The following is a 144,179-nucleotide window of genomic DNA, read 5'->3' on the forward strand; positions in this document are numbered from 1 at the left end:
CCAAGTCAACAGTGTTACCATCAGCTCCACCACGCAGGCTCGCTGCCTAGGTGTTCTCTTTGACTCCGACCTCTCCTTCAAGCCTCATGTTCAATCTATCGCCAAATCCTGTCATTTCCATCTCAAAAACATTGCGCGCATCTACCCCTACTTAACGCCAGATGCGACTAAGGTGTTGGTCCATTCCACTGTCCTTTCTCGCCTTGACTACTGTAATCCGCTTCTCAGTGGTCTTACGTGCTCCCAACTTGCGCCGTTACAGTCCATAATGAATGCGGCAGCGAGGCTCATCTTCCTGTCCGCCCGCACCTCCCATGCCTCACCTTTCTGTCAGTCCCTACATTGGCTTCCTATAAAATATAGAGCTCAATTTAAAATTCTGGTTCTTGCTTTCAAATCTCTACATAATGCTGATCCCACCTACCTCCCTTATACACAAGTATGTCCCATCTTGGCCCTTACGATCTGCTGAAGACTTACGTCTATCTTCTGTCCGTACTTCCACCTCTGATGCTCGCCTTCAAGATTTCTTGAGGGCTGCACCGTTCCTGTGGAACTATCTTCCCTCCTCCGTTAGATGCTCACCCAGTCTCCACTCCTTCAAAAAATTGTTAAAAACCCACTTCTTCCTAAAAGCGTATCAATTAAACTGTTAATAGCTCCCAACTGATTCCTCTTCTGCAACTGTCACTAGTCTAATACTATCCTTACCTTTTGTGTCATTTTACCCCACTCCCTCTAGCATGTAAGCTCATTGAGCAGGGCCCTCAACCCCTCTGTTCCTGTGTGTCCAACTTGTCTGGTTACAACTACATGTCTGTTCGTCAACCCATTGTAAAGTGCTGCGGAATTTGACGGCGCTCTATAAGTATCATAATAATAATAATAATAATTATTAACCTTTGTGGTGGTACTAAAAATCTATTTTCTTTAAATGTACATTGGGATTTGGGATAGTGTGCAGGTAACTTTTTAGTTTTGCTACCTGGCCAACCACAACATAGCTTTAATGCAATTTTCAAAAAAATGATCTAATGCTTCAGAGAAAATCTCGTCATTTCATTGTGACTTCAGAGACATAATCTATGCACTAATGAAATTATTCACTAAACATTGGATTTTATCCTTTTTTAGGGCTGGAGATTTGAAGAATTAGAAGAAAGACTAATAATACTATCATTTTTAATTTAAAGGTATTATATTTAATGCCCCCCCCCCTATCTATTATTATGGTGAGGGGGGCAGGGTCATTAATCTTTAAAGGAAGGGTTTCTAAGGGTTTGGGGACACTCAGCCACCTGGGTAGGGAGGCGAGTTTGGAGGACATGCCTCTATTTTGGGATGTGGGCAATAGCACGTCCATACCCCCATAGTTTACCACCCTAATAGAACGCCCACCCCACCAAATCCAATGGGTGGAGGCTGGGGTGGACACTAAATACTCCCACTACATTGTTATAATGAGGGCGCCCACAAACCACAAATGTTTGGGGGCCGGAGGTAGCACATTAGTTTTCCACACTGATTAGTATAAATAGGACCCCCACCTGATGCCAATATTTGGGGGCCGGGGGTAATTAGGTCCTCTCTCTGAATATTATAATAGCCCCTACCCACTGACAACAGTGATCTGTTAAGTAATTTTTTTCACTGACGAGGGATTTGAACTATTTGTCCACTAGATGCTCGTACTGCCGGGGGACAAATAGTTCTGATTTTTTTTTTTTTTTTTAAGTCCAGCCCTGATTTGAAGTATTCGGTTTGGATTTCAGCTGTCCGACAGGTCTGGCTGAAATCCATATCAAATTCAGGCCCGCCTGAATTACAAAATATAGACCTTGATAAATAGGGTGAACCCTGTATGCACCCGAATGGTTTTGCCTTACTCGGGAGAGGATGTTCAGACTTTAATGAATAATCCTGTAAAACAGCTTCATGAATCTTAAGATCTTTTGGAGTTTAGAGCATCTATTTAAATATTCTTGGGGAAATTGTAATCCATTGATTATTTCTTTTCAATATACTCATTGACCAGTTTACTCTAGAACTCTGGCACACTAGGTTTATTGAATTATAAAGGAATCAAACTCTGACATCCATAATTATGGTGAATTGTTCCAACACTGTGCCATTGGCTCCCAGTACTTTTGCTTAGGAGGCCATATTGGAGGACATTCTAAAGCCTAAATATTGGTCAAGAGAGTCTGCATTAATCTGGATTAATTTAAAAAAAAAAAAAAAAAAAACTGATGCTTCGACAGTTTCACAGTGTTATGAATGTGGTCATGATGTGTATCGTGTTTGTCACTGCTTTGGATTTTGTTTGGATGAGTTCCAGTATGGTTTTCTGGGTATTATTATATGCAGAACCAGAACAAGGAAGCAGAAGAAGCACTTGAGCTGCGCAAAGAGAATATCCGTGCACAAATTCAAGCGTTAGAGCCTCAAACATCAACTAATGTTATGAACAATGCAATCGAAAAAGCAAAGTGGCAAATGGAGTTTATTTAAAAGATGTTATCTTTCGTACGTAGTCAAACAAAACTCCATACGTTAAGCATTCATTGTACGTCATATTACTGAAATTTGTTCATTACCAACCATAGATACCTAGTTTTATATTTCGATTGGTTAAAGGTACTTCCTCGGTTTAGAACATTATCCATATCAAATTCAGGCCGCCTGAATTACAAAATATAGACCTTGATAAATAGGGTGAACCCTGTATGCAGCCAAATGGTTTTGCCTTACTCGGGAGAGGATGTTCAGACTTTAATGAATAATCCTGTAAAACAGCTTCATGAATCTTAAGATCTTTTGGAGTTTAGAGCATCTATTTAAATATTCTTGGGGAAATTGTAATCCATTGATTATTTCTTTTCAATATACTCATTGACCAGTTTACTCTAGAACTCTGGCACACTGGGTTCATTGAATTATAAAGGAATCAAACTCTGAGATCCATAATTATGGTCAATTGTTCCAACACTGTGCCATTGGCTCCCAGTACTTTTGCTTAGGAGGCCATATTGGAGGACATTCTAAAGCCTAAATATTGGTCAAGAGAGTCTACATTAATCTGGATTAATTTCAAAACCAAAAAAAAAAAAACTGATGCTTCGACAGTTTCACAGTGTTATGCATGTGGTCATGATGTGTATCGTGTTTGTCACTGCTTTGGATTTTGTTTGGATGAGTTCCAGTATGGTTTTCTGGGTATTATTATATGCAGAACCAGAACAAGGAAGCAGAAGAAGCACTTGAGCTGCGCAAAGAGAATATCCGTGCACAAATTCAAGTGTTAGAGCCTCAAACATCAACTAATGTTATGAACAATGCAATCGAAAAAGCAAAGTGGCAAATGGAGTTTATTTAAAAGATGTTATCTTTCGTACGTAGTCAAACAAAACTCCATACGTTAAGCATTCATTGTACGTCATATCACTGAAATTTGTTCATTACCAACCATAGATACCTAGTGTTATATTTTGATTGGTTAAAGGTACTTCCTCGGTTTAGAACATTTACTACAAAGTACATTATTTTTATTTTATATACAATAAAGAAGGTTAGTTAGACATGTATCTTAGTAAAATTATGAATTTTCTGCAATGCATTAGGAAATATGTAATATTGTTTTATAAATTGCCTGTATCAGTTCTCCACCAGATGGTGCTGCTTCCAAAAGATAATGAATAGAAAGGATGATCGCTGGACGTGTGGATGTGTATGTCTATGCACAATTGTTGTTTTTCTGTGTGATACATAAAATTTCCAGTTGCATCTAATGCATGTGACATTTTTTATACAGAGAAGACAAGGCTGTATTTACAATGCAAGAGAGGTGCTAAAGTTTTACACAAATCTCAGTAAACTCTGTATTTGTGTCCCCCCCGGTTCCTCTTTTAACTTAAATTCCTATGCCTTGTTTTTTTGAGCTTATATTTTCGTTGTATAGGAATGTATAAAGAATCAATACTATGGGCTGCAATAAGAATAATTGGGGAATGTAAAAAAAATTGGATAAGGCTCTACAAGGCACAAACGTGCTCCAAGACAGACACACACACACAGTTACATACTGCCAGACATACATTCTCCCTGTGCTGCCACGCAGAGGTGGACAGGAGACAGTGAGTACATTCTGGTTAGGGGCCCACTCTACCGCAGGTCTGTAAACCCATTTGGCTATGGGAAATAATTGTCTTCACAACAGACAACAATGCATTACAGTTCCCCATGTGGGCCCCAGTGCTTGCCCGGGCCCCTTTAAGTACTAAACATTCCTAGTTCTGTTTGCTGCATTTCATATTTACACATTTGGAAACAACAAAAATCAACAAAGAATTTACTTTAAAATAGCTATTCTCCTGCTCTGATATCAAAAGACCAAGAATTGCCAATGACCTGTCCCTACATACCCCTGACCCTACAAATAATGTATTTCTCTGAATAATGGCTCGCAATCTTTCCCTCACTGGAATGATTATAAGAATAGAATAGGTTGCTCTGGGTCCACTCCTGTTCTGCAGTCATTGCTTTAAACACCACCCGATGGTTTTACTCAACTTCTGTTCTAGGCAGGGCCGGCCTTAGGGGTGTGCGAGCTGTGCGGCCGCAGCTCGCACATGGCCGGTGTCAAGGGAGCTAAAGCAGGTACCCGGGTGGAGGATTAATTATTCTCCACCCGGGACTATTAAAAAAAAAAAATCGAGGCGGCGGGGCTTATCAGGAGGTGGGGCAGGGCTTACAGCGAGGTGGAGGCGGGGCTAATACATACCGAAAGCCCCTGGTAACTCCTGCACAAGAGGAAGGAAGGAGTCCTGCTTCCCCATCATTCAACTGCATCCACTCCCCCTTCCAGCCATAATGGCAAGAGGTAAGTGTGTGTGTGTGTCTGTGACTGCCTGTGTATGACTGTTTGCGTGTGTGTGTGTGTGATTGTCTGCCTGCCTGTGTGACAGTCTGTCTGTGTGACTGCCTGCCTGTGTGTGTGTCTGTCCATCTGACTGCCTATGTGTGACTGTTTGCCTGTGTGTTTGACTGTCTGCCTGCCTGCCTGTGTGTGTGACTGTCTGTCTGTGTGACTGTCTGCCTGACTGCCTGTGTGTGACTGTTTGCCTGTGTGTGTGACTGCTTGCCTGTGTGTGTGTCTGTGTGTGTGACTGTCTGCCTGTGTGTGTGTGTGTGTGTAACTGTGTCTGTGTGACTGCCTCCCTGTGTGTGTGTGACTTTCTGCCTGTGTGTGACAGTCTGCCTGTGTGTGTGACTGTCTGTGTGATTGCCTGCCTGTGTTTGACTGTCTGTCTGCCTGTGTGTGACTGTTTGCATGTGTGTGTGTGCGCCTGTGTCTGTCTGCCTGTCTCTGTGACTGCCTCTATGCGTGTGTGTGTGTGTGACTGTCTGCCTGCCTGTGTGTGTGACTGTCTACCTGTGTGTGACTCCAATTGTGTGTGTCGCTGTAGCTGTGCTGTTGTGTGTGACTGTATGTGTAACTATCTGCCTTTAACTGAGTGTGTGTGTGCCTATCAGCGTGCGTGAGTGTCTGCATGCCTGTAACCGAGTGTGTATGACTGTCTGCTTGTAATGAAGTATGTGTGACTGTCTGCTTTTGACTGTGTGCCTGTAACTGTGTGTGTGACTGTGTGCATGTAACTGTTCGTGATTGTGTGCCTGTAACTGTGTGTGACTGTCTGCCTTTAACTGTGTGTTTGGCTCTGTGACTGTATGCATGTAACTGAGCATGTGTGACTGTCTGCTTGTAACTGTGTGTGTGTGTGTGTGTGACTGTCTCCCTGTAACTGAGCGTGTCTGACTGTCTGCTTGTAACTGTTTGTGTTACTGTCTGCCTATGCCTGTGTGTGTGTGACTGTATACAGGCAACTTGGTGGGGGGAGGGGGCACCGTGATGACTTTTCGCACAGGCGACTAATCGCCTAAGGCCAGTCCTGGAACTAGGTATACTCTGCCATGGGTTATGCTCTCACTTCTAGGAATTCCTCACACATTGTTGGCTTTATGAGCATGTTTAAGTCAGTCTAATTTGGCTTACTAGTGTTTTCATTTGTCCTGGAGTACTACATTCCACACATGCCATATTCATAAAATTTGTGTACAGCAGAGTTTTTGTTTATTTTCGTTTCGTCCCCCCCAAAATTCTTCCTTTGAGAGATTTGTTTTAACCAAAATGCAAAGTGTTTTTAACTTCCATTTGAATGAAGAAAAGATTCAATCACCAATAATTCTTTGAGTCGTTTGTATAATAAGAAAAAAGTCCCTAATTTGGTATTCTTACAGTTCCTTCCACTAATGTAGGTCGTGGTAATTATGAGCAAAGGTGAAACATTGTCTTTATTGTTTTACCTGTTGATCTTTTGTTTTAAAAAAAGTACACAAAAATACTCTGCTTTCATAGATATATAACAATTGCAAACACCACACAGGGACACAACAAATTAGGTACTTATCTTCTTATACAAACCACTCAAATAAATGCTTATGATCGCGGCCTTCCCTTCATCCAAATAATTTCGGTGCCAATATTAATGGAGGGCACAGTGTGTGGAAGTGCCATATTTAAGAGGTCCAAATTAGAGCAGGAGCTGTGTTTAGTAGTTTGCACCCTACTTTTGCATCCTTTGATATGGAAATCCCCCACGAGGAATGATACCAAATTAGTGACCGGTTTAGCAAATGGCTCTCTAATTTGGTACCCTCATGTAGGATTGCTGTATTTATTGGTACCAAATTAGGGAGATACCTACTAAACACAACTCCCTAATTTGGTAATGGTAGCCTTCAATATGTTAATCCCACATAAGGATACCAATTTAATCAATTTAAAATAATAAAATAAAGAATGAATCAAGCATCGGAAGACTTTAGTTCCAGTGATTAGTTAATTAGTTCTTTCTTCCATTCTGCCATTCGAAGATTCATTATTCAGGCAAATGAATATTGAATCTCCAAATGAGATTGTCGTTCAAATTGTGATTCTTTAGAAAAGAATGTCAGTCTAGATTTCACACATTATCTTCTCTTTGTCAGTACCAAAAAAGCGACACTTTGTTAGAACAGCATGTATTGACCAGCACCATGTTCTCAGCATAGTCAAAGCTGACTCTTTTTTCTGCTGCTCTCTTGACCGGACCTGGTCCATAGACCCATCCAGCTCTGTTCCTTACTCTACCAGCTTACTTACCTGTACCACAGTGACACGTTTCCTTGCGGCATGCTACTGGCTGGCTATCAGAGGCTATCTTTCTCCATCTAATTTTATGAGACCCATGCCCTCTAGTAAAATTGTATTTATTTATTCATAAAATATTGTACCAGGAAGCATACATTGAGGTTTCTCACATGTTCAGGTATTCCCCAACCAGGCACTTTGTGTTGTCCGTTCTTTCATTTCTGTCATACAATTTCTCCAGTCTTTCCTTTTTTTCTTCCCACCATCAACTTGACTATCACTTTGGTCCAATTACTTCTGGAGACAATCCCTCATACTGCATGCAAAGAACTTATAAATTAATTTGAGTAACTATATCCATATGACTGTGCGATATCAAAGTGTATTACATAATTAATACTATGTTCTCTTCCTTTTCTACTTGTCTCAACAATTACTGACTCTGATCTCTACTCTACTAATGTACTCTAGCCTGCTGAACTTTGAAATATGGGCAAGGTATCTTAAAGGAACACTACAGTGCAAAGAATATAAGCATGTTGCTGATTAGGATCCCAGGCACCCTGTCAGAGCAGTGAAAAGGTGATTTTATTTACCTTTTTTCCAATGGCTTGCCGGTCTTGCATTGACTGGCCCCAACTCCATGGCTGAGATCATCAAACTTGATGGTTCTATCTTGACTTTTGATTGTTTTCCTTTCAGCGTATTGACTCACAGGTTACTAGTTAAAGGCACCATCCGTTATAAAAAAATACAAAAACGAAAAAACTATTTAGTAGATATATCCCAGGAAATGCATAAAATTAGTTTTGCGTGTTTTCTATGAGGCATATGAAATCTTGGCTTGCAAAATCTTCAGATCTCATCTTCTAATATCTTCCCCAGCAAAAACTTTTTGTATCTGCTAATTGCTCTGTATCGCAGATCCATGAAAAGTATTTTCAAGGCAGGTGCACTGGGCAATTGCCTACTTCTTTAGTTTAGTTTCACTGAGCTAAACAACCAGGAAGTAACATAACTGGCTATCTGATTGACAGCTAAGGAGGTGCAGCAAGATACATTTATGAAAGTGTTGATTTCAATAAATAGGCACTTTTATAAAATGAAAAAAGTGGACACCATCTTCACACATAAAGTACTTTGACAAGCTGAAGTGCTTTGTATGTTTGGAGTGTTCCTTTAAGAGCCAGTGAAACTAAATTTTGCATTAGGAAAAGGTCATAAGCAAGGTTATGCCAAGATTATTCGCTTGTCTCTGACCTGTAGAGATTTAAAATGTGAATGTCAAAATTTAGCCAAAACATGTTGATCTGGAAAATTTCTCCAATTTAGCAAAGTCACAGTAGGGATATATTTACCCGGATATTAATTCGCTATAATTTAAGTTTAGTGAACAATGCTGTAAATGTTATTGTAGAATTACGTAATTATTACTTTTATATTATTAAATCAGGAAAATATTAACCAACAACAAACCACAGTTCCATTTAATTTTTTTTTTATTTTTTTTTTTAAAAGAGAATAATAATAAATCTTTACCCTCCAATCGAGAGGTAAACTTAATTTTTTTTCCTGACTTTTTAACTAATTTATTTTTAGTTATAACCCTGCATAATTATATACCTGCTTTAAAGCCATCTCATCCCTCCACCAGTAAATGTTAAACTGACAAAGCTGAGACTAAGCATTATCCTAATTCACCTACCGTGCAAATTTCGCTACTATAGTCTAAATACATGGATTTTAATTCACTGAGATTCAAGTTAATGATTTCTGTGATTTACAGTGAGTACATCTGACAGTAACATTATCAAAACGTTCATGTTTCCTGTTGCTTAGCGTTTAACAACATTGTAACAGGTATTTAAGGGAAGCTACTTTTTATTACCTTTATAAAGACTTCCTGTATGTGAAGAAAACAGTTTCACTTTCTGTTAACTGATGCTGAACTATTACAGAAGTGAAACTTGCTTTGTATCTCCAGCAGGTGTCCCTAGCGAGTATTTAGAAAATTATGTAAAATACAAACCTGATCAGGAAGACATTAAAAAGGAAATGCTGTAAGTGCCTGTGATCAGAGATGTCGAACTCACAGCAATTTCACTCACTGAATATAAATTTATTACAAGAAGCGATTCTTCATAAAGTGTGTGAAATTCTAGACCAGGCGAGTGACAGGGGTTGGAGGAAGCTTGCTGGAGTTATTGCTAATGACAGACGCTACAGATTAAGGTAAAACACTCAAATAAAGATTTAAAGTGTTACTATGTATCAACTTCTTGGAGGCTCTCAATATACGTTCTTTTTGTGGCATGGTCTGTTAGATCAGGTGTATGTTGGCTAGTAGAGTCAGTCATTAGGCTACTGTAAAATATGGATAGATTTAAAGTAAGGATCACTCTATACAGAGGTGAAACGTTTATTATCTTGTCTATCTTGTTTTTCTGTACTGTCTTGTTTAGTCATTTGAATGAGTGTAAAAGTTATTTGTGAACTGGGTCAACTTAAATACAATATACTCAGAATTATTTATACAATACCAACATATACCACCACATCACTGTGCAGCGATTTACTAGATAGATAGATAGACAGATTTGAATTTGTAGGTCTTCTATATTGAATTCTAATATAACAAATTGGGAATTGCATTAAATCCTACTTTTTGGCTTATTTAGAGAGACACTGAGAATCTAAATTATTAGTATACATTTTAAAAATAAATATATGGACAGTGTCCCAATAAGGTTTGGTAGGATGTTGGCTTGTATGTTGAGTCCCTGTACACTGTAATGTTTAATCTTTTGGCAATGCCAGTAATCATATATTTATTTATTTTATTTATTTATTTTTAGAAAAGAAAAGTGTAGTATTTTTTTTTTACTTTCACAAATATCACAAATTAAAAAAAAACATTAACAGAAAGTTAAAATAAATGTAAAAAATGTTTTAGTGGCGGTTAAAAAAAAAAATACAAAAAACAAAACACATGAACTGTCGCCTAGAACTAAATATTGAATGAGCTCAACATCTTTAAAATGAATATGGTGATTGAACTTGTGCTTGGCAATGATATTATTGTTGTTCTGTAAAACCCTTTTAAAGATTGATTTTTATGAAAAAAATTGTCCCCATCTTCGACACAACACAAACATCTGCCAGTTATAAAAACATGCAAACATCACAAACATCTGCCAGTTATAAAAACATGCACACAACACAAACATCTGCCAGGTTTAAAAACATGCAATATTAAAAAAGAAAACAGGAACAAATTAATAAAGTTTAACAAAATGTGTATTATCTGTCTAGCAGATCGTTAGACATAGTAGAGAGCATGCAAATACAAGCTCTTCTCTGCATTTGCTTTTTCTTGTAAAATGATCTAGGGCTGAGGACAGGAACACAACAATAGTTTTGTATTTTAACTTACATACTTACATACAGTATATGGACAGACAGACAGACAGACAAGTAACCCTGCTACATTACTTAAAAAATGCACATTATGATGGACTTCGGTTACTGTTTAAAACAGTCAAAGCGACTCTGTGAATCAGTATCATTCTCGTCGACTAACAATTTTCATCAGATCTAGTCGATTAAAATGTTTGAGATTTAGTCAACTAAAGCCAGACTAAAACTAAAACAATTCAGATGACTAAAATACAACCAAAATGGCTTTTTAGTCAAAAGACTATGACTAAAACTACGTTGAAATTTGCCATAAAAATTAACACTGCTGTCAACCTCCACCCTACAATTGTTTTTTTTTTACCATTTTATAAAAATACAGTCTTTATTAAATGCTCATAAAAACTGTGGAATGTAATTTTTCTATGTTTGACAAAGCTTGACAAATGGTGGAACTACTACTGTCAATCTTTTGAAGCCCGTAGACATCACTAGTGATGGCTGAGGGAAAAAAGCTTTGTCTGTGGTGGATCACTCTGTGTCATGGCCGTTACCAGTAATTCCTGTCTCTTCCGGGTTGACGGACTGTTGCCACTCCCCCTCTCTGACGCGGTCTCGCTGCGCTACATAATGCGACCGCGCCAGACAACAGACGCTGGATTAATGAACAGCGTACCGCGGAATTAGACCGGCTGCAACTCTTCTCTACAATTTACCTGTGTACCGAACCGGACTCGTACTCGACTAACCTCCTTCTCCTTCCCTCGACCACGGCTAGCACTTTGACTCCTCTCGACCTCTCTCCAAAGGAACATCGACTCTGGGACCAACTTCAATGACTCTGGGACTAACTTCAATCCTCTGGAAGCTAAGTTACCTCACTGTGTTATACGAACTTTTCCCCAGACTACTGAGCTCAAGCTTTAGCCTGCTCGTACATTCTCCTATCGTTATAGGAGTAATTCCTATTCATTAACCCTTCTGTCTCCAGATGAGAAGTTTTCTATCAATTAAGCTAAATCAAATCTCTGCAAGTTAATCTGCATTACCTTCCTTCATTTTATTGCTACAATTAATTGTATAAAGTAGTCTAAGAATCCACTCAGCAATCCTGAAGTATTTAAAGATACAGTACCTATGTTTCTTCAATCAAATTATTAAAGACACAGTATAAGTGAATTCTCTGGTGAACTGTCATCTCTTTATTTCCTCAATTTATCACATTCACACATAATTAATCAGAAATCTGCAGTTGAGCTCCATCAAACTCTATGTGAACGTGACACTCTGTCTCATGGGACATCAGAGTTGTGTGTCCTTCATAGACATCAGTGTTCTTTTGTGTATGTGCGAAAGTACATCACTATCTTCAGCTCGTGGCAGATGAAGTGACAGGAGCTGAAAGGAACCTTAGAAGAACATGTCGGTGGCCATCATGGACAGGTTTAGGTAAATAAAAACGACCTTTCCCTGCACCCTGGGAACGGCACTGGAAGCAGAGCAGTTATCACCTGGCTTCTTTGCACAATAGGAAAAGACTTTAGAAGGTGACAAAACCGCTTTAAGTGAGCACCTCGCCATATTCCTGAAGTTTGTTAGCATAGAAGTCATAGTAAGGGTTTTGTTTGGCCTCACTGGAATTGTATGGCCAACCAGGGTATAGCCAGAGTTCAAAGGATATGAAGGAGGTGAGGTCAAAAGACGTAGAAAAATTGGAAGGAAAAGAGACTGAAGAAAAAGAACAAGAAAAATAACACCTTCACTCTTTGCATGTCATCCGTGGTGTGTTGTATAGATATGCACTGAATATTTAAAGTTTTTGGATTTGTTGAGCTGAATGTCACAAAGTATTTTCCTGGGAATACAGCCATGGCCTGATTAAACACTGAGACGGCATTATCATTGAAGTGCATTTTATACTCTTTTTCAAGGAGGCAGCATTGGTGCCATGAGCTATTCTACTTTCTCAGTTCATGTAGCACCTAAAAAAGGTGTATAGAGAGAGTTCTTAAGAACAGGCTTTCTGGAGTCAAAATCTAGTGCTATAGAATTGAATCCACAAAAGCAATAACAGTCAAAATAGAAATGTTACAATACTTTTCAGAATATTATTTGACACTACTTTATATAGGTCTTCATTTGGAACCCCTTATCAAGAGAGATGGAAGGTGTCCAGCATGATGGGCTCAATCTAATCTGTGATCAGAAAGATTTGGATATTTCAGCGCACGGCAGTTTTCTAAAAAGTCACAATATCTTTGTTGACGCCCGTAGTCTTTTCCTTCCTTAATTTTCCCGATGCCCCCTTTCTTTTTTTCCTAGCTGTCTTAAAAAAACTTTGCCCTTATATTGGGGAAATGTAGATATCTGTTTCAGGTTCTTTAAGGGTTAACACAGCATGAGCTGTATATGCATACAGTAACTGTAAAGCTTGCCCGTGAGTTAAAACAAGAGCTCCAATCTCATACTTTACAGCTTTTGAAAGTGTTATATTGTCTGTCTGGCTACTAAATTTATAATATAAATGTTCTGTATTCCTTTAAATTACGTATGTAACCTGCAGATTATCACAAGTGGAGGTATTGTTATTACTAGCAAGATCTATTGAATGGCCAAGAGAATTGTTGGCCGTCTATAATAAAGACAGAAGTAAGTCTGACCCAAAAAACAAAATACATTTTATAGACCACATATCATCCTTTCATCCTGGTAATCTACACAGTCTAGCATGCTACAGGTGAAATGTAAGAGGACATTATAGTCACCAGAACAACTACAGTTTAATGTAGAGGTTCTGGTGTCTATAGCCTGTCCCTGATGGCTGAGAATTGTAGACGCTGCCTTTTCAGAGAAAAGGCATTGTTTAAATTGGTGCCTAGTCACACCTCTAGTGGCAATCACTCAGACTAGAGTGATTTAGAAGATACTGACAATTATCTTATACAGTGCTAATTATACTAGTAAGCTTTTATTCAGAAATGAATGGAACACATGAGAATCCCTCATTTAGACCATGAGGGGCAAGTGTCTTGAGTTTAAAAATCCCCAAACTCTCCCTTTGTAAACATTTTCAGTATCTTGTAAATATGTAAATATTGTCATTATTATTATCATCTTCATTGTTTCTCTAAGGACATATGCACTTAAACTAAACATCACAATGTGGCCGTTTTATATTATAAAACATTTAATTTCCCCCTTTATTCCTCAGACTCACGATTTACAAACTATGTATGGCAGACTTTAGTCCTAATAATTTCCATATACATATGACCCAAATACACACACATATATATATATATATATAGTGATCCAAAATATAGCACAATACAAACTAGTATAATGCATATAACTAACAATTCACAAGGGAACTTTGGACTCAATCTATGTGATATATGACCTTCTATGATCCGAAGTATTTTATTTTATGAAAAACACCATTTACAAAGATTTATGTATACTGACATAATTGATGGACTATGCGAGTGCCAAGATGTGATAAACTTATACACGAACATATATTATAGAATAAAGTGGACTCTATATAACCCTTTATGAATTCATACGTATACTATATCTGATAGACTATTTTGGAAGGATAGATCACACATCTCCTCTCTGGCACTACCCCCTAGACTTATTGATATAGCATCCATAATGCAGGCCTAGTACTCCTTTACTCCACACTAACCAAGTCATTTCTATATCTAATGACTTCATAAGAATATAGAGGGTTATACTGGCTTGAGGGTTTGAAATCCAATTAGTTGCATATCATGTATTTGATAAAGTCATCGTTTTACAATATATTTTTTCACCATCTTGATACAGATATATTTTTTACTTTCCTCTCTTTTTCTCTTTTCTGCATCGAGACAGAAGATTTATGAAACATTAATATTTCCCTCTTTCTAGCCTTGTGAACTAGGAACTTAAATGGGAATCAGTATCTGGCAGCTGTATTTATTATATTTTTTTATATACTTTTTATTCTTTCATATCTGGATGTCTCTCCTTTATAGGGTACACTCATTGTCATTTTTTTTGAGCAATGCTAATTTTTCATAACTCGACCACAATGCAAAATGCAGGGTCAATGTATACATCAAGTTCTAACTATATAGAAATATAACGGAAGAATATTTACTGCACTAAAACCTTGCAGCACATAGATCCACTGGCTTTTAGAAATTACATATATTTCTCGCTTTCATGGATCAGCAATAGTGTTGCTATTTACCCGAAAAGGAAGCCAACCATAACGTGACTCAATTGGATACATTACCTATTGAAATTATAATCATGATTGATACTTAGCGTGTAACCCTTATCCCATAAGGGATTGATCACACTGGGGATATACACGATAAGGTTTGTCATCCGGTTATTCAGATATGACATCCTTAATTGTTTTTTGTCCACCTAATAGTGAGCAGTACTGTACGTATATTGAGGTACTGGCACAATCTGTCCGCGGTGACTTGATGCCTTTCTCCTCCATCTTCTTCTTTATGACACATGTTTATACCTATTCCATATTTCTTCCATCATTTGTGTTAATATTCTGATGTAGAATTTAGAATCCCTATGTATAATTTACATCTATTAAATCTTCGTGACTGATTGTGACCAATTGAATTAACCTATATTTTCAGTAGTGATGGTTTTATCTTTAGACTGAATGTTCGATATATAGGCTGTCACAACCATAGTTTATTAAAATCCCAAACCAATTATTTTTTACATTTATTTTTTCAGCATTGAAGGGGTTAAATTTCAGGCTGAAAAGGGATGATTAAGTCATCCTAACTTAGCACGCCTATCAACCGATGCCCTAACTGCTGAATGGCTGGCCATTTAATCTATCAAGTGAGTCTCTCCATATATAAGGGGGGGCACACACAGTGCCTCTCTTTTGGTGTTCCTGACCACTGACTAGCATGCTAATAGGGGGAAGCCCAAATTTCACATTCAGATGTTGTGGGCTACATCTCCCTTCATGCTTTAAGAGCATTATGGCTGCAAGAGTATTATGGTAGATGTAGTCCACACCACTACACCTGTAGTGCCGAAAGTGGCCTACCCCTACATAGACTATAATAACAACAAATTATCTCTTCTATGGACCCTTTACCCTTATAAGTGCTGAGTCCTTTGGAAATACAGTAAATGTGATGTTTTCCCCTCTGGCACTCAAATAGTTAACACATTCCGAATAACTGTGTTAATGGTGATACCGCACGGTAACAGAAGTAAAAAAAAAAGTGAACTTCTTTTAGGAACCATAGATTGCTATGAAAAGTCCCTAGTTCTATGGTTTCTGTTTAGCTTTCTCAGAATTTCCTAGATTTTTAACAAATTAGATTTTTACAAGTTGTAGCTGGATTACAGATGCCAGCTGTCATTCTCAGCAATGAAATATTGTCCAAATTGCACACAATCGATAATAGTAACTTTTCTATATCATCTCATACTGGAATGACCTCCAGATTGTGTCTGTGAGTGCCAGGTCAGCATCAAGACATTTGTAAACTGATTGACAGCTTATTGTGAGATGTGCCTAGGGATTCCTGGCACCAAAACCATTATAGAGTGCAGCAGTGGTTATGGTACTTAGAGTCTCCATTGAGTAAAACACGCTGACCCCAAAAGACCTCCTCATTAAGTTTAATCTTCATTGCTCTTCGGAATACTTTAAGAACCTCAGCTATTACTGTTTCTTGAAATGTGTTTCTCTAGTAAATCTGTACAGAATGCTGCTGAGCCTTTTTCCTGGCTTCTCTTTTAACGCTGTAACTACCATTTAAGTATTTTTTTTGCATGTTTTGCATTTTTTTAGTTTCTAGGTTGTAGGTTACTATTAGTTCTGCTCATTGTTACTTTTCTCAGTCTTCTGTAGTTTCTCTTCTAAATAGTATTAAAGGAACACTAAGTGTTAGGAATGCAAACCTGTATGCCTGTTGCTTAGTGTCCTTTCCTTCTCCCTAGTTAGACAGCTAAAGTCAAGTGTAACTAGAGGAATCACTGATGCAGCAAGAAACGCCATAGTTAAAATAAACAGCGTGTGTACCCCTCAGCTGTGGGTGTTTGCTTTCTACTCGTCTCGACACGTCTCCCACCATCCTGGTTTTTAGTTCCTATCCCGCCTTCCCGACTTTGTTCCCTGGAGTCTCGCTTTTGGGAACACCATGGAACTGTCCCAAGCAAGACCAGCGTGAGTTCATATTCAGATGCACTCACACTATGCTCAGGGCATTAGTAGCCTCTGCATGGCTCACCATTGTTTGGTCGTCCTACACTGATTGGCTGGCAGCCTGGCATGCATTCAGGTTAGGGAATACGCACCCCCTTTCTGGGTTAGTCCACACTCTTTGTGCAGAGTTGGTGACACAAATCATGTCACTGACCCACGTCCCTTTTATCCCTCCCTCGCTGCACACAACCTGAAATTTGGAATGTGGGCTACTTTGAATAGGTGCCTGTTTTTTGTGTGTTACATGTTTTACGTAACACAAGCTGTTATATCACGCCAGTAATATCCTACAGCTACCCAGAAATTGGTCCTGCCACATGGTATCAGAGGACTCTAGTTTTATATCTTTAACTTTCCCTCTTACTGCAATTTTGTCACTTCACATGTCTGTGTATAAGTCTGCGTATGTGCTTTATGTGTGTGTATCTGTACACAGCTTCTAGTCTGTGTCTCTGAGTGTGTACCTGTATGTGTGCCTGTAAATATGTCTGCCTGTGCCTGTGTATGCACTGCTGCAAGTATGTGTCTTTGACTCTGAGCATGTATGTATGCATGAACGAGTTGGCACTTGTGATGTATATATCTGTGTCTGTAATAATAGTTACTTGTGTCTATTGCTTAATGTGTTTGTTCACCTATTTCTGGGAATGTTTGTCTATTGATGATTGTTCTACTTTTAAGATGAAGAGACAGATTCTGAGCGTGAAACAGCAAGTTCTCAGAGTCTCAATGCGGCGTATTTTCTGGGTGGAAAAACATTGTTTTTGGATCAGTATGCCTAATGTGGGAGGAAATTAGATGAATGTGAGACGTCATGGTTTTAAAAGGTGGACTTTGCATGGCGCAAAATGTGGAATTGGTGAGGTGCCAAGGACATCTTGAAGAGAGAGACGGCATCTTCTTTATCTTTGACCTGCAAACTCCGGTATTTTTGGAACTAAGCAATGCCCTGACAATTAGATTCCAAAATCATTTATTTAGAACTGCATTGTCTTTTTCCCTGATCATCAAGTGTCACTAAAGTGAGAATTTATTGGTAAATTTTAAAGGTAAGGTCAAAATAGATTAAAAACATTCTCTAATTCAGCTATGCCGAAAAAGACTAGAGTGAAATGGTTGTTCCACTAAAGATGGAAAAATTGGACATCCATTCCACAAGATGATATCTCTAAAAAGTAAAAATAATTGTAGGGTATAACCTTTATTAAGCCGCTTACGGACAAGACAAAGATAAAGTGTAATAAAGGTGAAACACTCGTGAAAATATAAGTGATTTAAAAACTGGGTAGATGCAATATGGATATTCTACACAGGTAATGGGGGTGACATCTGTATCCGAGATAAAGTTTAAAGTAAAGAGTACACTGTATAGTATAGTCTGTATTAAATCGGATATCGCACAACCCCTATTTCTTAGGAGGGGGGTCCCCACAATGTGTAGGACTTAGTAGAAATCCCGGCTATAAACGTGAGTCCACAGCTCTTTCTCACAGACTCTAGTAGAATTGTAATAGGGTTAAACAATTTAGAATAAATACATATTATCCATGTCTAGTCATGTAGTATCTATCCAAATTGTTACAAGGAGTAGAGAGTCTAAAGTGAGCTGAAGGAGAGTATGTATCTATTGTATTATATCACTCTGCGTCTAAGTAGAGTGTTGATACATAGGAAGCTGTTTAGTCAAAAAAGAACATAGTCTCAGCACCCATGTGTCTATATACAACATAGTAAATAGTGGATACGATACATTCCAGTTACCCAAATGTCTCATTACGTGGTTACAGTACCTTAGGAGTAGACTTTATACTTAATATCTATAATCAGTGCTTAGAGACAGCCGAACAGCAAATGTCTCAGTAAATTGGTTAGAGCACAGATTTATAGATGTATCTAAGAGACTGGTTTCGCAGGATACACATGAGGGTCAGTCCATAGATGTCCCAAAGTACATGGGTAAGGACACAGACCTCATATGGACGTAAGTACCCGCCAAAAGACCAAGTTCCTCCCAAAAATAGAGGCCACCAAGGTAAATATAAATAAATAAAATGAGGGGCTTTCACCAGGTCTAGTCTCCTATGTACAATTCATTACACTGCTGCTTCGAGGCAGCCAAGCGCTGTATATTATAGACAGACTGTCTAGCTGACTAGGAAAAATGTACAGTCGCTACCAAGCAGCCTCTCTCTAATGTGTGATAAATAGACTGTAGAGCTGGCTAAAGGAGTAACTAAATATATCCCCTATTATTGCCAAAAATTCTGTTGCTACTGCTACTGAAGAGACAGTTACAAAATCAAATGAGAGGCTTTCACCAGGTCTAGCTCCTATATATAATTAAATTACACTGCTGCTTCAAGGCAGCCTAACGCTGTGTGCTACTGCTCAAGAGACAGTCAAATAGTCTAGTAGTGCAAAGACTGAACACTAGGTACTAATTCCCCACGTTATTAAAGATTAGCCGTCTGCATCCCCCAGTAGTAAAAACAAAATTCGTCAAATGCTCGACGCGCGTTTCGGCGTGGTCACACGCCTTTATCAATTCAGCTATGCGTCACATTCGGCTACTTTAGTGAATAACCCTGTAAGGTTTTTTGTTTTGTTTATGTGTTTTGTTTTTTTGTGAAGTGCTTTTTGTTGTATTTTATCGAATGACAATGTTATTTAAGAATGTTGATGCGAAGGAGCAGAAGGATAAACATTGCAGGAAGCACTATTTGCTCATCATTATCCTAATTTAGAGCTGTATTGGATTTACAATGCTTACTGGATGCTTCTTGCATACAAACATTGGTGTGTTGTTGTTTTTTCTCAGAAGAACAGCAGCATTGAAATTTCCCCAAATGATAGACCACCATGACCACTTCTGCTTTTATCAATGGTTATGGTTGTAGGAATCTTGTTGGAAATTCTGCATATTTGTGCCTGGGACTAATTACACCCCCGGCACATGTGACTTTGGCAATCTAGAACTCTGGACTGTCTAATGTCTATTCTGTACAAAAAATAAACCTGTTGTCGGCACGCTCTACACGCTGGGGACAGATATTGCAGGCACCAATAGTAGCGCGTCTGCAAGGGGAAGCCTTGATCTTCCTTCCTTCAATTGAGCCCCAGCTGCCATCCCTGCCTCCATATAGTGCTCTGATTTTTTGTTTCCCCTCCTTCTCTCCCTAACTCTGTCCACCACACTTGTGGCCCTCCCAGGCTCCAAGCAGAGTGCGCGCATGTGCTCCGAACATCATAACTACTATTGTATAGTACAGCTGTAATGGTGCCAGATTTCCTTGGTAACCCCTCTACCCATTTTAGAATGGTTTGACTTTTTACCTAGGGTCCACAGGGCACCACTCTCCACTTCAATACTTCTGACTCCTTAATCTCCTGCTTGAGGAACTTCCATTAGTGTCATGATCGCTCTAGCCAGTAAGCTAAACCCTGCACCAGCGGGCTTAGCTAAGACAGAGAGCTTCTGTCAGACCGCATGTGAGAAGGCAAACCATTATAAAACAATTCAACTACTGAAAATGGCAGGATGCCCGGGCACCATATCCTATGGCCTTGAATGTTCCTTTAATATACATTTAAAAGAAAACAGAGAATAACATGAAACAGTTATTGGCAATGATCGTGTTTTATTTAAAGGGACACTCTGAAGACCTCTGAAGTTCTTTAGCTTGCTGAAATGCTTTAGGTGTGAATTCTGTGTCCTCTTTTTTTTATCTTACAAAAAGTGCAAATTTCAATAGAAAATGACACTTTTATAAATTCAAATTTGCACGTTTCAAGAAGGTCCTGTTACTTCCTGGTTTGGTTAGTTCAGAGGAGCTAAATTCAAGTGGCAGCAATTGCCCAGAGCACCTGTCATGCAAAGACTTCTCATTGAGCTGTGTTAGGAAGTCTGTGATTGGACAGCCACAGAAAGTCTGGGCGGGGTTAGAAAAAACAAAAAGAGATCTGGAGCTTTTGCAAGCTGTTTTTATATATACTCCAAATGGATAAAAAGCATAATGAAATGCATAATTCATGTGGGGTTTATCTACTTTATAATTTTTATTTGGCTAGTGGAGTGTCCCGTTAATGGTGTAATTTCCCATCAAGCCACGACTTCCCTTTAGTATTTTGAAGCTTAAGCTTCAGAAAGCCTTTATCTTTTGTTTTTGTGAGATGGATAAAGAATATACCGTATTTACTCGGATCTAATGCGCACCATTTTTTTTAAATATAAAGTTTCCAAAATGTTAATGCACATTAGATTTGATGACACATTATATTTGGGGCAAAATTCTAAATTTTCCAGTGAATTTTATTCCTGCGAATTCAAACAGGCGAATTCACACAGGCAAATTTTGTTCCTGAAAGAGGGCTTAAAAAAGAATAGACTTAACATGTAATACTAAAATTGAAATACCATCAACGTTACTATCATATAAACATTTTCATTATAGCACAATGTTTTATAGTAGTATCTTCTTGTATAAATGCGCATTACATTCGCCTGCAAAAACATTTTTCAGCTTCCAGATTTTGAGGTGCGCATTAAATTCGATGGTGCATTAGAATGAGGTAAATAGGGTATTTAATAATGATGGGATAGTGGGTGATGGGAGCAGGGGCACAGCAGGGCATCCTCTGAGTTTATTAAACACCTCACCCCCCCATTCTGCTATGCTACACTGAGGCAGGAAATATATTGTTCTATACATATCTATACATATCCCAAATATTTAGATTATACTATATTCACTTTTTTCATTTCTTATAACTTTTGACAAAAAAATGCACTTTCACCTAATTGCTCAGAAAGCACAGAAGCAAATTTGTTGTCATAAACCTTATTTAACCTGCAATGTTTCATTGCAACAATGCACTGACAATAAAAGTTATGATTGTTTGATAACTTGTCCACAGAGATCACGTAGATTGGTTACAAACAGTCAGGTTTTAATAATAAAATGAATTAATCCATGCAGAGGATAAGAAAGGTAGAGATTAAAGGAATATTTACTTCTAGATTGCATAGATGTTGTACGTGTGCCTGTGCTTAATTCTCAAAGCATCTCAGAACAGATTAGAGGATAATGAGGAGGGAGGCTGAAGCACAGGCTCATGTGGGACACTTTATTTTAAGTAGACCTGTATATCTTTGGATTTCCCAGCCATACAACTACTACAACATGGGACTTTTAAACAATACAATATGTTCATTAGCTGTTATTTTGTTTAATAAATAAATATTCTGTATATGAGAAAAAGCCAAAAAATATAACCACATATATATGTACTGATATAGAGGGGTTTGAGGGCATTCTGGTTGTAGTTTATGGATCAGTTGAAATGCAGTGAGTTTTAAAGGAACACTCTAGCACCATAACCACTGCAGTGCTTTTAAGGACATCAGAATGCTCTCTGATCACTCTCAGCCAATTAAATAAGTCCTGCACCGCAAGGCTCAGCTCTGACAGAGAGCTCTCAGCAGCTGTAATAAAGGCAGGGAGCGATGATGGCGGACTCCAGGTATGAACTGAAGCCTTTCAAAAATGTTCTGACTACTTACATTGGGCGGGAGGGACTCTAAGATACTCATGGCACCATAACTACTACAGCACCATGTACTGGTTATCGTGTTCTTGTAATATTGTGTAATAGTAACTGGCACTGCAATAGAAAAGAAAAAATGTGTACTCATGATATGACTACTGATCGTATGCAAGGTTTTTTGGGGGGTTGGGGGGTAGTTCAACTTTTACAAGTAAGGTACCTTTGCACACCACAGTGGGGCAAAAATCTGCCTGAAATATCCTGTGTTGTATAAATGTGTTCTAAACAGGTGGCTGCACATAGTGTGTGTGGGCATTGTGTCTGTGTCAAAGCTTGTTTTTAGCATACTGATTACATTTCTGGCAAACAATCCATTTTTTATGGCAGATACTCTGTTCCTACACATTAATTATTTATTCCCTTAGAGGATGAATGTGATTCATGTGCAGTATTGCAATACAGTTTGTTTCCTATCGACTTGGGAAATTGGAAGACACACGGGCTGTATAACATACCAGAATATCCCAGTAGACATCTACCAACAGTGTGCATTGTTTTTTGTAAATATGTATTTTTTTTATTTTATTTATTTTTTTATAATTCTTTATTTCTGAATGTCTTAAGTTTCAAGTTTACAACTTTTATTACAATGTAGCAAGTACAGGTTAAGTTGAGTGAAGACATCAAATATAGCATTTGTGTAAACTGAACATTAACATAATTGGGTACAAGGAAAAAAAATCCGGGGGAGTGGCGTTAGGTAGACTCACAAGGAGTAACATGAAAGAAAAAAAAGAGGGTGGATGCTTGTGCGTATTTTTAGTAGGGGTACAATGGTATCGTGGGGTATTGTCTCCTTCATATTTATTTTTATATCAGGTAATATACAATATGGAATTTCAGCAGTAGCATAAAGATTGACACAAGAAACATAAAGAAAATAAACGAAAGCAATACGTTCTATTTTATTTCTGTAATTAACGCCACTGTCAGATCTCAACAGCATGTAGAAATTTCAACAAGTGTTTGAGGAGGGTACCTACCATGCCCAGCTCTTACCCTTCAAAGATTGGAAGAGTTACTCCGATATCACAGGCTCAGTCACAATCCCTGGCAATGCCAAGTCTACGGGTCTAAATGAATGGTTCTGCGTCTTGCCTCCTCTGTTTTGTTATTCCTGCTGCAAAGTATAAAGAATGAATTCATTCTTTATTAAACACCAAATGGCTTCAACAACCATCTGTCACTACGGAGAAGTTGTTTTATGTTTGCCTATTATAGCCCAAAATGTGCAGTTACCTTGTGAATCCACTTTTTTTTCACAAATTTTCAAGTATGCGAAATCCATTGTGGATGCTTCTTTAATTGTATTAGGTAAATGCACAGTTATTTAAATTTAAAGAATAAATATGTTTAGAAACAATAGTGTTTAAATATAATGTTGTTGTCGTTGTATAAATAAATTTTTTTAGATATATAAACAGTTACTGATAGGTCAGGAAATTACCTAAAGAAAAAAAAAAAGTAACCTGCGCTCTTTCCACATCCCTATGTATTTTAAACAAATGGAGGATTTTAGTTTCCTCCAAGGGCCATGAGAGGGTAAGCCCACTTGCCCCATCAAGGCAAACCTCTTAGGTGGGTCCTAACTCTAACCATTTGCCTTGCTTCCTTGAGTTTCTGGCAAAAATATCTCTGAGACAGAAAGGGGTATTTTTTTATATACATCCCTACATGCTTATTAACCCTTAATAGGGAACACATGGGATGGGCAGCATTGCAACCTAGCTGTGTGATACAAAAGTGAATACAAATACAAAGAAACTAGTCCTGCGCTCCAACGCCCATTACTCCTGGGCGGCAGCAATAGTGCACATCAGCCAAAATACATGTAGTAAAAACCAAAGGAAAAAAAGTTACCTGTGCTCTTTCCACATCCCTATATATTTTCACTTCACTTTTGTGACACACAGTTAGGTTGCAATGCTGCCCATCCCATGTGTTAATAAGCATAAAAATACCCCTTTCTGTCTCATTAGAGATATTTTTGCCAGAAGCTCAAGGAAGCAAAGCAAATGGCTAGAGTTAGGACACACCTAAGAGGTTTGCCTTGATGGGGCAGGTGGGCATATCCTTTTATAGCCATTGGAGGTAACTAAACACCTCCATTTGTTTAAAAATACATAGGGATGTGGAAAGAGCGCAGGTAACTTTTTTTTTCTTTGGTTTTTACTATATGTATTTTGGCTGATGTGTACTATGGTCATTGCTGCTGCCCAGAAGTAATGGGAGTTGGAGCGCAGGACTAGTTTCTTTGTACATGAAATTACCTAAAATGTCCCAGTGCTCTCTCAACCCCGACCACATTTGTAGGTCTGCCCCTTATGATGCATTCATTCTTTGGAAAGATGGGAGGGGATTTATAGTAATTATTTATTTAGATTTTTATTTACAATTACTTGCAGTCAAATATTGAATGAATAGGATGGTTCAAGCTGTATGAGACGTTCTTACAGTTATATGTGTTTAATATATACTATACTTTTTTTTGCAGTTCCTCGGAGATTCACCAATGTTCTCTGAAAGCTTTGGACTCAGAAGGCAGCCCCACTCGCAGTTTGCTAAGGTTAATAGGTGACCGAGGATGCACCACAAGTGAACTGTCTTCGTTTTTGCAAAACATTGGCCAATCAGAAGCTATGACTTTTTTAAAGCCGCCAGGTCAGTTATTTATGCTTTTATCAAATTGCTATAAAATTTGTAAAAAAAAATCTGTTACTGAAAAAATACACCAACATCCAAGCCATAGACATGCAATGGGTTTGCCAGGGTCCAGTTGTGCACACTGTGCCCTATCAAGGTCTCTATCTACACTTGTGTCAGGTTAAATTAGATTGTATCTATTGGTGGGGCAGGGAGGCAGTCTGCCCCAGATGACAGAGCAAAGAGCACCCTCCTCTTCCCCGTAAATCTTTGTTGTGTGGTGTTCTGGGACAGCAGTAGAGGATCCTCATTATTCTCTGCCCAGTTGGGGTTGGTGATATGACACTGATAGTGTCTTTTTATTTAATTTTTAACTTTGTTATACATTGTATTTAACTAGGTGGTAAAGAAGAAAAAAAACCAGTTTATTTGTTTTTACGTAGTTTGATAAATAGAGAAAACGCTTACAATGGTTGAATTTTTGATGCAAACTTTTAATGTGCACATTTTTATACTTCTGCTCTAAAAATGGGCTCAATTTTATTCAATGACCGAAAATGGTTAATAAATATTGACTATTTTCTTACTTTTTTTTTTTAAATGTTAGTTGGGTTTAATGATAAATAGGCTGCTTGAGAAAATAAAACGCAGATAAATGATGCCCATTTTGCTGGCCTTTTTAATGACGTACATACTCAATGGCTGCCGTTATTGGGGTACACTGGACACTCATCTAAAGGTGAATCAGCAGCAGTTTTGGTCATTTTCTAAGAGTGCATGAGCAGCAGGTGGTGGCACTCTTGCACTCATGCACTCTTACAAAATTACCTTTGGGTGAGTGTCCAGTGTATCTCAATAATGGCAACCAATGAGTATGTACGTCATGTGCATTTACTTACAATACTTACAATGTTCTCTGTTTAGATAAATCATGTGATCTTATTTCAAATACAGCAGAGGATTCTTTGCATAGAGAATTATCTGCCACGAGAGATTGTTTTATTAGACTCAGTGTGTATATATATATATATTTTGTTTTGTCAAAAAGAATCCAGAATTGAATACATTTCCATGTTGTAGCAAAACTTTAAATCACTTTAAACTGTGTTAAGCTGTGTTTTTCATCTACTTTTTGATCAACAGCAGAAACACAAATATGTGAAAGACTGAATGTGAAGAAACCGAGTCTTTTTTCAAACGTATTACTGTCTAAAACTATGCGCCTTCCAGGTGCATGGGATTTCCTAGTACATGACAAATAGGTTGTTGGAATTTACTATTTACTATTTGCATGGCTATCAGACTTCTGGTTTTCCCCACTGCATTGCTGGTAGTCTCCTGGAATTTCTGTGTGCATGACTTCCAGACTTCTAGAATTTTCTAGCTTATAGCTGGCAGGTTCCTGGAATTTCCTAGTTTTCATTTCCCCCAATGCATTATGAAGGTTACATCATGGAACTCCTTGCATATATATTCCTATTTTGTAACGTGAGTGTATATTTATGCTAATAACTCTTTTTAGCACATCTAGCTTACTCTAGATCTATGGCGGTTTGCCGTTTAGACAGCATCTTTTAGCCTTGACGCACAATTTGAAAATCTATCACTGTCCCACAGTGCATTTTTGAGTATTTGTGAACACGCACAAGGTTTTTATTGTTGGCACATGTTTGACTGCATAAGCTGTGCTGACAACCAAAGAGTAGTTAAAAAGGACAGTTTTTCTAGTTGTTCCCTTCCACTAACCCCTTCAAAGCATGTTTTGCATTTTTAGATTTGTGGTTGGCCCAGTCCTAGACTGGGCCAACCACATTTGACTTGACTTGTTTGACTTGTTTTATTTGTATCAGGTTTAATTGAACTCAGTTGGTCATTAAAGCAATATGTGATTAAGCAAAAGGCTCCTTACCTAATTTACTTGTAAACATTGCATAAACTGTTACGTGTTTTGTTACAAACTTTGTATCTCGACCTTTGGCATTTATGCAAATCAGTTTACAAATAGACTACTCCCTTGTGTCTGTAAAGGCACGAGTAATTCACAAACCTTTTTAGTGCATGTTTCCTGTGTTATACATGACTGAGAGCATGCTACAACAAAACAGGAGTAAACGTGCCCTCAAAAGCTCTATGATAACTATATTAGCTGGTGCTGGTTTACTGACTGTGCATATTTAAATAACTGGAGGATTTTTAGAATCACTCCAATGGCCATTCAAGTATAAGCTTACCTGCCATGTCAAGGCAAAACCTCTTAGGTGAGTCGTACACTAACAATTCTCCTTGCTGTTTTCAGCTAAAAGGCACAATCTATAATGACACAGGTAATTTTTTAAACTCCTACATGCTTATTATTGATTATTGATCCATTAATAGGAAACACATGTGGTGGGCAACAGCACTGTAACATGGCTGTGTACTACAAAAACAAATACAATCATACAAAATCAAGCCCTGCACTCAAACTCCCTCTATTCCTGGGCGGCAGAAATGACTGTAATACACATCAGCCCAATGTATACAATATAAACCAAAGGAAAAAAGTTACTTGCACACTACCCCAATCCCTATGCACATTTAAATAATACATTGTTAGTGTAGGATTCACCTAAGAGGTTTTGCCTTGACTTGGCAGCTGAGCTTAGACTTGAAGTGATACCAAAAAAAGCTCCAGTTGTTTAAATGTGCATAGGACTTTGGAATAGCACGTAGGTACGTTTTTTTCTTTGATATTTATTGTATGTATTGGGGTTGATATGCACTATGGTCATTGCTGCCACCCAGGAGTCGTGGGGGTTTGAGCAGAGGGCTTCATTGTGTACGTTTGTTGATATACCTTCTCTATTGAACTAGCCATACTAAAGCAAATAGTGCCTTTGGAGATATCTAATTCAAATTGATTTTTTCTGCCATTAAACATGGTTATTGGGACAATAAGAGTGAACTTAGATACCCGGAGGGAGATTTATAAAAGCAAAGGCAGATACAATTCTGGATCAAAAGTGCTCAATAATGACCAGTTACCATGGAAACCAGTAGAGTGTATCACCATTTAGCACATTGCACCCATATTAGCACTGGTTTACCGTTGATAACCCTCTCTTTGTTGTATTACTATACCCACACAGGCTTCGTGAAGTTGTCGCGTTCATCGAAGACCTTATTTTAATGGTCAGCAACCTTTCTATCTCCAATCCAACCATTTGTGAGAGAACTGCATCTACGAGCATTTTGTAAAACATGTTTAAAAAAAGTCTATAAATAAATGTTGATAATGATAACAATGATAATAATATCATACAGAAGTGGTTTGTCGAAATTGCCCAACCGTGATTCAACATCTAGTGGAAATCTTTGAGAGGCTAAACTGTCTTATTTATATTCTTTAAAAAACGTCTTGTCTTTTTTTTACTCATGAAAATAGTCGGGAGGAAATTTTTATAACTGAAATTTCTTTCCATTAGGAATAAAAGTTGCTGTACAACCAGAATCAATGGCAGTATTATCTGGCCAAATGGTGAAGTTGAGCTGTGTAGCACATGGACATCCTGTTGTCAATTACCAGTGGTTCAAGATGAATAAAGAGGTAATTTCTTTGAATATTAAGGGACAACTAACGTTCTCCATATTTCAAGGTGCCCTTAAGATCTTTGTCCATTAACATATACTATACACTGCTATTGGGTTCTGTAATTAGCGAGTGCATTCTGCATAATTAATAAAATATAAAATTCATGAGCATATTTTCAGTTCCACGTTCTTTCATCCAGCGTACAAAAAAAAAACTCCAGAGAAAGCAAGGTGCTTGAGAATGGACTCGTGCAATATTGTTTAATAGGAATTGTGACCTGTCCGAGTTTTGGGAGATCAGCAATTCGTCTTAATTCCGCAACTCCAAACACTGTATAGATGCATCATGAAATGGGCAACGGATAAGTCATTTTGTTTGTATCGGGATTTAGAGTTCCTTGCAGCTAAGCAGCTAAGTTTGTCATCATAAGCAAGCAGATGCGTCTGCTGGGGCTGTCAGGGCTTTCCTGATTCTGAACGCTGCCGTTATCGGTCTTGCGTCTCCGTCCTTTTTTGCCCCCATTGTCTCTGCCACTTTGTTCGCGTAGATCAATAAGGCCTCTGGGCCCATGTCTTCAGGGGCTCCGCGTATGCGGACATTTCTCTTGCGGTGGCGTGTTTCTATCGCCGTAACTGCTTGGGTGAGTCTCCGGAGTTGGAGCGTCAGTGTTTCCGTTTGCTTACTGGTGTCATTCAATAGGGCATCTCTTGTGCCTTCTCGGGTTTCCACGGCATCTAAGTAGCTTTCAGGATCAGTACATCTAGACTTTTACAGTTTTCATGTATCAGAGGTATGTTGATTCCCGACACTTTGCCCAATACCGAACCCAGCTGATCGCCGGGCAAACTGAGACAGACTTGCACAGGTTTTATGTTATCTAATGCATAGCAATCTGCGTCACATTGTCTACTACCGAGCATACCACTGAGTGTCAGGCAGACCCCGACAACAATTCTGTTAGTAGGAAGATAAATGTTTAACATAATACTTTACAAGGCAGTTCAATATCACAGGTTGGTAAGTGTATTCTACCACAGGCAGGCGTTGTGTATGTATTTGTTTCACTTTTTTTTTTGAAGTGTCTATAGTGCTCTTTTCCTCTTAGATATGTTATCCCCTGTCTCGCTTATAGTGATGTGAGTATGGATCCACTTGATCCCTTTGTCGCATAGGTATTTTTCCCAGGAGAGTATACAGGGAAGAGTTTTGATATCCCGCCTGGGCATCAGCAAAGCGTAAATGGTGGATATAGTTTTTTTTGCCTGTTTTCCTGCTGTAATGAATTTCTCAAATTCTGTCAGTGTAGTGCTAGTATGAGATTTAAGGTTCTGTAAGTTAGTTTTCCACCAGGATGACAATTGGAGGTACGAGTGGTGCGCCGTGTTCGGGAGAATATATATTTCTGTTAGTTGGTCAAATGTTGCTAGTTTCCCTTTGTTTAGAAGGGTGTGTATGTGGAACACTCCACATCTGTTCCAGACTCTATAATTATAGTCAGGTATCATCCTTGCCAAAGCTTTAATGGGGGTCGAGAGGGGGGTTGGGTAGTTGCTACACAAGAGTTTGCGCAAAATGTCCCAGATTTTTTTTTTTTTAAATTCTTTATTTTTCTTGTGCATTGTATTACAAAACAGAGTATTCTGTAACGCCACAACATCGGTTACAGGCATTTCAGCAACATACATGGTCATGGCAAAGATAAACAGCACATTTTGTTTTTATAAGTAGATATAGCACGCTAGGAACAATGTTAAACTAAGGAACATGGTAAGTGCTCGTTTGTGACACTCTTCTATTTTGTTGGGTCACGAGTGGACCAACATGCTTAAATTGTGAAACATCATATATTGTCAACTCGCTCAAAAATAGGTAAACAATGCTTGAATGGAAAAGATATGCATATAAGACATCTTAGCGTGATTCCCCCCATTCAAAGAGGTCTATAACATTTGCGTCAACATTAACTTTAACCAGGCTGGTAACCACTAGGGGTAGGGTAGACTCTTCGAGTACTATCAGGAATATATGTGAACATTAATCATGGTTTGAGCCTACGAGGTTGGTATTGCCTCTAGGGCTGAGTGGGTGCGTGGGCGTTGCTTATGGCATAAATACTATGTGCCCTATGCCATGTGTGTACCCTGTGAGATTATCAGGAGAGTTAAATAGCAACATAGCAATAGAAGCGCTGTGTATGTTAATTGCTTGACAAAAGTGCACCTAAGCCCCTAAGAGCATATCAAAGGAGTTAAACACATAGCAAGGACTACACAGTTTCCATTTTGTTAGTCAGGCTTAATATATCAATGAATAGATATGGTAGTCACATCATTTCACGCGGGCTATATGACAAAGAAATCTGCTTATGTAAGGTACTGACATGTTAGTAATAAAGAGAAAGGGTGGTGATCTCTTAACTGGGCTAGCCTATTATCACCAGTAGCTGACATGAGTGAAGCCTAGTGTGTGCTCATTAGCCTATCCTCGTGGGTATAAAATCAGGGTATACATATGTAGACTTGAGCAAGATGTGTTGTTGCCACTGAAGGCTCTGGGCATCCCATTGCTATTATGCTGTATATAGGTGAGTATTGTAAAAAACATAGAATAATTAGCAATAGGCAAGATGACATTCTTGGTTGTAGGCGTGGAGCATACATGTTAGATAGTCTAGTATGCAGTGTCCATGGTATGAATCACGGAGCTCCAGCCTAGTGTCCTGCATCTGGATCAGCCGATTCCCATCATTGGCAGTGTTTGTACCTGCTTAGATAAGTCCATCTTCTCCTGCTGTCCTTGTCGCCGGCCCCCGGTTTCTGCACAGGCCCGCATTCTGCCCCCGCTAGCTAGGTTGTTCATGTCCTGGTTGTTGGCATTTGTAGCTTGGTGTCGGCTATGCTGTTGGTGCGGATTAGTCAGTTTCATGGCTCTCCGCTCTGAGTTCCGGTAGCGGGTGTTTGTCCTCTGGAAAGCGGGAAAGCGTGTGAGCCGTTTTCGGCGATGCCGTCCAGGCCGCTTAATCCTCTTCTTAACCCGGCCAGGTCCAGTGTGGGGAGTGTTAGGAGGTGAGTGTAGGATTGAGCTTTCACTGCGTCCACCTTCCGTGTGCCGGCTCTGCTTGTTCAGTAGCCGTTGCCAGAAATCAGCCAGGATCTCCTCTAGCCGCTGTAAGGTGGTTTCCAGCGGGCCTCGTGTTGGGGAGGCATTTAGTGCATCCGCCATTTTGGCTGGTGTAACTAGGTAGGCTTTGGAGTTCAGGTCACTTGTGGGTCGTTAGGTACCCTCTTAGTGGGAAGTTTTAGCCTGTGTGTAGGTGCCGTGATGTCCCTCAACGGCAAGGGGGGGGGACTGGAGCCCCTTCCACCTCTATGTGCCCCAGCAATGTAGGCAGCAGGGAGACCGGCCGTATCGCCTCTGCTGTACCCACGTGCAGGCCCCAAAGAGGCTTCGGGTTATGACCGGCTGTCGAGTGGTGAGATGCCTTGCAAGGTGTCTCTCGTAGTTGCAGAGTGACCCTAGCCGTATCGGAGCTCGTTTTCTCGAGTGAAAAGTCGTTTTTTCTCGTTCATTAGCTTTTTCTGTGCAGGAGCTCACTCCGTGTGCGACTTGTCTGTGATGTCCCAGATTTTTAACATTATCAGTGTGGCAGGGAGTGCTTGCGTGGTGTCGCCTCTGCTGTGTGGGGGTAACCACATTAATGTATCAATGTCTTGGTTATTTAGCCAGTGTTGTTCTATGGATATCCATTGCAGTTGATTATGTTCTAGGGTGACGGGGGGAAGGCTAGCTAATACTGCTGCTCTATAGTACCATTGTATATTGGGTAAACCCATTCCTCCCTTTTTTTTAGGTTGGTATAGTGTGGATACGGCTACTCTGGGTCTATTTCCCTGCCAAATGAAGAGGTTGATTTGTTGTTGGAGTGACGTAAAGTAAGTTGGTGGTATTCGTAGGGTGAGTGTCCTGAACAGGTATTGTAATTTGGGCAATATCCCCATCTTGACCGCGGCCATGCGTCCTGACCAGGAAATTCATTTATTTTTCCAATTTTGGAGTATTGTTATGATCTCTTTGCTGAGTTTGGTATAGTTCAGGTTATACAGATTGGACAGATTATGTGGAAGTTTGATACCTAAAAATGTGAGGTAGTCGGTTCTCCAATCATATGAGAACCGTCCTCGTAGATCCGATAAGTAATCATCCTCCATCCCCACCCCCATGGCTTGTGTCTTGGAAAGATTCAATTTATAATATGAACATTTGCTATATTACTGTAGTATAGTGTGGAACGCTGGTAAGGACACATGGGGGTCTGTGACAGTGAGCAGAACATCATCTGCAAAGAGATTCAGTTTGTGTTCTGTTCCCCCCACTTGTATTCCCCTGATCTCCTTAGCCGAGCGAATAGCTGCGGCTAATGGTTCCAAAGCCATTATATATAGGAGGGGTGACAGGGGACACCCCTGTCACGATCTGTTCGTTATGGGGAAGGGTTTGGATTGGAACCCTGACGTAAAAACCCGGGCTTCGGGATTACTGTACAATGATTTGACCACTGAGATGAAATGCGTGGGGAAATCGAACTTGGCCAGGACCGCCCACAGAAACGGCCAGTGCAGGCGATCAAAAGTCTTTTCTGCGTCTAGAGATAATAAGAGACTCTTAGGGGATTGTTTATGCATGGTATGTAAAAGTGCAAGGGCTTTACGCGTTCCATCCGTTCCCTGTCTGCCGTGTACAAATCCAACCTGGTCAGAGTGTATTATGTTCGGGAGTATATTCATCAGACGGTTAGCATTAACCTTTGCTAGGATTTTCACATCTGCGTTTAGGAGAGAAATGGGTCGGAAGTTGGCGCAGTGGGTTGGTGGTTTTCCCGGTTTAGGCAGTGTGGTTACATTGGCTGAAAGCATATCCGATGACATGGATTCTAGTGCGGTGGTGGATGTAAAAAGCGACACCATTCTAGGGGCAAGGATGGAGGAGAACTTTTTGTAATACACGTTGGGTAGTCCATCTGGATCTGGGGATTTGTTTAATGGCAAATTTTGTATGACTGTGTCAACTGTGTAGGCTCCCTGCATTGTATTTTTACCTGGTTTAAAAGCTAGGTAGATCATGACATTTGGTGTATGTATGTCATATATTACCTGCTGATGGACCAGCAGGTTTGGTAAGTAGTTATGGTGTTACTCTGCATCCTGTTCATAGCTGGTAAACCTCATGGGCAGTGATAGGCAGGTGGGGACATCATTGTAGCTAAGCTAGGTAAGAAATTTTGCGGTACTGTCCCCGGGCATTATGGCAGACAACATCCTTATTATCATATCGGTCGGATGAGATCTGATATGGTCTTTCGGTTGCAGCTGACACATCGTACAGATCAGCTACCAACTTATAAGTATGTTTAAATAAAACAAAGAGTTATCTAGTCGACATGGAGACGATATGAGTAATTACCCTACCCTTTAGTTAGTTACTAGGAGAGACACAGGGCGACTTCCTGGTCATTGCTTGCCAATTTCATGGGTTAACGATTGTCACATAGGTTTACTTATCTAGTGAGGCACGTCTAGGTCCCTTCAGTATTATTGTGACCACTTGCACATCTAATCCCCATGCATTCTATGTCAAACAAACACAATATGGCCTGTCACTACCAGTGAGTCAGCTACCTAGCTCTATAGTTAAACCAGTTTGTGGAGGTGTTGTATGGCACTTCGCGTGCCGTGTGTAAGTCTTGGACAGGTGTAGATCTGATTCATATACATGGTATGCGGAGTCTGCTGCGATTCCCTAGATACAGGTTGTAAGGTACATGAGGCTCTTTACAGCTTTCGTGTCTTAAGCTTATAAAATGTGAGCCATTTTCAAAGATATTCTGGTGAGTAAAATCACAGGAACTTATATCCTGCGTCAGTTCGGTACCCTGTAAAGTGGTATCTCTATCTCGTGAATGTGTTTGAGTGAGGAATGTGGAGTGATTAGTTAAGTGAAATACAGTTTATATGCCAGTCCTGTACCGCCAAAGCGGGAATACTTGCGGTGTGTAGTCAGTTAGTAGTGTTCCATTCTTTATCCACTCGTCGCGGTGGTTTAGGTGTTTGAGTGGCTCCAACCATGGGCATGTTCCATTGGCGGAGCAGGTTCAGGCCCTCTTCTGCCGTGTGGATGACTGTGGCTGTCCCATTTCTGGAGGCTATGAGACGTATAGGGAAACCCCATCGGTACAAGACATGGTTGACACGGAGGGTCTCTGTCACCTGCTGAAAGGATTTCCTTTGTCGCAAGGTGGCCGCGGAGAGGTCGGAGAACATCTTGATGCCGGAGTACTCAGCAGGTAGGTCTTTAGCTGTTCTGCTTCTCCTCATTAGAAGATCTTTCACGTGGAAATAATGGGCTTTCAGCAAAACATCTCGAGGTAATGAAGCCGCAATCCATTGGGGTTTAGGGACCCTGTGCAGGCGGTCTAGTAGCAGCATATCCGCGGGAATCTCGGGAGATCTGCTTGGAGGACCGTTTCCGGTATGCCCCTCAGCCTGATGTTGCTTCTTCTGGATCTATCCTCGAGGTCCATAATCTTTGTCTCGCATTGCTGCAGCTGGGAGGTAAGAGATTTGATTTGCTCTGTGGATGCGTTGTGCGCATCAATTAGATCCTCCATTTTGGCTTCCACGTGCGTTGTACGGGATCCAATGTCTTGCATGTCGCGTTTCAGTTCTGCAACGCTGGATTGCCAGGTTGTGATAAGCCTTTGTGATTGTTCCTCTAGGGCTTGTTTCAAAATTGTTAGGGTAAGTGGCTCTTCACTTCGTGGCGATTCTTCCTCTGATCCTGAGGCCTCGGCGCCATCTTGTTGGTCCGCAGCCGCGGACTGTATAGTCAGAGCTGCCGCTTTTTTAGGCGAGAAGAAACTCGATCTATCGGGTTTTTCTTGGTGCCGACGGGATTTGGAATGCGACATCTTGGATATGGCACTGATTTCCTCGCAGGGGCCTCACTATTGTTTAGGTTTGCCTAGCTCGTGGTGCAGAGCTAAAGGCTCAAGCGGCCATTTCCCTCCGCGGTCAGCCACGCCCCCATTCCCCAGGATTTTTAATATGTTTACAGATAAGTATTTAACAAATATTTATTTGTATGTAGTGAAACATATTTTTATCCTGCAGCTGGAGGCCTCTTAGTTCCCTGTCAATCAAAGCACCATACGTACTACAGCTCACACTTCATGTTCTGTGGCGTTTAGCATCTCCACGCTCTGCATGGTTTTATGAATTAATTTAAAGGGCTCTGTGCAGTGCTGACTTTCAGTGATGCAAAGAAGTAATTGGTCAGTATGGGGCCCACTACAAATGGCTCCTGCTGCCTTACAGGGGCCCCAGGTATCCACTGATACCTGGGGTTAGTGGTGTGATTTAACCCTGCTATTTTCACATAGGCAATTAAATGCCTTTTTAAAGAGCTATTTGCAGCACTGGCTTCCAGCGCTGCAAATAGCTTATCTAAAAGTCTGGAACCACTAAAAATGGCTCCAGCAGACAGAGTGGTGCCCCATGTATCTATTGATACCTGGGGTTTTCCTGGTTTAAGCAGGGATTTAACCCTGCACACACTAAATATGCAGGGCGTTTTACACCACCCTACAGGCATTAAGCCCCAGAGGCGGCTCTCTAATAAGGCGGCCACCTAAGTCCTCACTCTGTCTAAGGCCTCACGGCCGCCTAAATCGCCATAGGGAAGACTGAACTGTCGGGTTCTTGATGTATGATGGGGGACCTGACACAGGAGGGGGCCTGGTGGCTTGCTCTTTATGTCTTCGGGTGCGAGTCCCCTCCGCTCGGTCTGACCTGTGGGAGATCAAGCCTTCAGTTTGCAGCTCAGCCGGGTGTGAGCTGCAGACTGAAGTGTCTCGCGATCTCCAGCCAATCAGAGCGTTGCCGCGGTTTACCACGGCAAGGCTCTGACCGGAGATCGCAAGACATTTACCATGTGATGCCAGTTGCAGGGCTGCAGACCGAAGAGCCCACCAGACTGGAGCTCACTGGACCACTAGGGACAGAGGGAACTCACTGGACTACCAAGTAAATTTCAACCCCCCCCCATCACCGCCTCTCATACTATGTCAACCCCTGTCACCCCCTCTCACACTATGTCACGCCCCCTCTCACCCTGTCACACCCTCTCACACTATGTTACCCCTTCTCACACTATGTTACCCCCTCTCACACGATGTCACCCCCACACTATGTCACCCCCCTCTTACTCTGTCAGCCCCCTGTCACCCCCCCTTACCCTGTCACCCCCTCTCACACTTTGTCACCCCCCTGCTACCCCCCTCTCACTCTGTCACCCATGCTCACTGTCACCCCCCCCCCTCACACTATGAGTAATTTTGTTTGTATCGGGATTCAGAGTTCCTTGCAGCTAGTATACACACTCACACTATCACCTCGATCTCACTCTGTCACCCCCATCTCACTCTGTCACACCCCTTACACTAATGTCACCCCCATCTCACACTAATGTCACCCCTCTTACTCTGTCACCCCCCCCTCACATTATGTCACCTCCTCCCCCCCCTTACTCAGAGAGTCAGAGTGCTCACAATGCAGCAGCACAGTGAGCTGCAAAAATGCAAGCCTCTGAATGATGAATACAGAAACTAGGTCTCTACATCCAACTCTGCAAGCCCGCCCTTCAATATATCTACAGCTTCTTATACACACACAAGTCAACCACTATTTTGTTTTTTCTCTAATGGTGTTAGTGGGGGCCTTATGTTTGAGTTTTGCCAAAGGCCTCGCCAAGTCTAGAGCTGCCACTGTTAGGCCCACTTTATGTAGGACGGCATAGAATGCCCTATGTCATTAAAAGGTTAACACAGCTCTACCAGAATCATTCCAACCTGTTCTGCACAAAAAGTCTGCCTCCTAAATCAGGTCAGCTGTGTTTAAACTCATGAAGCCTTTATGAGCGATGGGATTGCACAAGGAATGCAAAATCAACTAATTCCCCTTTTCAAAATTTCCATTGTCTGACATACGTAAGGTTTGCCATCAGTGTATCTGGCATGTCTGCACAGGCACAAGGAAGTGCATGTGTCGCTAACATTTTATATTTACAATGTGTGCAATAACCATGTGGTAAGGCTAGAAATATAGTTTGCTCTTACACCACTTTTCTGTCCTCTAAAGTTAGGAAATATCTGAAGCTTTTTAGCATATGATCACTTCATGTTCAAATTGTATGAAATTCATGTGAAACCAAGGCCACAATTTAATATTGATAGTTAAACATAAAAATGATTTAATGTTTTTAAATATACCTTTAAAATTATTTAATATTACAATAAGTATTTAAATTGTGTAATGGTTTGATATTTTTAAAAGCTATTTTTACATGCAATATATACGTTTTGATATTTTAATATGTTAAGAAAATATTAAAAAATATTATCTAAATTATTAAATTGAGGCCTTGATTGATTGTTACTTTTACATCAACAGTATCCTTTTTACTTAACCAGTAAATTACTAAATTCTCATTGTTGTCAAAGAGCACAATATTTATAGAAAATATTGAGTGCATAGCATTAGCTAACAAATAAAACAACATTTTGTGTATAGGTATCTTCTATGAGGATATCTAGACATTACCATATGTAAGTTTATATTATATATAGAAATATTTTTGGGCTCAAATGTTTTAGAATCTATAGAGTATCCATTATCTTGGGAAATTTTAGATGGGATCTAAACTACCGTATTAGCATGTATGTGGAAGTACGTTATTTGTTGTAGAGAATTGGTGTCACAAAAGTAGATATACTAAAACAGTCAAATACCCTGTTACTGGGTAGTTAGTTGTAGGAAACTGATGGAATTTTTGGGAATAGTATCGTTTTGGAAATGCTTTTTCTAGCAACAAAATTATAAAAATAATGTTTCTCTGTGCATAATGAACAGATACACTAAGTTCAGTTACACCAAGCAAATGTACTATACAAGGCAATGTAGCCTGCAAATAAGCCATGTTTAATCAGAGCCCTAATCTGTCCCCCAATAACCGAGTGCAGGGTTAGGCAACCTCCGGCATTCCAGATGGTGTGGACTACATCTCCAATAATGTTGGCAATGAATGAGGGGTGATGTAGTCAACAATATCTGGAGTGCCATATGTTGCCAACCCATGATCTAACTGTCAGACTTTAAAGTTTAACATAAATGGGGTAGGGAATTTTCCCACTGCAAATTAAAAAATGTGTTTCTCCAAAGATTCTAAACAAATTATAAAACAAAGTGGGATGTTGGGTTTCATGGGCTCAACTTAATCCGTTAATTGGTGGAGTTAATGAGAGATGTTACAGTTACTTCCATATCCAATTCACAGGTTCCTTATGGAAATTCTTCAGAGTTGGTTTTCAACCCCATTCAAGTACAGGATTCCGGCCATTACATCTGTAGAGTAAACAATGAGTTCTCATTTGACTTCAGTGACTGGGTACAACTGGATGTTTATGAAAGTAATTTAACTTGTCACGGTAAGTCAATTCCATTACTCCATTGCATCATACCCTATCAGAGCAATACCAGACAAAATGCTAATGCTGGAGCAAACCAATGGAATATTGTAGTTAAATGTCTGATTTACGCCATATTTACTCAATTTCACCATGATAGAATAAAACGTTCAAACGCCATTGTTTAGCATTCTCGTTATGCAGGGAGATCTCAAAGACTAATAGGAAACCAAATTCCTATGTTTAGATTGTTATGGTTAATTTAACAAGTGTTATGCCAGCAAGTCCAATTGGTTAATTTATTGGTTTTGTCAGTACCAATATTGTTTCTACATCATTTTCAGAGGTACACCTAAAGCCACGATCACATATGTTCTGTAGTGTATATGCCTTCTGTCAGAAATTAGCATGCGGCTTTGTAACTTGTTTATGTTCAAAAGTGGTATGTACAGAGCATGGCCTTAAACAGACTCTCCGTCAAATGGAGAAAAATGGAATGGAGAAATTAGTTTCTCTGCTGAGTGAAGGCCTGTGCTGGACCCAGGGACGTATTAGCCGCGAGGCAAACAAGGCATTTGCCTTGGGCGGCATTTCCCAGGGGGCGGCAAAAAAAGCCACTCCCAAATGCCCAGGCAAATGTCTTGTTAGCCTGGCGGCTAACTAAAAATCCAGTTGGGCGGGTGGCGCTGGCGAGGGAGCACTTCCCCTGAGCTCTCTGCTCAGCTCCCTCGCGCGCCGCAGAGTGATGTCGGGAGCCAGAATATGACGTCATATTTCGGCTCCCGGCATTACTCTGCGGCGCGCAAGGGAGCTGAGCAGATTGCTCACTAATCAGTGCTCCCTCTCCAGCGCCGCCCGCCCAGCAGCCCCACTGGACCCCAGGGAAAGGGAGAACCCCCCCTCCACCCCAGCATTCCCAAAGGTAAGGAGGCTGGGGGGGGATGAATTTAAAAAAAAATGTCTAGGGCAGCACAAAACCAGGATACACCACTGGCTGGACCTGCTGAGAAGCTAAATGATGGTTTCAAGCGGTTAACAAACTTTGATTGACATGAGAATATATTGTATGGTTTCCTTGTTACTGTATCTTTTATGGTTACATCATTTCCCTTGTTTTTGACTTTTTTTTACCATTCACTTATAAAAAGTCCTTCAAAATGTGCGATTTTCATTTCTTACTTGCTTTCTCTAGAACCACACGTTTTCGATTGGGGTTTACAAATTTATGATGGCTAACAGTAATCACTGATTTTCGGATTGCATATCTCAGTAAATCTAAGCCATGATCATTCTTGAATGTACATTTATAACAAAGTTTGTGCTGTCTAACCAAAATATTTCCCAGCATTGGCAGGATTATACACTAAAGTGAGAATTCAATGTGAATTTCGAATTTAAGGTCAAAATAGCCCGAATGGAAAAAAAAGTCAGCTATTCTGTCACATCGCCTACTTTAACCTTAAATTTCAAATTCACTGTGAATTCTAACGTTGGTAAATAAACCTGTCAGTTAAATATGTGGGACACAGGTGAGGCAGGTCATTATGGTTGTAACAATGACTGATGCCTTCTGCCATACATGTATAGAGTCTCTTAACATCAATACCCAGTAACACTGTGCAAAAATAAGGTAAACACAATATTTTGCATAAAACATTCATTTGTGAAAAGAGTGCAGGTTCCGAGGAATTGATAGAGAATTATTTGAAGCTCTGTGGCTTTGAGGTACCTATAAGCACACAGAGTCAGTGCAATGCAGGGCTATGTCCCTATAATACTCAGTGTCATGTCAATTTACACATTTGTACGCATTTTTAGTTCTTTCTTCTAAAGGAGTGAGAAACTTTCAAGATATCAGGCCAGCTGTTTGTTTCTACTACTTTTTTTTTTTTTTTTTTTTTTTTTTTTTTTTAATTCTTTATTTTTCTTAGTGCATAGAGTAACATGTCTGCTTGTGATGCCACGACAACATGACAAACATATAGCAACATCACAGGTGAATACAGTGTCGTGACAAACGAAGATCTGCACATTTTTATGGTTTAAGAAAACAGGCTTAAACATGTGTTTGAACTTAGAATCTGAGAGACTACAGGAGGGAACGGACCTATATATTATTTTTCTTAGTGCATAGAGTAACATGTTTGCTTGTGATGCCACGACAACATGACAAACATCTAGCAACATCACAGGTAAATACAGTGTCGTGACAAACGAAGATCTGCACAATTTTATGGTTCAAGAAAACAGGCTTAAACATGAGTTTGAGCTTAGGATCTGAGAGACTACAGGAGGAAACAGTTATATTAGCAGATGGTAAACAGGCTTTATGAATCGTGGAAGTTATGTTTCTAGTGCAGGCTAACTAAAGGTCTAAGCTCGGCCCCTGAGTGGGTGCATATGTAAGAGAAAACGGTGTTAGCAATCAAGGGCATTAGCTATGTGGTAGTTGGTTGTAAAACTGTTAAGCAATGTAAAACGTCTATGAATGAGTCCCAAAGGCTAGGTCTAGGCAAAAGTATACGGGGGTCACATAGGGAGACCTGTACATATCGGGAGTTCACCAGGGTAGATCAGGTCTGCAGAGCCATCTGTGCCTGTGCCGAGAGACAGTCCGAGGCCTCTTGTCTGTTCATCCAACGCCCAGTCTGTTATGTGGTCGCTTGTTGCTCAGCCGAGGGCTTGTGTCCCGCCGGTAGGTACCTTTTGCAAGGATGTGAGGTGGTATTGTGCCTTGGCGCCTCGTGGTGATCCTGAGCGCAAGTTCTCCATCTTGTGAGGCTGCTTGTGTCAGAGTCGCGTTGGCTTTGTTCTTGCGTTTGTGGATGCGGGTGTGAGTATCTGGGTCGGCGTGGCCGGATTCCCACCATCTCTTTTGTCGGATCTGAGGTGGCTGGGCGGCCGCCCTGAGAGCCTGTAGTGGGGCTCCATAGTGGCGACGGCGGGTCACCGGGCGGATCCACAAGACCACCGCCCGAGCCGCTTTAGGGTAGGGCATTCCCCTGGTGTGTAGTAGGTCGCAGAAGGCCGAGTAGAGCCAGTCTAGGGCTTCCAAGGAGTTAGGGCATCTTGGCTTCACCTCAGCCTTACTTTTCGGCAGGCGACGGGCGGCCATCTTAGACCCGGCTGACTTTCTCTCTGTCCGCGAGGTAGGTTGCCGCCCTTGCTTTCGGCCCTATCCCACCTGTCTAGTGGGGACCGGGATGTCCCCCCCGGTCCAGAGGGGGGGGGTAGGAGGCCTTTAGTGCTTACCGGGGGCTCCGGTATCGAGGAGAGCGGCCGCCTCTCCCCGGTTTCAGATCCCGTAGGCCTCAGGTTGCGTTGCGGTCTATGTGCCTGGGTTTGGTCAAAAAGGGTATCCCTCGACTCTCCGGTGCACCCCCGACATGGGTGTCGCACCTTGGAGGGGTTCTGGGCAGTATAGCCGCTGATTTTGCCTCGTTTGTGTCTTGCCCGGCGGGAGCTCTGTCCCCATGCGTCCAGTCAGTTCGGCGGTCAGGCTCCGCCCCCCGTTTCTACTACTTTTTAAGTGGAGATTGTTTACCTACTTGAAATGTGAGTTATTTGTTTTGTAACCATATACATTTCTTCATGCATTCTATGTTCTTATATTTCAATATGTGTTAACATTAGGTTTACCTGAGAACAAACTTCACATCCATATTCAGCCCCAGGACCAGAGATTGTTGATTGGAGACAGGCTGGGTCTGGAATGCATTGCTATCGGAAAACCTCTTCCCTGCTACCAATGGTATCGGAATGGAATGGCATTGAAAGATGAGACTAACAGGGTGTTCATGGTAGGCATGGAAACAATAGATAAATGGTCTTGTCAAAAGGTAAACTGTTTTTTGTCTCTGGAATACTGTGATGTTATAAAATCCAAGTCTGGTGTCCTAACAATTGTAATTGTACCAGATCAATGGCTAACAAATGAGACAAATATCATGTTACCTTGAAGGGTCACTCTAAAGACACGCAAGAACCACTACTGCCCACTGTAGTGATTATACTGCCAGCATGCCTCTGGCACCATTCTCCAGTTCAGTGTCAAATTATTCTCAAATTATACAACACAAACCAAGGCTTGCCTGGGTGCACTGACCCAGACCCTTTTTGGCATATGGTTAAAGGGACACTCTAGGCACCCAGACCACTTCTGCTCATTGGAGTGGTCTGGGTGCCAACTCCTACTACTCTTAACCCTGCAAGTGTAATTATTGCAGTTTTTTTATAAACTGCAATAATTACATTGCAGGGTTAACTCCACCTCTAGTGGCTGTCTATTAGACAGCCACTAGAGGTCACTTCCTGGGTTCTAGCACCTCCAGAGGACCTCCAGCGTCGCTCAAAACCCTATAGGAAAGCATTGAAATGTTTTTTCAATGCTTTCCTATGGGGAGACGTAATGCGCATGCGCGGCATTGCCGCGCATGCGCACTAGGTCCCCTCGGCCGGTGGGCGAGATCAGTCTCGCCCACCGGCCGACGCAATGAAGAGGAGGAGCGTCGCGGAGGCGGAGACAGCGACGAGGGACATTGCCGCTGCCTCAGGTAAGTCACTGAAGGGGTTTTCACCCCTTCAGTAACTGGGGATTGGGGGGTGGGAGGGAGAGGGACCCTCCAGTGCCAGGAAAACAGATAGTTTTCCTGGCACTGGAGTTTCCCTTTAATTATTCAAAATATCAATACTATCCATATCTAAATGGCATTTTTCACCTGTCCCACCCCTCCCCCAAAAAATACAAATAAAATCTCTATGAAATACTCATATTGCCTGTGTAGGAATTTCACTGACATCCCAACCCAGTCAAAAGATATACTGAGATAAAGTAGGGACTATTTTGTCAGAGTATTTTTTTCTACACCTGACACTTTTAAACACTGGGCGGTGCTGCTGCATCTAAAATTGTCAATCACTCAGCCGTCTATAGACCTCAATGCTGTACTCCCGCGCATGCTCCTAAATAGGGGTGTATATGTGTGGTGCTTGTGTGATAGGCAGAGGTATAGTAGTGGGTGTTGTTTGAGTGGATGCAGAGGTTGTTACTGTGACATGACCTTGTATGTTAAAGTGTCTGCAGATGTTTGTGCATTTCTTTTGGGATATGTTTCCTGATGGGCCTATTCATTCCACTCTATATCCTTCCCTATCCTCCACAAAACCTCTCCCCCACCCCCAATGAGTTGTACTCCATCTGCCCTCACCCAATGTTCCCATTCTCACCAATCTTCCTTCACACTTTATTAACTTTCTCCCACAATTCCCCACTTGTCTCTGTGCCCCACTTCCTCGTGTTCACTGTGCACCGCCTTAAACTTGTTCCTTATGGCCTGTTTTCCCATTATTACTCCCCATGTGACTCCCCTTACCTTCCTTTGGGTTGTGGATGTGGAGCTCTTTAGACCCAGTTATATCACTCTAACTGGCTGCAAATTGTAGTGTTTATGGTGCTTATAGTGTCCCTTTAAAGTTAGGACAACATTATCTGCTTATTCTTTATAACGGTAACTTCCACTCACTGGTTATTGTCTTTATGCAGGCTATAAAATGTATAAAGGTTTCATGTTTAGTATATTAAAGGGGCACTCCACTGTCCAAATACAAAAAAAAAAAAAGAGTAAAATCACTATTTTGTAGATGTATCCCCAATGAAAACAAGCTTGCATTTAATTATGTATTTTTTAATTGGGGTATATCTGACAACAGCTTGCAAAAGCTGCAGATCTCTTGTCTGAAGCCTTAGCAGGCACTCCCTTTCTAACCCAGCCCAGTCTTTCTGTGGCTGTCCAATCACATACTTTTTAAAGCAGCTTAATGAGAAGTCTTTGCAAGTCAGCTGCTCTGAGCAATTTCTGCTTCTTGAGTTTAGCTCCAATGGGCTAACCAAACCAAGAAGTAACAGGTTGTCTTATTGATAGCCAAGGGGGCTAATTTATAAAAAACACAAGGATAATTTATAAAAAATACCAATTTCTATCTGCACTTTTTCTAAAAATGAAAAATAGAGGACACACTTTTCAAACTAAAGCATTCATCAAACTAAAGTGCATTAGTGGTCTGGTGTATCCCTTTAATACATAGTAGTCTGCAAAGATGCAATAGCTATATCACTTTCACATATATTGTATTTTTATTCTCTTCTCCTACCTCTCTTGATTATATCACTAAAAATAAATTACTGAGCAGGGATCACTGACCCTTTTCCAATCAGTACAAATCAGACTTGAGTCTAAACTGTTTGTAGAATGCTCAGGAACCATTAGCATAGCCTAGAGGGAGGAATAAGTAATAAGTACTAACAAACCCAAAATTTCTAAACTAAATGGCATTACTTTCACTTTTCATTTTCTATGAGAAATCTGCACTTTTATAAATTAACTATGGAACACCTCGCTGGCTGTCAATAAAACTGCCAGGGAGATTTACAGCCTCCTACTGTGGAGGAGCTAATGGAAGTGGCAGACATGCTCTACTTGAGCGCGCCTGCCTACTCCCACACAGTCCTCACCAGCTCCTCCAGAACTCAGACCAAACGTGCCACGTGGGCACCAACTCAGAGGCTTCTCAATAACCAATGAGAAGCCTTGAATTGGTTATTTCCCTGTGAAGATTCTGAAAGTCTCTCTTCCAGAAAAGAGGGGAGGGCTTTTAAGGCTGCAGTTCATAAGTTCTGATATACCCCCCAACGAATACATGCATGAAAAATGCATGCATGCATTAATTTGGGTATATCTACTAAACAGTGATTTTTCTTCTTCCAATTTTAAGATTGATGGATAAGATGTACACTGCATACTTTTTATATTACTTTAATAGAGCTATTTTAGCCACTTTTTAATTGTCTTTAACCCCTTAAGGACACATGACATGTGTGACATGTCATGATTCCCTTTTATTGCAGAAGTTTGGTCCTTAAGGGGTTAAACACTGTAACATCAAAACCACATGAAAGTTGCTTATTGTCACGCAATAAGAAAAGTGCAAAAGTAATCTTTGGACAAAGTTGAAAGTTCCCTTTTCTTTTGGTTGTTCAGTTTCCTCCTCTGACTAACCCTTGTGTGCCTTGCAAAACCATGCACATCACTTCCTACATGGTGGTAACGAAAGCATAATTGCATTTTTATTTTTTTAATTACTTAGGTTTCAAGTGTTTCAGTAGATCACCAGGGTGTGTACCATTGTAAAGTCACTAATGGAAAAGAAACGGAAGACAGTGTGAAAGCTGAAGTTCTTGTCGTTGGTAAGGCACTATAAGTATCACAGATAAAGGCTGCACAGTTTGAATCAACACTGCCTGGTTCATCCTTCAGCTAACCTGCATTGATAAAGAATGGATGAGAGTGCTCATAACTAGGTTTATATTATTCTTACAAACATCCAAATGCTTGTTTGATTAATCTCACCGTTATCACATCAGTTATTATATCGCATCATTAAAGGGTTACTCCAAAGAAAAAAAACTGTTTAAAAAAAAAAAAAAAAATAGTTTTGGTTGCAGCAACCCTTCCTAGCATCATCCGCACCCCCGAGCTTAAAAAACAAACAAACATTATAAAAGCTTAAACTAACTTTAGTGCCGAGGGTCACAGGCCAAGTTCTCCCTCAGCCTGATCTTCTCCGCGGAGGGAGGTCAAAGAGGGCAGGGCTGAGGAGGAGACGTGCACCTCGAGCAACAACGGGGTTGATTTTCATATTTACAACATTTCAAAACAAAACACTGCACATACAGACTCCACTCACCATGGCCATTTCAAATCACTGAAATGGTCATGTTTTTTAGAGTAACCATTGATATTAATATCCCTTGCTCTAACCATAACCCTTATTATAAAAATTGTGCACGTATTTATGGGAAAACAATGACATTGCTGGGTTCTGTAGGCATCCAGAGATCTGTCTGCCTTATGATGTGTCCCAAACTATATATTTAGAGAATTGTTAATGGTTAAATGTGTATCAAGGGAAAATAATTGCATCAAATGGTATTGGAGACATCCTAATAGACGTGACAGGTAATCGTGCACAGAGACTCTCTGATGGGCAGGTTGCTGAAATTGGCAATATCACACTAAGACCTACATTCATCTGATGCTAACCTTGTAGTACAAGGAGTAGAGTGTACATTGCCATGTTCCATCTCAGAGCATGATGTGTAAAGGTTCAGATACAATATTCTCTCTTGGCTGCTTACTGTTTTGTCTGACTAATTTCATTCAGAGCTTATGCAACCCACTTTTATTCACCCCAGTAACATGCTTTTTCACTACACCCATTGTTGCACCCAGACAATTATAAGCAGATAAAAAAAAATGAAAATCATTATCTCAGCTCTTTAGCAAGAAAATATTAGACCGAGCTGCGGGGAAACTGAAGTTTCAAATGGAAATAAATTCTGAATATGTGTGACTTATTTGTATACCACATCATTATACAATAAGCAATGTAAACCAGAGATATTTCTAAATAAAGCAAGTGAGAAGGCTGAATGTCTCCCATGGCAGTAGAATCTCATCTCATGGCTTCACAGCACTAGAAATAAATAACTGTTTTACAAAAGTGCCGTCCTATTTTAAATCGGAACAGGTGAATATCTTTTTATGTTTTTCTCTTGAAATGAAAGGATCTGGAAAGCCCTGGAAAAATGTTGCGGTGGAGTGCACAGAAGGTAGAGTAAATCCCAACACGTTGTGCATGTTTTGGCTGGGGAACTTTCCTGTACATGGGTGCTGTGCTGTCAAAGGATGGAATGATAATGTCCAATCAACAGTCATTTTCATCTTGATGATTTTTCTCTTTTTTTTTTTCCACTTAAATATCCTACAGTTGTCCTTCAAATCACCGCATTGGAAATGCTTTAATAATAATAAGTAATTATTGAGCTATGAAGTTCAGATTATCACATGTTATCCCTAAGCAGTAAGGGTTAACTGGAACAAAATAAGCACATATTTAGCTTTTTAAAAAATTTTTTTTATCTAGGATGGAAAAATTAGGAAATGAATTCAAATAATAAACAAAGCACAAATCAGTGGGATGTATTCACTAAGCATTTTTGGTGATTTAAAAATGACAACATTTAATTGGTTTAGAACAGCAAATAAAAAAAATAATTATGATAACTGTTTTTAAAAAGTGTTTTTCCAGCAGCAATTGGTAATCATTGGTGAAATCTGAGACTTGAGAGACTGATGGTCAAAGTGTAAAATACTATTTAAAGGCTTTTAAAATATTACTGTTTAGCTGGAGTAAAGGAGGAAAGCTATGTTTAGTAATCTTAATATGACCAGAGAAAGAGTTAAAAAAAAAAAAAAAAATAGACCTTTTCTCAAGGACCACAAGGACCAAACATTTTCCTGGGATTTAGAACTTACTCAATAAATAAAATCTGAACTATTTGTCATCTTTGATGACAGGACTGAGAATTTAAGTTTCAATATCATGGCAATAAATATGTATTGATCTATGCATTCTTTCTATACTTGTTGTTTTTATTCAGTGGAGTTTTTTTCATGAAATATTTAGGTGAAAAACCCACATTAACAGTTATGACATCTCGTTGTATGGAACGCTGCTAATTCTTTCCGTTTTCTTGCATGTCACTTCTCAGTTCTTGAAATATTTCACTCCTAATCTAACAGAAACTTTCTTGACTAACACGAAACAGGTCCAGTCTATGTGCCAGATTACTCGGGTCTTCTTTTTCTATCATTAATGCCAGTGGGATAATTTGAGAAGGCACAAGCCCCGATACACTGGGCCAAAAATAGGACTATAGTTGATTTCATGGAAAGAATCGTATTACTTGTAATTCTGCTAGTTGAATTTTTATTCTTGGTGTTTGTTTACTCTGAATATAGCAATTAATGTTTACTCACCATCATTATGTAATAATTATTGGTATCATTGATATAATTGAAGACTGTATTTTTTTTTTTTAAATCTATTATTGAAAAAAATAATGCTTTTAAATGTCCAAGGTACAATTGAGGCACCCGAACAATGAATGTGCAACTGTAGAGAAGTTATAATTTTCAAAGGGGACATAGCTGATTTATGGCCATTTAAGTTATTCCATGTTTATTGCATAGTGCTATGAGGTAAAAATATCACATTAGTCTTTATGACAGGACATACCCTTAAAGGATGACTCCAACCTCCATGACCACTTCCGCTATTAAAAGTGGTCATCATTCATGGAGCAAGAGATCTGTATACGCAAGGTTTCAGCTTTAAATCCTGCACTTACAGTGATATCTGCCCTTTTGTGCTGGAGGCTAGTTACACCTCTGATACATGTGACTTAGAATTCTGGGCTGCCTAATGTCAAAGTGCACAAATGTCTAATGTTAATTCTGTGCAAAAAGTACATCTATCGTTGGCGTGCACAGCATGTCTATATCTCCACTCCCTTCCCTTTTAGCAAAAAGTACATCTATCGTTGGCGTGCACAGCATGTCTATATCTCCACTCCCTTCCCTTTTAGCAAAAAGTACATCTATCGTTGGCGTGCACAGCATGTCTATATCTCCACTCCCTTCCCTTTTAGCAAAAAGTACATCTATCGTTGGCGTGCACAGCATGTCTATATCTCCACTCCCTTCCCTTTTAGCAAAAAGTACATCTATCGTTGGCGTGCACAGCATGTCTATATCTCCACTCCCTTCCCTTTTAGCAAAAAGTACATCTATCGATGGCGTGCACAGCATGTCTATATCTCCACTCCCTTCCCTTTTAGCAAAAAGTACATCTATCGATGGCGTGCACAGCATGTCTATATCTCCACTCCGTTCCCTCTTAGCTTTTTTATTTTTTGAAATCCTCTCCCTTTCTCAAGCACTCCCCCACTCCCTCCCATCCGCAGCTCAGAGTGCTCACATTCTCTCTAAGAAAGGGAGAATAGACCCATCAAATGGACTCATACTAGTGCCCAACTGAGTGTTATAATTTAATGAAAATAATACTGCAAAAGGGTTAGAGTATGGCTTTAACTGGAGAACAGCTGTTTTTGGCCAGAGCATTTCGAGATGTTGCAGTCAAATGGTTGTAGTGTCATTTTGTAGGGCAGATCTTGTAACCAATCTAAATAAAATGCATGTTTTATTATGTTCTGTTTTATAAGTATGCAGAGGCAACCTGCAATGTATTAATTCCTTCATCTATCTATTGCACTGTGTTGATTAAATAATGTATCTTGTCTCTTTTAGAGGAGTTACTAAGTGACCTCACTATCACTGGTAAGTAATTAATTCGAGAACCTGATAAAAAAAACAACATTGTTTTCTTGAGCATAAGATGCTTGTAAACTATTAAGGCTCTGTTTTGATCATTTTCAGCTTCCGTCTATCTAAAGTTACCTGTAAGCATTCAGTGACATCATTATTTGGCACAGCTATGGGCACCCAATGAATTTAGTTTAGCACTATTAATCGTAAAATTCCACTTCTTTGGAATTCCATTCTATAATCTTATGAAAGCGTTATATACCCATCAATCTACAAAATTAAACACCAATGGTTTAAAACGATTCCCAAGATCTCATAATTAGGAGAGGCATTAAACAGGGATGCCTGTTATCACCCATCCTATTTAACCTAGTTTACACTCACTCATTACTCTTGATTTACTCTTCAGAAGACATAAAGGAGATACCGATGGATCCGCATTAAACTTTGAAAAAAACAGCCCACTTGCGAACTTCCAAATAAACTGGTCCAAGACAACAGCTTTGAGATTAGGCCCAGGCCTCCCAGTATGTTTACAGACACTGACAACTCTAAAATTGATAACTTAGAACTTCAAATATTTATGGGTACGAATACCAAAACAACTGTCCCCTATATATAGAATCAATATGACACCAATCGTGACTGAAGTGAAAGACCTTCTCACTAGATGGAAAAACCTCCCTTTGACTATAGCTGCCTTACTAAAATCAGTAATAATACCAAAACATTTGTCGATTTACATGCCCTACCAGTAATACTCTCAAAATCAGGCAAAAAAATTCCGAACCAGGCTGCGTTCAAATTCTTTTGGAAACACAAACGTCCCCAAGTTGCATTAAATAAACTATCCCAACCAGGATTGAATCTAGGTCTAAACTCACCTAAACTTACCTAAAATTTACATTCTAGCAGCACACTGCTGACATGCACTAGACTGGATAAAAGGGTCAGGACAATGTAGTGCCATACACTTAGAACAACTATGTCTGATGTTACCATCTCCCAACCACTTGGTACTGTTGTAGGCTGCTGCATCAAGACTGAAGAGATCTTACTCTGTTCCCAGCTGGCCCTAACTTGCAATTATTCTCCTCCCTATTTAGTTAAGAATTGCCCCTTCTTATATACCAGTTCATTAAGTTTGTTTTTGGTCTGGTCCCTTTGTCCTGTGTAACCTTCAGTGTCCCAGAGCTTGCTTTTATCCTGTTACCCACTGTGTCTCAGAGCAAGCTGCTTTCCTATGCTTCCAGTTCTAGAGCTTGCCGATGTCCTGTTACCCTCAGTGTCCCAGAGCAAGCTGCTTTCCTGTGCTTCTAGTTCCAGAGCTTGCTGCCATTGTTACCCTCAGTATCCCAGAGCAAGCTGATTCCCTGTGCTTGCAGTTCTAGAGCTTGCCAATGTTCTGTGACCCACTGTGTCCCAGAGCAAACTTCTTTCATGTGCTTCTAGTTCCAGAGCTTGCTGCTATTGTTACCCTCAGTGTCCCAGAGCAAGCTGCTTTCCTGAGCTTCCAGTTCTAGAGCTTGCCAATGTCCTGTGACCCACTGTGTCCCAGAGCAAGCTGCTTTCCTGTGCTTCTAGTTCCAGAGCTTGCTGCTATTGTTACCCTCAGTGTCCCAGAGCAAGCTGATTCCCTGTGCTTCCAGTTCTAGAGCTTGCCGATGTCCTGTTACCCTCAGTGTCCCAGAGCAAGCTGCTTTCCTGTGCTTCTAGTTCCAGAGCTTGCTGCTATTGTTACCCTCAGTGTCCCAGAGCAAGCTGCTTTCCTGAGCTTCCAGTTCTAGAGCTTGCCAATGTCATGTGACCCACTGTGTCCCAGAGCAAGCTGCTTTCCTGTGCTTCTAGTTCCAGAGCTTGCTGCTATTGTTACCCTCAGTGTCCCAGAGCAAGCTGATTCCCTGTGCTTCCAGTTCTAGAGCTTGCCAATGTCCTGTTACCCTCAGTGTCCCAGAGCAAGCTGCTTTCCTGTGCTTCTAGTTCCAGAGCTTGCTGCTATTGTTACCCTCAGTGTCCCAGAGCAAGCTGATTCCCTGTGCTTCCAGTTCTAGAGCTTGCCGATGTCCTGTTACCCTCAGTGTCCCAGAGCAAGCTGCTTTCCTGTGCTTCTAGTTCCAGAGCTTGCTGCTATTGTTACCATCAGTGTCCCAGAGCAAGCTGCTTTATTGTGCAAATCCACAGTGTTTGTAAGCAAGCTGCTTTCCTGTGAAAAATAGAGTTTAATTTTGAAAAATGTGTTTGTTTTTATTTAGAACAGTCAACTGATGAGCTTTTTGGTAAGTATTTGCAATAACATGCAAACAATTTGTGATGTTTTTTTTCTCTGTATTAGATTATTTTTATGCCACTTTACTTTTGGCACTTGCTTTGTAAAACAATGTGTGCATTTAAGATGTAATAAGTACGGAAAAAGCCATTGGACTTATTTATTTATTTATTTATTTTTTTTTACAATTTTGTATTTAGAATTTTATTGTTGATGATGGCAGTAAAAAAAAGCTGCATAATTTAATAAGATAACAGATAATATTTTCTGACCATTTTTAAAACTTAAAAAAAAAAAAGAAGAGATTATGCACAAAAAATAAACAATACTTTTCAGATGACTTTGATAAATCTCCCCCAAAGATATCAACAACAAGCTCATCGCCAGTGCCAAACCAAAGTGGAACCCTAATTCAAACTAAGAGTGGAAACCTTTTAGAAAAACTGAGTTTCCAGCTCTAGATGGCTACATATAGCCTGGGTGCGACTGCAAAGAAATAGCCCAATCTGAGGGCAAACCTGTACAGTGTCCAATCACATTTCACTCCCATATTTAATTTTGCATTACATTTTTATACTTGTGCTGCAATAACTGGAAAATAATACTATATATTACTTAGTACTGAGCTACGAGGCAACATTCCACAAACCTTTCTATACTGGTGACCCCCAACGCCCCTTGCCACCCTTCCCCTGGACAAAGCCAATGATTAGGCAATGCCATCTTTTTTTTTTAAATATTAAAATACCATTTGGATGGAAGGTATCTTGCTTTATTTCTAGTAAAATTATAGTAGCCGATGCTTTATGTTTTTCTTGACAGCCACAGACAAGGTCGCACTACTAATTGGAAATATGTCGTATAAATATCATACTCAACTGAAAGCTCCAATGGTGGATGTTTATGAACTGACTAATCTTCTCCGGCAACTTGACTTCAAGGTGGTTTCTCTGCTTGATTTGACTGAGCTGGAGATGAGAAATGCAGTTGATGAATTCTTACTTTTACTAGATAAAGGGGTATATGGTAAGAAACATTTATATCATGCTTTTAAAAAGCCCATGGTTTAATATTGTATTTACAGTATGTTTCTCAGTGAGGTTGCACCCATACATACCTTTACTTCCTGTGGTTTTACTGTGCATTAATGTTCTTGTAGTTGGTTGCCAGATTATATCTTTACTTATCCCTAATACCTTTAGCATTGCTGCTTCCAAGAAACAAACATGTTTACATTTGGACAAAAACATTTCTCCAGTGGCTGTCAGACAAGCAAACACTTTCTCGTTAGGACCTCCCATTATGAAGGTTTCCACGTTCAGGAAGATAGCCACCGGAGGTGGATTTAACCCTGCAATATAAACATTGCAGTTTAAAAAAAAAAAAAAAAAAAAAGGCTTTATTTTTCATTGCAGGGTTAGAATAACAGGACAACTGCACCTTAACCACTTCATAGAGAAGAATGGCCTGGGTGACTTTAGTGGTCTTTTAACTGTATGTGGGTAGTATACTCATATGCAGACAAATGTTTCCATTCTGTTGCTATTTTAGTAAGCTATACTGCTAACAATACTATCTTACACTTTATGAAATACTATAAACGAAATAACTATAATTAGAGTATCTGACCATTTTGTCACACCTATTGTTTATGTTTAGTAATATTTTATGCTTTGTGTGAAATATTAGATGTAGATATTAGATATAAAATAACGTACATTCCCTGAATATTTCTGTAAAGGATGAACAAATACATGGCATTTTTTTTTAATAAATTTACATAATTTCAAAATTTACATTTTTGTGAACAGTGATCTACCTGTAACATTGCAGTTCAAGCTACACATTCATGTTTCGAGAAAAAAAAATGCTACAGTTTTTGCAGACAAAAGTGGAAAACCGCTTGGTTGTGAAGGGGTTATTTTACATAAATTTGGCAGACATTTGGAGCTCGAATAGCCATTATGGTGTAAGGTAACATGATAGAAATGTATTCTACCTGGTCATAAGCACAACTAGGCACTAGCATTTTCAACAAGGTCTATGAAAGTAATATCTGGAAAGTATGAACATTTCTTGCAAATTATACTTCTGCTGGTAAAAAGGGGATGTGATCTTCTAAACATTTCAGTCCTGGAAATTTTATGTATAAAAGATTCTGCTTATAAAAGTCCACAGAGTACTGACCTTATATACACTATATACCAAAAATCATTATTTATATATATATATATATATATATATATATTTAAAATCGTTATATATATATATATATTTAGCAAAAACTGTATCAAAAATAGTTCTTGTTATATAATATATATAATGATTTTTGGTGGGTTGCATACTTACGTTATGTATTTAAAATAAAGATCAGTTAACTCCCGGTTACGCTGCCTGAAAATCCCTTGATATATTGAGGAAGTGCAAAAGGCAAATTCTGTCTTATGTATGTGTTGTGATTCTCCATTAATTGAAATAAAAATTTCAAATTTTCTCTTTAGAGAAGCTTTAATAATAATTCTTTTTTTTTTTTTTTTTTAAACAACAAAAAAGAAAAATTAACCTGCTTCACACTAAGGTCTATTTTGTACCTTTGGGTCAGGAGTCATTTCAACATTTTTGCGGTGTGCTTTTTACACTGGTATTATGACATGGAAACCTGGAAGGCCACATTGCTCCTCAAAAATGCAGGATTAAATTTGAGCTCCAGGTGTTAAGGAATGGTTGAGCATGGTCAGAAGGTCTTATTTGCCTCTCCGTCCGCACTGTATGTGGCAAGATGTGAATACATGATAGAGCAACTAACTTTTTTGACATTACATATGGTATAGCCAATCACACACTCCCCTTGCTAAGCTCCAATCCAAGCAGTGACAGTTCCAGCTGGGGATCTAACCTTCAATTGTCTCATCACTTCCTTTGTCAACTAAGGAAATTATTTACTAAATGCTGAATTATAACGAGAAAAAAAAAAAACTGAATTGCAACATGTAGGCCAAAACCGATATGGAAACATTCTCCAACCCAACAATCCAAAATGTTGCAATAAAAATTTTCAATTCACTGCACTTCAGTATTTTTTTTTTTAATAAACTCCAATGTCAGTCTGATTCCATGTCATCCTGTTTTCCCCTCAATGAATGAACCCCAAGGCAAAAAAACAAAAGGGGCAAACATTTATTTTTACTTTTGAAACTCTCCTGTGGCATCATGCAAACTACTAGAACGAAAAGCAGATATTATAATGCATAGATTTTGATATAATGCTTGTACCCAGCACACAATTTACACAATTTAAGGATTTGTTATCATAGAATTACTGGTTAATTTATAGTTGAGCTGTAATTACTCATAGTACCTCATGCTACAGATGGCTAGCAGAGTAAGATTGCATCTTCAAAGAGATGAATATAGACCAACAGGGGAATTCTGCTCCATTGTATAACTTCTGCATGATTTACAGTAACACATTTTAACAATTACTGACTACCAATAGTCAATTCCGATGAGGCTCAACCTTAAAATCAAAAAATGTACAAACTGGAGTTCCAAGACAAGTCCCACTGTTGGTCCCCATCTACCATAACAATACTCCCAGTGTGCAACTGTATTTTTTTTTTTATTGGAGAATGTTACAGAAGGGATTAATTTGTAAGAGTGACATTTACATTGTGATTGGCTGAGATATATATATTTTTTCTGAGCAATATCCATAGTTACATAGTTGCATAGTTAGATAGCTGAAAAGAGACTTGCGTCCATCAAGTTCAGCCTTCCTCACACCTGTTTTTTGCTGTTGATCCAAAAGAGAAGAAAAAAAAAAAAAAAAAAAACAACCCCAGTTTGAAGCACAATTTTGCAACAAGCTAGGACAAAAAATTCCTTATTGACCCCAGAATGGCAGTCAGATTTATCCTTGAATCAAGCAGTTATTACCCTACATTGAAAGATTATATCCTTGAATATTCTGTCTTTGCAAGTATGCATCTAGTAGCTGTTTGAACATCTGTATGGACTCTGATAAAACCACTTCTTCAGGCAGAGAATTCCACATCCTGATTGTTCTTACAGTAAAAAAACCTTTCCTTTGCCTTAGACGAAATCTTCTTTCTTCCAGTCTAAACGCATGGCCTCGTGTCCTATGTAAAGTCCGGTTTGTGAATAGATTTCCACACAATGGTTTGTATTGGCCCCGAATATATTTGTATAATGTTATCATATCCCCTCTCAGGCGACGTTTTTCTAAACTAAATAGGTTTAAATTTGTTAACCTTTCTTCATAGCTGATATGTTCCATTCCTTTTATTAATTTTGTAGCCCGCCTCTGCACTTTTTCTAGTGCCATGATATCCTTCTTTAGAACAGGTGCCCAAAATTGCACAGCATATTCAATATGTGGTCTTACCAGTGATTTATAGAGAGGCAAAATGATATTCTCGTCCCGAGAATGAATGCCCTTTTTCATGCATGACAATACCTTACTGGCCTTGGCCACTGCTGATTGACATTGCACATTGTTGCATAGTTTGTTGTCTATAACAATTCCCAAGTCCTTTTCGTGTGTTGTTATCCCTAATTCGCTTCCATTAAGGGTATACGTTGCTTGTGTATTCTTTACGCCGAAGTGCATAACTTTGCATTTTTCAACATTAAATTTCATCTGCCATTTGAGTGCCCAGTCCTCCAGTCTATCTAAATCCTTCTGCAGCAAGGTAATATCTTGCTCACATTGTATTATTTTACAAAGTTTTGTGTCATCTGCAAACACTGAAACATGACTTTCAATGCTGTCTTCAAGATCATTTATAAAAATGTTAAATAGAAGGGGTCCCAGAACAGACCCCTGAGGGACACCACTTGCCACCTCTGTCCAGCTTGAAAATTTACCATTAACGACAACTCTTTGTATTCTGTTTTTAAGCCAATGTTCTACCCAAGAACAAGCCTTTTCATCGAGACAGATTTCCTTGAGTTTGAACACTAATCTTTTGTGTGGAACTGTATCAAATGCCTTGGCAAAATCCAAATAGATCACATCCACTGCAACACCCTGATCTATACTTCTACTTACTTCTTCGTAGAACGCAATCAAGTTAGTTTGACATGACCTGTGCTTCATAAAACCGTGCTGATTTTTGCTGATAACCATATTCTTCTCAAGGAATTCTTGAATATTATCCCTTAATAACCTTTCAAATATTTTACCAGCCACAGAAGTTAAGCTCACAGGTCTATAATTTCCAGGCAAGGATTTTGAACCCTTTTTGAATATAGGAACCACATCTGCCTTCCTCCAATCCTCCGGAACACTTCCTGAAAGAAAAGAATCTTGAAAGATTAAAAACAGAGGTTCACTTATTTCTACACTTAGTTCCTTAAGTACACGTGGATGGATACCGTCAGGCCCTGGAGCTTTGTTTATATTAACTTTCTTTATTTGCTGCAGCACATTGTCTTGAGTTAACCAATTACAATTATTCTGCAAGTTTTTAGTAGCAATCATTTGCACATCTATTGCCATGGGTTCTTCTTTAATATATACGGAGGAGAAATAGTTATTTAGAATTCCTGCCTTTTCTTGGTCTTCATGAACTAACACCCCCGTTTCAGTTTTAAGTGTACCTATACTTTCATTTTTGGGTTTTTTGGAATTTATGTACTTAAAAAATGCTTTGGGGTTGGTTTTGCTCTCTTTAGCTATCATTTTTTCATTTTGAAGTTTAGCAAGTTTAATTGCCTTTTTGCACGCATTATTTGCTTTCTTATATCTTTTATAAGATGCATCTGATTTGTCTGATTTAAATGCTTTAAATGCCCTTTTCTTATTTTTAATCTCTTGTTTTACTTCTCTACTAAGCCACATTGGTTTTAATTTGTTTCTTTTATACTTATTTCCCAATGGTACATACTGAGAAATGTACCTTTCTAATATTTGTTGGAAGATGATCCATTTATCCTCAGTGTTCTTTTCACTAAAGAGTTTATGCCAGTCAATATATTGTAAAGCTTCCCTTATCTTATTGAAATTGGCCTTTTTAAAATTATATGTTTTAGTATACCCCATGTGCTTTTGTTTTTTTGAGTTTATTTCAAAGGACACTATATTGTGATCACTATTTCCCAAGTGCTCACCTACTTGAATGTTGGTCAAAAGATCAACGTTGTTTGTTAAAACCAGGTCCAGACAAGCGTCCATTCTAGTTGGTGCTTGTACAAGTTGTGACATGAAGTTGTCATTTAACAAGTTTAAAAACCTAATTCCCTTTGCTGAGTTACTAGTCCCTATGTCCCAATTTATGTCTGGGTAATTAAAATCTCCAATAATTAAAGTGTTACCAAGATTTGCAGCTTTCTCAATTTGCTCAAACAGCTGTTGTTCCTCGTCAATATTAACATTAGGTGGTTTATAACATATCCCAACCAATAGTTGGTTTCCCTTCTTTTCCCCCAAGCAGATATTTACCCATAAAGCTTCCACATTTTCCTCATCGCATTCAATTTGCTTAAGATTTGGCTTTAAATCATGGTTGACATACAAACATACCCCACCACCCTTCTTGTTTTTCCTATCCTTCCTAAATAATGTGTACCCATTTAAGTTAACTGTCCAGTCATGTGTCTCATCCCACCATGTTTCAGTTATGCCTATTATATCATATTGTTTAGTGTATGCTAATGCCTCTAGTTCCCCCATTTTGTTATTTAGGCTCCTTGCATTATTAAGCATACATTTAATATCATGCGTCTCTTGTTTATTTTGTGAATTACCAACATTACATAGCTTCTCTGTTCTGAGCTTGCCCCTCCCCCCGTCTCCACCCTCCTTATACTGTTCTAAAGCCCATCTCCTTTCTGTCCTATCTCCATTTTGTAGATTGCTATGACCCTCCCCCCCTACTACTAGTTTAAAATCTCCTCCAACCTTCTAGCCATCCTATCCCCCAGCACTGCAGACCCCCTTCCGTTTAGGTGCAATCCATCACTACTATATAGGTTGTACCCAATCGCAAAGTCGGCCCAGTGCTCTAAAAACCCAAAACCCTCCTTCCTGCACCAAGACTTCAGCCACGCATTAACCTCTCTAATCTCCCGCTGCCTTTCCACTGTAGCACGTGGCACAGGTAATATCTCAGAGAATACCACCTTGGAGGTCCTTTTCTTGAGTTTGCTACCTAATTCCCTGAAATCATTCTTTAGGACCTTCCATCTTCCTCTTACTTTGTCATTGGTACCAACATGGACCATGGTACCAACATGGATCCTGTTCACTACTGTGAAACTTTCATAATTTACTGTTCCCTTTATATTTTGTTTCAGGATTGCTATATTACGCAGGCCATGGATATGAAAACTATGGAAACAGCTTTATGGTTCCTATAGATGCTCCCAAGCCCTATCGATCATCTAATTGTTTATGTGTACAAAGTATCCTGAAACTAATGCAAGAGAAGGAAACCGGACTTAATGTTTTCCTATTGGACATGTGCAGAAAAAGGTCAGGAACAGTGTATAGCAACCTCGAAGCAGCAACTAATGCATGTACAGTAACTTGGTCCAGTAGCCAGACACAGTAGTCCCAGTCACCAAGACAACAAATTAGTATTGCATACAAATTAAGGAACAGCACACACAAACATACAGTTTTAAATTTTATAAGGCTACTTAAAATCACCTAATCAAATATAGGGATTCAGTTCCACCATATGGCCATATAGTGTTAAGCCCACCACTACGTCACAGTACCCCAATACCGGTGGGTCCTACACTTATTTTGACGTGGGAGACAAACAACAACTTAAATATTGTGCCTCCAATTTCCATTTTTTCTATAAACTAGTATTAGTAAAATTAGGAAACATCTAACCACAGATATGTAAGTTGGTAATTAGGTTAGTGAGTGGATGAATGTATAGGTTAGTGGATTACAGTTTATGGGTGCAGTTATAAAAGACTTCTTTGGCTTCCACATTTTGAGTGAAGCATGACTTACCTTTAATTCCAATGTTAGGTCATCCTCCCTCCCCACCCCTATGAAGAATATCCTGTAATAATAATATTAATAATAATATAATGAGTGTTTTGCTTGATTCATTGGGATTCTTCTTATTTTCAAGAAATATCTGTGGTATTTACTACCCAACAATATGGGTAATTATTTTAATAATGTCAGAATGTATGAAAGGCCGACACGGCTAAGAACAGAATCTAGAACCTTGATGTTTTAACAACCTTGATGGCCAGTGCATTAACCAATTGAGCTACCTCGCCGAGTTTTCCTATGTGCTTTTCCGTCTGGTTCTTAAAGAAGAGCTCTAACTTCTCAGAATATTAATATTAAACATATTATGCTTTCCTGTCCTACAAAATTAAATGTAGAAAGCCACACAACTATCCTGCAACTGAACATCTCCATCTTAGCCATTTGTCAGTCATTGTTATAACCTCCGTTCTTTGCAACTGGCAGTCAGCCTAGAGGGAGCATAAGGAGAAGATGAGACATTACAAATGTTTTTCCTTCCCCTATTGATTTACAATGTTTGCCCTGGCTTTGCCTTGTGTGAAATTGATTATTATGTAATTTGCTAAATCTTTAAAGGGACGCTGTAGGCACTGCATCTGCTTCATTTCATTAAACTGATTATAGTGTCCAGAGTTCCCAAGTTCCATAATTTCATTCAGCATTAAACAGTTTTTCATATTTTTATGTTCCAATGCTAAATTAGAGTACCCAGCAGCCCCTCCCCTCTGTGCAGCTTCGGCGAATGAGGAAGTGCTAGCATGAGCAGCAATGGGCAGCTATGATTGGCTGAGTGTCAGCTGTCTGTTTTTAGCCTATCAGAGCTCCAACTAACGGTATGAAGGGAATGACTTCAAGGAAGTGTGTAATCTCTGCCTTGGCCACACCTCCAGAAGAGGCCGGACTGTGGGTGAACTTGATCCCTTATTTAGTGTTAAACTGCTCTAAAATGGTTTAACATTGTATGGAGAGACAGTGTAAGGAGATTCCAGGCATCATAACCAATTCAAAGAGATAAAATTAATATAGTGAGTACAGTGTCCCTTTAATATGAACCTAATGGAAAGTGGAACATACCATAAAAATAAAGGTTTATACAAGTTATAGTTCATCTTCAATGATATCAGTTCCAAAGAAGTGAAAGTTCTTTTTTTTTAAACTGTTGCTATTCACAGCTTTAATCGGAACAGTGTGTTACTCATTTTCTCTGTTACTCATTTACTCACAGGAATCAGTATGATGACACCATATTAATCCCAGAGAGTCTGAAAGTTACAGCCAACATTGTGTTTGGTTACGCCACGTAAGTCATGTTGTCATCAACAGTTTCATATTGTTAATAGTAAGAGTTTCACTTTTTATGAACACGCCCCGAGTGCAAAAAAATTTAATTCAATCTAACACAAGTAATTTCAGTGCAGGAAAACTGAGAAATGTTATACATATATAGAATGTAAAAAGTCATTACAAACATTGAAAACGTGAAACATTCACACTTTCCCACCATGTTGTGATAATGGGTCAGTAGATCAAAGTAGATCTAAATGCAAAAACTGCCCACTTGGTAGCACTTTGTTTTTCTGATTCCTTACCTATATAACAAAAAATAACAAGAAATATAAATAAAAGTGTACTTAATGTATGGTTCCCTTTAAATGTACATAACAACTTTAGGATGAATATAAAGTATACATATTAATTAAAATATAACAAAAAAGCTATACGTGTTTAACCCCTTAAGGACACATGACATGTCTGACACGTCATGATTCCATTTTATTCCAGAGCTTTGGTCCTTAAGGGGTTAAAACATAAAAAAGTCATCTGTAAAACATTAAAGAAAATGTGTAAGCTAAAATGCCTATAGAGATACTATGGATCAGCATATAAATATAGATCAATGAATTAATGCATCTCTGAGGAAAATTCAGCATCTCCTCCTTGCAGAGCGTGAAAACATTAAATGGCAGTGCTGCCGACTGTGCAGCACTGCCCCAGGAAGCACCTCCAGTGGCCATCTGAGGAGTGGCCACTTGTAGGTGTCCCTACGGGGCAATGTAAACACTGCCCTTTCTATGAAAAGACAGTGTTTACAATAAATGCCTGAAGGCAATGATTATACTCACCAGAACTGTACACTGTGTGCAGAATTATTAGGCAAATGAGTATTTTGACCACATCATCCTCTTTATGCATGTTGTCTTACTCCAAGCTGTATAGGCTCGAAAGCCTACTACCAATTAAGCATATTAGGTGATGTGCATCTCTGTAATGAGAAGGGGTGTGGTCTAATGACATCAACACCCTATATCAGGTGTGCATAATTATTAGGCAACTTCCTTTCCTTTGGCAAAATGGGTCAAAAGAAGGACTTGACAGGCTCAGAAAAGTCAAAAATAGTGAGATATCTTGCAGAGGGATGCAGCACTCTTAAAATTGCAAAGCTTCTGAAGCGTGATCATCGAACAATCAAGCGTTTCATTCAAAATAGTCAACAGGGTCGCAAAAAGCGTGTGGAGAAACCAAGGCGCAAAATAACTGCCCATGAACTGAGAAAAGTCAAGCGTGCAGCTGCCAAGATGCCACTTGCCACCAGTTTGGCCATATTTCAGAGCTGCAACATCACTGGAGTGCCCGAAAGCACAAGGTGTGCAATACTCAGAGACATGGCCAAGGTAAGAAAGGCTGAAAGACGACCACCACTGAACAAGACACACAAGCTGAAACGTCAAGACTGGGCCAAGAAATATCTCAAGACTGATTTTTCTAAGGTTTTATGGACTGATGAAATGAGAGTGAGTCTTGATGGGCCAGATGGATGGATTGGTAAAGGGCAGAGAGCTCCAGTCCGACTCAGACGCCAGCAAGGTGGAGGTGGAGTACTTGTTTGGGCTGGTATCATCAAAGATGAGCTTGTGGGGCCTTTTCGGGTTGAGGATGGAGTCAAGCTCAACTCCCAGTTTCTGGAAGACACCTTCTTCAAGCAGTGGTACAGGAAGAAGTCTGCATCCTTCAAGAAAAACATGATTTTCATGCAGGACAATGCTCCATCACACGCGTCCAAGTACTCCACAGCGTGGCTGGCAAGAAAGGGTATAAAAGAAGAAAATCTAATGACATGGCCTCCTTGTTCACCTGATCTGAACCCCATTGAGAACCTGTGGTCCATCATCAAATGTGAGATTTACAAGGAGGGAAAACAGTACACCTCTCTGAACAGTGTCTGGGAGGCTGTGGTTGCTGCTGCACGCAATGTTGATGGTGAACAGATCAAAACACTGACAGAATCCATGGATGGCAGGCTTTTGAGTGTCCTTGCAAAGAAAGGTGGCTATATTGGTCGCTGATTTGTTTTTGTTATGTTTTTGAATGTCAGAAATGTATATTTGTGAATGTTGAGATGTTATATTGGTTTCACTGGTAAAAATAAATAATTGAAATGGGTATATATTTGTTTTTTGTTAAGTTGCCTAATAATTATGCACAGTAATAGTCACCTGCACACACAGATATCCCCCTAAAATAGCTATAACTAAAAACAAACTAAAAACTACTTCCAAAAATATTCAGCTTTGATATTAATGAGTTTTTTGGGTTCATTGAGAACATGGTTGTTGTTCAATAATAAAATTAATCCTCAAAAATACAACTTGCCTAATAATTCTGCACTCCCTGTAGTTGTTCTGGTGCCTATAGTGTCCCTTTAATAAAGGGTTATCTTTGCACTTTACAGCATCTTTTGTTTAATTTTTTTGCTTTTGCAGGGTTCTTAAAACACTTAAAAGTTCTGTAACAAATTCTGTAACAAAGAAATTGTGTACTGTAACAAATGTCACAAACCAAAACTGATTGCCATTTCTCAATGGTCTTTTAATATAGTTTAACGCATGCATTCTAGAGATATATACCTCTTCTTTTTGAATAACCTTCCTTAGATTAAAATGTGTAATCCTTTCTTTTCTGTTTCATGATGTTTAGGTGCCAAGGAGCAGAGGCATTTGAGATCCAGCATTGTAATTTGGCAAACGGAATATTCATGAAATTCTTAAAAAAACGCCTGCTAGAAAACAAAAAAATTACTGTTCTTCTAGACCAGGTTGCAGAAGGTGAGAAAGTCTGTTTTATTGTGGTTATATATGTTTATAATAAAGCCATATTCTGAAATACTTACTGGCACTTTTTTACAATGCTCTGATGCCCAAGGAGCGGTTTCAATTTAAGACAATCTGTGTCCTGCTTCATCCTTAAATGTCCCACTTCTCTGACATAGAAAACTTGAAATATAATTTATAAAACTATTCAATAATTTCACATAATTCATTATCCGTTATTAAAGGAACACTATAGTGTCAGGACTACAAATGTATTCCTGACACTATAGTTTTAAAAGCACTTACTTAGTTTAGGTTACTGTCCCCCTTTTCTTACTTTAAAAAGGTGATTTTATTTACCTTTCCTCCCACACCATACCTGTCTCGCCGTGGCTTGCCCCAGTTTGCTCTGCCTCCTTGGCTGAGATCATCAGATTTGAAGATGTCTGTCATTCCAGGGCTTTTCCATAGAAAAGTACTCCAAGGCTATTGTGCATGTTCAGCAAAATGCAGCACTGCACTAATCAGCATCTCCTCATAGTTATGCATTGAATCAATGCATCCCTAAGGAGAACGTTTAGCGCCTCCATGCAGTGGGTGGAGATGCTGAATGTCAGTGATGCACACTGTGCAGCACTGACCCAGGAATCACCTCTGTGCAGCACTGGTGTCACTAGGCAGTAATGTAAACACAGATTGTTATCGTAAAAGGCAGTGCTTACATTAAAAAGCCTGCAGAGCCAGGCTGTAAACACCAGAACAACTACCTCTAGTTATAGTTCTCCTGGTGACCATAGTGTCCCTTTAAGCTTTAAGTTATATTAACGAACGTCATGTGCAGGAGATATTTGTGTAACATTAGCTGTGTGACTTTATCTGACAGGACCTGGCACTGCTCCATATTAATTATTACATGTGAGTGGGTGCATAGCCATGACAATCAATGTTACAAAGTAGGTTATTTGTTGTTTTTCCAAAACATTTGTATAGAGAGCAGAAGAGAACAGACATACCAAGCAGTATACAGACAATGTTTAGTTTTCCGATTTACAAAATAGATCCAAAAATAAACCAATTGGCTTGCTCAAATAATGAAGTTTATAACTAAGCTAAAATGAAAGGGAATACAGCCCATTCTCTTAATGTATAAGAGTACGATAAGAGGATAATGCAAGAGAAATGTTTCAGTTGACAATATAACTAGTCTACCGTGTCCAACACAAGTTAAAAAGGAATATATGGGTGAAAAAAGAAGTTGGTTATTGTTTGTAAAGACAGTGGTGGTGAGGTTTCTACTTGTAGAGAAAAAAAGGTAGCGTTTGGGTTGATGAGGAAAGTCACTGTGACGGTAGTCAACACTTTTTTTATTTTTGTAATTTATTTTTTTAAATGTGTTCATATGAAACCCTCGGTGATGGTGACTACCACCACTGTCATTATGCCCTGGCATTTCTGAGTGATTTTGACGTATAACAATAACATGCCCAGATACTTGCAGTGTATACCAAGCACTCCTCCCATAGAGTCTTCCATGTCTTACGATTATGATTCCTGTCATTATTATGTATGTGTTATGTGTATTAAGGTTAGTACCAAGTCACCCCTATACCAAGTGTTGTGAAGTGAAATGTCGATAGGCATATATAGTTTATAACCTCTTTCATCGCTTTCAGATATGGGTCGTTGCCAGTTAACTAAAGGAATGCAAGCTCTTGAAATCCGTAGCAGCCTCTCAGCGAAAAGAGCCTTAACAGATCCAGTACAACAGTCAGCATGTTCTCCGGAGTCCTTGGCTCGGAACCTGCAGTGGGCTAAGGCCCATGGTAAATCATAATTTCTTTCATTAAGAGGAGTCATAATATATTATACAATAGTCTATGATGGTGATACAATCTTCTATAATAGTGTCATTTAGATAGGATTTAGATAAAGTATATTATTGCAATATTACTTCCCATGTATTATAGTTTAATTATTATTATTTTGGGTAGTTTAGTGATGCAACCAAAAAAAGGTTAACCAAAAATCTAAATGTAGATTTTAGTAGAGCCAAGTCTGCCGACAAATTAGAATATATTACTGTGTTGACAAATCATATTTTACTGAAGGCACCAACAAGTTCTAAACTCTCTAGAGTAGTGAATCACGATAAAGCTGAGAAAGTTTAAGCAATGATGGGGTTAGTGGACAGCTTTTTGGATTGGTCCTGTATTGGTTAATACGGAACGAGGATATCTCGTAATAAACTATAAGCTAAGACAATGTGAAATCAAATTGGCTCATAGAGATGATAAAAAGTAAATTCTTATCACAGATAGGGTTTGTGGTTACTTCATTCATGAACAGTTACTCATCCTCTATGATTTCCATGTTAGTCATTAGTCTACTGTCAGTATGCAGTCTGTACAACTTGGTATTGAAACCGCATAATGTGAGTTCCACAAACTTGAGCTGATTCCAGTAACATGACCAGACTTCTGCCTACATAGACTTGGAGATCAGAGAGATTGTAACTTGCTTCCCTTCTATATTGTGTAGAAGTCTTTGATTGCTTGTCTATGTGTTAACCTGTATTTCCATATTAAAGGGGAGCTTTACCATTAGTAATACAAACAAGAGTTTCTGCTATCTGACTTAGATTTAAGGAAGTTTTGCTCACTTTTTATTGTTTGCAGCTAAATTCTTGCCACAGCCACCTCTCTGCATCTTGCCGAGATCATCATTAGTGATGATCTCAGCCAATCCAATGCTTCACCATAGAGATTGGAAGGCCTACTGCACATGCGCAGTGACACAATGTGCCAATCAGCATCTTCTCATACAGAGATGCATTATCCCAATGAATGAAACCTCATTTTTTATAGGTTTATAAAATGTATATTTATAAGGCCCTTCCACCACGCAAACATTTTAAACCGCAACCCTTTCTGAATACACTATGACTATGTTCTGTGGGTCATTGTAACTGAAGATGACAGTCAATTAATTATCAGATTAACAGATATCCCACAAAAAAAAGGGGCTTTTAGTCTACTCTTGGCTGTCGGAAATGACATAATGAGATGATTTGCCTATGCTACTCTTATTTCAGAACTCCCAGGAAGCATGTGCATTGAATTTGACTGTGGGGTTAAAATTACGCTTGGATTTGCTGCAGAATTTTCAAACGTTATGATCATCTATACGAGGATAACGGAGAAGCCTTCAGAAATAATTAATTGTAAAGCGAGCATTACAGACTTGCCGTTGGTAAGTAACCAGATGTTTAATGGGAGAGTAAAGGGTGGGTTTATAACATATATAAATATATAATTTGTTAGCGTAAATAATACATTTCATATGATTAAAAAAATAATATTACAAAACTCTTGGTGAGCAAGTAACCTTTAGACCAGACTAGCACCTTTACATAGAAACATAGAATGTGATGGCAGATAAGAATTATTCGGCCCATCTAGTCTGCCCATAATAGTCAGAGAAGATGGGATTTGAGTCCGGTCTGAAAGTTACTTGTTCACCAAATGTTTGAGCCGTCTGTTAGATAATTATTGAGCTGTATTACTCATCTTTATGGTTAGAGGTATTTAGACCAGAAACATGTGCACTGCTTGAGTTTTTTTTTATATATCATTTATATATTATGAGACCTAAACTGACAAAGCATCATGGGTAATTTAGGTCACAAACATCTCAGTTTAATATTTTTGGATACGCTTTTCAAATTAATATTTTTGGATAAACTTTTACAGTTATTTAAAAAAAAATATATTAAAATATCAAAAATATATCTATAAATACATTTAAAGGTTTATCAAAGAATTTTAGGTCATTCGAAAAACGTATCCAAATATATAAAATTGAGGCCCATGTCTGTGAACATATACGGAACATTCAGTATACTTATGTCTACACAAGATGTCTACAGATTATTTTCTGAACCACCTGGAAGCAGTAGGGCCATCTTTCTCCTGCAGTTTCAGTTAATTTTTTACTAAATAACAATGGCTTAAAAAGAAATATAGAAGTCAGTATATACCTTGATATACCTTGTTTTGTTTTTGATTTTTGTAGATTTAACTAGTGGAGTTTTTTTCTTCTTTTTTTAATGGATGGATATATATATATATATATATATCTGTATTGAAACATTATATTATGATATATATAATATCCATTTAAAAACAAAAAACATTTCCACTAGTTAAACAAAGTATATATTATTTATATATATTTAAAGTACTACTTTTATTCATAATACCTATTAATAAACACTTTAGGAATTTTCAACAGGAGTTTAATAAAAACTATCGATATCCCTGAGAAAATAAAAAATAATTTTTATAATAATTGCGTTAAGAAAAAAAAACTGAAAAAAATGTATATGGCCTGTTAATAACAAGTGATGTATTTAACTTTGAATTGATTCTAAATATTCTATATGATAGGCATTGTACGTGGACCCAAAGGAAACTAATAAATGCACTCCAGAGGAGACAGGAAGCTTCCTGGTGTCAAAGGACCTGCCTAAACACTGCTTGTATACACGCCTTAGTTCTCTTCAAACACTAAAGGTATGCCTGGTCCTACCTGCAAATCAACATATTTTTTTATTACAGGAGCATATAGCATGGCCTCCACTCTTTTTCAATATGTGGACAAATCTGTTGTGTATACAATTTGTAGAAATAGCCACCCTCCTGTTAGCATACCTTTTATGTACAAAAAGGTGACTTAACTTGGGCCATGCCGGTGTCTGAGGCTGATGGGAGTGTGGGGCTTGAAACACACACTCCTTGCTGTTTCTCTCCCCCCCCCCCCCCCCCCCCCCCCCCCCCCGCCTGCGCCGGTGACTCTTCCTCTCCAAGTCCACCTCCCTTGCGGCTACTTCTGTACCTGAGGAAGTGATCAGTATTTACGTCCTCCCAGCATCTGCAATACTGCAGGCGCCAAACCGTGCCCCTGTTCAGCAATAACCATCTGGTGACCTAAAGTTCACGGCCCACATGAGAGGCCCCCTCAGCGCATGAGCCCCGGTGTCGCTGAACTGGGTTACTGACATACCAGTAGAAAATAAATATATTGATATGTCTTTTCTGTTATGGGTTCTACAATAAATTTAATTTCTAAACTTTTTTTCTTAATATATTTTGTATTTAATTTTTTGTAGGAAAATTTTACCTTCACAGTATGCTTAACGTATATGTATCAAGGAATTGAAGATCTCTTGGATGAATGTAAGTCAATTGATGTGGGGAAACCTCTTATATCAAAGTTAGACATTCATTCCGGAATTCGGAATTTCTGCGCACAGACTTGCCCTATACCTCACAGTCCATGCCGCAGCCCTGAATACGCAGTGGCTGGATCCCACCAGGTTTTTACAGACTCAAGGTACTCCTCTCCATCAATGCACCTCAATATCTACCATCCACAACGGAGACACGTTACCCAGCATGACATGTATCAGCAGTCTATGTACTCAAGTATTTCTCCTGACATTAAAATAGGGTACTTATCGGAATCTATGAAAACACAAAATGTTCCCGAGGAAAGTACAGATGAATACATTGACATTGGAGCTGTATTATAAGAGAAACTTTGACGCCCGCCACCTTATCTAGTAGGTTCAGCATGCGTCACAGCTATTAAAGTGTTGTAATAATATTTACTTTGTGTTACGCAGTCTTTGTAAACGCTGAATGTTAATAACAGTATTCAACATTATATTTGCAGTATGTAAATTGAGAGATTAAACAGCAATACTGTCTTCAATATTTTTTTTTATGAATGCATTAAATTAAGAGAGCATTTTCCAATAACATTGATTCATATTGTAATTCCTTAAGTTTTAAAGGTGCTATTCCCCATAAGCAACCTATTAACTAGACATATATTTTAGGCAAGGAAATATAAGCTGTATCTATCTATGAATTAAAATAGCATAAAAAAAAGAACAAGCCCTGCTTCTCTGTGCGTGTTAGTCAATTCACTCTTTTACCAATAGATCTAAACATATAAAACAGCATAAAAGCAGTTAAAGGGTTTCTACACATATAATAACTACTACAGTCCATTGTAGCCTGCCTTTTACCTGTTTTTTGTAGGACACGGATCTGCATCTAATGCCAGATGACATCAGGCTTCTACTGAGCTGCATAAGGCAGAGATGCTGATCCAGTCATTCATTCATTGGCTGAAGGCATCAATCTCTCTTCATACTCTTAATTTTGTACTGAAATGCAATCTCTCTTCATGCGCTTAATTTTGTACTTAAATGCTGCACACACAGCACCATGCTGCACGATGACCACTTCAAAACACTGACATGGTCATGGTGCTTGGAGTAACCCTTTGAAGAAACACCCCCAATGTGCTTTAGTGATTATGATGCCAGGAGTGCCCTGGTGCACCCCCTCATTTGTAAGATGTTAAATCCATTTTTGGACGGTTTGACTTCTTACCTAGGGTCCACAAAACTCCTCGACCTAGAGCTCACTGAGGGCCAGTAGCTTTGTTCACTGAGGTAAGTCTGGAAAATCGGGGCTAGCTCAGAGAATGATCAGCTGATGCTCTGTGCCGATTTGCAAGCCCTGCACTACAGGACTTAACTCAGGAAAGGTAATGGAAGTCAAAGCGATCTAAAACGATAGAACTCTCTGCAGCTTTAGGAGAGGGAGTCAGGGCAATCCTGACACTCTAACCACTACAACGTGCCCGGAGTGTTACTTTAAGAGACATTTTCTCTGTTGCTACTGTAAGATTTTAACATACTGAAGCATTCCTTTCCTACAGGCTAGAATCACTCATGAATATAAAAACAATATTAAACTTAATATAACACATATATACTTTGCCACATTCTAACAACCTAAACAATACAAAAAGGCTGTTACCCCTGAGGCTTGTGTCCCCCTAAAGACTCCCAAACAAAGATACAGACAGTTAAAAAATTTGACTTTGTAGCTAGAAAATTAAATATAAAAAAATACACATAGTATAATACTGTTTTTCTTAAAAATCACTTATGAATATACTGATTGCACCCACAGGATGTAGTGAGTAAAAACTGCTCACTGATGCCTCACCTCTTTGTAGGGGAGGAGGCTAAAGGTATCCTCTTTACCTTTCACTACCTTTTCATGCAGCAGAAACACTCAAATTTAGCTCAGGGTATGTAGGTGTAGTTGTTTTCAATTTATTAGTAAGTAATATAAAAAACATATTACCAGTCCTACGCGTTTCGTGCAGCCTATGTAGACTTTCTCAGGGACCATCACATTAAGAACATTATAAACAAACATACAACCATATCCTAAATAGTATTTGTGTTCCAGCTCTGTTGCCTGACGTTGAAACAAGACGATTGAAAGCTGCAGCTGGACAAAGAGAGGTGTGACACCCCCAACAAAGAGGACTGGATATCTGCAACAGCCGGACATTAATTATCCAGAACAATGGAACCATCAGTGAATAGCAGGGCATGGATAATATTTAGATGGACACAGGGGAGGGAGGGGATATGGTTTTATGTTTTTTTTTAATAATGTTTTTAATGTGATGGTCCTGAGGAAGTCTACAGAGGCTACACGAAATGCATAGGACATGTATTTTTCTATTTTGATGTTATTTACTAATTAATTGAAAAAAACGACACCTACACACCTTTTGTTGAAGTGGAGTGATTTGTGATGCATGAAAAGGTGGTGAAAGGTGAAGTGGATACATATAATCTTCCCCAGCTACATGAGGTGAGGCACTAGTGAGTAATATTTACTTAACACATTCTGTGAGTACAATCAGTACATTCGTTTGTGTATTTTAAGAAAACAATATTATACTGTGTTATTTTTATCCATTTAATTTTCTAGATACAAAGCTGGAACCCTATTTGTTTTATCTGTAGAACTTATCACGCAACAAAATTCTAAGATGGAAAACATTTGACGTGATCATAGTATTCTTTCTAAGAATGGAATAGTGTTATTAATGTTCTTTGTGTTCTTAATACTATATTTAATTCAATCAAGTTCATTAAATAGCATCATTAAGAATTCAAACAAGAGACCCTCAATGTATAAATTGAATTATATATATATAATGTGTGTATGTATGTGTGTGTGTGTATGAGACAGAGACAGAGAGTTAATGCAATGTTAAACACAAACACACAGCAATAAGACTTGCTTTTACCACAGAAATCACACTTTAACAGTGCTCTCACTACTGCAAGGGATTCTGGGTAGGCATATGCAAATTAACTCAACAAAGAACCACATTTTTGCCTCATAATACCACTTTATACATGGATTCCTTGGAGTATGTGTCTGCTGTATACAACAGCTTTGAAACACAACTCAGGAAGAGGAGCAAAGCCAATAAACCACTCATGGACAGCTGTTTCATTGTTATTTCAACTCATCAGCATAAGATAGGTTACTGGCTGGCTATGGAGACTTGGCATTACTTGTTAAGTACAATATATATATGTATATATGATACTGCCTTTCAAACTATGTAATTTTTATTAGTGAACAAGTAACACAATTTTTAAAAATCTTTTAATTTTTTTTTAGAGGTTTTATAATACCGTATATACTCGAGTATAAGCCGACCCGAATATAAGCCGAGGCCCCTAATTTTTCCCCAAAAAACTGGGAAAACTTATTGACTCGAGTATAAGACTAGGGTGGGAAATGCAGCAGCTACTGGTAAATTTCTAAATAAAATTAGATCCTAAAAAAAATATATTAATTGAATATTTATTTACAGTGTGTGTATAATGAATGCAGTGTGTGCGTATGAGTGCAGCGTGTGTGCGTATGAGTGCAGCGTGTGTGTGTATGAGTGCAGCGTGTGTATGAGTGCAGCGTGTGTATGAGTGCAGTGTGTGTGTGTATGAATGCAGTGTGTGTGTGTATGAATGCAGTGTGTGTGAGTGCAGTGTGTGTGTATGAGTGCAGTGTGTGTATGAATGCAGTGTGTGCAGGGCCGGTGCAAGGATATTTGCCCCCCCCATATGTCCTGACCTCCCCTCCTCCTCCCTCAGTGGTCCTTACCTCCCCACCCCCGTGTTCCTTCACCCCCCTCCCCCAGTGGTCCTGACTCACCCCTCCCCTAGTGGTCCTTACTTCCCCCTCCCCTCCCCTAGTGGTCCTTACTTCCCCCTCCCCTCCCCTAGTGGTCCTTATCCCCCCCTCCCTCCCCTAGTGGTCCTTATCCCCCCCCTCCCTCCCATAGTGGTCCTTATCCCCCTCCCTCCCATAGTGGTCCTTATCCCCCCCCTCCCTTCCTCCCATAGTGGTCCTTATCCCCCCCCTCCCTCCCATAGTGTTCCTTTTCTCCCCCCCTCCCTCCCATAGTGGTCCTTATCCCACCCCCCTGCCTCCGATAGTGGTCCTTATCCCCCCCTCCCTTCCATAGTGGTATAGTGGTCCTTATCCCCCCCCTCCCTCCCATAGTGGTCCTTATCCCCCCCCTCCCTCCCATAGTGGTCCTTATCCCCCCCCTCCCTCCCATAGTGGTCCTTATCCCCCCCTCCCTCCCATAGTGGTCCTTATCCCCCCCTCCCTCCCATAGTGGTCCTTATCCCCCCCTCCCTCCCATAGTGGTCCTTATCCCCCCCCCTCCCTCCCATAGCGGTCCTTATACCCCCCTCCCTCCCATAGTGGTCCTTATCCCACCCCCTCCCTCCAATAGTGGTCCTTATACCCCCCCTCCCTCCCATAGCGGTCCTTATACCCCCCCTCCCTCCCATAGTGGTCCTTATCCCACCCCCTCCCTCCCATAGTGGTCCTTATACCCTCCCCCCCCCACAGTGGTCCTTATACCCCCTTTTTTTTAATTTATTTTTTATTATTATTATTTTTTTTTTTTATTATTATTTCTTATTTTATTTTTTTTTCGTCCCCCCTCCCTGCTTGATACATGGCAGGGAGGGGGGCTCTCCTTCCCTGGTGGTCCAGTGGCAGTTCAGTGGGGGGGAGAGGGGGGCTGGCAGAGCTGTACTTACCTGTTCTGCAGCTCCTGTCAGCTCTCTCCTCCTCTGCGCCGTCCGTGCAGCTCCTTCTATCAGCTCACACTGTAAGTCTCGCGAGAGCCGCGGCTCTCGCGAGACTTACACTGGGAGCTGACCGAGGTGCTGAACGGACGGCGTGGAGGAGGAGAGAGCTGACAGGAGCTGCAGAACAGGTAAGTTACAGCTCTGCCAGCCCCCCTCTCCCCCGGTCTGTATTATGGCAATGCAAATTGCCATAATACAGACTATGACTCGAGTATAAGCCGAGTTGGGGTTTTTCAGCCCAAAAAATGGGCTGAAAAACTCGGCTTATACTCGAGTATATACGGTAATCAAATAAAAGGTTATAATGGGATAGAACCAATAAATCTCTCCAGCACACTCATTCTATAAACGGTGTTGTGTCACTTAACCTATAAATGGAATTGTTAGCCCTTCACTACAAAGTTTTCTTTTTGGAAAAAAAAATAAAAAAAAATATATATATATATATATATTTTTTTTTTTTTTACTTGAAATAAACCATGCATATGGCATTAGGACACAGACAATTGCATTATAGCTTGTTGCTTATGGTGAATGAGCCAACTATGCAGAGAATAGGACAAAGCAAATCACTTAACTTAAAGTATTTCTTGGTTAAATAAATAGCATAAACTGGAAAGTCCACGAACAAGACCATATAGTACGGGGTCAGGACCAGCAAAACAAATTAAAGTCTTATTAGATAATCCGGGCAGGATCAGCAAAACAAAAGTATACAGTCTATGGCTAAGTTAACCAATGCAGGTTCAAGCACACACAATTCTGTGCTATAGTTGCACAGAATTGACATTAACCAGCCCAGAACCAAATTTCGGGAGTGAAGTGGTTAAGTAATGATTACAGTTTTTGGCACCAGTGGATATTAAATGACATCAAAGACAACTTATACAAAGAGAAAAACACGTAACCTCACCCCACCCTTCCCCATTTTTGTTGAGATTACCTGCTTTTATCTTTGTATTTGATGATACTTGCACATTACCTCTATGAATTCAGTAACTTGTTACTCCACTCTCCAATCATGTCCATCTTGAAAATGTTCTATTAAAGGGATACTCTAAGTGCCAGGAATACAAAGCAGTAAAAACCCTTTTTTTAACTTTCCTTACCCTAACGCCAATATACCTTGGCGCTGGGTCGCGGCTCTGCCTCCTCCGACGCCTAATCAATGCTCACCTATGGGAAGAAAATCGGACGCTTGATGTCCTCATGCAGAGCGTGTGGACGTACAGCGTCAGTTACCGGACCAAAGGGAGACAGCCACTGGAGGCAGACTTAGTGCTGCAATGTAAACATTGCAGTTTCCCTTTAACAGCAATGTTTAACATTGCAGCACCAAAGTGCAATAGGGACACTGCACCCAGACCACTTCAATTAGCTGAAGTGGTCTGGATGCCTATGGTGTCCATTTAACAGCCACTCTCTGTACTCGGTCTTCATGCCAATATTCAATCCAACAAAAACATTTATAATCTTGAATGTACATAATTTAATTTTCAGGCCTCCCTGAATATCTGTTGCAATTTTTTTTTTTTTTTTTTTACTTTTTGTGTTATTTTATGCATAAATGTGATATTTTATTTTTCTTAAGAAATAACGAACAATATGTAGTGAATGGCTTAAGTCTTGTAAGTATGGATAGCGACCTTTGCTGTCAGTTTTATTATTGAATTAAATTTAGTTGTATGTATGTTAATATTGCTGTGACAAGGCTACAACAAACGTATTTTAAAATCATGTTTGTTTGACTATTAGAAACTGTATGGTTTTGCCTGTTATTTAAAGGGACACTGTCACTTCCTGAGATTATTAATATGTTTACTTGTCATCTATATTAAACAAATATGTATTTTTGAAGTTTCAAAAATAAAACTAAATCTTGAAATCAGCATCTCTTTATCCTTTAGTGAGAGCCTCCATCCTAGCTCACTATCAGTCATTGTTATATTATCCGTCCATTTCATTATCCGTCCATTTCACATGGCAGACAGAATAGAGAAAACATACAGAGAAGAAGAGACATTAGACTCTGCTCTATTTCACCTCGTAGCTATGTTTTTGCCCTGGCTTTTCCTTTTCTGGACTGAATTGAGATGTAATTTGATCAATATTTAACATCAATTTAAAAGAAAATGGCGCAGGTCATGAAATAGGGCAACACAAATTAAAGGTGGTTTTCAATATTTTAATGCTGCTCCAACCTACCTATCCTCCCTAATACACAAGTATGTCCGTCCAGGCCCCTGCACTCTGCCGAAGACCTGTGTCACTATACCCCACTCCCTCTAGCATGGAAGCTCATTGAGCATGGCTTTCAATCCCTCTGTTCCTGTGCTTCCAACTCGTCTGGTTACAATTACGTGTCTGTTAGTCCACCCATTGTACAGCGTTCTACAAATAATAAAATAATACCGGTATTATATGGTATAAATAGCAGAGAGGTGACCGTTTCCCATTAAAGTGATAGAAACACAATGGTATTTAACTCCTTCATTACATTAGCATTAATTGAAAAGTTCTATTAACTGTAAAGCTTTAAAAAGATGACAAAAGCTCAAGATCCAAACCATAGTAAAGATCTCGGAGTTGATAGAGTGCCTGTAAACAAGGTTTATGCGGGGAAGTTGTGGTTAAGTGAGTTGACACAAATTCCAACAGAGACAGAAACATAATGCCTTGCAGTATATCATGCTAAGGGCGTAGGAACCCCCAAAAATCTGGGGGGGATAGCATTTTTACTCGCCGGGTATATTCTTATTCCGTAAACTAGGAGTTGTTTATCCCATTGTACAGCGCTACGGAATTTGCAGTCGCTATATAAATGATTAAATAATAACATTAATTAACTGATTAGAACCACCCCTACCCCTCCCATGAATATTAGAACCACCCCTACCCCTTCCATGAATATTAGAACCACCCCTACCCCTTCCATGCACAAAAGAACCCCACCTACCCCTTCCACGCATATTAAACCCCCTACCCCTTCCATGCATATTAGTACCCCCCTAAGCCCTTCCATGCATATTAGTACCCCCTAACCCCTTCCATTCATATTAGAACCCACCCTACCCCTTCCATTCATATTAGTACTCCCCTAACCCCTTCCAATAATTTTTCTACCTCCCCCTCCTCCCATCCATATTAGTAGCCCCCCTAAACCCTTCCAATTATTTTTCTGACATGTTAACTAACGCCAGTGCTGGACTGCCGCCGTGTTTACATTAAAAGGCCTGCAGGGACAGGCTATAGACACCAGAACCACTATATTAAGCTGCAGTGCTTTTGGGGACTATAGTGTTTCTTTAATGTGAGGTAAATTAGAGATTAGTGCCAATAATAATATCCTAGATTGCCTACTTACAACCAGATGAGGATGGTGATGGGCTCTAGCTGCAGTCTGGCTCCACTGGTCTGGTGTAGAACAGGCTCTCTGGAGGCTGTTTGTAACTGTGGTCACAAAAATCAATGTTCTGTGAGAACGGGAAGCAGCTCCATTTTTTGGGGGCCCTTTACACAGCTCAAGGTCTGGGTCCCAGGGTCCACCTTCATGTTCCACCAATGAGTTTGTTCACAGGGGGTGGAGTGCGTAGGGGATGTCCTGATATGTGTGTAAGGAATGCATTGTGTGAATCTGTGTTTGTATGTGTAAGGGCTGCAAGGTGTGTTTCTGTGTATGTACGGGATGCAGTGTGTGCGTCTGTAAGGGGTGCATTGAGTGTGTGTACGGGGTGCATTGAGTGTGTGTAAGGAATGCATTGTGTGTTTCTGTGTGTGTAAGGGTTGCATGATTGTGTGATTGTGTGATTGTGTGTGTGTGTGATGGATGTCAATCTCTCTCCCTCCCTTGTCACTCTCTTTCTCCCCCTCCCTCCCTCCCTCCCTTGTCACTCTCTTTCTCCCCCTCGCTTCCTTGTCACTCTTTCTCCCCCTCCCTCCCTCCCTTGTCACTTTCTTTCTCCCCCTCCTTCCCTCCCTTGCCACTTTCTTTCTCCCCTCCTTCCCTCCCTTGTCACTCTTTCTCCCCCTCCCTCCCTTGTCACTCTCTCTCCCCCTCCCTCCTCACTCTCTTTCTCCCCCTCCCTCCCTTGTCACTCTTTCTACCCCCCCTCCCCACTCTCTTTCTCCCCCTCCCTCCCTCCCTTGTCACTCTTTCTACCCCCCCTCCCCACTCTCTTTCTCCCCCTCCCTCCCTCCCTTGTCACTCTCTCCCCCTCCCTCCCTCCCTTGTCACTCTTTTTTCTCCCCCTCCCTCCCTCCCTTGTCACTCTCTTTTTTATCCCCCTCCCTCCCTCGTCACTCTCTTTTTTCTCCCCTTCCCTCCCTTGTCACTCTCTTTTTTCTCCCCCTCCCTCCCTTGTCATTTTCTTCCTCCCCCCTCCCCTACCTCTATTGTAGCATGGCCGAGCCCTGTATGATCCGCGGGTACAGTGAGATTTTGTTTCCTGTACCCGGCCGGACTAAAAGGAAGTGCACACTCAGTGTTCACTTCCTGTTGGTCCGGCCGGGTACAGGAGACAGATGCTCCCTGTACCCGCGGACCATACAGGGCTCGGCCACGCTACAGTGAGGGAGTGACAGGAGGGAGCGCTTCCCTCCTGTCAGCCCCTGTCCTCATGCTGCGCCGGGCGGTGCGCCCTCATGGACGCACCAGCCCGGGCAAAGCTGCAGCCACCTGAGGCTCTCTGTAGAGCGCTCAGGCGGCTGCAGCATGAGGGGGGCCGGCGGAGCTGGGGGGGATTTCACCCTAACTTGTCCCCCCCGCATTATTTGCTGGGGGGGATGCGTCCCCCCATCCCCCCAGGTTCCTACGCCCATGATGCTAAATGGCAAAACAACGAACTCGAAAAGCAAAAAATAAATGTGACAGCTTTCAACTTGTAAAGGCTTATTTAATATTTAGCGTGTATAATCTCTCACATTTTAGTGCATACAACAAAAAAGAGAAATGTTCTGAGTGTCCTTTGATGCTGTGATGTAGAAGTATTTCACAGAGAGTGCAGATTTTTTTCCTCACTCTAGAGAGGTTCTTTAGCTTAATTCTAAGCTCTCTAATCTAGATCTCAGCAGCTGACACAAGAACTGTAAATGAACACTAACATTAGAAATACATTAGAAATACAAACATGTATATTATTTTTATTATTATTATTTATATAATGCCAACAACTTCTGCAGCGCTGTACAATGGGGATACCTGATGTCAGAGTGATATCCTAACTGATTATTGGTCTAGATTATTGGTCTTTCCTTGAAACTTTTAAAGAGACAATATAGTCCCCAGAGCAACTGCAGCTTAAAGGGAAACTCCAGTGCCAGAAAAACGATCCGTTTTTCTGGCACTGGAGGGTCCCTCTCCCTCCCACCCACCAATCCCCGGTTACTGAAGGGGTGAAAACCCCTTCAGTGACTTACCTGGGACAGCGGCGATGTCCCTCGCCGCTGTCTCCGCCTCCGCGACGCTCCTCCTAGTGATTACGTCGGCCGGTGGGCGAGACTAATCTCGCTCACCGGCCGAGGAGACCTAATGCGCATGCGCGGAAATTCCGCGCATGCGCATTACGTCTCCCCATAGGAAAGCATTGAAAAATCATTTCAATGCTTTCCTATGGGGTTTTGAGCGACGCTGGAGGTCCTCACACAGCGTGAGGACGTCCAGCGACGCTCTAGCACAGGAAACCTGTGCTAGAACCCAGGAAGTGACCTCTAGTGGCTGTCTAATAGACAGCCACTAGAGGTGGAGTTAACCCTGCAATGTAAATATTGCAGTTTATGAAAAACTGCAATAATTACACTTGCAGGGTTAAGGGTAGTGGGAGTTGGCACCCAGACCACTCCAATGAGCAGAAGTGGTCTGGGTGCCTGGAGTGTCCCTTTAATGTAGTTGTTGTGGTGTCTATAGTATGTCTCTGCAGGCTCTTTCATGTGAACACTTCCTTTTCAAAGAAAAGTCTAGGGGCACCTCCAGTGACCGTCACTCAGACGGCTACTAGAGCTGCTTTCTGGCTTATGCAGCACTGACATTCAGCGTCTTAACGCTCTGCATGGAGGCACTGAATATACCCCATAGAGATGCATTGATTCAGTGTGTGCCAGTGTGTGCATTGGCCAGTGTGTGCATTAGCCTCCCATTGCTTTCCTAAGGGAAAGCATTGGATTGGCTGTGATTGTCAGTTTTGATGATCTCAGCCAAGAAAATGGGAGGCAAAGAGGGGTGAAGGGGGGCACCTAACCTGTATTTTTAACACTATAGGGTCAGGAATACACATGTGTATTCCTGATCTTGTAGTGTTCCTTTAAGACAGAAAATTCACTTCAATTTCACTACTTAGGGAAAGTTTTGATCAGTAATCAAGAATGCAGCAATTATGTAGGCTGTTAAGCCAATGTACCTTTCAAATCCCTCTCTCTTATTACTAGCAAGCAACATGGGGTAACTAATACTAAAAGAGGCAGTTACCCTTTTCCTTACTGGCCATGAGAATGTTTATATTGTCATCTCTTTAACTAGCTCAATAAGGGAAAAGCACACCTCTAATACCTACTAGTATTTCTGTAAATAGACCTCCATTGTCTATTTATCTCTCCCTCCTTTCATACAGGGAGAGTTTTGTCTTGTTTTGGGTGATTTTACCAAGTTTTGCTGCGGGGTAACACACTCCATTCCTAATTTACTTGCTTATGTATTTACATGTTATTTCTGTTTTTTTGTTGTTAATGCAAAATGACAATATATGGTACAAATGTAAAATTATATTTATAAAACCAACATTTCACAAGTAGCAATATTAAACACGATGGGATATTAATATAACCAGAAAACAGAACTTTGAGTAACTAGCGATGGCTAGTGTACACATCCAGTTGTTGCATTAAAATTTTACTTCTACACTGTTTTCATCTGTATGGGTGTTTATGAATACAGATGATTTAATTGTTTAAAAGGACACTGTAGGTACTTTAACTGCTACATTTTAATGACGTCGATATAGTGTCTAGACTCATTTGGCACTGTCCTTGCATTTAGCATTGAACTGTTTTTAATGTTAAATGAGAGTCCCCAACAACCCATCTGCTTTGTGCATTAGCTTGAGCAGAAATGGCAGCTCTGAATGGTTGAGTATAAGCACTTTCATCCTATCACAGTGCCCTTTGCTGGTATGAATTGGTATGTCTAGAAGGAAGTGTCTAATCTCCAACTTAGCCCTACCTTCAGTTGTGGGTGGCTCAGCATGGTGATTCAGCATGGTGGGACACCGTCTAAGGACTCCAAACACTATACCCAATTCAATGAGATCAAAGGGTTATAGTATATACAGGGTCCTTATATATATGCATTTGTTTCCTACCAGAGCCTGTAAAACCTGAATCTGCCTTTTAAATGATGCAGCACCTTTAATGTTAGTGCCATGCCAACATCTCTAAAATATACAGGTTCCTTCTATTAATTTAACCTTGTTTTGAATTAAATATTTTGATTGGGTAGTAAAGGTAACAGTATGGGTACTATAGAGAAAATCTATTTCCCTTTGGCTACTTCCCTGACACTGTATTTGAGGAAGTGGCATTATTAGTTCCACGGGGAATGCTCTGTGCCTCAACTATTTCCTTGTCTGTGTTATTGACCTTGAGTTGTGACCTTGCCAAATATTTTCTTCTACAGGGATCATATAAGTGCCCAACAGATCAATCTCATAGTTAACTTTTGTTCATTTTCTTTTACCCATTTTTTCGCAGAATAAAAATGCCTATACATTTATCTTGACAAATTCATTATGCATAAAGCACCAACATCCCATCACTGTGCAGAGTTCAGCAATAATATGTCTATATATCCGATTTAAGCAAAAGGAAAAAGGTTTTTGCCTAAAATACAAAACAGGGCCATTTGAAATTAAATATCCTTCAATTCAGAGTTCAGGGTATTTAAACTCTGAATTGAAGTAAATTGAATTCTAAATGGCACAATTGAGGCTACCTAATCTGGACACAATTTTCTGACTCTGCCCTAGGCATAGCTTCATTATTTTATCCTAATTTTTGCCATTCATTTTTTAATTCTCTATAATTTAAAGTTTAGCGATTAAGCCACATACTTTACATAGTTTCCATAACAGTTCAATGTTTTTGTGTATGATCTAAAGCTTTTCAAAAATTTATTTTTGCACAAGTTCTTATGAACATTTGATATCGCTTTTAATTTTTTTTCTTCTTACAAATGACAGGTTCATATTAATAGCAGTGGTTTTAATTATGTTTCCCAATTTGCAAAAGTGAATGCCATGATAGATACTTAACCAAGTTTCCTCATAAATGCGGAGAAGTGCTTATATTTTTCTTTAGATTATTCAAAAACAAGCACAATGTTTTGATCATACAGAGTCCAAGTCTTATCACATGGTACCACGGCAGATACCAATGAACAGGAAATGGATTTTTAAATAGATTTCATTTTATACCACAGAGCCAAAGCAGGAAGTCAACAAAACTTGGTCGGAAAAAAAACTCAACATCTTAAGAACTAAAGTATTTCTAAACTGAAAGGTAATAAATACATTTTGAGGGTTTCCTTCTATTTTAGGAGAAATTTGCAAATCTCTAAGATTTTGTGTCTTGTTCTGGTTAAACATCAAAAGCTATCTAAGATCTCTAAATTCTACTCTTTGTATGGACTTGTCTCTGTTCTAAGAAGCGTCAACACGGTGAACACGAATCATCATGTGACATATTGACAGGGTTATTCAATAAATTGTAAATTGGCGTGTCAAACGTTAGACTGAAAATATATTAGCGTTGAATATTTGTCCAGTTTTTCAGTTCTGCTATTGTGGCCTAAAACTTTAAATTCCCTTTTCAATTTACTCCAATTAATGAAAAATTGCAAATTTAGCCCCAAATGACTGCTGGATTACTGCTCCAAATATACTGCTCCCATGTCTGACTCACACTTGTTTTATATGCAGGGGTTAAAGGACAACTCCAGGCACCATAAAAATAAATCAGCCCTGTCATGTTTTATTTTCGCTTAGTTTTTCATTTCCTACCTCACTGTATCTTAAAAAGTAACTTTAAGAAGGGGGGCGGAGCTAGCTGGAGACCAGCAAAGACACATGGAGAAGAGCTCCGTGCTGAAAAAATCCCCTTCTTTATCAGTTCCACAGCTACATCCTTAGACAACCCGAGGGGAGTAACTAGCTGAGGGTCGCGCTCTTAGAACAGAGCAGCCCACCCAGATGTTGACTGGCCCTCTCCCATAAGGTCCTCCAGGCCCACCCAGGCTCCAACCCTCCCCCCCCCCCTATTGATGTACCCAACAGGTAAAACTTTAGAACCCGTGGGGGGCTTTCATCCTCCCCCTAGAGCACTCAAGCCTACATACCTGATTTACCCCTGTCTTACAGTTGCCCGTGCGCTAGGGAGACCACCTTAATCACCTTGCAGCATTCACCTGCTGTTACCCTAACACTCATGACCCACTCAGCATACGACAGCAGAGAAGATAGCCTATATACCGCCATCCTTATGCAAAAACCGTATGGGCTAAGGCTTTCCCTGTTGCCTCTGTACTGATAGCATTGCCACACCAATCTGCTGAGAGGGTATAATCCTTAGTTACAATTTTCAATATAATTTACTTTACCTATTGGTGTTGCCAGGACTAGGATCACTCCGAGTTTCTTGGTCTGCCAAAACCGACTATATACACTCAGATGTTCTTATAGACAACACCCAAGACATTCATCTAAATGCTCATAATATCATTTCATATTTTATAGCTTTGTTACCTCCTATATGCATTATGCATGCCTACAAAAAAAATGTGCGGTATTTCATGTACAAATGTTTAGACTTCACTAATTCTTTTACTTCTCTGTTATATTCTGTACATTGTGCAATTTTCGAACCTATACGTGCACAGCAAAAATAAAGAATTCAAAAAAAAAAGTAACTGTAAGCCTTTTCAAACATTAGGAGTTGTTTTTTTTTACCTCAAAATGTCCTATTGGCAATCCAAGGAGTTACCCAGGAGCCAATCATTGGCGATCGAAGTCAATTGATACAATGTCACAGCCAATGATTTGTATCGTGGGCCATGACATTGTATTTCCCTCCCATTTTGATCTCTTAGTTAGCAGTGTTCCAACTGCTAGTGTGTGTTTAAACATTTAAAAAACAAAATGGTAGGTTTAACCCTTTCACTTACATAGACAATATTACCAAAAAAGTGCGCTAGTACTGGAGATGGTAAATATGTAAATAAGCAAAGAATAATAAAGTAATAAAATATAGGGGGTGAGGGGAAAGAACTCACATACAAGGCCTGTGCAAGGATTTTTGCCGCCCTAGGCAAAAGAAAGATTTGCCGCCTCCCCCCCAGTAACATCACAATGCCCTACCCATATGATCTGCCATATGAACTAACGCCAGTGCTGCACACAGTGTGTGTTTACATTAAAAAGCCTGCAGGGACAAACTATAGACACCAGAACCACTTCATTAAGCTGCAGTGGTTCTGGGGACTAAAGTGTCCCTTTAATGTGAGGTAAATTAGAGATTAGTGTCACTAATAATATACTAGATTGCCTACTTACAACCAGATGAGGATGGTGATGGGCTCTGGCTGCAGTCTGGCTCCACTGGTCTGGTGTAGAACAGGATCTCTGGAGGCTGTTTGTAACTGTGGTCACAAAATTCAAAGTTCTGAGAGAAGGTGAAGCAGCTCCATTTTTTGGGGCCACTTACACAGCTCAAGGTCTGGGCCCCAGGGCCTGACGGTGAGTATGCCCATAAGGTCCACCCATAAGTCCACCTATATGTTCGCTCACAAGAAGTGGAGTGTGTAGGGGATGTGTTATGGTAGAGGATCTAATGTGTGTGCTTATGGAATGTTGTGTATAGGGATACCAGTTTGTGTAGGTGATGCAGTGTGTTTGTGTGTAGTGGAAGCAGTGTGTTTTTGTGTAAGGGATAGAAAGCAGTGTGTGTTTGCGTGTAAGGGATGTCTTGTGTGTTTCTCGTTGTGTGTAAGGGATGCATTGTGTGAATCTGTGTTTTTATGCATAAGGGATGCAAAGTGTGTTTCTGTGTATGTAAGGGATGCAGTGTGTGTGTCTGTAAGGGGTGCGTTGAGTGTAGTGATGTACCGAACTGTTCGCTGGCGAATAGTTCCCGGTGAACATAGTGTGTTCGCGTTCGCCACGGCGGGGCGAACACATGCGCGGTTCGATACGCCCCCTATTCGTCATCATTGAGTAAACTTTGACCCTGTGCCTCACGGTCAGCAGACACATTCCAGCAAATTAGCAGCAGACCCTCCCTTCCAGACCCTCCCACCTCCTGTACAGCATCCATTTTAGATTCATTCTGAAGCTGCATTCTTAGATAGAGGAGGGAAAGTGTAGCTGCTGCTCATTTGATAGGGAAATGGATAGCTAGGCTAGGGTATTCAGTGTCCACTACAGTCCTGAAGGACTCATCTGATCTCTGCTGTAAGGACAGCACCCCAAAAAGCCCTTTTTAGGGCTAGAACATCAGTCTGCTTTTTTTTTTTTTTCTGTAATGTAATTGCAGTTGCCTGCCTGCCAGCTTCTGTGTCAGGCTCACAGTGGATACTGTGCCCACTTGCCCAGTGCCACCACTCATATCTGGTGTCACAATAGCTTGCATTTAAAAACAAAACATTTTTTTTTCACTGTGATAGATTGAATAGCAGTTAGTTGTCTGCAAGCGTCTGGGTGTCAGGCCTTCAGCGTGTACTCTGCCAACTTCTGCCAGTCCACTTTGCCACTCATATCTGGTGTCACAATAGCGTGCCTTTAAAAAGAAAAAAAGTTTTCACTGTAAGCTTATAGTGATACCGGAGAAACTGACGGAAGCCAAGCACAGAGAGATGGACACAGGTTTCTTCAGGAAGGAAGAGATTCTTTATTCGATTCACCGAACGGGACTCAGAGGGACTAATGTCACCAAAATACAACAAGATCTGAGCCCCGGACAATAGTGTAGGCTCCTTATATAGGCATGTAACTCCTCCCATAATAAGCTCCACCCACACATACTCTTACCCAATCAATCGAACAAGAACTAACTTCCTGTTTGACCGCATGGCTTGCCCAGCACAATGGAGGAGGGGAATACTACATCCGGTATTCTCGCACATGCTCCGTACACTACTGATTGTATCTTTGCCACGTGCAACCAACCGACCGATACACCAGTATATGCACGTACACATGCCACGTGGTAATCTCGGCCTACTAAATTTATTTTTACCGAGATTCCACCACAATAGCAGTCAGTGTCCTTCAAGCGGGTGTCAGGCCTTCAGCGTGTACTCTGCCAATCTCTGCCAGTGTACTTTGCCACTCATATCTGGTGTCACAATAGCGTGCCTTTAAAAAGAAAAAAAGTTTTTCACTGTAAGCTAATAGCAGTCAGTGTCCTTCAAGCGGATGTGTCAGGCCTTCAGCGTGTACTCTGCCAACCTCTGCAAGTGCACATTGCCACTCATATCTGGTGTCACAATAGCGTGCATTTAAAACCAAAAAAATTTTTTCACTGTTATAGATTGAATAGCAGTTAGATGTCTTCAAGCGGGTGTGTCAGGCCTACAGCGTGTACTCTGCCAACCTCTGCAAGTGCACATTGCCACTCATATCTGGTCTCACATTAGCTTGCACGCGTAGTACCACTAATCCCCAAAAAATGACAGGCAGAGGCAGGCCACCCCGCAGGGGCCGTCATGGTCGTGGTGCTGTGATTCCCTTTTGCCCTAGAATAATGCCCAATTTTCAGAGGCCACGTACCCTGAACTTGAAAAGATTGAGGACATAGTTGACTGGCTAACACAGGACACCCAATCTTCTACAGCTTCCGCTCAGAACCTTGACGCACCATCCTCCTCCAGCTTAGCTTCGGGCACCTCTCAAGATATCACTCACCCGCCTGCCGCCACCACCAACACTAGCACCAAAGCCACTTCACTTTATCTGTCAGAGGAGTTATTTACACATCAGTTTGAAGAAATGAGTGATGCACAACCATTATTGCCAGAGGATGTAGATAACAGGGATATGTCTCAGTCAGGCAGCATTACACACATGGACGTACGGTGTGATGATGATGATGTTGTACCCGCTGGCTTTGAGGAGGAGGAGGATGACCAACCACAACAGGCATCCCAGGGTGCTCATTGTCACCTATCTGGTACCCGTGGTGTTGTACGTGGCTGGGGGGAAGAACATACCTTCAGAGAGATCACTGAGGACGAGGAACAGGACATAAGTAGCTCGGCATCCAACCTTGTGCAAATGGGGTCTTTCATGCTGTCGTGCCTGTTGAGGGACCCTCGTATAAAAAGGCTGGAGGAGAACGACCTGTACTGGGCTTCCACGCTACTAGACCCCCGGTATAAGCAGAAAGTGCCTGAAATGTTCCCGAATTACGGCAAGTCGGAAAGGATGCAGCAGTTCCAAAATCAATTAAAAAGTATGCTTTACACAGCGTATAAGGGTGATGTCACAGCACAACGGGAATCTAACAGGGGAAGAGGTGAAATAATCCTCCTCCTCCCACGACCACGCCGGCAAGGACAGGACGCTTTACAGACGTGTTGTTGATGGAGGACATGCGGAGCTTTTTAAGTCCTACGCATCGCCACAGCCCTTCGGGGTCCACCCTCAGAGAACGACTCGACCGACAGGTAGCAGACTACCTCGCCTTAACTGCAGATATCGACACTCTGAGGAGCGATGAACCCCTTGACTACTGGGTGTGCATGCTTGACCTGTGGCCTGAGCTATCCCAATTTGCGATAGAACTTCTGGCCGGCCCCGCTTCAAGTGTCCTGTCAGAAAGGGCCTTCAGTGCAGCAGGAGGTATTGTCACTGAGAAGAGAAGTCGCCTAGGTCAAGAAAGTCTAGATTACCTCACCTTTATTAAGATGAATGAGGGATGGATCCCGATGGGACTAACAGTGGGCGATACATTCGACTAAAAAAGGCCTGATGAGGGGGACTACTTAACACACCACTCCTATCTGGTGGCACATTAGATTGCACGCGCAGTGCCCCAAATTTGAAGTAGGAGGACCGACCAAGCATGTTTTTCCATCTCCCGCTTCCTAAAATCGATGCCTTATATACACGTCCCCTGATAGGGGACGTAACAGGGATTAAACTGATAAGAATAGTGCTGTGACATCACTACTCAGCAGTCTATTGTAGTAACTTCTTGCATTAATGGTAACTGGCATTATTTCAGTTTACTGATCTTTCACAAGATTTAATTAACAATAATGTGGACAGACACATAACACCCAATCAATTTCAAAGGGCATAATTTGGATATAACACAGGCTTCAGTTATTTCACAACTCAAGATAATGTAATGCAATCAAAAATATCTTAACACAATACTCTAAATTAGTTTCATGGAAAGGGTTATCGTATTCCAACAAAATACAGATAATAATTTATTTTTTTAAGGAATGCACGGGGCTTTTTTATTATAGCGTGCATATTCACATTTGTCTGTCTGTCTGTCTATCTATCTATCTGTCTATCTGTCTAATCCTATCTTATCCTCTAGAAATATAGCAACGTGAACCCATAATTGGGCATCATAAAGAAAAGGTGTTTGCTTAGTTAAAATTATCGTTTATATAGCACCAATATATTCTCTTAGTGCTTTTTAATTTTAGAATGGGGGAATAAAACAGCAACAGAATGGCTCATTACTATAATTAGAAAAAAGACATTGATCAAATGAGCTACGAGGTAAGCTTCAAGCCATGTTTGTAACTATATCCTGCAATCTAAGATGTTCTAACAAGCTGGGACGTGAGTCATTATATTTTAATAAATGAGCAGCTAGCTCAATATTTCCAGTAACCTGCCAAACAAGTTGAGTTGGCCGCAGACCTAGATACGGAGTGGGTGGAAGATGAGTTGGAAGTGAGGAGAAAGCAATCTGGAAAAAAAATGATATCACTAAATGCCACTTTTGCTCTTTTCAGTGTTTTAGAAGTGACGCCACACTTCTACATTAAAGGATTCCACCTTTAACAACATATCCTGTTTACACAAGAAGCAGAAGAGCTTAATGTATGGATCTCTTGTTGAACCTTTTGAAAAGGAGCCTTGTACTTTTTCGGTCTGCTAGTAATTTTAATATATATACTATAGACTGTAAGCTTGTTTGAGCAGGGTGCTCTTTAACCTATCGTTCCTGTAAGTTTTCTTGTAACTGTCCTATTTATAGCTAAATCCCTCCCCCTCCCCCCCCCCCCCCAATAATATTGTAAAGCGCTACGGAATCTGTTGGCGCTATATAAATGGCAATAATAATAATAATAATAATAATACAAAAGTTTAAGTGTGAACTGAAATGTCGTTTTTTTTGGCAAGCATCTATTGAATAAATGTTAAGTCTAATTTTTCTATACTTTTAAGTCCCTTGAGTGCTATCTTTTCCAAGTTTTTCTATAATTTTGCAGACCAGCACCGGGCCTGATATAACATACAATTTAGAGTGCAGGTAAATAGACTACAGACAAAAAAAAAAAATAGCACACACACACATTCACAGTAGGAAGGACGTTTTATACATTTAACAAAAAGACATTGAAAGCAGTTTATCAGTGACGAAAAACACACAAATTGGTCAGTGGCAAAAATATTCGTCAGAAAGAAAAGGCACACACTATGACAGAAAATGCGCTGTCGTGAATACTTTTGGTGCAAATAAGGGAATAAATAGATACAAATTGGAAAAATGCCAGAAAACTAGTCTAAAAAGTGAAGACAACACTTTTATATGTGTTAGACTCATTTTAAGCCAATATAATGAAATACAATATTGTACTTATGAACTATTTTTGGATATTATGGGAAATATGTCATTTGAATTGACTTTCTTCTCTTGTTTAGATACCGTAAATGCAATTTGTATTGTTTCTGGTGAATTACCATTTAAATACCTGTGGGTGAGTTTTTTTTTTAAATTGGAATAAGGGGTCAGTGAATAAATGGGTTAATTTACAAGTGTAGGAATTAAATTTTAAAGTAAGCAACCGGATAGGTCTGCTGTTATGCTGTTGAGAATACACTTAACCAAAAACAGATACTATATTTTCCCATTTGTGTTGTAAATTTAAATTACTTTTCAGTAATTATTAGCACTGTTAAAAACTGTTGAAACTACGTGAATGTTTTGCCTCTGTGTGACCAATTATTTTGGGTAATTATGGTGGAAAAATTTTGTCAGAAAGAAAAGACAAACTTTTGAATCTCTTTTTATGCATTGGAAGAAATTAATTTGTGAAAAGGAAAAACAGAACCAATATGGAACAGGAAAATAAGATGTCTTCAGAGAATCAGTAAGGAATATTTTGGCACAAATAAGTAAAAGTGCCAAACAAACAGCCTAAAACGGAAAAACTATTTGTTTTATACATAACCCAGAGTGTCTTGCTTCTCTTAATTTAAGTTAGGAATTTCAGAACTAGTGAATGCAATATAGGTAACAATGGTTATGTTAACTTTTCAGTCTGGTTTTCTGGCGTTGTTTATACTCTTAATATTCCTTTTTTGCGCCAAAATATTCGTTTCAGCACATTTTTCATTTTAATTTCCCGTTTGATTTTTTGGGTTCACAAATTTGTCTCTTTTGGTGCATAAGTAAAGGGGTGAAAAGAGTGCCTTTTCTTTCCATGTGTCAGATACACAGCTTTCATATTCTTATTTTTTTGTATAAAAATCCTTCATATTGCAAATGCGCATTTATTTATTTTTTTGCTAGTAATAGTACTCATTTGTCTTATTTTGGAAAAAAAAAAGTTTAAAATATGGTTTTAAGAAAAATAAGGAAAAAAATTGTGCAAACAATCCAAAAGAGGAATTTAGAAAAACAGATTATTTTGGTGCCTTATAGGCAAGGCAGAAAAAGCACCAATTTACAAAGGAGGAGCAGGGGCATTGCTAGGGGTTTGAACTGACCTATACTCCCTAGAAAGCCCTGGGCCTGATTAAAGCATGTTTTGCTTATAAACCCTGAGTATCCCCTCAGTAGAGGAAACAGATGTTGGAATTATATGTGCTACCGGTATCCTGCTGACCGCACCTCTCTGCTGCTGCTTTGTACCTGCATTGCTTAAAAATAAGGTAGGCAGTGCAAGACAGCAGCATGGAAGAGGAAGCAAAAAGCAGACTTACCAGTTTTCCACAACTTGCACTTAACCTGCATGTACACTCACTTGTATACCTCCCATACTTGCAAATGTTTAGTATGGACAGTCCCTATTATGAGAACAAATCACACTATCCCTCTTTTCTGTCCTACAGTCCCTCTTTCTATTGTTGAGGTGTCTGAGTGTATAACAGAGCTCCTCAGCAAAAATGCTGCTGGATTTGATATCCTGATGTCAGTCCACCCTACAGTCCTGCTTTAAGGTTGTAAAATTAACTTTGAGGTGAAGACTCTGGTCTTTTTGACACAATGGTCTTTTTGACTCCTAGCAACATCCCTAGATGGAGTAAAAGTTTTATAAATAATACAATGGTAAATGTGCGCATGACCTGCTCTAACATAAAAGTAAATGGGACCGGCAGCCATTTTAAATTAATATAGATCCAAACTTTTAGGCAGTTTGATATTCTCAGCATTGCTTTTGATAAGTAGCAGCAAGCTGTAAACAATTAGTTATATGCTGACAGGAAAACCCTCAGTGACTCAGATTTACCAAAAAATGATTCATATACCTCTCATGCAGTATTTAATTTAAAGTGAAAAGTATTAACAGTGGCACCTAATTCCTGAAAAACAAGTATGCTTATTCAGCCATATAGTATAAATTGATTTTAATATTATATATCTATTTGTATATCTCCATTTCTATAATGCATTTGTTTCATTATTAAAGTTTTTTTTACTATAAGAACAATCAGGATGTGGAATTCTCTGCCTGAAGAATTGGTTTTATCAGAGTCCATACAGATGTTCAAACAGCTACTAGATGCATTATTGCAAAAACAGAAAATTCAAAGATATAATCTTTCAATGTAGGGTAATAACTGCTTGATCCAAGGATAAATCTGACTGCCATTCTGGGGTCAAGAATGATTTTTTTTCCTAGCTTGTTGCAAAATTGTGCTTCAAACTGTTTTTTTTTTTGCCTTCTTTTGGATCAACAGCAAAAAAACAAATGTGAGGAAGGCTGAACTTGATGGACGCAAGTCTCTTTTCAGCTATGTAACTATGTAACTCTATAACTATGTAACTATGTAACTATGTAACTGTAATGTATTCATTAGGGGTATATTTAAAAGCAGCTTGCACAAACTGCAGATATCTTGTCTGTACCTTATGCAAGCCTTCCCCCTTTTCACTGTTCATTATATTCTCATCTGTTGGTCGACCCATGGCCATTGTGACCTACCTGCCATTAGCCTGGTTTGCCTGTTGGCTAGTCTGGGCCTGAGACTTAAGGAGTTCCTTAGGGCACAGCATCAGAATTCAAGCCCTGTGGATGTCCTCAAAATTGCTCTTAAACAGTTGAAAATATTTAGAATGTTGTCCTTTTTAATAAACTCTACAAATGTACAACTTTTAATAAAAGTTGTCAATTATAATATATATTTAAATTGTTTGTGTGTGTGATTCTTTCTTTTTGGGGTATTTCTATTAATCTCTATTCAAAATCCTGAAGTAAGAAACAGGAGCTGAAAAAATTAATTTTCTCAATTTTTCCACAATAGATATAAGTCTAATATGTGCTACATTCTGTGAGCTACTAAATGAGTTGCAGTAATCTCAGTAGCATGTTCAGACATTATGGGCTCGTCCACAAAGTTATACATTCCAAGGGTAACAACAGCCAATGTGAAAATAAAATACATATACATATAATGGAATGAGGCAAAAATGTGAATCTTTGTTAAGCTAATTTGCATATGCCCACCCAGAACCCTTTGCGGTAGTAACATCACTGCAGATTTGTGATTTGTGGGAAAAGCAAATCTTATGGCTTGACTGGTGTGCAGATTTTTGTTTAACATTGTAATATATATATATATATATATATATATATATATATATATATATACACATACATACACACAAAATAGAAACACCAAGTAAAATTAATCTAGCAATTTAAGAACATTTTAGGCAAAATAATGACAAAGGCTACATACAAATCAATAGTAAGAGATAGAGATATTGATATTTATTGAAAAAGAAAAAGAAAAAAAAACTTAAAAAAAAAATGCAGATAAATTAAAATAAAAACAGAAATAACTTACAAAAGAAATAGCTAAATATGTAAATATCATAAATATAAATATATTAATAATAATAATAATAACATCAATACAGATAAAATGCAAAAAAAGAAAACAAAGTTAGAGCCACATTACAACTAAGAAGAAATATAATGTAGTGAAAGTCCCAAAAAGAAGATAAATAAATATTGTATCATTACTTCACAAAGCACTTCAAAAATATAAGACTGCACATAATCTGCAAAACAGCAGCTTCAATACTTTTATAGAAGTACTAAAAAACAATTAGTCGCCCTCTTAGACCTCAAATAACATTACAAATAGTAAATGGAATAACGCTCAAACATTTTCAAATGCATATTATATAAAATTCAATCACGAGCCAAAATTTCTTGTTTTATGAAACAAAATGATACAGAAAACACAACTGTCTACAGATATAAAAGCTCATGATAGGATCAAACGCACATCAAAAGAAGGACAACCAATAAAGTAATTGCAATGTGCCATTACATTGTTTTAAAAATTCTCTCAATGATTTGTCACAAACTAACTCCAATTATAGGTGTCCCCATGGTAATGCTGGAGAAGCTCAGACACACTCTAATGAGGGATGAAATGTTCTTCCCTGTCCCATGTCAAGGTCTCTATAGACACTTTTGCATGACTTTGGGTTACCTTGTTCAGTGACGCAAATTAATATATTTTGTACATCATTGTGAAATTATTATTTTTTAGTAAGCTCTCATTGATATTTTTTCTACGGGTGTGCACTGTAATTTGAAGTGTTGTGCATTCCTATAACTCCAATAGTCTTTCTCGTTCATGGTACATTTAATACACCAAGACTAAGTCAGTTTTACTCAATGAAACAGGAAACCTTGTTACACACATGGTTGATACTGGTATCCACTGAGACAGGAACCACTAGTCCCAGGGGGAAAAGCAATGAAGGTAGAGTAAGCAACACAATTCAGTGCAACTGGAAGTCACATGACTGCTCTTTTGACATGTGACAATACTCCGTTTTGACTCCTGCTTTCATATCCTCATGTGTGTTACCGATATGCTATACACAGAGGCGTAACTAGAATTCACCGGGTCCCAGTGTGAAAATTGCCCAGGGCCCCTTGCCATGTGTCTCCCTCCCCCCGGGTGTCTCATTCCCTCCATGTGTCTCATACCCTCCCCCTCCAATGTGTCCAATCCCTCCCTCTCTTCCCCCTCCCTTCCATTTGTCCCATTCCTCCCTCCCCTTCATGTGTCCCATAGCCACCCTCTCATCCCCCTTCCCTTCTTTGGTACCATACCGTCCCTTCCTGCCCCCTCCACTACCTGTGACCCATACCCTAACCTCTCTTCCCCCTCCCCTCCATGTGCCCCATCTCCACCCTCTCTCCCCCCCTCACCTTCATTTGCCCCATAGCCACCCTCTCTCTCCCTCCATTGGCCCCATACCTTCTCTCTCTGCCCCCTCCACTCCCTGTGTCTCATACCCTTACCCCTCTCCCCCCTTAATTTGCCACTTAGTCACCCTCTCTCCCCCTCCCCTTCATTTGCCCATAGCCACCCTCTCTCCTGCCTCCTCTTCATTTGTCCTATACCCTCCCTGCCCCCTCCACTCCCTGTGCCTCATACCCTTACCACTCTCTCCCCTCCCCTTCAATTGTCCCAGTCCTACCTCTCTCCCCCTCCTGTACCTGGCTCACCACATTTCCAAGTCTCACAGGAAGTGCTCTCATAGTGAGCACTTCCTGTCAGAACTCTCGACCACACTACACACAGGCAGGCATTTGTCCAATATCCTCCCTGCCCCCTCAACTCCCTGTGCCTCATACCCTTACCATTCTCTCCCCTCCCCTTCATTTGTCCCAGGCCTACATCTCTCCCCCTCCTGTACCTGGCTCACCACATTTCCAGGTCTTACTAAAATAAAACTTGAAAAGAGAGCGCATAAGATAAAAAATAAAGCTACCGGTAAGTGTATACAGACAAGCCGTCTAGTTGAACAACTCACTTGGGGCTATATAAGCTGTAGACAAAGCAGTAAAGTTCAAAAAATATACCTTCGGTATAAAATAGGTACTAGCAGCTGAAACACAAAAAAGAATTTCCCAAGTTCTCAAAATACAATGCAGATAACAAAATACCAGCGCTTAGTGAATGTGCCCCTCTATAGTCTTCTAGGGGTATATAGGAACAATTCTAGATAATAAGATAAAATTGATCAGTCCTTGTGGTAAAGCTTCAAATATACATTTCAAATATAAATAAAAATTATAATAGTCACTGGGGGGAGGTGGTCAAAATCTTGTTCATATCAATGTTAAACCACATAGTGTACTGGGTATACCTTAATAACAAGGAGACAGAATATAGTGTAACACTGTATATTTAATACGCCAGTACAAAAAAAAAAACCCAAATAAGAAACTCTTACAAGATTAAAATGTGGTACTTATCTCTAAGAACCATTTTCTCAGCTTGGTATACAATCACTTCTCCCAGGATAGCAAAGGGGATACCACATTCCTCCAGAGGAGACAGCGTCTGCCTCGTGCAGTGCAGCAGGCTGTCCACAGTCTTATTTTGGATGAACGCTAATGGTAAGTTCCGCTAGATGCTGGAGCCTCTTATGAAGTAGCCAAGTGCTGAGCTATAAAACCAAACACCTTCAACGCATTTCATCCTTCTTCTGAGGGCTTTCTCAAGGTAATGAGCAAGGTAGTGAGCACTTCCTGCCAGATACCCACAACTGCGGACCCAGGCGGCTGTGCACCGGCTTAGAAGGTAAACAGGCGGCCCACGGTCGCAGGAGTCACAGCTGCAGTCGACCTGGATTGAGGGGCCCAGTCGCAACTGTGATCCCTGCGACAGTGGTAGGTACATATATTTTCTTTATTTTTGGTGCATGCAGGAGGCTGTTTGAAGTTCTCGTGCAAGTCCTGTAAGTGCAATCTAAATGTCGTGGTAAGTCCTGGGTGCTGGAGCAGGTCCTGTGAGAGCAATGTAAGTGCTGGGGTGGTTGCTGGGGCAAGTCTTATGAGTGCAGTCTCAGTGCTGGGAAAAGTAATGGGAGCTAGGGCAAGCCCTCTGAGTTTAATATCTCTGCTGGGGTAGGTTCTGGATGCTGGGGAAAGTCCTGTGAGTGCAATCTCAGTGATGGGTAAGTTCTGGGGGCTGGGGTAAGTCCTGTGAGTACAATCTCAGTGCTGCGGTAAGTCATGGGTGCTAGGGCAAGTCATGTGAGTGCAATCTCCGTGATGGAGCAAGTCATGTGAGTGCAATCTCCGTGCTGGAGCAAGTCATGTGAGTGCAATCTCCGTGCTGGAGCAAGTCATGTGAGTGCAATCTCCGTGCTGGAGCAAGTCATGTGAGTGCAATCTCCGTGCTGGAGCAAGTCATGTGAGTGCAATCTCCGTGCTGGAGCAAGTCATGTGAGTGCAATCTCCGTGCTGGAGCAAGTCATGTGAGCGCAATCTCCGTGCTGGAGCAAGTCATGTGAGTGCAATCTCCGTGCTGGGGCAAGTCATGTGAGTGCAATCTCCGTGCTGGAGCAAGTCATGTGAGCGCAATCTCTGTGCTGGGGCAAGTCATGTGAGTGCAATCTCCGTGCTGGAGCAAGTCATGTGAGCGCAATCTCCGTGCTGGAGCAAGTCATGTGAGCGCAATCTCCGTGCTGGGGCAAGTCATGTGAGCGCAATCTCCGTGCTGGGCCAAGTCATGTGAGCGCAATCTCCGTGCTGAAGCAAGTCATGTGAGCGCAATCTCCGTGCTGGAGCAAGTCATGTGAGCGCAATCTCCGTGCTGGAGCAAGTCATGTGAGCACAATCTCCGTGCTGGGGCAAGTCATGTGAGCGCAATCTCCGTGCTGGAGCAAGTCATGTGAGCGCAATCTCCGTGCTGGAGCAAGTCATGTGAGCGCAATCTCCGTGCTGGAGCAAGTCATGTGAGCGCAATCTCCGTGCTGGAGCAAGTCATGTGAGCGCAATCTCCGTGCTGGGGCAAGTCATGTGAGCGCAATCTCCGTGCTGGGGCAAGTCATGTGAGCGCAATCTCCGTGCTGGGGCAAGTCATGTGAGCGCAATCTCCGTGCTGGAGCAAGTCATGTGAGTGCAATCTCCGTGCTGGAGCAAGTCATGTGAGTGCAATCTCCGTGCTGGGGCAAGTCATGTGAGTGCAATCTCCGTGCTGGAGCAAGTCATGTGAGCACAATCTCCGTGCTGGGGCAAGTCATTTGAGTGCAATCTCCGTGCTGGGGCAAGTCCTGGGTGCTGGAGTCAAGTCCTGTGAGTGCACTCTACGTGCAGGGATAAGTCAGTATATGCCCCCATTATATACACAAGGTTATACATACACTGCCCTGATATATACCCTTGCAGAGGGCATTTAACTTTGTGTACATACTGGGGCCTATATATCACCCCATGCATTGGGTATATGTCAGGGCAGTAATGGCCTGTCTTGTGCTTGTCATAAGGTGTGATGTGCCTGCATTATGCTTGTGATAAGGTGTGATGTGCATGTACTATGCTTGCAATATGGTGCCAAGCATTCCTCTGGCACATCATCATCAGGCCCGGACTGGCCATCGGGCACACCGGGCAAATGCCCGGTGGGCCGCGGTGGCCATGGGCCGAGGCCGGCAGGGGAAGTCCCAGGATCTCCCCTGCCGGTCTATGCAGGGCCGGCACTATCTGAGCGCCGGCCCCGCTGTTTTCAATGAAGGGCCGGTGAGGAGATCAAAGATCTCCCTCACCGGCCCACTTGGAGAGACATGCGGCTGGGGAGGGAGAGGACCCGGCGGAGCTCTATCTTGCAGCTCCGCCGGGTTCCTCTCGCGAGATCCGGCGCGTTGCCATTAAAAAAATGCCCGGGCCGAATTTTTTTCCCAGTCCGGCCCTGATCATCATCATCATCATCACACTAGTATAAATATGTATGTGTAAATATCTATTTATGATTTAAGGTTGATAACACAGATTATTATTTGCATTATTGGGAAAGCATTGTATATGGAGCTTTGCTATTTTATGTGTACTAGCAGATGGGAGGGTTTGTAAACCTTCTCCTTGCAGTGATTTTATATCGTGCGGCGGACTTCCAGTGACTGGCAAGACTCTGTTCCTAAGAAACCTCAGGCACTTTCAATTCCTTTTTTTTTTAAAAAAATTCTATGGGACGGGGAGGATTAGAAAACAAATAAATAATGCTAGATCTGTTTCTTTAGTTTCCTTTTACATGGTGGAGCCCTTATACAGGAGTCATGCTATGTGCCGATACAGTTCCTCGCCAGGGGCGCTGGAGACTCTAGTTACGCCTCTGCTTGTGACTCGAAACCAATTTTCATAGGGGTATTTGCTTCCTACTAAACATGCTGCATACTTGTCTCTGATTGCTCAAGTCATTTTTAGGTCAGAAAGATAAACAAGAAATTGAAAACTTGGCTTACTTTACAAAGTACATACGGTACATTTTTTTTTCTTTCTTTTGATGCATAGAAGGAATTTCGTGGGAAAAAAGTTCCTTTTTCATATATGACATTAAAATTCTTTAGTTAACATCCAGAGATACATTTCTGAACTATATGAAATAAAAATAAAAACTTAACAGAAGCAGAAACCCAAATAAATAAGATAGTATGATGCACACTTTAATTACATTAATTAACTGTCAGGAAAATGTAAGCACATCACAACAGGAAAACCAAAGGCGTAAGAAAGCAGCATACAGATAACGAAATCCATTTGTACATCTTAGACAAAGGAGCCCAAAAGGTAGATCCCCAGATGTAGTAGAACGTTAACTCCCATGATGCTTTGCATGCCTTTAGTATGCTTTTAGAATGCCAAAGCACCACGGAAGTTGTGGTTTTAAAACATCTGGGGATCTACAATTTGGGCACCCCTGATTTAAGACATATATCATTAAAGAAAGAAACACTTATTTTTGGGGCTTAATAAAACATGTTGAAAAATCAATAACTTTGCCACTATTATAATGATCAAGCCTGAAATAAATCGATAAAAACCTATTTCAAACTGAAATTACTAGATAATGCAAATTGAGATTTTACCGTGACAATAGAAATAGAGGCCTTAATTATGCAACACAAATTACATACTTCCCTCTAGAAAAATAAAACAATTTCAAAATTGCTGATATAAACTATCCAATTTATATTGTCAAAAACCTTGCATTAATGAAGGCACTTAAAAAAAAAAAGAAAAACAAAAGACAAGATCAGAATGCCTGAACTCTAAATAGAGTTACAGTTAGTACAAATAATATCTGATGTCCTATTATATTATTGAAACTTATGACACACATCAAAAAGAATACCCCATATTGTAGTCTTTATAAATCTGTAACTATGGTAGTGAGAAAGTGCCAAGACAGGTACAAAACGCGTCCAGACCTTGAAGGTTTGCTGGGACCCTCTCCAGTGTCTCTTTTTTTCCCCTTCCTAGTTAGTTTTGCTATTTCCAGTTGCCTTTTCCTGCTCTCCCCCTTTTGAATGCAGGGCGTTTCATTTCCAACCTATTTGAATGTGCATATCAGTTTCACACTGGCTTTTGCTGCACATATTGAAGGTAACCATTTTTGTTATGTTTTCCTCTACCTATTTTTTTTTTTTTTATAAATTGTGCACTTTTTCATTACTTACCTGTGGCATTATTTTGGAGCGACTGCCGGGTGCAGACTTCAATAGAAATAATGGTTTACTACATATATTTTGTTTAGGATCAGTCCAGCACCGGGATGAAAGTGCCAGGATTTTTATCTGACAAGCAACAACATCATATCAACTAAGCATTGTCTGCTGTGTCTACATCTTTAATGTTTTGGACTGACGATAGTTTTCTTTTAATGGCGATTATTCTCTGTTCTATATTATATTACCTTTTAAACCCAAATCTGAAGTCTCAGGACGTGAGAACCTTGCAAAATAAGGTTCGAAGCAGGTAGGTTTAGCCAAATATAAAGGTCCTTAGGTTTGCAACCAACTATAATTTATTCCAAGTGATAATACAGTATTGGCTAAATATTGATTAATATTATATTACACTCAAAAATAAAAAGAGTGTCACTATGTGGCCTAAATGGTCAGTGCACACAATCCCATATCAGTGATCAGATTATTTCCCAGCTGATCAGTTGTAGCAATTGTTTGTTAGTTGGAGGCTCTGTTGTGACACTAATGCTCTTTTTTAGTGTTGGGTCCTTTCATGCGTGTCCTTACACAGAGTTCAAATAACATAAAAAAAAATCATTTTGTCAAATTGCCTGCAGTCAACTTGTTTTTGAACAAATAACACCTGTTCCTTCTGGAAAAAAACTGCTAAAGAGAAAGGAATGTCAAATACTGCATACATTCCATTATAAAAGAAACTCTATATTTTTTTTTTTTATTATTTTAAACACCCAAAACCATAAGTTAAAGAGGAAGTGTGAATTCTCTGGAAGTGACAGTTCCCGTTTCCCTCACTCTCAAACTGTCTCAACTGATTTTTCCGTAAAAGAACACGTCATTAGAAAAACAATATCTTAATATAGCGGTTTTTATAATATACAATCTCATTCATTTTAATTGAAATTATGTATATTGAATGAATAATTACAATAATGCCTTTAGTTTCACCACTACAAATGTGGGGCCTTACCTGATATCGGATCTCCCCTATCTCTAGTATTTCTTAAGGTTAGAATAATAATTGAGTGAGGCTATTGGTTCAACTGTTTTAAAAGGTTAACCGTTTTAACCTGTTTTAAAACGGTTAAAATTCTAAAGAAAATTATTGTTAGGAACTAATTTAGTCTCACTCAATTATTATCCTCACCCTAGAAATAGTACAAATAGTGGAGGGCAGTTAACAGATGGAGGGATGAAAGGTCCCAAATGTGATACTCCGTGACCTGTTATGATTTCATATCTATCTCCATAGTCCAACTGACAAACAGGTTGCAGAGAGCTGTGTTGAAACTTTCATGTAGCAGATATTAGAGCTGACAGCATTAGACTGGTCAGATTTCTTGGACCACTTATGTTAGTGTTTGAAGGCACGTTAGATTCTTCGGTAAGCTGGAAATATAGATGATGGTCAACACCGTGTGTAGGTGATTGTGTAACTGGAAACATATTATTGGACACAAGGATATCTGGTGAAACCTCACACAAAGCTTTTCATTCCTATGTAGATGTACTGAAACCAAGGATGTGGTTCCCTGGTCTTAAAGGAACACTTCAAGCACCATAACCACAGCATACTAGGATTGCCCATGTGACCCCCACATTGTAACTAGTCAAACTGTTTTAGGAAGGCTTGACTTTCTTACCTAGCACCTGATGGGCACCACTCCCCAGTTTCCAGCTGTCTGTCTTAGCTAAGCCTGGAAGTGCTGGGCTTGTTTATTGGCTGAGATTAATCAGATGATGTCTGCAGCCAATTGCCTACTCACTGTACTGTAGGGCTAAGCTCAGGATAGTTAATGGAAGCAATTAACAGCTATCCAACTTCATATGTGGAGGTCGGGAGTAGCACCCGTGGTCCCCATGTAAAAAGTCAAACAGTTCCATAATGGTTTGATCTACAAAAAAGGATCAGAGGGGCACCAAAACACTCCTGGCACCAAGTTAGGGTGCTTGGTATGTTTTTTATGCTTATTCTCCACTGGTGAATGTACATATTGTAACTTACACTCTAGGATACATGAAACCACAAATTGGCCTCTACTTCTCCCAACTTGACCTGTCCCATATGCTCCTCACAGATATGTATGTGATAAATGCAGTAGAAGGAAGGATCGTGTTAACTTTATTTACCATTGAGCTTCTGCTTTTTCAAGCTATGATAAAGAAACAGAACATAAAATTAAAAAAGCAATCTCATCTTCTCAAGTCAAGTAAGTAACTATCATAACAAATTAACATCTGAATAGCCTTTGTCATGCTACTATGGGTTAGAAAATTATGTTGAAAAGCTAATTTGCCTTTTAATTACAACAAACAAACGGCATTCAAGCTAGCTGTCAATTGAGCTATGACAGATGACTATCAAATATGTATTCATGGACTGTGGCTGCCCCCTTCAGTAAGCAAGGAATATAGCAGCTGAGGATATGAGCACAGAACATTTGATATTTTACAGCAAGGCGGATGTTCATGGACGTCAGCTTCTAAAATTCTCAGAATGATATAGATGAGCAGAGAATTACCAGAACTGTAGCCCAATACTATCTGAGGGCTGGAGTTAAACAATCCTCTTTAACAATAAAAAATATTTTCTTAAAAAAAAAAATTTAAAAAATAAAGTGATTTACACTACAAGTAGTCCGGTATAACCCTTCAGCCAAGACGTGTTTCAAAATCAAACTTCTTCAATCTCCTTCCTTATTGCAAAACGCATCTTGTCTGAAGGACTATATGGGACTATTTATGGTATTTTACGCTTACTAAATGTAAGTAAACAAACTACTTTAAGTGCCTGAGGTGACAAGGGCAGTGGTGGAACTACTGCAGTTGCAGGGGTCACAGCTGTGACTGGGCCAGTCACTCCAGGGGGCCTGGTCGACCTGCAGACTCCTGCGACCGAGCACATTGCACTTCATGAGGTGGTGTTTCCAGAAATAAACCTACCTTCTTGATCCTGGAGTGCTGCCTGTGTTCTGTTTCTGCAAGTATTCTGGTGGATTCAGCGATGTCCACCTTTGGCACGGAGCACCTCCATGACAGAGGGATGGATTTTGCAGGCAGAACCTGTGTGCAGGGATTCTTGTTTCTGTTGTCCTGCGACCGAGTTGTCTGCCCCAGCAAGAATATATATATTTTTAAAATAATTTAATTTAATAAATCCCATAGACAAACACACAATAATATATACACACACATTCCCACACACACACACACTAATTGTAGAGCCTTAAAATCAGTATAGTTGAGAGGAACTGCTAAAGTCTGAAAGGCATATAAGAATCTAAACAACCAGGATACACAAAGGTTTCACTACTGGAGAAGATCCATATGTGCGGTTTTCAATAAAAATGAGTAATTGATATCATAGAGTCAGAGGAAAGAAGGGTCTCTAGGACTATTTATCCCAAAGTAAGTAATTTGCAATTTCTTGATTAGAATGGATATTTATGTTGTAAGCGAGACAAACAGTAATTTTTAATCTCTACTGAAAGCATCACCAACTTTGGAAAATTACCTTGTAGCTAGAAATGGTAGAGTAATTATGTAGTAAATCTAGGAGAGGCTCTATAGAGGCTTCAGAATTGGTGAGGGTGAGCAAAACATCGTCAGCATATACCGCAACTGTGAATGCTGTACCAAAAACAGGGACCTCAATGACGGCCTGGTTGAGATATATCACCTGCAACAAGGGTACCAGAGATAATGCAAGTAAGAGTGGTGCTAGTGGACAGCCCTGCCAGGTGTATCGTTGAGCTACTTTGGCGGTGGGATTAGGTAAGTAAATAAAGGGTTTTTAACACTTTATTTTCCCGCGACGGGATAAGGGCAGGCAGAGGAAGTGATAGTGCCAGGAATACAAATATGCATCCCACTATCCCTTTAATCTAAGCTTACTGTTTTTTTTCCAGTTCAGCTATTGCGGACTTAAAATTTGTAATTCACTTTGTGCCTTTGAATTCTGAATTCTTACTGTCATGGTTCTGATCAGGTCAGACAAGAGACTTATACCGGAGTCAACTTTATTGGAATTCTTTGACAAGTTTTTGACTTGAAATAATAAGTGAAGTAAGACTTAAAGGGAAATGGAAATAATACAGACAAAGCAGGAAGCAGAACCTATAAACGGGATTACAGGTAAGTATAATGGAAGATAACAGAAATATTGGTTTAGACAATAAGCCCCAGGCAGGCTATTCTATAAATAAGATTATAGACAGAAGATAGATGGAGAACCTATAAACGGAATAATAGGTTAGAGGGAAGAAGGAGAACCTATAAGCAGAATTATAGGTTTGGAAGGAAGAAGGAGAACCTATAAGCGGAATTATAGGCAGTATAAGGAAAGAACAGAAATAAGGAGTTAGGTAATATGCCCCAAGAGAAATAAGGAGTTAGGCAATATTCCCCAAGCAGGTTATCAGGTAACAGGTAAATCAAGAGAAGGAAAACCTATGATAGGTTACTGGCAAACATACTATTATAAAGACAGAAATAAACAACATATGAAGGTTTAACAAATTCAGGTAGTTAGACTTTTAGTTGATCAGTCTCTTTTGGTTGGAGGCTGTAATGCAATAATCAGCTAGTTGCATCAGGATTAATCAGGATAGATGCAAATAATAAGGAAAATATTGTATTATTCAGGATGCGTGTGTTGAATTGGGTAGTTGTAAGGTAGGTTTGCAACAAAGTAGAAAAGGTAATAGAGTCCAGTATGAAATAAAACAGGTTGATATTGATGATTCCGGTTGTTGTAAAGTAGGGTTGCAATAAAGTAAAAAGGTAATAAAGTCCAGTATGAAATAAAGCAGTTTGTTATTGATGACAAGGTTTAGTTACCAAGCTTCTTGGGAAAGAGCAGACTGGAAACAATGTAGGTTAGTTGGAAAATTCAGGATGGTTCAAAGGTATTCAAAGTTGAACAGGTTTTCTCAGTATGAGTCAGGTTCAGAACAACAACTATCATTGTGAAGGCAACGTGTGCAGTAGGATGTGGTCTCTTAGAGCAAATTTTGGATGACCATGCTATGCAGGTGAGAGAAACCTTTGATAGACTAGTGGCTAGGGAGGCCACTAGTGGTGAAAAACTGGTATATATGGAAATAAAACAGAAGAAAAGAAACAATATTTTGGTTGTAAGGTTAGAATCCTGACACTTACTTTAGTAAAGGTATAGCCATGGTTAATTCTCAAAGAGACAGGACCAGTCATGACGGCCAGCGTGGTGATGGAGAAAAGCTGAATTAGATCACCTTTTTACTTCACAGATAGAGGGGGGAGAGGGGGGGGCATCTACCCAAACAGCCACTTCAGGACTATATTGTCAGGAATGCATGTTTGTATTCCAGGCACTATAATGTTTCTTATATTTGAAATTTACTTTTAATTCTCGCTTTAGTAAAAAAAAAAACCTGAGTAAAAGAGGTTACGTAGACCATATATAGAGCATTGCTATAGAGAAAACCATGAAAACTAAGTCAAACATTTGTCTTTCAAACCCCAATATATTTTTGATAAATATTGAAACCATGAATTGAAAATAATGCACGTATATAATTTACAATGTTTGACTTGTACACCTACAGGTGGCTGGTATCACAGGTTACGCCACCTCCTCATAATAAGAATAAGATAATAGAAAAAACACTAGAAACATCACTTTTAGCACATTCCAGTTACTTCATATTCTAAATGTACATACAGCACCATTTCAAGAACTCATATCCAAGCACTTCCTTACAATTACCATATATACTCGAGTATACGTCGATAATGAGTGACACACAGAGAAAAAAAAATCGAAAATAGAAACATTGAGAAAGAAAGAGGGGAGAGAAAGATGATTAATGAAATAAGACCAAAAGTAAAATCAAGTAAGGCAATTAATCTTATACTATTCTTTTCTTAAAGTGGGCCATTAGTACCAAAGATATGTGAATGGGTTGTAACAAAGCACCTTGATTATAATAGAGGATTAATTACAGTAATATAATTTACACCATTGAAATAAACCACAGAAAATCCCCTATAACCAAATCATACAGAATAATTTCCTATTGGAGCATTTTGAAAGATGTTTAGCTTACCTCATTCCAATGCCAGGCAAAGCTAGTTAGGCTCACCCCAGTGTGACATCACGGGAGCCGAGATCAGAGAGAAGCCTTTAAAGGAGGAATCAAATGGTGCAGCGCTCATGGGATCAGATCTCGCAGGGAGTGCAGGAAGTGCATGGAGCAGGAGGGAGGGTGGGGATGAAAATAAATAAATAAATAAATAAAGGACAGAATTGGGAGGTGCACAGAAATTGAGTTTGTTGGCCCAGAGCAGAGTTCTTGGCTGCCTAAGTCACGTGTGCTGAGGGTTTAACTTGCTCTCAGCACACAATTAGAAATATTTCTGGATGAGCAGTATTTTGAGCTGAAACACTGCATATCCAGACTTTTACCACCATGACCGCTGCAAAAAGAAGCAGTGGTCATGGTGGTTGGAGTAATGCTTTAAAGATTTTGCAAATTACATTAATAAAAATGGGCAAACATTGCAAATCAAAAAGTTAGACTGCAACTTTGTTTTTGTTTTTTTATGGCAGGGGTTCCCAATTAATTTTTCACGTGCAATCCTTTGACATAGTGTTCCAAAATTGTGGTGGGCCATAGCGCAAACCTTGTAATTAGCAGAGTGTCTTTTATAGCAAATGTAGTTTTTTGCTATACATACACTAATTTCTATAGATAGAAAACATATTTTAGTACTTAGGAGCAGGTGTGCTTTTTTGTGTAAAGTTGGTGTTTTAGCATCTTAATGCAGGCATGTGTTTGCATGTAATGTTTGCATTTGCATGCACTAGTGTGTTTGGATGTAGTTTTGGCTTTTAGGCTTTTGCCTACATACATAGTTACACAGATATACATACACATTAACACACAGATACATATATACACACATTGACACATACACACACATTCATTCACACACAGACACAAAGATACACACCTTGAAACACAGATACACACTGGCACATACAAACACTCAGATACACACACAGATACACACTGGCACATAGACACACACACCTTGACACAATTATTCAAACACTCAGGGCCGCCACCAGACATTTTGGGGCCCCTGACAAAGCACAAGGTCTGGGCCCCCCCCTCCCTGCCCGGCCTCCTCCCCCCCCAATGAATGCAGTATGTGTGTTAGTGTAGTGGATGAAGAGTGTGTGTTAGTGCAGTGAATGCAGTGTGTGTGTTAGTGCAGTGAGTGTTAGTGCAGTGTGTGTGTGTCAGTGTAGTGAATGCAGTGTGTGTTAGTGCAATGAATGCAGTGTGTGTTAGTGCAGTGAATGTCAGTGCAGTGAATGCAGTGTGTGTGTGTGTCAGTGTAGTGAATGCAGTGTGTGTGTTAGTGCAATGAATGCAGTGTGTGTGTGTTAGTGCAGTGAATGTCAGTGCAGTGAATGCAGTGTGTGTGTCAGTGTAGTGAATGCAGAGTGTGTCAGTGTAATTAATGCAGTGTGTGTTAGTGCAGTGGATGCAGTGTGTGTGTTAGTGCAGCGGATGCAGTGTGTGTTAGTGCAGTGGATGCAGTGTGTGTGTGTTAGGGCAGTGTGTGTCAGTGTAGTGAATGCAGAGTGTGTGTCAGTGTAGTGAATGCAGTGTGTGTTAGTGCAGTGGATGCAGTGTGTGTGTGTGTGTGTTAGTGCAGTGTGTGTGTGTCAGTGTAGTGAATGCAGTGTGTGTGTTAGTGCAATGAATGCAGTGTGTGTGTTAGTGCAGTGAATGTCAGTGCAGTGAATGCAGTGTGTGTGTCAGTGTAGTGAATGCAGAGTGTGTCAGTGTAATTAATGCAGTGTGTGTTAGTGAAGTGGATGCAGTGTGTGTGTTAGTGCAGCGGATGCAGTGTGTGTTAGTGCAGTGGATGCAGTGTGTGTGTGTGTTAGGGCAGTGTGTGTCAGTGTAGTGAATGCAGAGTGTGTGTCAGTGAAGTGAATGCAGTGTGTGTTAGTGCAGTGGATGCAGTGTGTGTGTGTTAGTGCAGTGTGTGTCAGTGTAGTGAATGCAGAGTGTGTGTCGGTGTAGTGAATGCAGTGTGTGTGTTAGTGCAGTGGATGCAGTGTGTGTGTTAGTGCAGTGGATGCAGTGTGTGAGTGTAATGAATGCAGTGTGTGTGTTAGTGCAGTGTGTGTCAGTGTAGTGAATGCAGTGTGTGTTAGTGCAGTGGATGCAGTGTGTGTGTTAGTGCAGTGGATGCATTGTGTGTGTGTTAGTGCAGTGGATGCAGTGCGTGTGAGTGTAATGAATGCAGTGTGTGTGTGTGTTAGTGCAGTGTGTGTCAGTGTAGTGAATGCAGTGTGTGTGTTAGTGCAGTGGATGCAGTGTGTGTGTTAGTGCAGTGGATGCAGTGTGTGTGTTAGTGCAGTGGATGCAGTGTGTATTAGTGCAGTGGATGCAGTGTGTGTGAGTGTAATGAATGCAGTGTGTGTTAGTGCAGTGTGTGTCAGTGTAGTGAGTGCAGTGTGTGTCAGTGTAGTGAATGCAGTGTGTGTGTTAGTGTAGTGAATGCAGTGTGTGTGTTAGTGCAGTGGATGCAGTGTGTGTATTAGTGCAGTGGATGCAGTGTGTGTGAGTGTAATGAATGCAGTGTGTGTGTGTGTTAGTGCAGTGTGTGTCAGTGTAGTGAATGCAGTGTGTGTGTTAGTGTAGTGAGTGCAGTGTGTGTCAGTGTAGCGAATGCAGTGTGTGTGTTAGTGTAGTGAATGCAGTGTGTGTGTTAGTGCAGTGGATGCAGTGTGTGTGTTAGTGCAGTGGATGCAGTGTGTGTGAGTGTAATGAATGCAGTGTGTGTGTGTTAGTGCAGTGTGTGTCAGTGTAGTGAATGCAGTGTGTGTGTTAGTGTAGTGAATGCAGTATGTGTTAGTGCAGTGGATGCAGTGTGTGTGTTAGTGCAGAGAATGCAGAGTGTGTGTCAGTGTAGTGAATGCAGTGTGTGTTAGTGCAGTGGATGCAGTGTGTGTGTTAGTGCAGTGGATGCAGTGTGTGTGTTAGTGCAGTGGATGCAGTGTGTATTAGTGCAGTGGATGCAGTGTGTGTGAGTGTAATGAATGCAGTGTGTGTTAGTGCAGTGTGTGTCAGTGTAGTGAGTGCAGTGTGTGTCAGTGTAGTGAATGCAGTGTGTGTGTTAGTGTAGTGAATGCAGTGTGTGTGTTAGTGCAGTGGATGCAGTGTGTGTATTAGTGCAGTGGATGCAGTGTGTGTGAGTGTAATGAATGCAGTGTGTGTGTGTGTTAGTGCAGTGTGTGTCAGTGTAGTGAATGCAGTGTGTGTGTTAGTGTAGTGAGTGCAGTGTGTGTCAGTGTAGCGAATGCAGTGTGTGTGTTAGTGTAGTGAATGCAGTGTGTGTGTTAGTGCAGTGGATGCAGTGTGTGTGTTAGTGCAGTGGATGCAGTGTGTGTGAGTGTAATGAATGCAGTGTGTGTGTGTTAGTGCAGTGTGTGTCAGTGTAGTGAATGCAGAGTGTGTGTCAGTGTAGTGAATGCAGTGTGTGTTAGTGCAGTGGATGCAGTGTGTGTGTGTTAGTGCAGTGTGTGTCAGTGCAGTGAATGCAGAGTGTGTGTCTGTGTAGTGAATGCAGTGTGTGTGTTAGTGCAGTGGATGCAGTGTGTTAGTGCAGTGGATGCAGTGTGTGTGTGTGTGTGTTAGGGCAGTGTGTGTCAGTGTAGTGAATGCAGAGTGTGTGTCAGTGTAGTGAATGCAGTGTGTGTTAGTGCAGTGGATGCAGTGTGTGTGTGTTAGTGCAGTGTGTGTCAGTGTAGTGAATGCAGTGTGTGTGTTAGTGCAGTGGATGCAGTGTGTGTTAGTGCAGTGGATGCAGTGTGTGTGTTAGTGCAGTGGATGCAGTGTGTGTGAGTGTAATGAATGCAGTGTGTATTAGTGCAGTGGATGCAGTGTGTGTGAGTGTAATGAATGCAGTGTGTGTCAGTGTAGTGAATGCAGTGTGTGTTAGTGCAGTGGATGCAGTGTGTGTGTTAGTGCAGTGGATGCAGTGTGTGTGTTAGTGCAGTGGATGCAGTGTGTATTAGTGCAGTGGATGCAGTGTGTGTGAGTGTAATGAATGCAGTGTGTGTTAGTGCAGTGTGTGTCAGTGTAGTGAGTGCAGTGTGTGTCAGTGTAGTGAATGCAGTGTGTGTGTTAGTGTAGTGAATGCAGTGTGTGTGTTAGTGCAGTGGATGCAGTGTGTGTGTTAGTGCAGTGGATGCAGTGTGTGAGTGTAATGAATGCAGTGTGTGTGTGCTAGTGCAGTGTGTGTCAGTGTAGTGAATGCAGTGTGTGTGTTAGTGTAGTGAGTGCAGTGTGTGTCAGTGTAGCGAATGCAGTGTGTGTGTTCGTGTAGTGAATGCAGTGTGTGTGTTAGTGCAGTGGATGCAGTGTGTGTGAGTGTAATGAATGCAGTGTGTGTGTGTTAGTGCAGTGTGTGTCAGTGCAGTGGATGCAGTGTGTGTGTTAGTGCAGTGAATGCAGAGTGTGTGTCAGTGTAGTGAATGCAGTGTGTGTTAGTGCAGTGGATGCAGTGTGTGTGTGTTAGTGCAGTGTGTGTCAGTGCAGTGAATGCAGAGTGTGTGTCAGTGTAGTGAATGCAGTGTGTGTGTTAGTGCAGTGGATGTAGTGTGTGTTAGTGCAGTGGATGCAGTGTGTGTTAGTGCAGTGGATGCAGTGTGTGTTAGTGCAGTGGATGCAGTGTGTGTGTGTTAGGGCAGTGTGTGTCAGTGTAGTGAATGCAGAGTGTGTGTCAGTGTAGTGAATGCAGTGTGTGTTAGTGCAGTGGATGCAGTGTGTGTGTGTTAGTGCAGTGTGTGTCAGTGTAGTGAATGCAGTGTGTGTTAGTGCAGTGGATGCTGTGTGTGTGTTAGTGCAGTGGATGCATTGTGTGTGTGTTAGTGCAGTGGATGCAGTGTGTGTGAGTGTAATGAATGCAGTGTGTGTGTGTGTGTTAGTGCAGTGTGTGTCAGTGTAGTGAGTGCAGTGTGTGTCAGTGTAGTGAATGCAGTGTGTGTGTGTTAGTGCAGTTGATGCAGTGTGTGTGTTAGTGCAGTGGATGCAGTATGTGTGTTAGTGCAGTGGATGCAGTGTGTATTAGTGCAGTGGATGCAGTGTGTGTGAGTGTAATGAATGCAGTGTGTGTTAGTGCAGTGTGTCAGTGTAGTGAGTGTAGTGTGTGTCAGTGTAGTGAATGCAGTGTGTGTTAGTGTAGTGAATGCAGTGTGTGTGTTAGTGCAGTGGATGCAGTGTGTGTGTTAGTGCAGTGGATGCAGTGTGCGTGAGTGTAATGAATGCAGTGTGTGTGTTAGTGCAGTGTGTGTCAGTGTAGTGAATGCAGTGTGTGTGTTGGTGTAGTGAATGCAGTGTGTGTTAGTGCAGTGGATGCAGTGTGTGTTAGTGCAGTGGATGCAGTGTGTGTTAGTGCAGTGGATGCAGTGTGTGTTAGTGCAGTGGATGCAGTGTGTGGGTTAGTGCAGTGGATGCAGTGTGTGTGTTAGTGCAGTGGATGCAGTGTGTGTCAGTGTAGTGAATGCAGTGTGTGTGTTAGTGCAGTGGATGCAGTGTGTGTGTTAGTGCAGTGGATGCAGTGTGTGTGAGTGTAATGAATGCAGTGTGTGTGTGTTAGTGCAGTGTGTGTCAGTGTAGTGAATGCAGTGTGTGTGTTAGTGTAGTGAATGCAGTGTGTGTTAGAGCAGTGGATTCAGTGTGTGTTAGTGCAGTGGATGCAGTGTGTGTGCTAGTGCAGTGGATGCAGTGTGTGTGAGTGTAATGAATGCAGTGAGTGTGTAATGAATGCAGTGAATGCAGTGTGTGTATGTGTTTAGTAGTGTATGCATGTAAATGTAGTACTAGTAATGTAAATGTATTTTTGTTATTCCCCCCCTCCCTGTTTCTTACGTGGTTCAGGGAGGGGGGAAGATCCTTTGATCCCTGGTGGTCCGGTGCCATTGTAGGCCCCCCCCCCCCCCCCCCCCGGCTCCCTATACTTGCAGAGGGGGCCCAGCGGACTGCAGGAGCACTTTACAGCATTTCCTGCTCTCACTCCCGCGAGATGTGGTGTGCGCGCCGCGCGGAGCGTTGCCATGGCAACGCTCTAACGGCCGCACGTCTCGCGGGAGTTAGAGCGAGGGAAATGCTGTAAAGTGCTCCTGCAGTCCGCTGGGCCCCCTCTGCAAGTATAGGGAGCCGGGGGGGGACCCGCGGCTGCACATATATATAGCGATGATCGCTATATATATGTGCAGAAAGTAATTGTGGGGCCCTGGACTGCCAAAGCAGTCCGGGGCCCCCAGGACCGCCGGGCCCATGACAACCGTCGCGGTTGTCACCCCCTGATGGCGGCCCTGCAAACACTGACACACAAATACACACACTGATACACAGATACCAACACTAGCACACACACACACACTGATACACAGATACACACACTGGCACATACACAAACCTAGATAGAAACTGACACAGAGATACACACACTGGAACATACTCAGATATACACTAACACACAGATACACACACTGACACACAAATACAAACACACACTTGGATGCAGATACACCCGCTGATACACAGATAAACACACACAGTGGCACACACACTGACACACAGATAAACACACTAATTTACAGATACATACACACAAATACACACACTGACACAGATACACACACATAAACTAACATACATAAACACATACATGTTAAAATTATTGTATTTGCAGTCACCCTCCTTGATTTTCAGGAGGTTTGGTCCTGTCTGAGGCTGATGGGAGTGAGCATGCAGCAGCTCACTCCAGCCTCTCCTCTGCCTCCATGCTGTGTGCCTCTGCCTCCAGCCTGTTCATCCCTCACTCAGTGTCTCTCTAATGAAGCTGGGAGGAAATGACAGGCTGTCACTTCCTCCCAGTCTACCTATAGTGCAGGGGCACGGTTGCGCTCTTAAAGAGCCGCTGCACCTGATCAGGCCCCTGTTCATCGAAAATCCCCTTTGGGTGTATGGGCCACTTGATGGTCAAATCGCAGCAGAACTCGAATGTTGCTCTTGCAGGACCCCAGGGTTTCACGGAACACCAATTGGGAAACACTGATTTATGGTCATCTCTGTATGCTTTTTCTATGCTTACTGACAGGTGCAAATGACAGAGTTGATAATAATTGACAGATATAGAGCCAGTTGCAGGATAAAGAGGTGTGTGTTTTGCATTTAATTTTATTTTTCACACCTCACAAATACATGTTTGTTTAAATATAGGCATTGGTAAACAGAATATAACAAATCCTGGGGAGCTACAATTCCACTCACTTGAAATATTTTGCAAGTTACCGGTAACCTCTAGGTGTCAGTCACTGCTCACTAACACATATCACACACTTTAATATTTATACACATCGCTCGTTAATAGTTTCAACCAAAACAATCATTGTTTTCTAAAATTCTAGTGGTGTTCTTACCAAGCTTCTACATATGGGAACTCCAGAACAATGTGTGATTGATATGTAAGTAGACGCTGTTTGAATTAATAAAAACATGGGATTTCTAGCGCTTGTTCAAAGTCTTTGTGGCAGCTCGGACTTCCCAACCCAGTGTCTCTTCCTTCTGGCCATAGGTAGATATAGAAAGGTAATGCAGGGAAGCAGCGCCTACACAAGTGCCAATCTTCTGGAGCTCGAAATCAGCTCGAGATATCTGCGCTTCGATGGTACAATCCTCATGTGTGGATGTGCTGATCTTGGTCTCAGTCTTGATTTTATGTGGAAAGGTATCCTTAGGTCAGTCAGCAGCGTGTGGTGGTCAGCTTCATTGAAGTGGTCTCTTTCAGTATGCCGTTTGGTCACAGTGAAAGTTCACCAGCGTATAAAATGAAAATAAAACAAGAAGATAATGCTCTCTACATAGCTATAAAATAATAAAAGGAGGTATACTCACAAACCGAGAGCACAGTAAAGTTATGCTCAATCCTAGTTTAGGTGGTATCTTCCCCACCTAGGAAGTATGAATCCGCCAGGTAAAAATCTTTAGAGATAAAAACAGGAAGGTCCAAATTCGATAAAAACTAGTTTAATTTATAACCAAAATAATAAAACCAAACAAAAAATGTAGTATAAAACCAGTGGCGGATCCGGGGGGGGGCATTGTCCAAGAGATTCTCCCCTGCCAGCTAATGCAGGGCTGGCATTGTCCAAGTGCCAGCCCTGCAATGTGCCTGCGGACCGAGGAGGAAGAGCCGAGATTTCCCTCCCTGGTCCGCAGGCACCGTGCTGACAGCCGGCGGGGGGAGGGAGGCCTGGGAGGGAGAGAGGACCCTGGAGCTCTTACCTGCAGCTCCTCCGGGTCCTACTCTCGCAAGAATGGAGCGTTGCCGCGGTAACAGCAACGCTCCAAATCGCGCGAGAGTGAACTCTAGCCCTGAAACGCGGGCTAGAGTTCACTCTAACCACCACTGGGACCACCAGGGAATCCCCACCGGACCACCAGAGATCAAGAAGTGTCCCCCCTCCTCCCAGTAAGGTACGAAGGGAGGGGGGACATAAAGAATATATGTTTTAATTACATTTAAATAAAAAAAACAGATATAAGAAGGGTGGGGGTGGGGCTTTTAATATTTTAATATAATGTGTTGTTTTAAAAAAATATTAATTAATATGTATGTATGGGGCAGTGTATGTGTGTGTGGGGGGGGCAACGTGTGTGATAAGAAGGGTAGGGGGCTTTGTTATAATCACACACACATTGCTCCCCCACACACACTGCCCCATACACACACACACACTGCCCCCCATACACACACACACACTGCCCCATACACACACACTGCCCCCCATACACACACACACTGCCCCCCATACACACACACTGCCCCCATATACACACACCCCCATACACTGCCACTCCATACACACACACACTGCAATCCTCACATACACTGCAATCCTCACACACTGCAAATATCACACACAAATACTGTGACCCACACATACACTGCCCCCCTAACACACACAATGCACCCCTGACATATACTGCCGCCTTCACTCACACACTGCGACCTTCACACACACACACACACTGCACCCCTTACACATTGCACCACTCACACACACCACTGCTCCTATGCCCTACTACAGCCCCATTTCCCAGCAGACCTCCAGTAAGTTGTCAAACTGTTATTAAACGGTTTGACTACTTACTCTGGGAGGGGGTCCCGGCAGTATGGACACCATAACCTCTACACTGAGCTGTAGTGGTTATTGTGTCTGGATTATTTCTTTAAAGGAACACTATAGTCACCTAAATTATTTTAGCTAAATAAAGCAGTTTAAGTGTAGAGATCATTCCCTTGCAATTTCACTGCTCAATTCACTGTCATTTAGGAGTTAAATCACTTTTTCTGTTTATGCATCCCTAGCCACACCTCCCCTGGCTATGATTGACAGAGCCTGCATGAAAAAAAAACTGGTTTCACTTTCAAACAGATGTAATTTACCTTAAATAATTGTATCTCAGTCTCTAAATTGAACTTTAATCACATACGGGAGGCTCTTGCAGGGTCTAGCAAGCTATTAACATAGCAGGGGATAAGAAAATCTTAATTAAACAGAACTTGCAATAAAGAAAGCCTAAATAGGGCTCTCTTTACAGGAAGTGTTTATGGAAGGATGTGCAAGTCACATGCAGGGAGGTGTGACTAGGGTTCATAAACAAAGGGATTTAACTCCTAAATGGCAGAGGATTGAGCAGTGAGACTGCAGGGGCATGTTCTATACACCAAAACTGCTTCATTAAGCTAAAGGAGACTATAGTGTCCCTTTAAATAATCTACAAGTGCCCCTCCCGAGATCAGGCTCTGATTCCGCCACTGTATAAAACACCAATAAAACACTAACGTGTTTCACCTTCACACAGGCTTTTTCAAGCGGTTGCATTGTGTTTCGAACCTGTGCTGTTAATTCTTTTTTTGACATTCTTTATTTTCGATGTACATTGACGATAATACAAGTGAACAGTAACAGTGTACAAACCTTTACATTAGCGGGGGATAAGTAATTGTAATCAATCGCAGTAGGGTAACCCGCTCATGTGGGTGGAATCTATACTAGTGGGCCTAGGTCACAGTAAAGGTGTGCAGGTAGCGTATAAAATGCAGATACCAGTATTACTTTAAACAAACAGGTAGCTCGTGCTATCTGGCATTGAGGGGTTAGGGACTGGTGGTTAGACTCTTTCAGTCGGGTATGGTGTACGTCTATGAGGGAATGGGGGTGAGACCACTGGTATCAAGTGCTATACTGAGCTGCCATTTCTCGTTATTCTGGAGCATCCCCAGGCCCATTGTTGAGGGCTTAGGCCCAGTTCGTAAGTGTAACCCTGGAGGCCTGCTCTAAAGCATTATTTAATCTTTGGTGCCCCAAGAGTCCATTTGGGTCTTCCGGCCGGGTCAGTCATATAGGCACACCCCTTAGTGAAAGTGACTGGGCAGTGAGGTCCTGAGCAGGCTCTGTGGTATAGCCCCAGGTATTAGCAGGCGAGCCAGAGATGTGGGGGTGTCCCCAGACCCTGTGCCCAGCCTGTGGTGGGATAATCTGTGTAGGTATTGTACGCCTCTGTAGTGCAGTCGTGTGTGTGTGATCGGGGTCCCCTCCATCCGTGTGCGTACATTTCCTTGTGCGAGAACCTAGCTCTCCCACTGCGCCGAGGGCAGCCATGTATGCAAGAGTCATGGTGCAGAAGGCTGGGTGTATCTTTTTTGGTGTGTCTGCGTGTGGTGAGGTTGCCCTGCGCCCCCTCCGCAGGGGTTGTAATTGGTAATCCAGCCATTCTGAAAGACCCTCTGTGATGGTACCAACCCCGCCACTGGGCATTGGAGGAGCCTGATTGCTCGCCTGCTCCCTCTGGACTATGGCCCCATGTTGAAACGCTTGATTTTCCACTGCAAAGACACGAAAGCCGGGTCATTCGGTACTTTCCCTATTTGAACAGTGATACCCCAGATAGCTATGCCATGGAGCCCATTCGTATAACGAAAGACTTTGTGAAAGACTTTGGCTCCATGGCAATTGAACTGTATGTATGTGATCTGAGCGCCATTCAGTAATAATGTGCGCTCAGATCTAAGCTATCTGGGGATATGTTGAATGTACCTGTTTTATGCAATAGCTGCACAGTTATATATATTTATGTATTTTATTGTCTTTTGCTACCATGTGGCTCTGTCTCTGTCCTTGGAGATAATTGGATTACTTCCCAATTATCTCCAGGATAGAAGACTCTGTGGAACCGGTTTTGGGCAGAAAAGCCATGCTTCATTTGGTCACAAAGGACTTTGATCTAACTTTTGACCCACTGGACCAATTTGTATGATTTTGGCGAATGTTTGTATTTGGAGTATGCTGCTTCTGAAAATGTGAATGTGATGTATACTTTTTAAGTTATGAATATTGTGTAAAACTGTATTTTCCTGCCTGTGATAATTACATTAACCCATTGTGTAAGGTAATCGTATCACAGGCAGAGGGGAGGATTTTGTGTGGGAGTGTCTGAGTGTATTGTACGTGTTTATTGGTTGTTTTACAAAACCCTGTGGGCGGTACTAACGTGTAAGAATGTGTATATAAGAACAATAAACCCACAACTCTGCCTAGTTCTACTTCACCCTCAATTTGGAGTGCCGTCTCTTATTGGGGGAATCTGCTACAAGGGATTGTTATGCTTGTAATACTCCCTTGCTAAATCACTACTAAGCTCTTGTAAGAGCTTGTTCCTGCCTTGCTCTCTGGAGGAGTATACAGTGGTTATGGTGTCTGCTGCAGTGCTTGGAGTCCTCAGGAAGCGCTAGGAGCATCCTTCAACGTAGGTACCCAGTCGGGGTGCCTGTCGATCCATTACACCCTCTCCCAAAGATCCAATCCCCGATATGATGGGCCGACCTGGGGGATCTGTCAAAGATTTATGGATCTCTGGGAGGTGCTAAAAGACAGGTCTGACTGTGTTTGGTTTGAGAATAAAATTCTTCTATTAAGCCCATTGACTCCCCATGGGTTACCAGCGAGTTAATATTTCGCTGAAATCACTTGTAGGGTCACCAAGAAGTCTGGCATAGGTTAATTGATCTGATCGTTGCCTAATGATGCTTTATATTTATCAGCATCCATGATCACAATGTTGCCTCCCTTGTCAGACTGCTTGATGACCACAGATTGTTTCATTAATTGTTTCATTGCTAGAAAATGAAACCCTCCTTTCATGTTGCTGTTTTTTGTTTTTTTAAATTGAACGTGTTCTTAAAGTTATCCCGCCTGTAATTGCGTGGGTACGACTGCCACATATAAACGTTATCGTTGTCATAATCCTCCTTATCTCTTAGGAACTCTCTTAATAATTTCATCCTCCATCTTATGATATTGTGTCTTCATTTCCGTATCCCACTGTATGAAAGGTGCTGTTGTCATTTTACATTCTAGCTGTTCCTTGTATTCTGAAATGTGTTTATTTCCTGAACCCTTTCTTCGTTATATTCTATTAAATTAGCTCCAGTGAGCATTTAGAAAGTGACTTGTTCCCCTTTAACCTCTAGTTTTTAGATGCCTGATTATATGTAGGTGTCTTCCGCAATCTAAAACCTCTCAGTATTCTCTTGACTTCACAATATTTTTTTAGACTTGTAATTTCCCAGAATGTTTTTATTTCCTTCTAATTCAGTTTCTCCAGTTGTCTTTGTAGTACTTTAATTTAACTGTGTTTCTTCCTGAAACAGAGTTTTGATTTGTTGTTGTCTCATGTGTTTAAAATAAACACAGGTAGTTATATCTTCCGGGTCTCTCCCTTCTGCCATATTATAGACTTGTCCTAAACAAAATATAGAAAGAAAAAAACAATATACAAAAAACTGTGCACTGAGGGTTATGAAAACATACAATTCCTGTGGTTTATGCAAGAAAGACAAAAATTGTAAATTACTCTAACATGCTTCCGTTGCCTAACTCCAGATTCCCAAATCTCGTTGTCTTTAAACGATACACCTGTCTTTCGTGGAGTAATATTCAGAATAGTTTCAAATTTCCTAACGCAACATTTAGAAGATAATCCCCTCCTTCAATTTATTTGGGTGCAGGCTAAATGGGCAGTGGGGAAAAACCACTGCAATTCTTTAATAATAAACTAAAGATAGTGTGAACAGAAAATAATATTCCGTTCACATGTGTAGCCGCACCAAGGAAGGTGCAAAACGCGTCCAGGGCTTTCACACTCTTTTTCACGTTAGTCTTCTGAGTGGTCTGGCAGTTGCAGGTAGTATGGCAAATTTATATTTTCCGAACATTTTTTTTTCTCTCTTGCTCGGAAATTTGTGTAATCTCAGTGTACTACAATGTTTTGGTAGGATATGCATGTGCTACCTTTAGCATCTATGAGGGCTGCAGTGACAGTATGATACCATGATTTTTTGATATACATAATTTTTTTTTTATCAATAAATGTGCACTCTTTTTGTATACATAATTTTTCTGTGGATTATTTGGGATTACCTATGTGTGCGGACCTACATGCACCTATTGTGACACATTACTACTGTAATGTTAATGTGTTTAACTTTAAAAAACAATGCACAGTACTCGCACATTTTCACAGCACACACTTGACCAAACACATTCCTAAAAAAATACTAAATAATTTTCCACAAACCCTTAAGAAAAAACATACCAACAAACTTTAAATCGGTGATTTGGTTTTAAGTGGCACTGACTAGCAGTAGAACATTTCACTATTTGTAATCATTAGTCTCACGTTAAGGTGAATGCCAATGTGGTGAATGCCAATGTGGCAATAGCTAGTGAAGAGGAACTTTTTTTTTGCTATTTAATGAACAACACACTCCAAAATAAAGATTTTTACTTCATCAAACACTTAAAAAAAAAAACCTGTCATACAGTAAATTAGTGATTCTAAGTTGGTGTTATATGGCAGTAGCTAGGACCACAACGTTACATTATCCGTAGTCACCAGTCTCACACATGAATGAATGAAGCAGACTATTGACCACTCAAGGTTTGTGTTTGTGCATAGCTAGGCAAGAGGAACTTTTTCCTTTTTTTTTGCTTTCTTTTGAGCAACACACTTCACCCAAATAAATGGTATTTCTACAAGTAGTAGAAATGCAAGTGTTTTTTTTACATTTTAAAGTTGGGAAGGGAGGGGGTGGGGAGGTGGGTGCCAAAAAGAGGACACGCCCTGGGTGCCAAATGCTCAAGCTACACCCCTGACTAGTAGATAGATAGATAGATAGATAGATAGATAGATACAGTGCCTTGCAAAAGTATTCACCCCCCTGGACTTTTTTTTTTTTTTTTTTTACCTATTTTGTTACATTACAGGCTTATGTTCAATGTTTTAACAATCTGAATTTTATGTGATGGGTCAGAACCCAACAGTCTAAGTTGGTGAAGTGAAATGAGAAAAATATATACATAAAACTATTTTATAGAAATAGAAAACAGAAAATTGGCATTGGTATTCACCCCCTATGTTATGAAGCCCATTAAAAGCTCTGGTGCAACCAATTACCTTCAGAAGTCACATAATTAGTGAAATGATGTCCACCTGTGTGCAATCTTAGTGTCACATGATCTGTCATTACATATACACACCTTTTTTGAAAGGGCCCAGAGGCTGCAACACCTAAGCAAGAGGCACCACTAACCAAACACTGCCATGAAGACCAAGGAACTCTCCAAACAAGTAAGGGATAATGTTGTTTGAGAAGTACAAGTCAGGGTTAGGTTATAAAAAACTATCCAAATCTTTTATGATTCCCAGGAGCACCATCAAATCTATCATAACCAAATGGAAAGAACATGGCACAACAGCAAACCTGCCAAGAGACGGCCGCTCACAAAAACTCACAGACAGGGCAAGGAGGGCATTAATCAAAGAGGCAGCACAGAGACCTAAGATAACCCTGGAGGAGCTGCAGAGTTCCACAGCAGAGACTGGAGTATCTGTACATAGGACGACAATAAGCCGCACGCTCCATAGAGTTGGGCTTTATGGCAAAGTGGCCAGAAGAAAGCCATTACTTTCAGCAAAAAACAAAAAGGCATGTGGGAGACTTCCAAAATGTATGGAGGAAGGTGCTCTGGTCTGATGGTGCTAAAAACAGGGATATTCTTGAGCAAAACCTGTACCACTCTGTGCGTGTACCACTCTGTGCGTGAGGCTAGAACGGAGGTTCACCTTTCAGCAGGACAATGACCCCAAACACACTGCTAAGGCAACATTTGAGTGGTTTAAAGGGGAAACATGTAAATATGTTGGAATGGCCTAGTCAAAGCCCAGACCTCAATCCAATAGAAAATCTGTGGTCAGACTTAAAGATTGCTGTTCACAAGCGCAAACCATCCACCTTGAAGGAGCTGGAGCAGTTTTGCAAGGAGGAATGGGCAAAAATCCCAGTGGTAAGATGTGGCAAGCTCGTAGAGACTTATCCAAAGCAACTTGGAGCTGTGATTGCCGCAAAAGGTGGCTCTACAAAGTATTGAGTTTAGGGGGTGAATAGTTACGCACATTGACTTTTTCTGTTATTTTGTCCTATTTGTTGTTTCACAATATAAAAAAAAAAAATCTTCAAAGTTGTGGGCATGTTCTGTAAATTAAATTATGCAAATCTTCAAACAATCCATGTTAATTCCAGGTTGTGAGGCAACAAAATGAATACTTTTGCAAGGCACTATATATATATATATATATATATATATATATATATATATTCCTATTCTCCCAGATTATGTATTTATTGTTTACACTACTATTGTTTGGGCTCATTTGTAGCTGTCTGATGTTTTTATTCCACAGTTTAGGTGATGTGAGCAATTTGTTATCGTTTAGTAACGGTGTATGCACTTATGAGAACGGTTGTTACTAAGTATTTTATTATTTGTCTTTTGGCTGTTTTGTTTTAACATTATTTTACACTTATGAATAACATATTTAGTTTTATTTAGTTTTTGTGCTATGCATACATTTGAATTTTATTAAAATAGTTTGATTGCTTTCGTGTGCATGCACTATATCTTTCCAGTTATAAATCAATCATTGTGAATTGCTACCTAGAAATCTTGCATTTATTTTATTTTACCCACTTATTTAGTATTTCTGACTTATGTAAATATCCCTGAGTTTGTAGATGCCATGTAGAATTTATTTGAGGGAGAGACAGACACTTGAGCAGTCACTCTCCCCACCAACAGACACATTCTTTACTGCTGTGTCAATGGGATTCTAGGAAATTCCAGGAAATGTAATTCAAAACAAAATGTAACATGAATCTATACATTTTGTTGATATGGAATGTGTTTAAGCAACTTGTTCACCTTCTGGGGCCTTTTCATAATTTACAATGACCCTAAATGGTGAAGTCGCCATAATTATTCACAAAGAAATGCTCAGATTCAGAGTAAATCAGAAATTTAGGTTTGAATAATACAATTTTCTCCTGACAGCTACGTTTTGAGTCCTGCTACTTTTCCAAAATTTTAAAAATGTACTTTGAATTCCTAGGAATTCACATTTTAATATTCCTGTCTGTGTATATTCACTTAAAACATTGTTCATAATAAATGTACATTTATACATTTGGCTGGTCACTGTGGATATTCACCAAGCGTGAAATTCAAGCTCCTTTGTTTACACCCCCTTCACAGCAATATCTCACCATCCCCGTGCCGTTCTCAAGCAACTGTGTACCGTTGGAGCCTGTAATGTCAGCTGATGAAATAAATGAATACAATTTATTCTATCCAGGACTTTCCTGCCATGTCAACTTTTCTGACAGTGCATTAGTTGAATAGCTGTGTGTATTGTGAAATTGCAGTTAGTCTAGGAGTTTCCAAACCCTCTGGTATATTATGTGACGTGGCAATTCTAGCAGAGAGATGTTTTTTGATTGCAATAGAGATTTCACAATTCAGAGTTCCCCTGAGGGGGGAGTCGCTGATGGTGATACCGGAGAAACTGACGGAAGCCAAGCACAGAGAGATGGACACAGGTTTCTTCAGGAAGGAAGAGATTCTTTATTGGATCACCGATCGGGACTCAGAGGGACTAGCGTCACCAAAATACAGCAAAGTCTGAGCCCCGGACAATAGTGCAGGCTCCTTATATAGGCACATAACTCCTCCCATATTAAGCTCCACCCGCACATTCTCTTAACCAATCAACACAAATAAGAATTAACTTCCTGTTTGACCGCATGGCTTGACCAGCACAATGGAGGAGGGGGAATACTATATCCTGTATTCTTGCACATGCTCCGTACACTACTGATCGTATCTTGCCTCGTGCAACCAACTGATCGATACGTCAGCATATGCACGTACACATGCCACGTGGTAATCTCGGCCTACTAAATTTATTTTTACCGAGATTCCACCACATTCCCCCCTTTGATGCCTCTTGATATTTTACAATTACTTGAGGCATCACATAACCTTAGTTTTGCTTACACCGCAAGTTACCTTGAACCAGACCAGACTTATCTTATGATGTGAATCTTCAACATTCATCTTCTTGCATTGGTTCTCCCTGATCTAGAGCCTTATATTTATATATCGCCATTATCTGTGCAGCAGCCTTCCTCTCTGCTATACTTCCTATCAGGCTTTGCACAGACCTAACTACTAGGGGTATAAGACACGGTAGGAGTAGACACAACAGTAAAATCAGTAGGACTCCACCTACCACTGCCTTAAGCCCTCCAAACCACTCATACCAGCTACCAAACCAACTACTTGGATTATACCCTTTCCATACCTGAGTAGGCACATGCGCTAGTTTAACCATATGGCTAGTAAGCTCAGCTATTGCTTGCCCTTCGTCGTCTATTTGAAGACAGCAATTGCTTAGGTTAAACTTCCCACATACACCTCCCTCTACTGCCAAAAGGTAATCCAAGGCTAATCTATTTTGGTAGACTGCTGTCCTCATCCTGGTGTTATGCTTCGCTAGAAGATTGAGCGCTTGTGATGTCTCATTTGTGATAATCTCAACCACCGCCTGTAATCTTATAATACGGTTGAGCATATAAATAGGGGTTCTATAACCAAAAGTACCATCCTCAGCCCACGTGGCTGGCCCATAATAATCTATAATACGCTGGGGAGGCCACTCATTATCTTCCCAGGTGCCTATCTCTACGGGTCCCCTTTTCTTCCTATGATTCACATCATACACTTTAACACCTAAAGTCTCACCTGTTTCAATAGGTAACAAGAAGAAAGATGGTTTGAGCATACCCAACACACATGCCCCTTCCCAGTCCTGTGGCAACTCCGAATAGGCTTTCTTACCACAGATCCAGTACAAATTTGCTGGGGCTCTCCAGGTAGATGTGATGGATAAATCAAACCACACGTCCTTTAAATTGGCGTATCTAGCAAACGGGTTTGATGGTTCTGAGACATTTGAAGCCGACCACCAAGTTGTATTCTTTGTATCATCATCATAAGCTTTTTGCCCTAGACAAGTTAATTCTCCTACAGAAGTATTATACATTATTCCTTTCCTTGCTATGCAAACATAACCTATGATGGAGGTCTTTAATCTCCACTCAGATTTACCTCTAACACTCATATGATAATCGGCTTGTGTAGATATTAGTTGGTCAACTGCCTCAGAACCGGACATTACCTCCTTTGCTTCCCATGGCCATTGGTCTCCCATGTTAGTACCTCCACACACATAGCAGTTGGTAACATTAAGACTACCGGCAATACTTTCAGCTAAATCGATGAACAGGTTTTTAGCATTATGGGGGATCTTATTATCTATGCTCATCTCTTCATAAAAGGAATGGTATACTTGATGAGTCTGGGAGGATACCGTATCAGTCTCTATCCCTATAAACAATAATGTCCCAGGATCTAAACCCGTCCCGTATATTTGAAACCCAAATAAATTTCCATACTTATCTAGGAACTTGTCGGGGTTATTTATAAGTATATGGACTGGGTTGCATTCCATAGACTTACAATAAGGGCTAGTCGGCAACTTAGTCACTATCATGTCTTTGTCTACTGTCTGTCCCCAAGTCGCCCACCCCACACAAGACCAATATGGGCAAAAGTTATAGTCTTTATTTGGGCATCTAGGACTCACATATTTATTTTTACTACTGGGACAAATATATTTATCATTAGACCCATACGTCCTCTCCCATCTAAGATCCCCACATACATTCCACGGTTTTCTACCACTCGATATTGCTTTACACGCATCAAATAGCAGAACACCCGAAGAATGTACGGATTCTAACACCGTCTTATTAATTAGGGTCCCCTGAGGATCTCCATTCCTGAGAGTCAACCAAATTGTACGAGGTTGATACTCCGGTCTGAAGCACTTAGGTTCTCCTACTCCCAAATGGCACACACTATAGTCTATATTTAAGTATCTACATCTCGATACATCTCCTTTACACTTGTATTGTGAATGCCAAATTAGGGTTTGGGAAATATGGTTACCTGTTCTCGTAGTCTTAATGCATACCTCACAGCTAGGAGTGTCGGTACCTCTACCTTCCTGAATATAAAAACACATGTAAATAAACACAATCAAAAGCACATCTTTCGCCGTCATCCTCAGTCTTCGTCCGTGCGATGGAACCTCAGCTTCCAGGATGTGAGGGCTGCAGGGAATGGAGTTCTGCTCGTCTTCACAGGTGTCCCTTCGAGACTTTCCTGGCTTATACACTATGTGTTGGTAAGCGGACAGGCTTTATTATGGCCTTCTCACTCACACCTGTAACAATAAAATTTGTAATCCACAATAATTCCTCGTTACTCCGACTGAGTAGTGCGTTTCAACCGGATCTTGCAGGGATTCTCTGGATCTGCTGTAACTTGCCAAGAATCGACTGCTGCTGGTTTAACCCTGGAGTGATGTATCCACGGAGTCACTTCTGCTACTTTTATCGCTGTAGGGGTAGACAAAAGAATAACATAAGGACCTCTCCACTTGGGCCCTAACGGTACATTATTCCACTCTTTAATCCACACTTGGTCTCCTGGATGATAACTATGAACAGGGGGATAAATATTCACAGGTAATCTATCTTGTACCCATTTCTGTACCTCCTCCATAGTCTTACCCAACTCTACAACCTGCTGCCGAGTAATTCCTTCTCCCAACTGACTCAAATCCCCCCTTAAGTTACCAAGTACGGGAGGTGGTCGCCCATACATAATTTCAAAAGGAGAGAGGCCCATCCTTCTGGTAGGGGTACTGCGGATTCGCAATAGAGCTATAGGTAAGAGAACGTTCCACTTAAGTTGGGTTTCCTGACACATTTTAGCCAACTGGTTCTTAATAGTTCTATTCATTCTCTCTACCTTACCAGAACTCTGGGGTCTATATGCAGTATGAAGCCTCCACTTTATACCAAGCATATGAGTCAGTTGTTGTAGGCACTGATGAACAAAAGCTGGACCATTGTCCGATCCTATAGAACAGGGTAGTCCATATCGGGGTATTATCTCTCGTAGCAGGAATCTCACAACTTCTCCTGCTTTCTCTGTACGAGTAGGACATGCTTCTACCCAGCCTGAATAGGTGCACACAATTACCAGCAGGTAACGATGTCCACCCGATTTAGGCATCACTGTAAAGTCTATTTGTAGATCGGACATGGGGAGTCCCCCCATAAACTGGACTCCTGGTGGCTTTACTGGTCCTTGTCTTGCATTATTCTTAGCACACGTTACACATCTGCGTACAATGGCCTGAGTCAAGTTGGACAATCTTGGTATGTAGAAATGTTTCCTGAGAGATTCTTCAGTACTGTCTCTCCCAGAATGTGTCCCGTTGTGATAATTTTGGACAATTTCTACTGCTAGTGATGCTGGTATGACTATTCTTCCATCTTCTAGCTGATACCACTTGTTCTCCAAATACTTTCCCGGTTCAGTCTTTAACCACTCCTCTTCTTGAGCTGTATAAACTGGAGTCCATTGAGACAATGGAGTTGGTATAAGAGCAGCTATATGCCCCACGTACTCCTGTCTTCCTGATTCAGCAGCACGCTTAGCTGCACTATCTGCCATCCGATTTCCTTTTGTTACATCACCATCTCCTCTCAGATGCGCTCGACAATGTATGATACCGACTTCTTTCGGCTCCCACACTGCTTCCAATAGTTGTAGGATTTCAGCTGCGTACTTGATTTCTTTGCCTTCTGAATTCAGTAGTCCTCTTTCTTTATACAAAGCTCCGTGGGCATGAGTGGTTAAGAACGCATACTTAGAGTCCGTATAGATATTCACTCTTAAACCTTCAGCCAATTGTAACGCTCGTGTTAGTGCTATTAATTCTGCCTTTTGTGCTGATGTTCCTTTCGCCAGTGGCCGAGCTTCTATCACCTTGTCTATTGTTGTTACTGCATATCCTGCATAGCGGATCCCTTCTTTCACATAACTACTGCCGTCGGTGTAATATTGAACATCGGGGTTCTGGATGGGAAAATCACGAAGATCTGGTCTACTTGAGAATACTTCATCCATTACTTCCAAACAATCATGTTGACTTTCAGTAGGTTGTGGCAAAAGGGTAGCTGGATTTAAGGTGTTTACAGTCTCTAAATGCACTCTTGGGTTTTCACACAACATTGCTTGATACTTGGTCATACGGCTGTTACTAAACCAATGATTTCCTTTGTAATCCAACAACGTCTGTACTGCATGTGGGACTCGTACATAAAGTTCTTGACCCAGAGTGAGTTTATCGGCTTCAGCTACTAGCAGGGCGGCTGCAGCTACGGCTCTTAGACAAGGTGGAAGTCCGCTGGCCACTGCATCCAATTGCTTAGACATGTAGGCAACAGGTCTTTGCCATGATCCCAAGTACTGTGTCAATACTCCCACAGCCATTCTTCTTTGCTCGTGTACATATAAGTAGAATGGTCGTGTGTGATCAGGTAGACCTAATGCTGGGGCACTCATCAAAGCCTTCTTCACATCTTCAAATGCCGTTTGCTGTTCTTGGGTCCATAAGAAGGGGTCGTGCTCTGTACCTTTGATAGCTGCGTACAGAGGTTTTGCTAGTATCGCATAGCTGGGAATCCATATCCTACAGAAGCCTGCTGCCCCCAAGAATTCTCGCACTTGTCTTCTATTCTTGGGTATTGGTATTTGGCAGACAGCTTCTTTTCTCTCTGGCCCCATAATCCTTTGACCTTCAGAGATATGGAATCCCAGATACTTGACAGTTGGCAAACACAACTGAGCCTTCTTTCTAGACACCTTGTATCCTGCCTTCCAGAGAATATGTAGTAGATCGTGCGTTGCTTGCTGACATTTTTCTTTTGTAACTGCTGCTATCAACAAGTCATCTACATATTGTAACAATACACATTCTCCTGGGATAGACTCGAAATCCAGTAAATCTTGACTTAGAGCTGAACCAAATAGGGTAGGTGAATTTTTAAACCCTTGGGGTAGTCTTGTCCAAGTCATTTGGCGTTTTGAGCCCGTTACAGCGTTCTCCCATTGGAAAGCGAAAATACATTGACTTTCTGCGGCAATTCGGAGGCAAAAGAAGGCATCTTTGAGATCTAAGACTGTGAAGTAAGTAGCCCCGCCCGGAATTAAAGCAAGCAGGTTATATGGATTGGGTACAACTGGATGTATACTAACAACCGCATCATTGACTGCTCTTAAGTCCTGCACAGGTCGATACTCATCTGTACCGGGCTTTTGAACAGGCAGCAATGGGGTGTTCCAGGGGGAAGTACAGACTTTTAGGATACCATACCGTATGAACTTATCCAGATAGGATTGGATGTTCTTCTTAGCCTTCTGCGGGATGTGGTATTGTCTTAGGCTCACTGGATAAACCCCAAGTTTTAGTTCAATTTTTATAGGTGGAATATTGCGGGCCAGTCCTGGTGGGTTGTTCTCTGCCCAAACTCCTGGTATGTTAAATAATGTCTCATCACTCCTAGGGTTTTGGCTAGTCAACACTGTATAAAGTCGCCACTCTTCTTCCTTTGGTACGGATAAAGTCATAATACCTGAAGGTCCATTAAACTTTAAGGATGTTGTTCCATTTGGTAGGAACGTAATCTGCGCTTGTAATTTTGATAGCATATCACGTCCCAGCAATTGGACTGGACATTCAGGCATATAAAGGAATTGGTGTTTTACTACGTGGCCTCCCAATGTACAGAGTCGACTTTTAAGAACCGGTCTTTCAGCACTTCTTCCAGTTGCTCCTATCACAGTAATAGTCCTTCCAGATGGAGGAGCAACTAGATTAGTCACCACTGAATGTTCAGCACCAGTGTCGATCATGAACGCACTCCTTTTTCCCCCTATTGATACATCGACCATAGGCTCCGCTCGACCAAGGGGGATGGAGCCCGGTCGGTATCAATAGTCCTCCATGACCGTGTCAGCCAATCCTACGAAGTCCCTACCTTCTCTATCGCGGGACCTTTGCGCTGCTGGAATATACCTGTCTTCCCTAACACTTCCTCTGTTCCCATTACTCCCTCTATAACCATTACTCCCTCCGGGGCCTCCTCCACCTCTCGCTCTGCCTCTAAAGTTTCCGTAGCCTGCCCTGGGTTGGTCTCTCTCGTACTGCTCTCTTTGCGGACATTCGTTCCTCCAATGCCCTTCTTCCTTGCAATACGCGCACTGATCCCTACTCAAAGGAGGCTCCCTACTCCATCTATTATTGCCTCTATCTGGGCCCCGTTTATCTACGCCTGCGATCGCTACCGCTAGCATATCAGCCTTTTTACGCATCTTGCGCTCTTCCTCTTTCTTACTTTCTGTATCCCTGTTCATATAGACCTTATTTGCTACCTCCATTAGTTGGGTGATGGACATACCTGCAAACCCTTCTAACTTTTGTAGCTTGCGCTTAATATCTCCGTATGCTTGGCTGACAAAGGCGGAGTTAACCATTCGGGAATTGTCTGCGTCTTCCGGATTAAAGGGGGTATACAAGCGGTATGCCTCCAATAATCGGTCATAAAAGACACTGGGCGCTTCATCGCTTTTCTGGATCACCTCAACTGTCTTCGACATGTTAATGGCTTTCTTTCCTCCTGCTTTCATGCCAGCAATTATAGCGTCTCTATAGGCTCTGAGTTGAACCATATCAGCACCATTTACGTTCCAATCGGGATCAGTGTTGGGATAATGTGTTGCGGCCCATGCTGCTGGATTAGCTTGGTTCAAAGCACGGGCTCTATCCTCTAGTGCTTTTATGGCTGCTTGATTTATTCTTGTCCTTTCCTCATTGTTAAATAAAGTCATTAATAACTGCTGGCAATCAGCCCATGTCGGATTATGCGTCTGTACTATTGAGGTGAACAGATCAGTCATGGCTTGTGGTTTCTCAGTATACGAGGAATTATGGGTCTTCCAGTTTAAAAGGTCGGTAGTGGTAAATGGGACATATACGAAGACTGGGTCAGCGTGTGCCATTTGACCTGCGGCATCGATATAAGCTGACCCGGGATTTAGACGAAGAGGCATCTGATAGTGCTTTAATTGTTGGGCACCAGTCAACTGTCGGGTTTGGATGGGGCTACGTAGAGAGGCGTCAGTCATGGGTTCCGGTCGGGGAGAGATAGGGTATGGGGATGTGGGAGGTTGGTTTTGGGAAAAGGTCGTAAATAAAACACTTCGAGCCGAGCTAGATGAAGCTTGACCGGAAGTCTGAAGTGGCGCCAAATCAGGATATTCATTTTTAATGGGGGTGGGTTCTGGTTCCGGAAGGGGAGATTTAGTACGAGGGGGGGTGGATCCTGTACTGGAGGAGGAAGCGGAAGTGGATGAGGGTAATGAGGGGAGGGGTGCAGGGCTTCCTGCGTTTGCGTCACTTCTTCTTAACGGGAAGTAAGGGGGCGGCAAAGGGATCTCGGACTCAGGGGGCGTGTCCAAAATGGGCCTAACACCAGTCCTAGTGGACGAACAAGTTTGAGGATGTCCAACATCATTTGACAGAGTTCAAGCGCTTCTAGCTGCTGAAACTGTAGTGTTTTAGATTGCAGGGTTAAAGGGGCAGGGACATTGCACCCAGACCACTTCAATGAGATGTTGTGGTTTGGGTACCTATAGTGTCCCTTGAAAGAAGTCACTTTACTCTTACTTTTGTTCTAGTACAGTCTAGTACAAAATGTATACTAATGCGGGGGCGGGGCCTGACTGCAGATGTAGCCAGACGCATGGTGCTGCAGCTCCTCCTGGAAAACCACTTAAAACGCCTTTAACCCCTTAAGGACACATGACATGTGTGACATGTCATGATTCCCTTTTATTCCAGAAGTTTGGTCCTTAAGGGGTTTAATTGGGCAATCTTGCTCTCTTTGTCTAGAATCCTGCTCTTATTACCGGGGAGCACACTGCTATCTATCTGTGTCACTTCAGCTTGTCTCCTGCAGACACAGCGCATGTGGAAATTCTCTGCGGCCTACACCTACAATTGAGGGCACGAAGGCAGCCCGATCCCTGGCCTCGATTTGGTAACTACTAATCCTGAGCTCTGTCCCCCCACCTCTTTAGACCAGTGGGGGATATCCTGGTCCCCACTGGTGTATCATAGTGGTTAGCCTGACGAAACCTCAAGCTATCTGGGGATCCGAAAGCCCGAGGCCTAGAAACCAATATGGCCATCCTGCCGAGACCAGCTGCCATGGATATCCCACTATGCTCTCTTCCACACCTGGAGCAGTTCCTCATGGCATTTCATCACACTTGCGAACTGTTCTGGGCAAAGCTTTGGGACGGGATGCCTCTCCCCCCTCCTGCTGGCAGAGCTGTCACCTCCCGGAACCATGCTGCTGATCGGTACTACTTACCTGAACGCTACCAGCATCTCCCCAGGGGGACACTGCGAAAAAGAAGGCACAGATGGATGATGCGGAAGCTATCTTTCATTCACGGCTGTAGCCTACATGTTCACCATGACTCGTTCCCACGGTGGAGCAACAAACCTCTCCACTCCCAGCACAGCATGCATAACCCACACGTCGGCACACCTGCTCACAGGGTACGCACTGCCGTGAAGCTGCAACATCGAGCTTCAGGTGCTCACCTAGATGGAAGCAAACTGGACTGCCTGACACCCTGGTTCGATCGGAGGAGCCTCTTGGAAGCTGCTGAGAATAGTGTAATTCTCACCTCAGTATCTCTCGGTATTGGCTGAGGGCCCAGCACACATACCCTGTAGCCCAGTAGACCTAGTATAGTCTGCCTGTTGATTACTGCTTGCAATAATTCCGATTTTTTTTTTTTTGACCTGTCAGTAGCGCACTATGCATTTACACTAGGCTGCCCTACCTACCCAGAGGTAATTTCTTGTCACTACTTTTCTCAGCTCTGTTCTATAACTCATGTTATCCACTAGTTCTTTCACCTCCTAGAACAGTGCTCTGGTTGTTTTTCTTGTTTTCTACTTACTTAAAAAAAAAAGTGCAGTCTTTCTCTGACATTCCATGTGAAGCCTACAATAATATGTATTGTCTGTTTGAATATTTTCATGAAATGTCTACATGAGCTTGTTTGATACCCTATGCACTACAAAAATAAAGAATTATGAAAAAAAATGTATACTAATGCATATCATGTAGCCTCCATAGCATTATTGACCTCGGGGGGCTAACTAAGCACACAATCATCACCTCCCTGTAATCCCTTCAGCTTCTGACATTCTGGTAAAACCTGTATTAGCTCCTGTGACTTACAGAGCTGACACCGATGCCTGTACAGGCCCTCACCACCTGTTTTGTACACCCTGTCTCTGGTGCCCAGTTCTTCAGACTTCAGTGCCTGCGCATGGCATATCAGCTGCCCGCTCCTGCCATACAAGTGCCCTGCAACTCATTACAGTCTCTGCAACTCATTACAGAGAGTGTGTATGTCTGGGAGTAAACCTGTATTGGCAAATTTGTGTCAACAAGTGTGAATACCACTGAGTGTGTGCATGTGCAATTTTCAGTAAGTAAGAAAAACATGTATCTGCTTAAAAAAAAAAAAAAGTGGAACAAATTTAAATAAAAGACACATCTTAACATTAACATACGCCATTGAGTGAGTGTGCGTTCGCGCTCTCAGTCTCTTTCTGAAAATTCAAATGGCCAGAATGAAATGGAAACCTTGCAAAGAAATGTGTCCCATCCCCCCAAAGTGATAATTAAAAGCAAACTGAGTGGGGTTATCATTTGTTTTACTAAATGAAGTAAGATGCTGCTAACAACATGCCTTAAAAATGTCCATTTTTTTTTTCTACAGTGGATCATTGCTTTAACATCTAAGAACATGCATGTCAAACTCAAAGGCTACAACAGGCTAAATAAACAAGGTTTAAGTTTATGTGGGCCGCAAAAAACAAAAACTTCAGTTTTCATAGAAACATAGGTTTATTTAGGAAAGTACAGTATGAAAAAAGTTGCCTAACTGACACTGGACGTCCTCACGCTTGTAAGGCTTCAAAGTACACAAAAGAGAAAATTTATTTTAAGGAGAAGTGCATTTGCATATAACCAATGTTTTAGTCCAACTACCTTGACATATTAAGAAAAGTTTGGTAATGGGACTGAAATGGTGAATGTATGCTGTTGCACAGCTGCAAAAAACAAATCATGTTATCTTGTTGATTTTGAAGTCCGATCAGTGTGTTCTTCACTTTGGCTGAGATCATCAAACTTGATGATCTCAGCCAATCCGATGCTTTCCCATAGGAAAGCATTTGGAGGCTATTGTGCATGTGTGTCAAGACGCTTCGTGGCCAATTAGCATCTTCATATGGAGCGTTCCGTGCCTTCATGCAGACCCAATATAATACATTGCCCCCTCCCCCCATTCTAATACACTGCCCACAAATCCAATACAATGGATTCCAATATTGTTGAATGGGTAAGGCAGTGGCTGAGTGACAGGCAACGGAGGGTTGTAGTCAATGGAGTATATTCGAAGCTTGTGCTTGTCACCAGTGGGGTACCTCAGGGATCTGTACTTGGACCCATTCTCTTTAATGTTTTTATTAGTGATATTGCAGAAGGTCTTGATGGTAAGGTGTGTCTTTTTGCGGATGATACTAAGATATGTAACAGGGTTGATGTTCCAGGAGGGATAAGCCAAATGGCAAGTTATTTAGGTAAACTAGAAAAATGGTCAGAGTTGTGGCAACTGACATTTAACCCCTTAAGGACAGACTACGGATATATTCCGTCATGATTCCCTTTTATTCCAGAAGTTGTGTCATTAAGGGGTTAATGTGGATAAGTGCAAGATAATGCATCTTGGACGTAAAAACCCAAGGGCAGAGTACAGAATATTTGATAGAGTCCTAACCTCAACATCTGAGGAAAGGGATTTAGGGGTGATTATTTCTGAGGACTTAAAGGTAGGCAGACAATGTAATAGAGCAGCAGGAAATGCTAGCAGAATGCTTGGTTGTATAGGGAGAGGTATTAGCAGTAGAAAGAGGGAAGTGCTCATGCCATTGTACAGAACACTGGTGAGACCTCACTTGGAGTACTGTACACAGTACTGGAGACCATATCTTCAGAAGGATATTGATACCTTAGAGAGAGTTCAAAGAAGGGCTACTAAACTGGTTCATGGATTGCAGGATAAAACTTACCAGGAAAGGTTAAAGGATCTTAACATGTATAGCTTGGAGGAAAGACGAGACAGGGGGGATATGATAGAAACATTTAAATACATGAAGGGAATCAACACAGTAAAGGAGGAGACTATATTTAAAAGAAGAAAACTACCACAACAAGAGGACATAGTCTTAAATTAGAGGGACAAAGGTTTAAAAATAATATCAGGAAGTATTACTTTACTGAGAGGGTAGTGGATGCATGGAATAGCCTTCCATCTGAAGTGGTAGAGGTCAACACAGTAAAGGAGTTTAAGCATGCGTAGGATAGGCATAAGGCTATCCTAATTATAAGATAAGGCCAGGGACTAATGAAAGTATTTAGAAAACTGGGCAGACTAGATGGGCCGAATGGTTCTTATCTGCCGTCACATTCTATGTTTCTATGTTTCTATGTTTCTATGACCACAAATCCAATACACTGCGCCCCTCCCTCCACTCTAATACACTGCCCCCTTCCCTACATTCTGAATACGCTGCCCCTACTCCTACACTCTAATTTAATAGACTGCCCTCCCTTGCCCCAATGCAATACTGTGACTCCTCCCTTCCTTAATTTAACACACTGCCCCCCTCCCACCACTCTAATACACTGTCCCTCTCCCTCCCCCAAATTAATACACTGCCCTCCCTCCAATTTAATACGCTGCTCCACCCCTCCCACCACTCTAATACACTCTCCCCCCTAAATTAATACATTGCCCTCCCTCCAATTTAACACACTGCCCCCCTTCCTACCACTCTAATACACTGCCCCACTACCTCCCCCAAATTAAGACACTACCTACTTCCTCAAATTAATACACTGCCCCTCCTCCCCATTTTAATAAACTACACAGGAATATCCTTCAAGCCCCCCCTCCCCTACCTTAAGATGATCCACCTGTCCTCCAGTTCCAGCCCTGCTCTTCTCTGCTCAGGCAGGTCAGGCGCTCCTCCGGCACTGTGAGCAAAAGGAAAGGGGGAGTGGCTGGCCTGGTCTGCAGACAGACAGACACTCTGCGCTCTTGTGGCCGCAGGAGCACGCAATCGGCTGTGGGAGGGAAGACAAGAATCAGCCACAGCACAAAGTGGCCCCAGGGCAGGTGGGCCGCAAATATATTCATTGTGGGCTGCAAGTTTGACATGCTGGCTGTAGCAAGACATGTCTACAAATGCTCGCAGTTTAAAGGACCACTCTAGTGCCAGGAAAGCATACTCGTTTTCCTGGCACTAGAGTGCCCTGAGGGTGCCCCCACCCTCAGGGACCCCCTCCCGCCCGGCTCTGGAAAGGGGAAAAGGGTTAAAACTTACCTTTTTCCAGCGCTGGGTGGGGAGCTCTCCTCCTCCTCTCTGCCTCCGTTCCTCCCCGTCGGCTGAATGCGCACGCGCGGCAAGAGCTGCGCGCGCATTCAGCCGGTCGCATAGGAAAGCATTCATAATGCTTTCCTATGGACGCTTGCGTGCTCTCACTGTGATTTTCACAGTGAGAATCACGCAAGCGCCTCTAGCGGCTGTCAGTGAGACAGCCACTAGAGGAAAAAGGGGAAGGCTTAACTAATTGATAAACATAGCAGTTTCTCTGAAACTGCTATGTTTATAAAAAAATTAGTTAACCCTAGCTGGACCTGGCACCCATACCACTTCATTAAGCTGAAGTCTGGGTGCCTAGAGTGGTCCTTTAAGGAAAAAGATCTATGAACTTGTGGAAATAATGGCAACTGAGAATGTAAAATAAAAGGGCAGCGTATAGAATATTTGATACCCTACTAACCTCAACATCGGAGGGAAGGGATTTATGAGTACTTATTTCAGATGACTTAAAGGTCGGCAGACAATGTAATAGAGCAGCAAGAAATGCTAGCAGAAGTGCTCATGCCATTGTACAGAACACTGGTGAGACCTCACTTGAAGTATTGTACGCAGTACTGGAGACCGTATCTTCAGAAGGATATTAATACCTTAGAGAGAGTTCAGAGAAGGGCTACTAAACTGGTTCATGGCTTGCAGGATAAAACTTACCAGGAAAGGTTAAAGGAACTTAACATGTATAGCTTGGAGGAAAATACATAAAGGGAATCAACACAGTAAAGGAGGAGACTATATTTAAAAGAAGGAAAACTACCACAACAAGAGGACATAATCTTAAATTAGAGGGACAAAGGTTTAAAAATAATATCAGGAAGTATTACTTTACTGAGAGGGTAGTGGATGCATGGAATAGCCTTCCAGCTGAAGTGGTAGATGTTAACACAGTAAAGGAGTTTAAGCATGCGTGGGATAGGCATAAGGCTATTCTAACTATAAGATAAGGCCAGGGACTAATGAAAGTGTTTAGAAAATTGGGCAGACTAGATGGGCCGAATGGTTCTTATCTGCCGTCACATTCTATGTTTCTATGTTTAGTTTTGACACTGTATTTTTTTAATTGTGTTTATCTCATTTTGCAATATATATATATATATTCACAATGCACTAACAACAAATTATTAAAATATCCCAATATTTGTTTGCTGAGATAGGTGATTTTAAGGAGCCTTATAAAATGTAAAATTGTATTTTTATGTGTGTGCTGTTCCTTAATCGGTATATTATATATAAGTTAATAACTCAGAACAAGAGTTCTTGGCTAGATAATACTAAAATGCTGCATATACAGGGTCCTTGCACAATGACTTCTTCAAAACACTTAAGTGGTCATGGTGCTTGGAGTAACCCTTTAATGACCAATGGTATGTCAGACTTGGCATTGTATAAATGATTAGCCAAACCTTCGGTTCACCAGTGGTTAATTAAGCTCAGTCCCCATTTATAAAATAAACAGCCCACTCCATTGAAAGGATATGCAGATATATGCCATTACAAGGGGCATGGAGGCATGGCTTATGTCAAATTGTAAGCTTGTTTGGGCAGGTCCCTCATCCCCTACTGTTCCCGCATATCATATGCGTTTTATTAGAATTTAATGTTTGTCTTGCTTACCTATTGTACAGCACTGCAGAGTATGTTATTACAATTGCAAATAATTGCAATTGTACACAGGGCACACTGGAAAACTAATAGAAATAAATATATGAAAATACCCACTGCAAACAAATGTTACAAACAGTCACACAGTCGACAGATATATGCTGCCAACACACTACAAATACAACCGTAAATTTAATAAAACCTTCATCTACAATAAGGAAGTGATTCTACAACTGCCTAAAGTCCACATTTAGCCACACCTGGTTTTAAACACATTCCAAGAAAAATGTAACACAATATATTTATCAGCATTAAAAGACCTTTAATATTTTTTTGTAAAAGCTACATAGTTTTATATGAAAATAACTGAATTTAATTTAACAATTTCTTCTAGACATATTTGAAAGAGCATTGCATCATCCTATATCAATTCTCAATAGTATATTTGATGGACCACTGCTTGTAGAGCTACATTGAATAGTCATTTCACCGCTGTAAAGTCAGTCATATTATAATCCAACATTTCGCGTTGATCCATGGTAAGTGAAATCCTTACAAAGTCACGTTGCTTTGCTTAGTTCCATCTGAGTTTAGCAAACTGTATTATACACCTCCTTCTGCGCCATTTCACTGCCGACACATAGACATCCTTATAAGAATTTTTACAAATGTTCTTCTTTGTCTTCTGCATTCCGAACAATAGACCGCCAATGCAGCTTCTCATTTTCGTACACCTTTTTACAGGTTTAAATGGGTATTTTCAGTCTAGTAGACTGGATTTTTTTTCCATACTTTTTTGTTGATTAACTTTGCATTTTGTCGTTTTCGTTATCATGTCCCTGGTGTGAGAATCTTCGTCACAACATTGAGAATTTTTTGCTTCATATTGAAATAATCCCCAATTTGCCGGAGTTGCTTTGCAACTTCATTGATGTTCTCTTTATCTGGAAAATGATGTTTAAAAGTTACATTAATACAGTTTCAAAATAATAATAAAAAGCAAGAACAAGTAATGCAGACTTTAAATCAGAGTTATTATTTCTCTATAGTTCAACCGTTAGGGGGGGGGGGGGGGGTGGTGGAGGGGGGAGCCGAAATCACCAGAATTCTTTCAAAAAGTGTACCATTTAAAGTTTACGAACTATTATATCTCAGGAGACTTCAGTTTGTTGGTTTTTAGAGAAAAATATACATCGTTAATTGCCTCTTTCTTCTTATTGAACTTTTCTAGTTAAACATATATTTCTCCACTGAAAAGAAAAAGCCTTAATTTTGAATTATTAAAAATAAAATATTACATGAAATCTATACTTGTGCATTTTGCAATGACGATATATAAGTTAATAACTTTTTGTGAATTTCCTGGCTTCTCCTTGCTTTGTGGTGGCAGCCATATTTAGCTCTCAGGTTATCTGACTATGTATCCTGACTGCATTTTAGAGATGCTCTGTGCTTGTACACAATGTCAAGGTTTATGAGCACACACTAGCTCTTAATTTACTCCACAGTTTTTCATTGTGCTACCAACCACAGGCCTTAAAAATGGCCGCCCTATATTGCATGGCTAAACCAGTCAGTAGACATTCCAAGTATACATAATACTAACAGGGTTATTTATCATCGTGAGAATTGCTGGAAATTCAAAATTAATTTAAAATTTAAGGCCAAAGTACAACACTGAACACATAGCTGATTTGTAGAATTTTTTAAGTTGGGCCTTAAATTTGAAATTCATTTTGAAATCCTGAAAATTATCACATTAGTAAAATAAATAGAATACAATTTAAAGAAAAACATTTAAGAATGAAAAATAGGATTTAAATAGATAGGTTTCACTTTAAAATGTCACTGTAAAATCTACTCCGTCAATGAATAATGCTGTATACAAAGTAATCAGGGAGGTCAAACAGTAAACCACCACATACAATAGAACTACAATTCCCATCATTCTTCTGTAAATATATTGTAGCATACTATATAATAAAGGAGTACAGAATACATTTCTAAATACAGAAATGTAAAAAAAAAAATCTCAGTCATTTTATTTTTTTGAAAATATTAAAAAATCTGTTTGGAGGCACAGCTTAGTTAGTTATGATGTTAGCGTATATATTTACTTGTATAAATGATAATGATACAATAACAATGAGACTTGCTATAGCTTGTCATCTATACAGTGAGAGGATGACTAATGCCCGTGTCTTTTGTTAATGAAGATTCAAAAAGGTCACAGGGAGAAAAACAAGTGACGTCACTGCCCTTATTTAACCCAATTAATACTTGACCTATATTTCTATTTATATATTTATATTTTATTTAAGAAATAGAAACAGTGCTAACCACCTCCAATAGACTGTAAGCTCGTTTGAGCAGGGTTCTCTTCAACCTATCGTTCCTGTAAGTTTCCTTGTAATTGTCCTATTTATAGTTAAATCCCCCTCTTATAATATTGTAAAACGCTACGGAATCTGTTAGCGCTATATAAATGGTGATAATAATAATAATAATCAGGTAGTTATCTTGGTATGCAGACCAATTATCCATTATGGACTTGGGTATTACAACTCCGCAAAGAATCATATTATAACGTTTAATGCAAGTCAAAGGTATTTTTTTCTCAGAGGTTCCCCAATAAATGTAAAGAATGTTTAGACACCTGATGGAATCCAAGCAGAGGTGAAGAGCAACTCCCATCATGCATTGGTAGGGGAAAATTAATTCCAAATCCTATTACTGTATTCTAAGTAAAAATCACATCCATTACAGCAATGTACACACCATTGTAATATTTAGAGATTCAGTGTCAGACTAGCTCAGGTCCAAAGGACAAGTTGTAGTTTAATATTAATCTGAAGGTACAGGTTGCTTAGAAACTGGCTGTAAATAAATGTCCATAAAGGTTTGTTGCTCCTATGGTTGGGGATTGTCACCTCTGAAGATGTTACTTTGTTACTTAGCTCAGAATGTTCTGTGATTTCTAAGACAATCTGTGATCAAAGCTAGTGAGGTTTATCGAACACATCCAGGAACCCTCTGAGAGCTAAATGTGTGGTAGTTAAAGAGTTAGGTGAATGAGCAGGTAATAGAATATACAAATAATATGTCATTTATTATATTACCTGCAGTTGAAAGCTTTTTCCAAGAATTCCTCCCAGGCTTCATGGTTGGTCTCCTGGTGTCTGCTGTGAGTTCTTTAGCAATGATTGCGCTTCTATTTGCACTGTTACAGAATAGGAATCCACTGACAGTGTGCTCTGCTCAGAGTTTCAGACTGTACTGCCGGCTCTCACAGATTCAGGCGGCTTTGTACAGTGCTGGGTAGCACCTCCCTCTTGCGTTCATTTATAGCTGGGGTATTTCCAGAGGAAGTTAGGAAGCAGCTCAGGCTATACAATACACCTTCACTCCTTAGCTAAGCATTCAGCTCCTCCTCCTCCTGTTAGTGTAACATTTTCCAACGTGTCAGGACAAACACAGACAAGGAAGAGGAAGCTGGTCTGTTTTAGTTTCTTTTCTCTCTCTTTTTTTTTAATCATACAAAATACCAAGTAACAGCAGTGCAGCCATGTTGTTACATACCATATCCAATGTGAGAGATTCTAATATGCCAATAATTCACACCAGCTAAATTCGTATGTGCCAAAATTGGACAGGCGATGAATACATTATATGAATGTTGTACACATCTCAAAAATGTATATTAGTAGCATTTCTATAGCACCAACATATTCCTCAGCGCTGTACAATTAGAGAAACAAGCTTAAAGGGAAACTCCAGTGCCAGGATCTGTTTTCCTGGCACTGGAGGGTCCCTCTCCCTCCCACCCCCCAATCCCCGGTTACTGAAGGGGTGAAAACCCCTTCAGTCACTTACCTGAGGCAGCGGCGATGTCCCTCGCCGCTGTCTCCTCCTCCGTGACGCTCCTCCTCTCCATTGCGTTGGCCGGTGGGCGAGACTGATCCCGCCCACCGGCCGAGGAGACAATGCGCATGCGCGGCAATGCCGCGCATGCGCATTACGTCTCCCCATAGGAAAGCATTGAAAAATCATTTCAATGCTTTCCTATGGGGTTTTGAGCGACGCTGGAGGTCCTCACACAGCGTGAGGACGTCCAGCGACGCTCTAGCACAGGTTTCCTATGCTATGGACCAGGAAGTGACCTCTAGTGGCTGTCTAGTAGACAGCCACAAGAGGTGGAGTTAACCCTGCAAGGTAATTATTGCAGTTTATGAAAAACTGCAATAATTACACTTACAGGGTTAAGAGTAGTGGGAGTTGGCACCCAGACCACTCCAATGAGCAGAAGTGGTCTGGGTGCCTGGAGTGTCCCTTTAAAATCCATGGCTCGTTAGGTGTCTTTCCCTGGGACACAGTGGTAAAGTGGTCTGACTGGTATTCAAAGCCTGAGTTCCCCAGTTCTAAGGCAAGTGAGGTTACAACCCATAGTTCTAACCAGGCAATATAAACATTTAAAAAAAAAAAAAAGGTTATGAAACGGCCATGTTAAATAAGGTGACCTTGTAATGAAGCTGCATTTGTGTGGCCACAGTGTAATTAATTTGCCACAAAATTAAATGCTGTTGAGAAAGCATACCACCAAAGTAAACTTAGAATAGGGGTGTGTTTAGGGTTAGGTGGTATCTGCCTTCTAATTGCTTTGGACTGTAATTCTAATTATACTCAACGGGGTAAATCCTGACCGAGAATTATAGGGTTAATGCACCCCCTACCTCTAAACACCTGCAACCCTAAGTTATTGTAAACCTCAGTGTGGGATACACTGATGTACCCCCGTCTCTATTCCACAAATGAAAAAGGAAGGTAAAGTATGTACAGCTATAAGAACTTTCATTTAAAAGGGGCAGGTAGAACAGCAGTCTAAATTCCTACAGCTATGCAAAATGTATCCAGTAAAATAGAGACTTTATTAAGTAAACAGGAAACGATAGGATGCAAATTGAAACTGCTGGGGAGCAGAAGTAGCTACTAATATGTATATAAAACACACCAAATCCTATCCTTGCTCTATTACATTCAAAACACAGCTATATTAATTGCCTTGTAATTGCTGATAGAATAAAATGACTGGATACGCTGGTGGACGGAAAGTTCACTAAACAGTGCACTTGTCGTTGTATCATAGAAAGTACAGACAAAGGAGGTAGAGGGCAAAGAGGTTACTCTATTGGAGTTAGGGGGGGCGGGGGAATCCTGAATCTTCTAGAAAACACCTTCATGGATGTTCTATGCTAGTACCTCATCTCAACTCGATAACTGCCCACTGCTCCAGTCTACCAACAACCAAAACAAAAGAAAATGGTACTAAACATAGGGTGAGTGCATAGAGCTTGAAGTGCTCTAAAATAAGTGAGGGTAAAAACGGCCTGAAGTGCGTTTCGGTGCACCAAACTGACCACTATGTCCCTAACCCAATACAATTGGATTGGGTGACATAGTTTTTGGCTAATCTTCAATTCCTCAAGGTACGCTATTGTAACGGATCACCTGGCACCCCGACTGAGTACCTCCGTTAATGGATGCTCCTAGTGCTTCCTGAGGACTCCAAGCACTCTGGCAGACACCACAATCACCGAATCCGAGAAACCTTTAAATTCTCCCAAGCATATGAATGCTGTAGACCATTGAATAGGAACCATACGAATAGGCTTGTACTCCTAGCAGTCAACTGGAACAGCATGCAATAAAT

The 144,179-nt window shown here is 40.6% G+C and overlaps 1 protein-coding gene across 3 annotated transcripts; it reads left to right on the forward strand.

Moving 5' to 3' along the window:
• Positions 1-9,246: 9,246 nt before the first annotated feature.
• MALT1 (MALT1 paracaspase) lies at positions 9,247-70,453 on the forward strand. 3 transcript variants are annotated; one of them, XM_063453950.1, is made up of 17 exons: positions 9,247-9,421; positions 24,955-25,121; positions 28,568-28,689; positions 39,061-39,211; positions 42,824-42,990; positions 46,334-46,433; positions 47,814-47,858; positions 50,398-50,427; positions 52,668-52,691; positions 53,504-53,707; positions 59,999-60,176; positions 61,927-62,001; positions 64,677-64,804; positions 66,463-66,612; positions 67,881-68,038; positions 69,235-69,360; positions 69,957-70,453. In XM_063453950.1, the coding sequence occupies exons 1-17, from the start codon at positions 9,270-9,272 to the stop codon at positions 70,377-70,379; spliced, it is 2,400 nt and encodes a 799-aa protein (XP_063310020.1). In that variant the 5' UTR covers positions 9,247-9,269; the 3' UTR covers positions 70,380-70,453. The 3 variants fall into 3 exon arrangements, with proteins under 3 accessions (XP_063310020.1, XP_063310022.1, XP_063310023.1); XM_063453952.1 differs by lacking the exon at positions 47,814-47,858; XM_063453953.1 differs by lacking the exons at positions 9,247-9,421; positions 24,955-25,121 and adding an exon at positions 27,729-27,811.
• The last annotated feature ends 73,726 nt before the right edge of the window (positions 70,454-144,179 follow it).

The sequence above is a fragment of the Pelobates fuscus genome, chromosome 5 (genome assembly GCF_036172605.1).
Source record: "Pelobates fuscus isolate aPelFus1 chromosome 5, aPelFus1.pri, whole genome shotgun sequence".
Taxonomy (NCBI): domain Eukaryota; kingdom Metazoa; phylum Chordata; class Amphibia; order Anura; family Pelobatidae; genus Pelobates; species Pelobates fuscus.

What these genes read in the sequence shown, in the direction of transcription:
- MALT1 (XM_063453950.1), top strand. Translation starts at nt 9,270, where the DNA reads ATGTCGAACTCACAGCAATTTCACTCACTGAATATAAATTTATTACAA. An exon ending in AGACTAACAGGGTGTTCATG is followed by an intron (nt 42,991 to 46,333) that starts GTAGGCATGGAA and finishes TTAATTACTTAG; the next exon opens with GTTTCAAGTGTTTCAGTAGA. An exon ending in AAGTGACCTCACTATCACTG is followed by an intron (nt 50,428 to 52,667) that starts GTAAGTAATTAA and finishes GTTTTTATTTAG; the next exon opens with AACAGTCAACTGATGAGCTT.